The 117,553-nt window shown below is 31.4% G+C and overlaps 11 protein-coding genes across 38 annotated transcripts; 3 read left to right on the top strand and 8 right to left on the bottom strand.

Annotated features, from left to right (window-relative positions):
- Positions 1-674: 674 nt before the first annotated feature.
- On the bottom strand, positions 675-9,028 carry LOC131941772 (zinc finger and BTB domain-containing protein 24). Of its 8 annotated transcripts, none has more exons than XM_059301262.1 (10): positions 8,825-9,028; positions 4,999-5,149; positions 4,738-4,869; positions 4,043-4,214; positions 3,775-3,952; positions 3,147-3,328; positions 2,923-3,012; positions 2,304-2,570; positions 1,865-1,954; positions 675-1,636 (listed from the first exon to the last, which is right to left on the bottom strand). In XM_059301262.1, the coding sequence occupies exons 2-10, from the start codon at positions 5,080-5,082 to the stop codon at positions 780-782; spliced, it is 2,052 nt and encodes a 683-aa protein (XP_059157245.1). In that variant the 5' UTR covers positions 5,083-5,149; positions 8,825-9,028; the 3' UTR covers positions 675-779. The 8 variants fall into 8 exon arrangements, with proteins under 8 accessions (XP_059157245.1, XP_059157247.1, XP_059157243.1 ...); XM_059301264.1 differs by having other exon boundaries at positions 4,999-5,139; XM_059301260.1 differs by lacking the exon at positions 8,825-9,028 and adding an exon at positions 7,400-7,516 and having other exon boundaries at positions 4,999-5,139.
- Positions 8,825-18,200, top strand: LOC131941769 (exportin-1). 2 transcript variants are annotated; one of them, XM_059301257.1, is made up of 26 exons: positions 8,825-8,922; positions 10,395-10,537; positions 10,654-10,828; positions 10,918-11,024; positions 11,109-11,224; positions 11,334-11,448; positions 11,579-11,698; positions 11,801-11,855; positions 11,956-12,032; positions 12,129-12,287; positions 12,383-12,589; positions 12,679-12,817; positions 12,934-13,037; positions 13,129-13,206; positions 13,290-13,446; positions 13,544-13,707; positions 13,809-13,910; positions 14,087-14,263; positions 14,356-14,502; positions 14,607-14,729; positions 14,877-14,948; positions 15,035-15,110; positions 15,962-16,189; positions 16,286-16,448; positions 16,543-16,639; positions 16,741-18,200. In XM_059301257.1, the coding sequence occupies exons 2-26, from the start codon at positions 10,415-10,417 to the stop codon at positions 16,885-16,887; spliced, it is 3,228 nt and encodes a 1,075-aa protein (XP_059157240.1). In that variant the 5' UTR covers positions 8,825-8,922; positions 10,395-10,414; the 3' UTR covers positions 16,888-18,200. The 2 variants fall into 2 exon arrangements, with proteins under 2 accessions (XP_059157240.1, XP_059157239.1); XM_059301256.1 differs by lacking the exon at positions 8,825-8,922 and adding an exon at positions 9,108-9,765.
- A 262-nt stretch (positions 18,201-18,462) lies between these two features.
- Positions 18,463-22,377, bottom strand: LOC131941770 (protein FAM161A). Its single transcript, XM_059301258.1, has 5 exons — positions 20,714-22,377; positions 20,124-20,199; positions 19,876-20,037; positions 19,503-19,602; positions 18,463-19,150 (listed from the first exon to the last, which is right to left on the bottom strand). Exons 1-5 carry the CDS (start codon positions 22,371-22,373, stop codon positions 18,947-18,949), a joined length of 2,202 nt encoding a protein of 733 aa, XP_059157241.1. The 5' UTR covers positions 22,374-22,377; the 3' UTR covers positions 18,463-18,946.
- Positions 22,378-22,600: 223 nt separating this feature from the next.
- Positions 22,601-31,047, top strand: LOC131941768 (ubiquinone biosynthesis monooxygenase COQ6, mitochondrial). Its single transcript, XM_059301255.1, has 12 exons — positions 22,601-22,784; positions 27,238-27,372; positions 27,544-27,602; positions 27,836-28,096; positions 28,289-28,396; positions 28,606-28,668; positions 28,913-29,020; positions 29,194-29,272; positions 29,524-29,647; positions 29,834-29,949; positions 30,369-30,535; positions 30,914-31,047. The coding sequence occupies exons 1-12, from the start codon at positions 22,607-22,609 to the stop codon at positions 30,941-30,943; spliced, it is 1,428 nt and encodes a 475-aa protein (XP_059157238.1). The 5' UTR covers positions 22,601-22,606; the 3' UTR covers positions 30,944-31,047.
- A 1,033-nt stretch (positions 31,048-32,080) lies between these two features.
- LOC131941780 (TPR repeat-containing protein DDB_G0287407) lies at positions 32,081-45,805 on the bottom strand. The gene is made up of 27 exons (XM_059301284.1): positions 45,396-45,805; positions 43,438-43,614; positions 43,205-43,342; positions 42,666-42,704; positions 42,237-42,423; positions 41,941-42,081; positions 41,316-41,545; positions 41,058-41,219; positions 40,592-40,696; positions 40,346-40,413; positions 39,403-39,487; positions 38,539-38,678; positions 37,988-38,050; positions 37,796-37,844; positions 37,496-37,641; positions 36,955-37,114; positions 36,494-36,589; positions 36,161-36,306; positions 35,491-35,590; positions 35,154-35,303; positions 34,760-34,878; positions 34,510-34,654; positions 34,215-34,329; positions 33,640-33,895; positions 32,913-33,138; positions 32,348-32,560; positions 32,081-32,196 (listed from the first exon to the last, which is right to left on the bottom strand). Exons 1-27 carry the CDS (start codon positions 45,654-45,656, stop codon positions 32,116-32,118), a joined length of 3,798 nt encoding a protein of 1,265 aa, XP_059157267.1. The 5' UTR covers positions 45,657-45,805; the 3' UTR covers positions 32,081-32,115.
- A 1,355-nt stretch (positions 45,806-47,160) lies between these two features.
- LOC131941767 (tubulin polyglutamylase TTLL5) lies at positions 47,161-70,461 on the bottom strand. Of its 9 annotated transcripts, XM_059301246.1 has the most exons (36): positions 70,380-70,461; positions 69,109-69,327; positions 68,849-68,958; positions 68,542-68,624; positions 68,262-68,368; positions 67,943-68,006; positions 67,776-67,842; positions 67,067-67,149; positions 66,140-66,209; positions 65,793-65,979; positions 65,488-65,579; positions 65,276-65,383; positions 65,050-65,131; positions 64,287-64,348; positions 63,974-64,065; positions 63,104-63,136; positions 61,374-61,421; positions 60,550-60,725; positions 60,340-60,402; positions 59,804-59,860; positions 59,063-59,105; positions 58,811-58,922; positions 58,425-58,556; positions 57,853-58,042; positions 57,449-57,566; positions 56,172-56,318; positions 55,963-56,084; positions 55,420-55,637; positions 53,836-53,877; positions 52,595-52,774; positions 51,764-51,856; positions 51,397-51,624; positions 50,898-51,205; positions 50,402-50,616; positions 49,074-49,155; positions 47,161-48,346 (listed from the first exon to the last, which is right to left on the bottom strand). In XM_059301246.1, the coding sequence occupies exons 2-35, from the start codon at positions 69,246-69,248 to the stop codon at positions 49,080-49,082; spliced, it is 3,948 nt and encodes a 1,315-aa protein (XP_059157229.1). In that variant the 5' UTR covers positions 69,249-69,327; positions 70,380-70,461; the 3' UTR covers positions 47,161-48,346; positions 49,074-49,079. The 9 variants fall into 9 exon arrangements, with proteins under 9 accessions (XP_059157229.1, XP_059157234.1, XP_059157228.1 ...); XM_059301251.1 differs by lacking the exon at positions 61,374-61,421; XM_059301245.1 differs by lacking the exons at positions 61,374-61,421; positions 63,104-63,136 and adding an exon at positions 62,268-62,360.
- Positions 70,462-70,806: 345 nt separating this feature from the next.
- LOC131941765 (lysophospholipase-like protein 1) lies at positions 70,807-73,120 on the top strand. Its single transcript, XM_059301244.1, has 5 exons — positions 70,807-70,942; positions 71,591-71,690; positions 71,854-72,023; positions 72,249-72,364; positions 72,595-73,120. The coding sequence occupies exons 1-5, from the start codon at positions 70,864-70,866 to the stop codon at positions 72,814-72,816; spliced, it is 687 nt and encodes a 228-aa protein (XP_059157227.1). The 5' UTR covers positions 70,807-70,863; the 3' UTR covers positions 72,817-73,120.
- Positions 73,121-73,180: 60 nt separating this feature from the next.
- LOC131941764 (centromere protein K) lies at positions 73,181-78,039 on the bottom strand. The gene is made up of 3 exons (XM_059301243.1): positions 77,741-78,039; positions 74,494-74,716; positions 73,181-74,071 (listed from the first exon to the last, which is right to left on the bottom strand). Exons 1-3 carry the CDS (start codon positions 77,959-77,961, stop codon positions 73,646-73,648), a joined length of 870 nt encoding a protein of 289 aa, XP_059157226.1. The 5' UTR covers positions 77,962-78,039; the 3' UTR covers positions 73,181-73,645.
- A 1,080-nt stretch (positions 78,040-79,119) lies between these two features.
- LOC131941815 (cryptochrome DASH) lies at positions 79,120-85,921 on the bottom strand. Of its 5 annotated transcripts, none has more exons than XM_059301354.1 (14): positions 85,876-85,921; positions 84,115-84,187; positions 83,654-83,826; positions 83,280-83,379; positions 82,792-82,904; positions 82,466-82,614; positions 82,016-82,178; positions 81,609-81,778; positions 81,255-81,314; positions 81,088-81,170; positions 80,904-80,978; positions 80,656-80,775; positions 80,357-80,530; positions 79,120-80,150 (listed from the first exon to the last, which is right to left on the bottom strand). In XM_059301354.1, exons 1-14 carry the CDS (start codon positions 85,890-85,892, stop codon positions 79,998-80,000), a joined length of 1,623 nt encoding a protein of 540 aa, XP_059157337.1. In that variant the 5' UTR covers positions 85,893-85,921; the 3' UTR covers positions 79,120-79,997. The 5 variants fall into 5 exon arrangements, with proteins under 5 accessions (XP_059157337.1, XP_059157339.1, XP_059157340.1 ...); XM_059301356.1 differs by lacking the exon at positions 85,876-85,921 and adding an exon at positions 85,583-85,616; XM_059301357.1 differs by lacking the exon at positions 85,876-85,921 and adding an exon at positions 85,103-85,456.
- Positions 85,922-88,964: 3,043 nt separating this feature from the next.
- On the bottom strand, positions 88,965-93,827 carry LOC131941816 (cartilage acidic protein 1). The gene is made up of 10 exons (XM_059301359.1): positions 93,540-93,827; positions 93,158-93,261; positions 92,553-92,671; positions 92,296-92,437; positions 92,037-92,156; positions 91,741-91,899; positions 91,451-91,596; positions 91,043-91,262; positions 90,503-90,946; positions 88,965-89,267 (listed from the first exon to the last, which is right to left on the bottom strand). Exons 1-10 carry the CDS (start codon positions 93,755-93,757, stop codon positions 89,173-89,175), a joined length of 1,767 nt encoding a protein of 588 aa, XP_059157342.1. The 5' UTR covers positions 93,758-93,827; the 3' UTR covers positions 88,965-89,172.
- A 4,176-nt stretch (positions 93,828-98,003) lies between these two features.
- On the bottom strand, positions 98,004-113,403 carry LOC131941776 (pleckstrin homology domain-containing family D member 1). 8 transcript variants are annotated; one of them, XM_059301275.1, is made up of 16 exons: positions 113,165-113,403; positions 110,423-110,661; positions 110,038-110,131; positions 109,692-109,784; positions 108,780-108,856; positions 108,400-108,491; positions 107,987-108,039; positions 107,756-107,850; positions 106,757-106,850; positions 105,903-106,084; positions 105,494-105,626; positions 105,221-105,371; positions 104,897-105,034; positions 103,924-103,948; positions 101,574-101,591; positions 99,168-99,290 (listed from the first exon to the last, which is right to left on the bottom strand). In XM_059301275.1, the coding sequence occupies exons 2-15, from the start codon at positions 110,545-110,547 to the stop codon at positions 101,579-101,581; spliced, it is 1,365 nt and encodes a 454-aa protein (XP_059157258.1). In that variant the 5' UTR covers positions 110,548-110,661; positions 113,165-113,403; the 3' UTR covers positions 99,168-99,290; positions 101,574-101,578. The 8 variants fall into 8 exon arrangements, with proteins under 8 accessions (XP_059157252.1, XP_059157251.1, XP_059157255.1 ...); XM_059301269.1 differs by lacking the exon at positions 103,924-103,948 and having other exon boundaries at positions 98,004-99,290; positions 110,423-110,708; XM_059301268.1 differs by lacking the exon at positions 103,924-103,948 and having other exon boundaries at positions 98,004-99,290.
- Positions 113,404-117,553: the final 4,150 nt, after the last annotated feature.

The raw sequence follows: 117,553 nt of genomic DNA, 5'->3' as shown, positions 1-117,553 counted from the left end.
ATGAGGCTTATTTTTAAAAGGATAGTGTATGGGGCCAGCCTTTCCTTATTGGGGAGGGGTGTGACTTTTTTTGCCAATGCCAATGAATAACTAAACACTTAAGAAAGAGGGGAGGCAATATTGATAGTTCACCCCGGGCGCCAAATGGTCGAGACACCTCTGCTTCTAAATAGTATATATGTTAAGGCAAATTATGAAAACCAGGCATTCTATTTCATGTACACAATCCCTGGGATTTCCAAGCAAAGTATGGAATATCTGCGTGTTATACCTTTTCCTAGGCATTATATAAAATGCCTAAGGATTATAAAGAATGACAAGAACTGCCCTGGAAAAGTTTGAACAAAGAATGAAAGAAAAAATGCAAAACAAAAACATCATTACATAAAATATCAAGGCATTAAAAAGAATGATTGCAAAAGTCTTCAGTAACAAACAGTCATACGGAGGGATTGTGAAAGATTGAAAAAACTGCTACAGCATTACTCGTATGTATCCATTTATGTTGGAGACAAATGAATCTGTCTAAAGAAAATAGTGCCTAATCAACTTCTAAGAAAGTACTAGTCACAATTCAAATGCCTGGATCACAAATGAGGATTTTAAGTACAAAAAGCATACATTGTCCCAAGTAATGTATTATCAGGGAGATGAATGAAAAACCACACAAGTATCTGCCTGCTTGTATGCAAGTATCAACATGTTTTTATTACATTTTTAAGAGTATTAAATATATTTAAAAACGCACAATTTTTATGAAAGGCAACAAGAACAAAACTTTAACTTTTTTCAGGCTCCTCATCACATTCCATCATAGGATCCATGTGAATTTCTATGTCTGACTGCCTCAATGTATCAGTAGAATGGCTACTTACTGAACCTGATGAGGAACTCAAATATGAAATATTTGAGGAATGTTCAGAGAAACTAGAAATTCCAGTAGAATCTAAAACTTCTTCCTTAATCACAATGTCAGGTTTAGTTTTTTCAGGCTCTTCATCACATTCCATCATAGGATCCATGTGAATTTCTCTGTCTGACTGCCTCAATGTATCAGTAGAATGGCTACTTACTGAACTCGATGAGGAATGTTCAGGGAAACTAGAAATTCCAGTAGAATTTAAAACTTCTTTCTTAATCACAATGTCAGGTTTAGCATTCTCCTTAGAAATATCTAATAAGGAAACAACATCAACACTGATTGAGTTTTTATCATCTGGACTGTCTGCATAATGTGCAACAGCTATTTCCTCAGCACCAATAAAACTAGTATGAACAATATTTCCTTCAGAGTCCAAATATGTATGTGCCAACTCCCTGGATCCTGTGTAGTTAGAAATACAGTCTGTAGTTACATATTCAGTGATGGCAATGTCATCATTATTACCAGCATAATGTTCAGGATGTGTTATGTCTTGAGAATTAAAGTCATCAGAGTTGATAATCTCTTCATGATTAGAAAAGTTAGTGTGAGATATGGCAGAGTAATCCACTTGGGAAGAAACATAACCGGTGTGAGTGACTTCTTCATGATCTAACATATCTGATGTGTAAACAATATCACTATGGTTATCATTGGGTTGATATATTGGTGCCTCAGAAAGAATTATGAGCTCCTCCGCTTTGTCATCAAGACCTAAAAAAGAAAACATTTCTTACACTATTTGCAACTATAGATTACCTTCGCTAGATCTGGATTACATTCATATGTTTTTTTAAGTAGTTAAGTTTTGATCATAAATATACCACAATTATTAAAAATAGAATAACATTATAAGAGCCAAATAATTTTATGAATTAGTTTCAATACATTGTTTGCCAAATTTGACTGATAAATACACAGACATTTTCAATAATAATTTACCATCAGAATGCAACAGCGTATGAGAAAATGAGAGGTTATCTGAACTATCCATTTGCTGTACTGGTACAACTGACTGGGATGTTACAGCTACTAGACGATCATAGATAAAACACAAAAGTTTGTGAAATCCTAGAGAGTTAAATTAATTTACTCAGCTCAGTTGCTAAATATGTATATTACAGAAAAGAAATGATAAAGGGAACTAATTCATTTTATTTAACAGAACAAAATGGCATTTCATTTAAACATCTAAGGTCCAATGTGGGCAAGTTTCTCTTCAGACTCAAATTTATGTTATGTAGTAACAAAAGCATAATTAATCTACAAGAAGATTAATTTTTTAAAATAAATAAGGTAACTATAGGTATTCAAACTGAAGAAACAAATCTTGATTACTAAAACTACAAGTGCAATGTTTTTGCAATGTTAATTATTTTACCTTGATAACCGCTGTTTAGCACAAGGACTTGAGGTGAACAGGTCACTTCTAGAGCATGAGTTTCTTCTTGTAAATTCTGAATATTTTTATCATCTAAGTCTTTCTTGATCATTACTTGGTCTTCCTCTTTTTCTTCATTTCTTTTAGCATTCTGTCTATAGCTATTTTTAATTTCATCACTCAATTGATGGCGCAATAAATGTTGCCTCCTACTGCTACTCTGGGTAAATTTTTTACCACATATATCACATTCAAATGGTTTATCTCCTGTAAACATCAAAAATAAAAAAATCTGTCAGATCAAAATATTTAAAAATACCGATGAAATCTTGATCAATGGTAAGTGATTTGTCTAGTATTGAAGAGCAATAACTAAATTATAGCATTTTGGGATTGGTTATTAATACTACTACTATTAATACTACTATGCTTTTTTAAAAAATCAATAATTCAAATACTTTAGCAACCATATGTGAAATAAAGCATAATTAAACACCTTTCCACAAAATATGACCAAATAAAAGTTTGTATTTGCACATTTTTCTGTTGGCACTATTTTCCGTTGCCCATTTTTCTGTAAACTCATGGCAACGAGTAACGGTATTGGACACACACTCACCTGAATGTGTTAACTCATGCTTCCTTAAGCTGGAGAGTTCTGTAAATCTTTTATTGCAGTTTGCAACATCACAAACATATGGCTGTTCACCTATTCAATTTTAGAATTTTAAAGCCGTGAACACTTCTTATATGATTGCATTAACCTTGTAAGTAAAAATAATAATTACTTTGAAAATCAAATTTTTGTTTAAAAACACAATCACCTCAATAACATAAGCCTACCAGTATGAATACGCAGATGATTCTTAAAATTTCCAACAGTCGTGAATGTTTTATTACAGCCCTGATGATTGCATTTAAAAGGTTTTTCTCCAGTGTGTGTCCTGAGATGAACTTTGAGTTGCTGAGCAGTAAAAAAATTTTTGCCACAGGATTCATCTGGACACTTAAATTGTCTATTATTGCTGAAAGAATATTAATTAAGTTTAAAATAACCCTACTATTCTATCGATATTAAAAGTGTGCATATGCATGTGTACAAATCAAATATGAAATTAGGTCAACACAGTCAGTACACATTAACACTTAGTCAACTAACATAATACTATGGGACTGATTTATTATTTGTAGAATGGATGTATTTATTAGCTCTGGAATGGTTTTAATGTATGCTAAATAGTAAATTAAACATTAAATGAAAACAAAAAACCTACAGGAATGTGATTTTGTGTATACAATATTGAACCAGATATTGTGCTAGTACGTTCAATGTCTCTTTACAAAGAACATTCCTTGTTTTTAGTCTTCATCTGATCACTATTTTGGAAAAATTTAAGGAACTGAACTAAAAAAATGTGTGTGCTAAAACATTTGATTTAGCAAAAACATTTTCTCCTATAATGTTTCTTACGTGTGAGTGAGCTTGTGGTACTTCAGATGATTGGGCCCAGAAAACTTTCTACTGCAACCTTCAAACGAGCACACTAAAATCTTTGGCTCAATTCCCTTCTGAAGCGTTCCAGCATCAGCAGTGTTCTCAGATTTACCTGACAATTTATTTCCTGGTGCTGGCTTTGTGTTCTTTTTAACTTAGATATACAAAATACAAATGGTAAATATATTTCTCACTAAAAGAAGATTAAATACATATTTTTCTACAAAAATCTTTTAAAAGATACCTTTAGGTTCAGCCACTCCCTGTAAAACTTTCTGCTTTCTAAACTGAGAATTTAATTTAGGCTGCTGACAAGAAAGAGAATCTTCTTCTTCCAACTGTTTGGCTATGATCTGTTGTGTTGTTGCAACTAAATTTGCTGTAGCTAAGGCATGCACTTGCTCAAAACTTGTGGCCTAAAAGTTTTTGTTAATTCAAAAGAATGTATAGAATAATCCAATGAAGACATCAAAAGACATTTACACTGATAAACGATTACAAATTACTATAGTATAAACATTCTTGTACATATTAAAAAAAAATCACTAAACTGGGGCTTGCAGATGTACATGCCTATATTCTTTTATATTCACACAAATATTTTTTAAAGCTGGAATAGTACATTCATTTAAATTATTAAATAAATAAAAATAAGGGTCAGTAAAATCTATTGGTAAATTTGTGATGTTTATGATGAAAGCTTGTTTCAGGAATTATTTTTCTAATTAACCCGAAATCGATGCTGAAAACTAAAAATTTATTTCATATGAAATAAAAATTTAAAAAATGTCTAAAAAATTTTCCCCATTAGTTGCTCGCTAATCCAAAGCTGTTTTCTTTTTTTTACTTTTTACTTAGATAATATACTACCATTTTGGTGTCACCACTGTGACAATACCACAAGAGAATGCTTCTAAGGTAGTATTGTTTGATACTTACTTCTGTGTTATTTAAAGTTCTACTTTTGTCATGTAGTTTCCCCATTATAACATTAGCAAGCAATGAATCCTTTCCAGGCATATTTGTCAAAACAAGAAGAGGAGTATTTGATGATATATTTTGATCCTGGTGCTATATTTTAAAAAATCAAATTTAATTTAGCAGGAAGAAAAAAAAATAAACACATTAGGCCTAATCCATACTGTAGATGATACATGTATGTACAATATTATTCTTAAAAAAAAATCCATTCACAATCACCTTATTCTCATGATGTTGTCTCCCCAAAAATGAAGCAACAGCATTAAGTATGGTGTTACTTTCCTCAAATAATGCAGATGACATATCAGCTTTTGCTTCTATTTATCATATTCAGTGAAACAAAAACAAATTGATTCTTGGCTAGATAGGCCTAATCAAAAAAAAATTATAAATAAGGAATGAATGGCAGCTATTCAAATACTATTTAAAATAATAGATGTCATTTTGAAAAAAAATCAACGACATGAATCTTTGCAAATAAACTGAGTAAAACATTTTATATTGTAATCCGCCCTCCAATTGATGTGTGCAAATAGTCTGAATTATAAGACATAGGCCCTATTTATGTCTGTCCTTGAAGATTATTTGCCATGGTTTTCATTTTAAAATACACCTTTTAAAAATTAAATGACAGTACTACATATAGATTATTGCTTAACTAAATTCTACTACAAGCTTTTATATTAGTATTAGTATGTTATTACATTTACTGGGCATTGCAATTTTTACAATGTTATTGAAAAATGCAATATTTCTGATTGGTAACTTTCAATTTGTATGTGAATGGTAACAATTGTTATACTTAGGCCTATAGTATACTAATGGGTAATAAAATGTTTGCTTAGCAATGTGAATTAATTTATAATTATGAATAATAAAGGAATAGCAATTTTACCAATTATTATTCTCTATAGGCCTAGTTTCTTTAATTATAGGTTTATAGAACATTGGTAAAATAAATTTGAGATTTTTCAATGACCACCCTAGTCCCTACTACATATATATGGAGTCATAGTAGCCCTTATATTACATTTCTATGAAACTACCCCACCCTGACATTTTAGTACTATAAAACCTGCAATTTAAAAAAAAATAACCATCATTTAGGCCTAATACTTGTAAAGCCTTAAGAAATTTAACCCAGTTGTGTAAACTGCTCTATACCACTCAACCACTTTAACAAAATGATAAACCACTGCCCTTCCCACTATGTTATATAAAAACAAGATTCTTCCCTTCAGTTTCCTTCTAAGTTAGTAATTGTAATGTAATATCACTTATTGGCTATTCTAATTAATTTTTAAGTCCTAAATAAAAAATGTTATCGAACTATTATGTCATTTCTCTGTTTAATTACTTAAAACAAATTTAGGCCTAGGCCTATAGATTATTGTATAGTTAGTTAGACCTAATTAAATTCAAGTCTGATTCTGAAAGTTAAAGTGTCAAATTATTTTAAAAACTGTTATTTTTTAAAATAAATATAATAGGCTAATTGGTTAGGCAGGGTGACTGCAATATCATTAGTAATATTAGCCATTAGGGCAGGCTAAGTCTGGGGGTCAAGAGTTTTTCATTCTCTCTTCCTACTTTTAACATATCTTGATGATCTAGTACTTAACACTCACTATGTTTAAGAAAGAAGCTTTTTCCTAAGCAGCACTAGATCTATATCTAGTAAGTCATAAAATATATTCAGTTTGATTGGGGGGGGGAGGGTATTATACTGCAGTCAGTGTAATAGTAATACTGTAATAATAACAAAAATTAAGATAGGCCTATAGACTATAGAATCTAGTTAGATCTCTAAGTCTAAGCCCATAACAACTGATCTACATCTAGCCTGCATAATTTCCCCTTTGATTTCAATCATTGTGACTGGATTTAGATATCTAGATTCTTTATACTAGTAATACTAATCTAGATAAGACATTCCAGATCTAGCCTCCTGATTTGATTACTTGGCCCACTTTGGGATAGATGTAAACTACTACTACTATAGATCTATATTCTATAGGCCTAATAATATTAATATTATATCTATATCTAATTGAAAATTGAAGGATTGAATTAAATGTTAAATCTCTAGGCCCCTGTAGTCCTATAGACTCTAGATTTTCTAGATCTAGATCTTACTTTTAAAAGCAACTCTCTAGTCTCTCTAGATTTAGATTCTAGACCTACTGTCAAAGAAGGATTCTATTTTCTACATTCTAGCCTAACGTTTTATTTTCATATTTTAAATATTATTATTTAGAATCTAGATCTAGATATGATAGGCCTGTTCCTGGGCTCTTAGATTCTTATGTCTACTGACAATACCAAACTAAATTTATTATAATCTAGAAGTTTAGTCTGATTCTAACACTACTCCGTATCACTATCAGCTTCTGTGTTTGTATAATAATGTATAATGTATAACAAGACAAATCCGCATTGCGCCAGTCAAAGTTAGTTAGACGATTAAAAAAAACCGATGTTTTAGTAACAAACGACAGATTAGCTTAAAATCAAATTCGTTTTCCAACTAGATCTAGATTCTAGATCTGAATTCTAGATTAATAATCTACACTTTTAAATTATGTACTAAATGTGTAACAATGCAATCATGATAACCAGCCTATATTGTTTAATCTGCCCTATGGACTACTGCTGTGTTAGCATGAGCCTGAGCATTTCACTACTCGGATCTTAACAAAGCCAGTTTCATACAAATAGAATCGGAAGTGGTTTAAGGTGGAATCAAACTAGACTCGGAACAGTGGAAAGTTACCGACCTAAAAATAGTAGCACAGATTTGCGTAAGTCTAAAAATAGCCTTAACCCTTTTACACCCAAAATTATTGCCAGAGATGCAGACTGGTATTTCTAAAGCCGTTGAAAACCATATTTCCTTTTAATTTAAGTATTCAAATAATCTAATTTAGTTTACTCTTAAAAAACTAGTTTTGTTATGCTTTTCTTAAAACAGAATTCAATACCTATAAGTCAACTGAAAATGTGTTCAAGATATTGTAGTAGTTCTATAATCTAGATTGATCCATTATCCTTTTTATTATGGATTTTCGAAAAAAAAATGTGTACGGTTAAATAAGCTTAATTTTCAACTGACATCTAAATGGTTTCAAATACATATGCAAAAGGACTGATTTTTTCTAAGCAGTTTTAATATATTTCGGGATGTGTTCAATTAAAAAAAAAAAAGCTTTTAAACAGAACTAGAAAAAGTTACTGGCATATGAAATTTAGTTTTCGGTACCGTATTTTTATTATTAAGGTCATTGAGTATGATCACGTTGACATAGAAAAAACATTTGGTTTAACCATCAAACAAGAAACAGTCTCGATAAGTGGATAATGGACCTATTTTTTAAAAAAAAGACTAATTTGTGTAGACATTAAGGTTGGCCATTTTAAATATGCTTTTTAAGTACACAGAAATGTTACATTTTCTCTCGCTAATTCCTAAAATATTATGAGTAAAAATATTTCACTGTGTATATAGTCTATAGTATTTTTATTCTAGCAAAATTAACTTCATAGGATTCTCGTGAAGAATAATGGATCTTTCTGAATAAAATAACAACTTATACAAAGTAAAGGGTTAAGCTAATGTCTTGCTGCGAAGTAAGCAATCAGTTGATTGGTGGAAAGTGGGTTTTTTTCCTTTGGTGAAATGACAGTATTTTCAAGCATAAAATTATATAAAATGCAAAATAATAAGAAAAAGGCTTTTACAAAATAACATTATCACCAATAAATTATACCAAACATACTATGTTGTAAACAAGACAAGCAAACCAAACTTCTACATTTTGTAATGATTGATAAACAAGAACCAATGAACAACACGATTACATACGGCAACAAACATTCCGAAAATTTGCGGAAATCTGAAATAATACGTTTAAAGCAATTACTGTATATTTATACTATTTTGTAACTGTAATAAGCTATTGTTTAGAATTATTTATTAATCAGATAATTTAAATGCAATAATATAGTCAAAAACATATTATATATTATTTTCCGGAGATGAACGAACCATAGGCATATGGCGAACATGTACCAGTTCCAACCGGTTTAATACTTTGGGTGTTTTCTTCAGAATAAGGACGGCTCTGAAAGAAGGCTGAGGTACAGGTGAGCATGCTCTCCGAAATCGATGATGAATATTTACAAGATGTATTGTGACTTTAAACTGATAGATTGGGGTCCAAATGTGTTATTTTACTTATATTTTGTGGGCGCCGCCATGTTGTGCGATGTAAACAACGGAAGTATTGGTAACTTTCATAAAGCAACAGCCATCAAAGTAGGTCATGTGACCCGCGAGTTGTAAACACGAGGAAAAATTCAAATTAATTAAGCTTTAAGATTAGATTAGTATTTGAATAGAATTATTAACACCTGACAAATACATGAATCTCTTTTAGTCTTATAATTCAGCATATTAACTAGGATCAATTTTTCGCCAGGAGTTCAGTGTCTGCCTCAGCGATGCTGATATTAAGCAGCTATTCAGCCTATTGTTCTTAGTCTGTCTTCAGTACTCTTCAGGCGTCTTTAATAATCTTTACTCTTCTCTTTTAAAAAAAGCTTAATATAATATAATAAGAAATTTCTATCTGATCTCCAATCTGGACACTGAATGCAGTGAATACAGAGTTAGAATTCTATTCTAAAGTTACAGTGAATTTAGCTAAATGTCTAAATTTAATATCTATTCAGTTTGAGTAGGCCCTATGCCCTATTGACCTTTGTTTCTGGTTGGCATATTTATTACGAAGTGTCTACTCGGAAGATTTTTCTCCCCAACATTTCCACTTAGTCGGCAAAAGATAGCTCTGCGCATGCGCAGTGACCTAGGGTTAGGGCTAGAATGACGGTTAGGGGTAGGGTTAAGGATAGGATTAGGGTTGGTGTTAGGGCTCTGCAGTTGTAAACACACGCATGCGCAGTACCATAGAAAACATCGCCGCTAAGGCAAGTCGTAGTTTCTCTCCATTGCGCATGCGTATCTTATTCCGGCTAGAATCGGCCTATTTATTATTATTAATTATTAACTTGAACTAAACTTTGAGGCTGATCCAAAACTTTAAAATTGACTAACAGCTGAGATCTTTAATAATTTTGATTGATTAGATCTAAATCTAGTATTTACATAAGTTCTGCAAGAATTGCTATTGCATTATTCTTATTGCTCCAAGTCTTATCTTTGCAATAATAACAGATACCTATGTACTAGTATGTACTATGTCCTTTGCTTACTTTCTGGAAACCAAAAAGCAATTGAAAGAATTTGATCACCAGTAAACTGACATTTAATCTCAATACACTTGAGTAAAAATCCATTGCAATGTTCAAAGGCAGATATAGAAAGAAAAAACTAAACACTGATTTATTTTTTGTTATGCAAAATAATAGTTTGTCTACTTGAAACTATAATTGCCAAGTACTTTGTAGTCTGTATTATTAATACAAAAGGATAATTTGAATAGCAATTTAATTCTGAATAAAAAATCATAGACCACTATTTGTATGTAATGACCAACTTCAAAGTGAGCCAATCTATGGTAACATAATAGGCCAATGGATATTTTTTTTCTTTTCAGTTTCTACGTATGTTCTACAAATGCGATTGAAAATGGCTACCATAGCAGAACAAGCAGAAAAGTTGTTGGATTTCACCCAGAAGTTTGACATTCATTTGTTGGATACAATTGTTTCATGCATGTACACAGCTGATGGGGAACAGGTATACACATTTTATCAAATATATTTGTTTTTGCTCCCACTATTATTTGGCTTAATGACTTATTTTCTTTGGGAATAACCTTTTTAAAGATTTTAAGTTTGTTGGTTTGTTTTCAGCAACGTATGGCTCAGGAAGTACTGACAACATTGAAAGAACATCCAGATGCTTGGACCAGAGTTGATACAATATTGGAATTCTCTAACAATCAGCAAACGAAGTACTATGCTTTACAAATCTTAGAGAATGTTATAAAAACCAGGTGGAAAGTACTCCCTCGTGCTCAGTGTGAAGGTAAGTAATATGGAAGTAATGTTTGCAATTAAGAGATTGACTTCTGGTTATTCTTACAATCATCTGTTCACAACACTTTTCTTACACAGGTATCAAGAAATACATAGTAGGATTAATCATCAAAACTTCATCAGAAGCTCTTCTGCTAGAGAGGGAGAAGGTGTACATTGGGAAGCTGAACATGATTCTTGTTCAGGTATGTTTTAAATTGATTTTTATAATATTTTAAAACGTAAACTGTATCAGCTTGTTTTTTTATATACAAACATTTTTCTTTTAGATTTTGAAGTATGAATGGCCCAGAAACTGGCCTACTTTCATCAGTGATATTATTGGTGCTAGTAAAACTAATGAATCTCTCTGCCAGAATAACATGGCTATTCTCAAACTTTTGAGGTAAGTTTTAATTGTAGATATTACTTTGTTTTTGAAATTTAAATTATGTAAATATGAATTCAGTTGTTGATTTTTTTAAAAATTACTTTATCCCTATATTTTTTAACAGTGAAGAGGTTTTTGACTTTTCAAGTGGTCAAATGACTCAGGCTAAGGCAAAACATTTAAAAGATACCATGTGCAGTGAATTTTCACAAATATTTCAACTTTGTCAATTTGTAATGGTAATATTTTCTCATTAACTTTCTAGTTATATTTCATAATATTTGGAAACCTATCACTTTAATTCTAATACCTTATTGTTATCGTATGGTCAAAAGAAGTTAGATAAAAGAAAAATATTTTAATTTCTAGGACAACAGTCAAAATGCACCTCTTGTTGGTGCTACACTTGAAACTCTACTAAGATTTCTTAATTGGATTCCTCTTGGATACATATTTGAGACAAAACTAATTACTACATTAATATACAAGGTAGGTCATGGTATATTTAAAGGCTTGTTGAGTGAGAATCTGACATAGATAGGTTTTTTTATTTTACTTGTAATCTCTCTAATGATATAATTTTCATTCCAGTTCCTTAACGTTCCTATGTTTAGAAACATTACTATGAAGTGTCTCACAGAGATTGGTAAGAAAATTTTGTAAATTTTTTGGGTGTTAAATATACCGATAGCTAGATTTATTTTAAATGTGTTTTTAACATTATACATTTCTATTATGCTCATTAGCTGGTGTTCAAGCTTCTCAAAGCTATGATGAACAGTTCCTTCAACTTTTTACTCTGGGTATGAATCAACTAAAGCAGGTATGTTGCTGTTTTTTTTTTTGTTTTTTTTTTGTTTTTTTTTTTTTTCTAAAAATAATGTAACATTTTATAAATTTAATTTTTTACTTTTTTCAGATGCTACCAGTTGAAACAAATATAAAAGAAGCATACCAAGGTGGCACAGATGATGAACAAAATTTTATTCAAAATCTTAGCCTTTTCTTGTGCACTTTTTTAAAAGAGCATGCTCAGCTTATTGAGAAAAAGTCAGAATTACATGTTCTTCTGATGGAGGTTTGTTGTTTTTTTATCTCTTTTTCTTTGAAAGATTGTTGTCAACAGCCTCAAAGAAAGAAATTATTTTATAATAATTTATTTTTATTTGTCAGGCCTTACACTATCTCATCCTTATCTCTCATGTGGAGGAAGTTGAGATTTTCAAGATATGTCTGGAGTATTGGAGTTCATTGGCTTCAGAGCTTTATAGAGAAAATCCTTTTTCTGACACAACAACCCCTCTTATTTTTTCTCAAATGCGATCACAAAATCAAGAGATGCCAGTTCGCAGACAACTGTATAATCCAGTTTTGTCAAAGGTTGGTTTTACTTTTTATTGAACTGGTGGCCCTCATTTACTTTATGATCCATTTTCAACAGGTGTGTAATTAATATTTTCACTTTACAGGTTCGGATGGTCATGATTTCTCGTATGGCTAAACCTGAAGAAGTGCTTGTAGTAGAAAATGAACAAGGGGAAGTTGTGAGAGAGTTTATGAAGGACACAGATTCTATAAATCTATACAAAAATATGCGTGAAACTTTGGGTAAGTGTTGTTGTTGTTTTTTATGTATAATAAATGCTAAATGTTTTTAAATGTTCAGTATTACTGTAAATTTATAAGTACTTTTGTAAGTGTACTGTTTTTTTTTTTTTTTAAAGTTTACTTGACTCATTTGGATTACACGGATACTGAAAATATAATGACTGAAAAATTACATAATCAAGTTAATGGTACTGAGTGGTCCTGGAAAAATTTGAATACTGTAAGTAATATTTTATTTTGATATGAGATGGGTTTTTGTTTCTTCAAATTTTACTGTGTGCACTAACAACACTTCACATTTTTCTAATTAGATTTGCTGGGCCATTGGTTCTATTAGTGGAGCTATGCACGAAGATGACGAAAAAAGATTTTTAGTTACAGTAATCAAGGTAAATATACTTCAATTTGTTAGTCTTTAGTTGCATTTTATTGTATGAAATGTATCATTTTGCAATACCTTTTTATCATTTAGGATTTATTGGGACTGTGTGAACAGAAAAGAGGAAAGGACAATAAAGCAATAATTGCTTCAAATATTATGTATGTAGTAGGGCAGTATCCTCGCTTCTTGCGGGCACATTGGAGGTTCTTGAAGACAGTAGTGAATAAATTGTTTGAGTTTATGCATGGTAAGCTTTTTTTTACAGCTACACTTTCTTTATAGAACAAAAAATTGACTTTTTTTTAGTGTGCATTATTATAATTTTAAACATAAATTCTGTGTAGAAACACACGATGGTGTTCAGGATATGGCTTGTGACACATTCATAAAAATAGCACAGAAGTGCAGACGCCATTTTGTACAAGTGCAGGTTGGAGAGGTGATGCCATTTATTGAAGAAATTTTGAATGGAATAAACACCATTATCTGTGATTTACAGCCTCAGCAGGTATTTTGTTTTACTTTATAACATTTTTTATTTCTAGAATACAATTTGGTAACATCTCCTGCTTGTTTGACGTTACTAATAAATATAATAATTTTTGTTAGGTGCACACATTTTATGAAGCAGTAGGGCTGATGATAGGAGCACAAGTTGACCAGGTTGCTCAAGAACATCTGATTGAGCGTTACATGTTATTGCCAAATCAGGTACGTTTACTTACATTTTTATGACTGTTTAGACCTATTCTGTATTTCACTGTACTAATCACTTGCTCATTGAATACTAGCATAAAATTGTCTTATAAATTTTTGTGTGAATATCTCTTTATAAAAGTAGCATGAAGATATGGGCCATTAATGAACAATCTGTTCTTTTTCTCTAGGTTTGGGATGGTATTATTAACCAAGCCACACATAATGTTCAAGTGCTTAAAGACCCAGAGGCAGTCAAACAGTTGGCTAATATCCTTAAGACCAATGTAAGAGCCTGTAAAGCTCTTGGACATCCATACGTTGTTCAGCTTGGACGCATTTACCTGGACATGTTAAATGTTTACAAGGTTGGAATTTGTCAGTTTATAAGGTTAAAATAAGTGGTTTTTGTTTAAGATTCTTATATGCTAAGCATAATTTTGTTGTCTTGTTTGATTAGGTAATGAGTGAAAATATTAGCAGTGCCATTGCTACTAATGGTGAAAGTGTTACCAAGCAACCTTTAATCAGATCAATGCGGACTGTGAAGAAGGAAACACTTAAGCTTATTTCAGGATGGGTTAATCGCTCGACTGATCCACAAATGGTGAGTTATATTTAATTGCATCAAGGTATATATACATGTTTATGAAATATATTTGTAAGTTCTTTTTTTTTTTACTAACAATTGAAATTGATCTGACACTTCAGGTAGCAGAGAACTTTATTTTGCCTTTACTTGAGGCTGTTCTGCTAGATTATCAAAGAAATGTTCCAGCTGCTAGGGAGCCTGAAGTACTGAGTACCATGGCTACTATAGTCAATAGTTTAAAGGTAATAGTATCCTGCATAACTTTTAATAACCACTTCAAAACATACAAAAATACATGCAAAATTAATTTAGTGGTGCTCAACCATAAAATTAGTTGCTTTTGTTTGCAAGAAGTAATTTAAAACTGGTTGTTAATTTTTATTTTCTAGTCTCATATTACCAAGGACATCCCACAGATTTTTGATGCTGTGTTTGAATGCACTTTGACTATGATAAACAAGGTAAAGTAAAAGCTAACCTAAAGTCATTCTTATCAAACAGATGTTTTTTTAACACCTCATAATGCATTTTCATATTACTTCTTTAGGATTTTGAAGAGTTTCCTGAACACAGAACAAACTTTTTCTTACTTTTGCAAGCTGTCACACAACATAGTTTTCAAGGTATGTACATTTTAACCATTAATGTCCCGTAACGCCCGCTGCCGCCCGACACCGTTAATGTCCCGTAACGCCCGCTGCCGCCCGCTTACAATACGCATAGAAAAATTAAATTTGTTTCATTAAAATTTGGCCTACAAATCCTAATTTTTAACTAAACAGGAAGTCTGATAGTTTCAGCATCCTTTTCCGGTCTTCTAATTTCAATGGCGCTTTTGAAAGATAAAAAAGAATAGTTTCTTTCTATCTCGAAATTTTAGACTCATCTGTCCGATTTTTAGTAGATTTAATATTAAAAATAACATAAAATAATGCCTCTAAACGTATCTAGGCATGTATTTTATGAATTATATATCTTAAACATAACCAAATTGATATTTAACTGTTAAATTCGATGCATAGTTGTTTAGACAGAAATAAATAAAGTTGACTACCGAAAATGACCTGTTTTGAATTATCTCCGACATTTTTTATTTTTATACTGTACTTGTACCGAATATAATATATTCTATTTAATACTGTTGGAAAGCCAGGTTTATTCCCAACATTAAGCAGTAATTTTTATCTTAATTTTCAATTTCATTTAAACAAAAACAAATATTTTGTGAAACTATTCACTTGATCATACAGAGTTATGCTCCTTACATTGGGCCGTCATGGGTGGAGTTTTGGTAGAATGAATGGGACATTAATGGTTAAATATACTTGAGTATGCTAATTTGAGGTACTTAAGTGGTGTTGGGATTTAGACAAAATACAGTCATGATTTTTTAGTATTATAAGAAATAATACCATGATTTCTCACAAGCAGTTATTATACTTTGCAGTAAATAAAATTTTCTTTTACTCAACAGCATTGCTGCATATACCTCCTGCACAGTTTAAACTTGTGCTAGATTCAATCATATGGGCATTTAAGCATACTATGCGCAATGTTGCTGATACTGGATTAGATATTTTGTATGTCTTGCTGCAAAATATTACACGGGAAGAAAATACAGCACAGAGTTTTTATCAGACTTATTTTACAGACATACTTCAACATCTATTCTCTGTAATAACTGATAGTTCTCACACAGCAGGTAATTAAATAATTTGTTATTGTATTTGTTTTTATTGCAAAACAGTTCTGCTTTCTGCTATAGTGCTAAACTAATGTCATTGTTTTATTTTCACAGGGCTTACAATGCAGGCTACCATTTTAGCATACATGTTCAATCTTCTAGAGCATGGAAAAATTACTGTTCAGCTTAGTCCAAATATGCCATCTATACAGAATATTGTTTATGTACAAGAGTTTCTTCTCTCTTTGCTGAAGACTGCATTCCCGCACCTAAACGAGTAAGTGATTACTTAAATTTCTAGATTGAGACGTTCTGACTGAATTTTTGTTAAATACAAGTTAGACATTAATTGGTAATTATCTATTTTCTAGGCAACAGATTAAGATATTTATTCAAGGCCTTTTTAGTTTTGACCAAGAATGCAATGCGCTCAAAGAACACTTAAGAGATTTCTTGGTTCAAATTAGGGTAAGTTATATTTTTTTGTCCTCAAAAGGATACTTCACTCTATTATTGTATTGTAATCTAGATTTGCTCAATTTTAATTCTGAAACTGCTTTTTTTAATAGGAATTTGCTGGTGAAGATATGGAAGATTTGTTCCTTGAGGAAAGAGAAAGTGCTATCAGACATGCACAGGATGAGAAACGTAAACAGCAGTTGGCTGTACCTGGCATTGTTGGGCCACATGAAGTACCTGAGGAAATGCAAGATTGATTTATTCCTGCTATTCAAAAAGCTTGCATCAGATTTTTAGACTGGATAGAGACCACAGTTTTAATACAACTTGAAAGCACCACTTTATTAGTTGTGACAGCCTACTGCCCATAGCCCCAGTGTATCTTTTAAATTGTCTAACATTTCTGCCTATTTAAAATAACTATACACAAATTAGTTTGTTTGTTTGTGTATAAATGTAAATACATGTTCCAAAATGTGTAAATTATAACTGGTTTGAGTGTTAGCTGAATTTATTTATATTTTTACCCTCATCATGTGATCCACAATACGTTTTCCTGGTGAGTTTAATAGGATTTCCAGTTGTTTACTTAGTGGGTGCCGAAAATAACCTTATGTTGGATTACATTTATTGCACTTATTACGTGTTTTAATAAGATATGCTGATCTAATATACTTAGTAATTGAAGGTACTATTATTTATCAAGGAATTTCATTTTTAATATGACTGATTATATTTAGTGTTTAGGTTTTGGAAACAAGTTCAACTAAACCAGATAGCTCAATGTTTGATTAAATTCTTAGTTTTCATTTTGCAGTACATGGTTGTTGAATGACTTGCGTTTTAATAAATCATGTATAGGTGCTTCTTCTTTTGCACTCTGTAGCTTTTGAACCACAACTTGTGTACTGTTAGTGGTTTAATTTTCCAGGCCAGAGGTATACTTTATTAAAGGCACTGTTTTAAGTTGCTAATTTTAATCTACTAATTGACATTCTGCAATTTCTCTGTACATATTGTTTTGTCAATACTTGTTAGCTTAACGTGGTGTTGTTTAACAAGTGTTTTTTTTTCCTGAAATGTGACAATCATGGTTTTAAAACTACTCTCTTTCTAGATTAGATTTTTGCAACTTCTTTTCCCCTTACAAATTGGCCGTATTTGTAAATTAATAGCTTTTTCCTTCTGATTGCCTCTAATTTGATAAAACCACAGTACGTTCAAGTGTTTACTTCATAATTGTTAGCTTGTTAATTTTTGCATTTGGTAATACTTTAATACTTTTGATATAGTAAAATTATTACTACTACTACTCTGATTTTAATACACTTTAGTTTGATTTAAAGCAACTTCTATTGTCACTTCATTTACATTGTCATTGGGTACTAAGTACTGTGTACTTGCTCTAATCTTTTGTATGCTTCCTGCTCACCTTATTTTATGCAGGATACAAATATCTGTACAGTGATTCCTATGTCCTAAACATAATGCAGTTAACTCTTTTTTTTTCATTTGTTGACATGTGTAATTAGAAATTTTAATAAAATAAACAGTTGTTAAAAATGTTTTTGTATTCCTTTATTTCAATTGCAATGCTGTCTTTTCTGTAGTTCATATAAGTAAATTCGTTAGGATAAGACCTGTTTAAAATCTGGTCTTGGGTGATTATAACTTGGTTTTCTGAGCTGCACTTTGGCAATCTGAAACTTATTTACACCTGTAGGAACACACTCAAAAAAGTTTTTTTCTAATCTCAAAATTAGGGTTTTGCTACAATTTTTTATTTTAATAAGTTAGGAAAAATTACATTTTAACAATATTTTTAATTATAATATTTATAAACTACATTAATTAATAAAACAAACTATATTGTGAGGATGAAAATGTGTAACTGTTCAACCCCTTACATGCCAGGAGATTTTCAGTTTATTAATGCAAGCCCCTTGCTGGTTTTCCAATATACATTATTATCTATACAGGTAACATTAAAATGATTATATCTATCAATATACAGTTCTTCAAAAGAAGTTCCTTGAAATCATATTTAAAAATTATAAAGTCAATAAGAACAAATTACTTACATTGAACTTTTTTTTTGTTAAAATTTAGCTTACATTCTTACATTACATTTATTTAATAATTAAAAATCTAAATAATTAAAGGTTATTGATAAAATTGGCTTAATTGAAATAAAGTGCAGTTAGAATGCAAATAACCAATCTAAAATGCAGTTTATAAAATAAAATACCCTTAGCTTTAAAAGGCAGTATTAGTCTAGCATTATACAGTTAAGTGGAAAAGTGCTTTGATAGGATATCAAATTGAATCATCTGCATTTGATTTGATGTAGGTGTGATTTGGTGATCTGCCAGAATCTCCTGCATCATCAAACTCATCAGAATTAAAATTTGATTTTACACTAGTGTGGCCAAAACTTCTGGTACTGATCATTTCCTTGTCAAGTCCTGCCTTCTTTAGTGTGGCTGTGAATTTTTTGTCAGCCTGTCTTTTGGCATTTTCCTATGAGGTTTTAAAATATGGATTAGAACATAAGTTTAATTTACTTTAATTTTTCAATGAAAATTACCACGTGTTAAATAAAATATCTTAGTATAAATCAGAATTAATGGTAAAGCTGGATGATGGTAGAAGCAAAGTTCCCTTTTTTGAATGTGACGGTCATGGGGCAAGTGATGTGTTCACTTGTTTCAGTGTGGTCAGCACTATGCTCAATTGCCTTTACGTTCCCTAATGGGTGGACTCAGGGATGTTCTACAGACTTGAACCCAGATTCAAACTTTAGACTTTCAGGCTAGCAGTCAATTGCTTTACCACTAGGCCACACTGTCCCACACTGTATGATGCTACTTACAGCCAAATACTTATCCACTAGCAATGGTGACTGTTCCACTCTATTTTTCATCTCTTCAATTTCATTCTGGTATGCCTCTTGTCTAGTCCTGTCCTCTATCCTGAATTGATCATGTATTAATCTATCAGACATCCTTCTTATTTTAAAAGACATGATAGGAGATTATTTGGTTCAACCTCTGTGTTAGAGGATATGCTTAATGTTTTAATTTAATTTTATAATATAAATTATATTTATCTTTTCTTTTTGGAAAATCTGCTACAAGATTTCAGCAACTAGCTCATGAAAAAAAAGGTCAAATAATACATAGCCTTATTTGGTCTTATAATGGATAACTTGGTCATCTAGTACATCATTCAAATTAAATAACTACCTGTGTTTTCTTAGCCTTTCAGCAATAGAGTCTCTTGGTTTTGGTAGATCATCTGACATCTTCTCAGACAAAAATCGTCGCAGCTTTGCTTCTCTTGCCTTCCTACGCCTTTCAGATTCTTCTTCTTCTCTAATTCTATGATTTATTCGTTCCTGTTTTTTTCTTGAAAAAAAAATATAAAAATTTGCATGAAAATAACATGAATTAAACTATTATTTGATATGAATTATCAATATTAAAATACTTACTTCACTAACACTGTTCTCAAGTCAGCTGCTTTACTTGAATGTGTTGGGATGGAGTCCAGTGAACTTGACAAGGCTCCTGTTAATGAAATATAATTTAACCTTGAAACTACAAAAATATTTAGGTAAGAAATAAGTGTTAGGAAAGAAGAAAAAAAAACCCAGAAAATTATAGTTAAACAAAAAAAAATCCTTATGTTGGAATTATTGTATGTACAAGTAAATAAAGTTCCTCTATAGACCTAGCGATAAATTGGGCAGATGAAGTTGAGTTCATGGGTTTCTTGACCTCAGCATATAAAGGGATACTGTGGTCAGCACTATACCTAGCCGCTTTTACTTTCCCCAATGTAAGTCAGGTACCCATAAGTGCTGGGTTGACAGGGACATCTTACATTCACAAGTCCAACCTGATATCCAAACTCAAGACCTTCAGGCTCGCAGTCAAATGCTCTACCATTTGACCATTCCGACCCCATGTACAAGTAAGTTTTTGTCAAAAGATTAAGAAATATAGGAAAATTACATTTCTTAAATCGACAATGAAATTATAAGTTAAAACTCTTTAACAATTCTTTAATCAAATACAATACCTAGGTATTTCATTGAGCTTCGTGGTGTTGTCCTAGAGCTTAAATAAGGCCAGCGATTCTCTTTAAGCTTATTTTCATCAGCTTGAATATCTTGCTGTATTCTTTCTCTATTTGATTGGATCAATTCAGTCTTTAAGTCAAATGGTTTAATAACTGTGCCCTCTCTGACTGATTTACGCTTTGATAACTCATTTTGAAATTCATTGTATAAAAGATCATAGTTAGGAACACTATGGGAACGACGTAAGCGCTGTTTCTTTTTTGCTAATTTAGCCTGTCTTGCTTTTTCAACTCTTGCCTGTTCCTTTAACTTTTCTCTGGCAGCCATGTTAGGTGGTAATGATGCTTCATTTAAGAGTTCTTTTGATCTCATTTTTACTCTGATTTTTCTGAGCTCTTCTTCTGCCATTAGCTTCTCATCAATTTCTGGACTAAATATATGTTGTGGAACTGGCTTTGCTTTGAAAACAGGCTTAGGTTTATCAGTTTTCAACAACGGCGCTGAATGAGATTGTCTTTTCTTCTCTTGCTCTCTGATTTCAAAATTAAAGGGCTTCACTTGAGATTGAAGAAGTTCCTGACAATATTGTTTTACATATTTTCGTCGGGATTCATTTTTTTCCATTATTTCTTCATACTTAGGGAGGTAAACATGAGATGGTACTGGCTGGGCTTTAAATTTCTTTTCACATTCTGCCTCTTCTTCTTTCTGCTTTTCTAGACGTCTTCTCTCCAACTCCATTTGAGCAGATGTTTTTTTCTTTTCTTTAACAGAATCTCGAACTGTCATCCTAAAAGGTTGAGGTATTGTGATTCGATGTCTCCATTCTTTTTTTGCAACATTTTTCTCTCTGTCCTTATCCTGCATGGAAGAGATTGAATGCCTTCTATTGCTGTATTCAGAAATGTTAAAATCTTCCCATAGTTTATCAACCTTTGCTAGAGCCTCATCATATTTATTAGATTTAGTAATAATAAAATTACTATCTTTTTCTTCTTTTGAATTTTCAAAAAACATTTGCAATTCATCACTACTAAGAGTACTAAATTTCCTATCTAATGGTGCAGAGTTAGGTCTATCTTTTTTGTATTGTGATGTTAGAGTCAATGACTTGCTAAGTACAGGTTCATCTGAGAAATTACTTCTAGTTTTTGGTATTGGGGGCTTTGATAGAATGATGCCTTTGTTGTCTTTACCCATTATTGGCTTGTTAGTGCCATTGACAGAAAAGTCATTCTCATATTCATCTGAATAATAATCACCTCTAATATCTTCAAGAATAAGTTTTTCTTGATAAATCCTTTTATATGCTTCTAAAGTTTGTTTATTTTCTTCTTTAAGTTGTTTTAGTTTTTCATAGAACGAGTCTCCTTTAAGAAAGTCTAAATGATCACTTGTGTCGACAGAAGAAAATCTTGATTCATCTCCAATATCACCACTGCCACTTCCTTGAAAACCTAACTTTTCGGGATCATTAATGCATCCAGTTGGCGATAAGCTGAAGTTATGAATTTCATTATTTGATTCATCGAATCTGAGTTTACCATTTCGTTTATCATGCATTGTTGTTTTCAAACCCGTTTTTGTATTAATTGGTGTTTTAACACAGTTATTAGCCCAAACTGAAAGCCCGTGGCTTGTTGACGCCATGGTTGCCATATAAATACTCAACAAATTAGGAACGCAGCTAAAGTCTATGTTATATTGATCTTACAATAGATTATAAATAATTACAGGAGATTACATATAATAATTAATTATCATGCAATAGAAAAACAGAAGTAAATATAATGCCAGATCTAAATTAGGTTCTAAAAATATAGCCCAAAAAATTGCGTTGAAAATGTTCGTTTGCAGCCCTGGTATTAATGGGAAATTACTCCAAAGTTAAAATGGCGCTCAGGATAAACACAGCTCACCTTGTAATCAAGCATACTCAACGACTATTTGCTTTAAATTTAATGAGGCGTTTCTCAAGTACTACAAATCCCAATATTAAAAATGAAGATTATGCCGATGTTGTTATTTCTGGAGGTGGAATGGTTGGTGCTGCGATGGCATGTGCATTAGGTGGGGTTTTCCGTAATAATTAATTAATTAAATTAAAAGTTTAAAATTTAAAAGTTAAAAGTAAGGTAATCTATCGTTTTAGGTACGTAAAATCGGCCGCGGCTAGTAATGTACGAAAAAGTTACCTCATTGTCAAGGCTTTAATTAATATAAGTATATATTAGGTTGAATTATGGATTTTTTAAAATAAAATATTCTGTTATTTCAAATACACCATTAAGTTCCTTACCCCTTAAGAGAACATTTGACACCACATTTAAATATCTAGCTTATTCGGTTGACGAGAAAAAAGAGAATTTGAAAATTTAGCTAGAATGGAAAATGAATGACAAAACGAGAATCTTGCTCCTGGACCGGCATAACATGACGCCGTGAACTTGTGTGCACGAGCTTTTAATTCCCGCCATGGTAATTGCGTCAGCTTAGGTCATTTACTCACCGGAAAATAACAAAAAGCAACTGGTTGATAATAAAACTTAGATCTAGTTATTTTATTATTTATTAAATTCTACTCTACATTTTATTCATACCATTTTAAGAAATAATGAACACCTACATAAATCAAACGACCATAATAAATATTTTTATTTCAAATTCTAATTTTAAATAATAAATATGCATAAAATAATATGATAGTAATAGTTAAGATAGTTTATAAATGCAAATACATTTTACACTCAATCACATTATATTGAGTCAACAGTGTGGCAGCTGAGGTTCATACATGGTATTAGTGTCTTTTTTTTTTTTTACATTACATTTTTTTCATCTTGAAAACATGACGTATGTGATTTTTTTAAAAATAAAATCTCCAAACATCGTCACTCGCGTGATTGCTTGCTTATGTTTACTATCCTGTGGATGAAAAATCCCACCACGGTCGCGGGGTCACCGTGACTTCAGCAGGCCTACAGTACACGTCATAGGATGAACACGCGTACACGAGATGGTCGGTGTCTTCACTTCTCTCTCTCCCCCCCCCCCCCCCTCATCTTCTTCAAGCAAATTGAAAAAGAGACCTACTTCCCTACTTCTGGTCATTTTTTTTAGTTCGGTAATTTTTTTTTTTAAGTTCGGATATCAGGCATGCTAGACAGCCAGCTGTATAAAAAAAATATTTTTTAAACTAGATCTACGTCTAGCTTAAAAAAATAAATAAATAAACGCTTAAAATGCCCGTAAACAGATTATTAAGCGCCAAAAAAAAAGGCCGCTGAACGAGCATTTTTTACAATACGCAGCAATGAAAAAGGCTAACGGCCAATCAATTAAGTCTAAAAATCGCCCGTAATTAGGCCTAGCTCTGAAAAAGGCCACTGAACGAGCAACACTGATTATATAAACGAATAGGCCACGCGGCGTTGACGAGGTCAACCACCGGTCACGAATGCAGCAACGGTCGGCCCACAGTGAAGAAAAAATCAATATACTAATAAAATTACTAATACAATAATAATGTCTATAATTTTACTTTTTCCACACATGCTACAATTGATTTATAATTAAAATACTAGACTTAACAGTTCATTCCGTAAAAAACAAAAACTAGTTGTTTCAGTCTGGCAACTAGCGTAACAATGACGTCATGATACTTAAAATAGCGGATAGAAATGTCAGCGTGGGTACCTCATCCTCGAGGAAGATTTTAGAAAAAGTAATCAAAAATACTGTAAATATACATGATAAATATATCAATTATATATTAATGTACAGTTAGTCGAGCCGTTTTCCCCGTTAGTCGGTCGTTTTTGGCGCAATTCAGTTTTTACGGAGAGTGCTCCACTAGAAATCCTCTCATTATTTACAAACACGAATCTTGCGATTTTTTCTGGCATTCTAAGGCATATTATCCATTTTATTAGCAATTTGCATTAAAATAATGATGATAATTTGTGATATAAACAGTTTTTTCATTTGTCGTGGATGGGACCCCTAAAATAAACGGAAAAACCGTCAGAAAACGATGCGTGACGTTTCAGGGTCAGAGGTCAATCCTGCCATCTAAGCAATGCGCCAGACTAGTATATATATTGTGATATATTTGTGTCAAATATTATAGTTAGGCTACATGAATAATAAACCTAAATCAATGACTAACAATATAGACCAGAAATTAACTTTAAACAGCAGTGTTTGCGAGCAAGATTTCCTATATAAACAGCAGCCATTTGTAAAATAGAGTTGCCTTCCCCTGAATCTCGCGCTATAAGTTTAAAAAAAAAAAACTTAAACAACATGGCTGCTATAGTAAATGAGCATGGTTGCATCTGTTGGAAACATCGCTAATCTTCATTTGTTACTGAAAAGTTTTAATTCAATTGTTTAAAACCAGGTACATAAATGAAACAAGGAAACATTTTTGTATTTTTCAAAACATAAATCCTCCTCAAAATGTGAAAAAATTATTAAAATTTAAGGAGTCACCTGTTTTTCACATTACTAGTCGCGGGCGATTTTACGTACCTAAAACGATAGATTACCAATTAAAATTATTATTAGATCTTTTTAGATTGAACGGTAGGGGTAAAGCGGTGAACGGAAAAAAGTCACAGGAAAAAAAAAACACAGAAAAAAAGTCAGTTTTTGCTAGGAAAAAAAGTCACAGAATAAAAATTTGATTATGTTATAATTCATAAAAGTATTGACAATTTCCATGCAAATATATAATTGTGACTTTTTTTCCTACAATCGGGTAAAGCAGGGAGTAATCCTTCGTTTTAGGTACGTAAAATCACCCGCAACTAGTAATGTGAAAAACAGGTGACTCCTTAGATTTTAATAATTATTTCACATTTTGAGGAGTATTTATGTTTTGAAAAATACAAAAATGTTTCCTTATTTCATTTATGTACCTGTTTTTAAACAACTGAATTAAAACTTTTCAGTAATAAATGAAGACTAGCGATGTTTCCAACAGATGCAACCATACTCATTTACTATAGCAGCCATCTTGTTTATTTTTTTTATTGTAAACTTATAGCGCAAGATTCAGGGGAAGCCACTCTAACTTACAGATGGCAGCTTTTTATACAGCAAATCCTACTCGCAAACACTGCTGTTTAAAGTTAATTTCTTGCCTATATTAATATATTTAGCCATTGATTTAGGTTTATTATTCATTTATCTATAATATTTGACACAAATATATCACAATATCTATTAAAGCCTTGACAATAAGGTAACTTTTTTGTACATTACTAGCAGCAGGCGATTTTACGTACCTGAAACGATAGATTACCAAGCAGGGCATTAAGAGCTGTGTGATATTAGGCCCCGATCAGCACCCCACTCCCACAAAACCTCCAATAACACTGCTAATCTACTTCTGAGGTAACAACCACTGCTTTTCTTTGATAACAGAAAAGCAGAGGATTAATTTTATGTAATCTATGACCCACTTTGTCCAATAGGGAGAAGATGAGACAGGATTTAATCCCACTGCTCTTTCCTTAAAATTTCTCATCTCCATAAAATCATTTTGTGAACTTTTTTTCCAAATAGACATAACTTGAGAAAGTTCACTTTGTAATAAACCAAATGAGTTTTTCAAGCCCATTCTTTGTTACTGTATTAGAGCATTGGTTATTGTACATTTTAACACTATTTTTATAGCTATGGCTAGAATAGTTTTATTTTGGTGAATTTTTTTTGCACAGTGATTATTGGTGCCAAAACAAAATGGCCGACATTTGTCCCGTTTTACCATGCTATAAAGTTTTATCATTATCAGAGTAAAACATACAGAATGCAGAGAATTAGATCTTTTACTTACATGACAAATTTCGTTTATCTATGTGAAACAGTACTCATGTTAGAGGCTTTTGAAAAACCACAAGTGGAATAAGTTCCACTTCTGGTTACCGGAAATTGCTGAAAAGTTGATACAGAACTACAAATTTGAAATAATTTTTATATATGAAATTTTATCCACCTAGCTGTAACACCAGAAGTCTGGAACATTCCAGAAATGACCTCTGAACCCAAAAATGGCTTGGGGTTGATACTGATTTTGGTAAAAAAGGAGAGGGGTTTCACTGGGTTGAATGATAACTTTGCTGATAGATCTGTATCTGAATCTCATTGATACTTTAATGCAAGACTACATAGAAGTAGAACTGGCTGCTTGTCCAATCGGTTGCCAAAAAAAACAATGCTATTTCACATGAATACAAATAGAAAAGTATAGATCCTTAAAAATCTTTCTCTTCTCTTTGGTGCAACTTTAAAGTTTATTATTTTTTATTTTAAAAAATCACTGGAGCTTATTTTAAAATAATGCATGTGAAAAGTTTCTATTGGCTCTTAAGTGAAAAAATTCATAAAATCTCTAATTGTAATTTGTGTAGTGTAAATCATAATGTATTAATATTGCAGATCAATTTATATTCATATTATTTCAATTCCATTAGCTGCAAAATCATCTTAATTGATTTTTGATGTAACATTATTTCAGGAAATAACAGTGCTTTAAAAGATAAAAGAATAATTTTGCTTGAAATGGGAAAAGACATGGGTAGTTATGTTCTTCCAGAAAAATATGGCAACAGAACTTGTGCTCTTAGTCCAGCAACAGTACGTTTACTTAGTAGTAAGTATACAATTACTTTAGAGTGAAATATACAATTACATTAATAGTATCAATAAGTATACATTTGCTCCAGCAGTAAGTATACATTGACTTTAGGTCAGTAAATATTGTTTTACGTTTACTTTTACTACTTATTTTTGTATAACCCCCATTAAAATATGATTTTACCAGCTTTTGGTGCCTGGCAAGAAATTGAAGCAATGCGACACCATCCAGTTCTTAGAATGCAGGTAACTTGATTTTAAAAAACTATTGTTTGGACATTTTGTTAAGTAAACATTTTTAGATGGCATTAATATGCAGCAGCTACTTTTAAAGTTACTTTATCAGTGAAATAAAACTTGGTAAGCACAAAGGATTGACAATGTTTAGCCTTCTTAAGATGTTCTTTTAAAATGCTGGTTGATGCTAGTTTCAAGTTAATATAAGGAAATTATGTCCAATTGAATTGTTTTTTCTTTAGGTGTGGGACTCATGTTCTGACTCATTGATAACATTTAATAATGAAGACATGACTGATAGTCTAGCCTACATAGTAGAGAATGATGTTATTCTAGCTGCCATTATGAAAGCATTAAAAGCCATGAAAGACAGGGTAGAAGTTCGTTATGAAACCAAAGCTGTATCCTTTAGCAACATAAGCTGTGAAAATTCTACGGAGTCCAGATTTCCATATGTTGAAATGACTCTTAATGATGGATCCACATTAAAAACAAAATTATTGGTAAGCCTAAAAAGTTAATAAAATGTTTTTTTGTATTCTTCAAATATTCTCATGCTTTTTAGGAAACTTCATTTACAAATATTTTTAGCAATGTGTTGTTCAAACGAAAATGCAACCTTCATTGTTCAGAATTATTTAAATGTTAATTTTTGATTGATTTCAAAAGTTAGATAATTTGAGCAATATTTTCAGGTTGGTGCTGATGGTATGAATTCTAGTATTCGAAAAGCTGCAAAATTTCATACAGTGAAAAGAGACTATGATCAAAGTGCTGTCGTAGCAACCTTGATGCTTGGAGATGTAAGAATTGTTGTTCAACACTTTCTGTTATCCAGCTTTGTGTTTATAATTAACTTGTATGAAAATATAAAGATGGAGCATTTTCTTTTTTAGAGAGAAATCTGTTAATGTTGTTGAGTGAGATTTATAAAATAAATAAATTAGCTGTTTTATAGTAGTATAACTTAGCTAATTTAATGCTTTCAATTATGATCTTATTTTAATTTCAGACAATTAGTAATGATACAGCTTGGCAAAGGTTTTTACCTACAGGTCCAATTGCCCTTCTTCCGGTAAAATTTACTTTAGATTAACCATATTTCATTTTACACTACTTGTAGAATACTTTAATTCTAGTAAGATTTCCTGTTGTCAGGGTGCTAAAGTTATACTGATTAAAGCTCAAAAATGATATAATATTGAATAGTTGTGAGAGAATCAAGTCTAAACAACATTAATATGCAAATGTTTTTTTCATATTATTATATAAGTTATTATGAAATATGCTGAATGATTTTTTTTTTTCAAAATGTTCAGATGAGCAACACTTTGTCATCTTTAGTGTGGACAACAACACATGAGAATGCCAAACATTTACTGCAGATACCAAGTGACAGTTTTGTGGATGCTATTAATGATGCTCTAGTAGGCAGACATTTTGTTACATTTGACTGTTTTAATAACTGGTTGAAGCCACTATTTTAATGTTTTAAATACCATAACAAATGTTTTTTTTAAAAAAGATCTTTGGCTTATGTACTGAGTGTAGCATATCTTTTTTTCTGTTTATTCTTTTATTTTACTTTTTAAATGTGCAGTGGCACGAGCGAGAAAAGAATGCTTTAACTGGACAAGTTCTTGGTGTTTTCAAAAATCTTTTGCAAAATGTTTTACCAGGTAATTGTTTTAAAAAATTTCATACATTTCCATTAACAGTAATTTAGCATAAGAATTGTGTAAAACCAAGGAAGTTGAATGCTGGACCAGCTAATGATTTGGCTGTAAATAATAGCTAAAATTTCTTTTTAAATCCATTTTACACTCCAACACTTAATTTCGTTACATATTAAACAATGTTTACTATAGATAATTGGATTGGTTTAGGCTTGTCGTCCATATAATGAACCACTTAATGCCAATTATTACAGGTACAGATTCTGCACGTCAGCTTCCTCCAACAGTTATTGATGTTCAGGAGGGGTCAAGGGCAGCATTTCCACTGTCTCTAATCCATTCTTCTCAGTATGTTAGACCAAGGGTGGCATTAATAGGGTATGAACTGATTTTAAATAGGAATTTTAACTCAACAATTTTTCTCCATTTTGTTGAATTGGGTATCCTCTCTGCAATTAGACAGAGTTCTAGACTATGAGTTTTAAAAATTTAGCTCTTGCACCTTGTATGAAGCATGATTTTGTTTTCTGCCTTGATGCCCAAAATTGTAAACAAATGTTTCAGAGATGCTGGTCACAGACTACACCCACTTGCAGGCCAAGGTGTTAATTTAGGCTTTGGTGATGTGGAAAACCTGAATGAAGTTTTGACTAAAGCTGCTCACAATGGTGCTGACTTGGGTAATTTTGTTACTAATATTTTATTCAGATATAAAACAAAAAATATTTTTGAACTCCAATGTATGGTAAACAAACACATAACTTTAACTCTCTTTACTTCAGTTTACTTATTTCATAACTAAGAAAATTTACTGTCTTTTTATAGCTGGGATTTTATTACTGTGTAAAATACTTCTAATTATTACTACAATACTGTAAATTACTTTGGTCAACATGTCAGTTCTAAAGTTTTGAACTCCCTGTAAAAAATTGAGTATTTATAGATTTCCATTTTTTTTCTTCCTTATTTTGTTTAGTAATAAATAACAGGTAAAAGTAGTAATGAGATTTTTAGTGTTGGTGTTGTCATATAATTTACCATCCTCAACTACAATTGTATTAGCCCATCTACATCAAAACTACTTATTCACTTCTTGTAGGTTCTCTCACACATCTGCTTCAGTTTGAGACAGAACGACAACGGCATATCGTGCCTGTCATGCTGACAATAGATGCCTTACAAAGACTTTACTCAACTGAGTTTACTCCCTTGGTACTGGCACGCAGCTTGGGTCTTCATGCTGTTCACTCAATCCCTATTGTTAAGGTGATTTTTCTTCTTTTTTTATACATGATATCAGTAAATAGAAAATCAAGAACACAGAGTTTTATTTTATATAATTATCACAGTTTATTATGTATATATATATATTAAGCTTTTTGTAAAGCAAACATTGAGCATAAGCAACTGTCCCTGATAAAATATTGTGTGTTATCATTGGAATAAAAGTTTAAAAAATCTTTCAAATGCTGAATGCATGCAAAATATCTGCTAAAAAGTGGTCTTTAAATTATCGGCATTAAAAGTACTTAAACATCATATTGTTGCATTTTTATACAAACTTCAATAAATCTGTTATTCATCATTGATCTTAAAATAGTTTTTTCTTCATTTAGTGTTTCTTATTCTGTATTTCCCTTACAGAAATTCATTATTGACCGTGCATCAGTTTGAGACAGACAAGAACATGCTGTGATTTTTTTTTTACTACTCTTTTCATAATTTATGTTTATAGATGTACTTGTATATGAGAATAAATAATATTTTATAAGTGTAAAGACTTAGTTGTTAATGCATTGACAAATGTAATGTGTTGTTATATATATTGCTGTAACAGTCTGATAAAAAATCTCTCCAGATGTGTCAACTGACTCAAAATGGGTGTAAACAAACAAAAACACTGGTCAAGTAATTTTGGCCATTAAATTATAACAAATAGAAACATACATTGGTTGTACAATAACTGATTGTCAACACCTAGAAAATTAAGGTAATTGAATAAGCATGTGAAATATAATAAAATCTTTTTGATAAGTAGTCAAAAGTTCTTGAAATAGGAAATGGTGAAATCATTTTTACAATTAGAAAATTCAGAAAAACTGGCACTAACATTTTAAACACAAAAAATATTTAAAGGAAAATTTACTTTCATGTAACTGATTGACATGCCTGAAATGAAAGGTCCTGAAATATGGATGTGTCTGGGAGTAGATTTACTATTGACTTTCTGTTGGATCACAAATTGAATTAAAATATTTCTTTACAAATGAACAACTGGCTTTGTAAGCTTATTTTTTTTTGTGACACTAAATAATTTATAACAAAGAAAAGGTATTAAATAACATATTATAATTAGGGCTATTATGTTATTAGAAGACACTATTCTTTTCCCTGTTTCTAATTACTTCTGTTGTTTAAGAAATGGCTCAAATAAAAAACATGCATGAGATTAATAAGAAGAAACTTTTATTTAAGAAACAAGAGGAAGAAAATAAAATTATTTTCTTTAAATATAATAATGCCCCACTATTTATTTAGATTACAAAAGAGAGGGTCACGATTTTGTTTATAAAAAAAACTATGAAAATAGGCATGGCTCAACATTAAAAAAAGCCTACAAATAATTATAAGTGCTACATATCAAGTAATATAATATGCTCATATAAATACACCAGAACTTATATACTGATTAAAGCAAATATTATTTACGAGCTGACCCGCGAAGTTGTATACACCGCCATCTAGTTGTTTTATTTTCTGCTTATTGCAATTCATAATTTGTGAATTCAACACTACCCCCTCCCACCCCCCCTTTCTTGTGTTGAACAGCATCAGACCTTTGTAGCCTATTCTACATGCTGGTCCACAGAATTAGTTTCTTGTTCAGCATTCAGCAGTTTTCTTAAAGACTGTAGTGCATTCTTTGCCTGCATTATAGTTTAGACGAATCAGGGAAAAATAATAATCTTATAATCTAAGTTTGTTATTTATTACCTGTACACCAATTCTTTTTGGAATTTCATCTGATCTCATCTATATTTTATAGTATAAGTTAAAAAGTGCTGTTTTTAGAATTACCTTATTGGCCAGATTCTCGTCTGACATATGAGAAACTTTTTCCCACAGCTCCATACACAGATCTAGGTCATCTGATTTTAAAGCCACATCACCAGCCACCAGCATCAGAGATTGATTCTCAGGCTCATTTGCTAACACTTCTTTCAGGTAAGGGTATGCCTCTGTGTGCCGCTTCATTAAGCGATAACAATCAAATATTTTTGTCTTCAGCTCCTGACAGCAGGAGAGATGTTTTAAATTGATTATTGTACAGTAAAAATTCAGATTACCTCTTAATTTTTAATAGAGTTGAATTTTATATTCTTTATTGTATTAAAATGTGTAAATGTTGTTCATATATATTTTTTTTTAAACTAATATTTAGAGTTTCTTTTTTTTATTCCCAATAATTTTAAATTAATCAGAGTTGTATTTATAAGCAGGAATCTTTTTTTTAGAATTTTGTGCTAGTTAAGAGAAAGATTATAAAATTAAAAATAGTCTACATTGTATTTAAATTATGGTCCATACATTTCACTTTTACTGAAATTTTTAACAAAAAATTGTCTTCTAAATAAAAACTTACAATTGAATTTGGGTACATTTCCAGGCCGTCTTGTAAAATTGAAATAGCAGCTTCCATATTGTCTTTGAGTTCACACCATTCAGCACCAACTTTGTAGGATGTCCAATTAAAATCAGGGTTATTTTTATCCATTGTCCTCACCAACTCTTTAAGTCTATTGTAGTCATTTGAAGGCAACACATAATTCTGCACAAAATATGCTGTCAGCTCATTATTTCCTGGCCAACTGATGACACAATTGTTAACAGCATTTTGTTTACATGTAAACATTAAAGTTCAATAAAATGATTATTGTATTCAAGAAACAATTGTTTTTTTTAAAAATTATAACAACTGTTGTTGAGTGTTAGGAGTTGTCAATAAATGACACCACACTCATGAGAGTAAAGAGGGGTTAGAAGTTAGTGACAAAGTATAACAAAGTTAAGTTAGAAACTAAATTTTAACAGTTATTTTAACAGTTATTTAACATTTTGAATAATTTTGGTGTAAATTGAAATAAAAATGGATCAATATTCTCACTGTTAATAACTTCAGTAAATATCATAGAAACAGATATGGAGGGCTGTAGGATGAGGTTGTATGTCATTTTACTCTCTCTGTGTGTGTGTGTGGGGGGGGGGTGACTTTTTGTGATAATAGGATGGGGAGGTAAAAATCATTTTTTGAAAATGTGATGTCCTTTATGGATTGCCCCTTATTTTAGAATGCTTTTATAAATGCTTACATGTTGTGCAAAGCATATTCAACAGTTTGTTCCTTTGGTCTCTCAGGAGGATTTTTTAATGCAGCTGCTGCTTTTTTATCACAATAGTCAAGAAGTATAAATGTATTGGGTAACCTCAGCTTGGGTGAGTTTATGTGACTAATGGCAACTTCTGCAGCTTCTTCAAACATTTCTATATGTGTCAGATATTTTATCATTTCCCTGTGTACTGTTGCAGCCCCTTGATCCACTTGATTTGTTCGCTGAAGCATTGCAACTGCAAAATCATTAATATTAATTATGTACTTTCTGTATTTTAAAAGTTTATTTTAAAGATATATTTTATATTTACACAACATAAAATAATGATTAGACCTACTATAGCTAGATTAAAATTGTCAAAACATATAGTATGTTCACTAGTCTATTTTTAAAAAAAAATATTTACTCTTAGTATTGCATGTTTATAAATTATACAGGTTTTAAAGAAACAATTATTTCAAGATAGTTTATCATTTAATGCTAGAAAGAAAAAAATATATACATTTTGGGCATTCCAAACAACAACCATGTAAATTGCCTTTGTCTGAACTTACAAACATTCAAAAAAATTGGAAGAGCCTCTTCCCACTTATTCATACTGATGAGATTTAAGACAAGATTTTCTTGTGCTTGCCACATTTCATTTTGTTCTAGTTTGACTTCATTGAACTGTCAATAGTGAATATATAATAAGTGAAGCTATATGGTTTTAATTGAATTCTAATGTATAATTACATTAAATATTTTTTTAATAGATAATTTTGACCAGTGACAACATTACCATATTATTAATATTATATATCACTTTTCAAAATCAAAAACAAATTAATTTTAAATTACATTAGATACCTCTAGAATTTTTATGGCTTTTCTAGTATAATCTTCTGCTTCAATAAAGTTTTTACGATAGAACTCAAGCGATCCAAGATTCATATAACAAGTTGCTATCACTTCGTGATTCCACCCAACAGCATTTGCTTTCACTTTTAGAGACCTACAAACAAACAAAAGATATGATTATTTCTTTAAATATTTTCATTACCTTTTTCTCCTATTTCACAATAATTCACCTTTATAATTAAAAATAAATTTAAGTCACCTCAAATACATTTTTTCTGCCTCTTCAACATTATTCATTTTTCTCCAGCATATTGCCATATTGGTTAGAAGATTTCCTACAACCAAAGGTAAGTAACCAAAGTAGAGTTCTTCAAATGTCTGACGAAATAATTATATTTATAGCATTAAATTCAAAAACATTTTGCATGTTATAAAATTTGCTATATATTTAATTATTTTATTTATAAGAATCTATACACTATATTATATACTATAGAATTAGAAGCTCTAAACTTGTTTATTAGTGTAAATTTCTATTAAACATTAAATTCTGTATATAAACAGTAGTGTAATGCATAATATACATGTATTACAAAAGTGTATCCTTATTTAACAATTATTCTTTTAGGAAAAACTAGTGGTCTAAATATTACCTGCATAGCTTCATTGAAATACTGTAAAGCCACTTCAGGCTCATCATTTTCTAACTTAATAACTCCAATGTTTTGAGTTGCCTCTGCTACACACTGCAAATTGCCAAGTTCTTTATGAAGTGAGACAGATTCTAGAAATAAAGGCTCTGCCTGTTTACAATAAAAGAAACATGTTATTTCTTAAATTTAGCATGTTAATTTAATTAAATAAAACTATTAGTGACAATTTTTTAAAGCCATTAACTTATAAAATGCTATTTCTTGAAATAAAGCAAAAATCCCCAAGTTTTAATATAATCTATGGTTACTTGAAGATTAAGTGCCAACCAAAAACAACCTCTTTGTAATGTTTTTGTCGTAAGTGAAGAACACCCAACCCATTACAGGAATATGCTAAAGTTTGTTTTATTCTTTTATCATCTGTCTCTTGGAGAAGCCTAGGAAGATAAATTTAGTTTAAATGAATGTTTACTTAAACAACATAATGCCAATTTTAATTTGTTAAATTAAAAAATATAATTTTGGTGATTGTATAATTATCATGCTGGGAATACACCACTTGAATATTTTTAAAACAGATTTTTAATTACAACATACAGATTGTATTTGCATTTTATTATAACTCAATTTCTCTACTATATTATTACTGAGTATATTAATATAAACGGGTAGAGCACTAGGATGCTAACATGAAAGTCTCAAGTTCGAATCCCAGTCAGTAGAGCATCCCTGAGTCCATCCAGCTATGATGGGTACCTAACTCATGTTAGGGAAAGTAAAGGCGGCTGGGCAAAGTGCAAAGAAACATATGAATTCTACTTCATCTGCCCAATGGATCACTAGGTCTAAAGAGGATTCTTTACTATATCATGATAGGAAACATTTATGGGCAAAGCAAATTGTAATAAATGATAAAAGCAACATTAGATAATATATAAAGACGGTCAAAAACTTTTTGAAACACCTGGTTTATAAATAAAAACTATAATTTTCAACAGTTTTAATACCTTCTACATTCAGTCATGACAGCTTCATGTAAAGACTGAGCTTTATCATACTCAGTATTGTCCACATAAGCACATGCCAAATAATACTGGCTGTCTCTTAAAAGTGTTAACCTTACATCTTCAGGTATTTTGGTTTTAATTCCTTCCTGCTAGACAGTATCAAAGTAACAAAAATTTATAAAAGAAAAAAAGAAGGATAAATTAACATAAAATGCTAGTTAATCTAAATATATCAGGCTGCTGGTGAAAACAACTTTTACATTTTTTTTTTTTAAAACTAATGGCCTATAACAAAATTTCTTGTTTAGTGATTGTTTAGTTCTAAAAACTTACCAAAATCTGTATTGTACGCTGCAAGATTTTAACTTGGGCTCTGTAGTGACTAGCTAAAGAGAACATATCTTTCATTGATTTCAGAACAGGGTACAGCTGTCAAAAGAAAACAAATGTCTATTGATTGTATGACTTTATTAATATGTGAATGATTACTCGAATCAATAGGACACCAAACATATTTTATTTTTAAAAAATGAAGCTCAGTTTTTCTAACAAGGTTGGATAGATGCATTTGTGCCAAATTTATTTCAAGATCTTTGAATGGTAAAAAGATAGCTCACTTGACACAAAAGTGGAATTAATAAAGGAAAGATCCCTTCATGACACTCACTTAACGCTTAGAAATTTAAATTGTCTATGTTTAATTATGCTACCATATAACCAATTTTGGTTTTAATGTCTCTGAGCCTAAGCAGGTTATGTACAATTTGGAACAACTGAAATACCCAACAACTTACAATGTAACCAGGGGGCTCTGGGTTAGTGACTTGGTGTTCCATCTGGTATGTATATATTTCAGTAATTGCTTGGTCAACAGAGTAAATCAGTGTTTCGCATATTTTGTATTGATCATATCCAGTTGATTCCCATAAGCTAATAAGTTCATAGGCATGTGTGCTTTAAAAAAAACCCAATAGATTTAATTATGTTAAAAAATAAAAATAAAACAATAAATATTTAAAACCCAACCAAACAGACCAATCAACATCAAACTCTTCACAACTGAATTTGATGATAAACTAAATGAAGGAAAGATGTCTGAAAAAAATGTGATAACCATTTAGAAAAACTTAACAACTGGAGTGTCTGGTTTAAGACAGAGAATTAAAATACTACTCTAATCAGGTGTATCAGTGAAATACAGATCTAGATACACAAAGGGGATGAAAAAAGAAGCCAATAAAAACAAGTGATACTTTAAAATATAAGTTTCAACCAGAATAATTGCAAAACATTAAAAATATTACAATGATCTTTAATTTTTTTTCCTTAATTTACCTTGCAAGTTCATGGAAAATATTAATATCAGACAAAGTTTGAACCAGACCATCAGTGTCTCTCACTTCAAGCTGTAAAAATGGCAGTTCAGTGGCTATTCTTTTAACTGAAGGACTGCTGATAATACCAGAGGTGATTCTATTTTCCTAACAATAAAGAAATGATAATTTGAAATTAGCTAAAGTTATAACAAATGTCATTAGAACAATAAAAAAACAACAGTTACTGTTATATAAAATAAAAATATTTAGTTAAATAAGAACAAAGAGAAAAAAATCCATAAAACATTTATTTACTAACTTGTCTCAATCTTTCAAAATATTTGATTAAATGATGAGCTGAAGCTGACCTAAACAAGGATTAAAAAGTTTTAAAAAGTTTTAAAATATTAATTGATTCCAAAATTTAAATTACTTGTTCCATCTAATTTAAACCTCATTATTAGCTTTTTAATGTCCAAGACATTATTAAGACAGTATTAAGTATCTTTACCTCTTATCCTCTGTGTCTAAGTACCGCTCTGTTACTGCCTGATGCAGCTCAGTGAAAGCAAACCTATACACATACAAGTATTCATGATATTATTTGGTTATTTTAAATTAAATGTTTAAAGTAAAGATGTCTTTATAAATCATTGGTAGGAGTCTATAATTTTATTCAGTTGGCTGGCAAACAGTTAGGATATTTGATAAAAATAATTATAATCAGTGTAAGTGAAAAACTTTTTAATTTATTAAATTGACAGAGACAAAAAACTCGTATGAAAAAACATGTGGGGGTTAAAGCTTAATGATCATCCCATCTTTATCTTAATCATACCTAGTAGAAATTTAATATTTAAACCATGATTATATTCTTTAGCGCTTTGGAATATTTTGATGATTTTACTGCTAATTATTCACTGCTGATATAAATATATATTTTAAAATATTAATGATTGTTTATTTAAAATGCTATGCCACATCTTGACAGTGTCAATAAATGATTGTCCTTAAAATAAACTTAATAAATTTAATAAATTATCCATTCGATTTTTTTCTCACCTAAGCAGGCCATTGTGAATAATTAAAAAATTTTCAATGGTAAAATAAAATGGTGACCACACATGAGAAGTGAGGTTAAACATTTCTAAAATTTCAGTTTCTGTCAATCCATTATGTGAGACTGCCAATGCACTCAGAACCTGAAGAGAGATTTATTCACATATTTATAGCTGAAAATTTTAATTTCTGGCATGGAATAGAAAATATTCATACCTTTAGATTTACAATATGTTTAAAAATGTTACGGGTAGCATAGTTGAATGGTAGAGCCTACAAAAGCTAACTTTTTTTATGGGGGGGGGGGGCACTTGAAACTTTCGGGGGGGGGGGGGCGGTAGACTTTCTTTGGGGGGGGGGGGGGCGGACACTGTTAAAGGTATATATTTTCTATATAAATTATATAAATTTCATTTTGTTTGGGGGGGGGGGTATTGTCCCCCCCCCCCCTCCCCCTGAAGAGATGCCTGGAAGAAACTGTACTTGAGTCAAGTTAGGAAATGTAAGGGGTGCTATTCTTAGTCCTGACCACAATATTTCTTCCATATCCCAATGTCTACTTAATTTGTTCTATATTGGATTTTAACCATTTTTTTACATGCATAACATAATATCTAATCAGCAGAATTGTAAAAAAAAAAAACATATTAATCTGCAGTTACAGTTAAAACTTGATGAATTTTTTTAAAAAGTTAAATATATTCCTTACATTCAAATGAAACAAATATATCATATAGCATCCTTCTAGTTTACAACATGTTCAGAATTAAATCAAAAGAATCTCAAGAAACAACTTTTCAAACAGTCTTTACTTAATAGGCTGAACTTCTGTGAATGGTAACTCAACTTTGTCAACAAAGAACAAACCTGTTGGACCACTGGAGTTGGTGGAGTCTTAACATTGTAGTCCTCTTCCATTCTCTGTAGAACTTTGCTTAAAACATCGGTTACACTAAAAAAAATATCATGTCTTGTTAATCTCTCAAAATAAATGTATTCAACTAATTAGTTTCATATTTAGAAATAAAAAAAACAATATATATATATATATATATATATATATATATATATATATATATATATATATATATATATATATATATATATATATATATATATATATATATATATATATATATATATATATATATATATATATATATATATATATATATATATATATATATATATATATATATATATATATATATATATATATGATGTTGGGAGTGTAGCATCAAATGAAGGTGATGAAGACATTCAGGGTAGGATCAGCAAAGCAAGAAATACCTTAAGCTAGCTACTAGAGTGGAAATCAATTATCAAGAAAAACCAAAATCAGAAGAATTGTCATAAATGTGAAGTGTGTTTTACTGTTTGGAGTACATCAACAATAAAGCTCAGAGGTTTTAAAAACAGGTCTCAGAGACACATTGCGAAAATACAATAGCCAGAAAAAAAATCTATGCTGAGATGCACAGACAGTAATAACAGCATTAGCATTAGAGAGTAACCCGGGGGTAAAGAGGAAGAGAGGAGGGTGGATAATCAAAAATGCCAGGGAGGTGATTGAAATAGATATGGCAAGAGGATTGAGTTTTAAAAGAAACCACCTATTGTGTTAGTTGGTGAAATGTCTTCTTTCAATGCTTCTCAAGAATGAATAATAACAGAATATTTTCTGGAATATCTCAGAAGTATTATTTGTATAAAATAATAATTGGAGAGCACGCTTAACATAGTAATGTATTTTTTAACATGTATGCATACATTTATAATTGAATAAAATTTGAAAACAAACATTACATACCCATTTGAAAAAATTAGAGAGTCAATTTTCTTATCCAGCAGTCTAAAATATCCATAAATGGAGATTTCCTGTAAATATTTTCAATGAAAAATTCATGCTGATCTTATAGGTTCAAAAGTTTTTCTTTTAATGTGTTGTGTGTGTAAGTGATTATATTTGTCTAAGCTTTACAATCACACTTAATTTTTAAGTAACAAATTTGGAATAATAGTTGCGTTAAATTATGAACTTGTCATTGGGCCTTACAGATAAAACAATTTTAAGAAACAATGGATTCTTTGTCTGTTCAGCCTCAACAACTCTTTGTAACTGCTGTGTAGAAAGTTCTTTTCCATTTATCATCAATGTTTCCTGAATTAGATAGTTGTTTATTGTATAAGTAATGCACGATCAGAGGCACTGACTAAATTACTCATGTTAATTAAACTCTAATAACTGTGATAAGTTCTCTTAAATTTCTCTGTACATGGTTTAATGAAAACACAAGCAATAATCAGAATAAAGAAAAAGTTCAACTAAATTTCAACAAGCTTTGTTAATACTGTTGTAGAAGTCTATTATTATTCAGATTCAAATTTTATTTCTTATCTTGAAATGATTTCTATTAAAAATTGTAACTAGTTTGAAAACGGATTTGATATATAAATAACAAAAGCATGCATATGAGCAGAAGATAAAAATGCAGATGTAGTAGACTAAGTTTCTAATGTACCTTAGAAATCTTTTCTTGCACCTCACGTTCTAGAGGTAGTATTTCAAGTTCGTAGAATTGCTGTTTCTCTACAAGAAGCTCAATAGTATTTTTATCTGATGACTTAGTAGAAACTACTAAGAAAATTCCTGATGGACACTTTTCAGGTAGCCAAAATAGATGCTGCAGGAAATTATAGAAATGTAGCACTATGTGTTGTGGGTGTAAAATCTCCTAATTAAAATATTTGAAAAGAAAACATCATGCTAAATAACTTACTTTTTCTGTTTTTGAGCTTGCTTTAACTTTATCTAGTCCATCAATTACAATTAGCACATTTTTCCCATCAGATGAAGCATATCCCATTTCTTTTTGAACACTTAGATAAATATCATAAGCATTGGTGCTACTTTTACTTGCAGAACCAGATTCATGCATTTTTTCTTCTTCTATTTTTCCATTTATAAACTGAAGCTCAAGCAGGATGTGATTTAGGATACTTTTTGGATCTACAATGAAAATTTACATGTTTTTTAAGTCTCTTCCAAATCACACAGTGTTTTTGTTATGAAAATATAATATATCCCATTAAAATTAAAGTGATGGTAAATTAAAATTTCGAAACAGTGAAAGGGGTATTATTTTTTTAAATTAAGTACAAGTAATTGAAATATAATATTATCAAAACCCTTTCTGCATTAAGTACTTTTTTATTTTTAATCAGTGGTCAGATTATTTACAAATAATAATAAAACAGGTAGTGTTATATTAAACACAGAGATGCTCAAAGATTAGAAGTAAACATATGCACTGAGACTCTTGGGACTAAAATAGCTATTTAGAAAATTGTATTTAATCAATATATATATATATATATATATATAATTTCTAAATTAAATTTGACCTGTTGTTTCCTGTGCACATCCAACAAAATGATAAATGATTTGCAGACTGAAGTCAGTTACTTTAAGCTCTTTAACAAGATTAGCCAAAAGTGCTGATTTACCACACCCTGCTGGGCCCTTGACAAGTACCTTTGGGTGTGCTGATATATTGAATAAAAAGGAGACTTAATTGTTATTGGTTTTAAGTTTTTGGAAATCTTTAACCACAATTTTAATTTTTTTTTACTGCAACTTTGCTAAAAAATAATAACAGAAGGTATATAATTATTCCATTTTAAATAATATAACAAATTACCTTTTAATTTTGAGGGCACAAGTTCATTTAAATAGGTTTTTCCTCCAATGTAAAGTGATGTACAAAATGCCATAAACGTATCATGGCTTAATCTAATGTGATCCAAGGGAGATAAGGCAACATTTTCACTTTCAGAAATTAGTTCTTTGCAATGCTCCCAAACACTCTCAAACATAAATTTTGCACCCTATAAGTACACAGTGAAATAATATAGTTTATAACATTTGTTTTCACATTATCTGATTATATTTTTAGAGATATATTTCTTTTGTTTCAAAAAGTAGACTGAACAAATAATTGGATAGCAAACTTTAGTTTAGCTTCAGTGAATCATAAATTGCGGTATAAAAATCACTTGGAACTTTCTAGTTCTACTTGAGCACTAAACATTTTACAGCTATTAAATGAACATGTCAAAAAACAAATTACCTCTACTGGATTAGCATAATCTAGGAGCACACCTAGACACTGCAAAGAGGATATTTACCATTAGATTCTAGATCAAATTATTTGACTTACATATATATATATATATATATATATATATATATATATATATATATATATATATATATATATATATATATATATATATATATATATATATATATATATATATATATATATATATATATATATATTTATAAATTAATGATTTAGTTAGTTGGCACAATTAACCATAGCACTGTTTTATTTTTTATTTGTATTTATACTCTTTTTAAAAAAGTACCAAACTAAATTATCTTACACACACCAAATTCAAAGTTTAATACATTCAAATGAGTAACAACAAAATGCCATTTAAAGCCTTTTAAACTCTAAAGAAAGACCTTTTTAAGCACCTTTTAGGAGTAGTCACTTTAAGTATAAGCTGTAAATTTAAAAAAAAAACTTATGCTATTTCCAAAACTTTCTAATATATACTAGATAAAATAAACTAATGAATAAAAAAAATTACTCTTTATTACATGTGATTCTGAATCTTTCACTCTTCTTATCAAATCTGACAGTAGTGCTGTAGAATGTTCACTCTCTGCTGTAAATTTGCTGCTGTTTTTATTATCTCCCATTTCTAAACATTCTTTTCTTTTGAAATCATCATATACCTAAAAAATAATTTAGTTAAGCTGTAAACTGAATTTTAGAGAAATTCTTCTGGAAAATGTTTAAATAGTTCAAATTTTTTTGGCCACTGGATTACCTTGCTTCTGAAGCAAAAGGCAGCTGGTAGTTCTCCTGGTTTATTGAGGTGTCCATGAAGAAACTCCAGTTCAGTTACACTTTTGTTTCTAACAGAATCTAACCAAGAGTAGCGGCCAACTGCATTATCAAAGTTCCTTTGCAAAAGCTCATCTGACTCACCATGCCAACCATAACGCTAGGATTGGAATAATTATATTTTTAATAAAATGACTCATTAACTATCATGTTTTAAAATGTTTTCAAAGTAAGAATTACAGTTGGTGATACATTTTTAATGCATTAATCCACCCTCACACATAATCTGATACCAGATATGCAATGAATATTAATAATCCATTATGTTTTAAATAACAAATTAATTTTATTTTAAAAAATATTTCAACAATAAATCCTAGAAATCCCCCTCAGAGTGAGTGTTTGATAAATCACAATACAGTATCATATCATTATCAAGGTTTTTTTTTTTCTTTCTGGTTTAACTGTTAGGATTCTTGAGTGAGTGAATGCTAGGATAAAGGGCCCTAGTAAGCATATCATACTTGCAATAAATAAATTTAATAGGCCTATAGCTCTGCCATTGATCAAAAAGTAGGACAATAAGAAAAAATTGTATCTTAATAAATACTGGTTAATATAAAATGGAAATTGGGTGAACTATTAAACCAAGCTAGATCTGTAATTAGAATGACTTAGTAATAGTTAGGACCAAGCCAATATTATGGAAATCCAATTTAATTAGGTGTACTTTATGATATTTTCACATTGTTTGCATGTTGTAGGTATTATTATTATTTGTTTTATGTAATTTATATCATTGTTAAGGGAGTTGCCTGTAGTTCATATGGTAGGATTGTTAGAGTTTTAGGAGATCGCCTTAAGTTTTTATATAGAGTTATTTGGGGTAGGTTAGCACAAAACCAGGGGAAATTTTCACAGGTAAGCACTAGAATTTGCGCCAAGAGCAGGGTGTCATCTGAGACGCTTGAGGGTGGGGTATATAAACCGGCGGCTTAGGGGGGATGGAGAACTGACGGCCGTAGCCATTAATTTATGCAGCAAACGTGTTGACGCTATAGTCTTCTTAGAGGCGCGCTACACAGGCAATTCCTGGTCAAGAAAGATACTGTACTGTTCGCATAGTCAAATAAAGATGACTTATTCTTCAATTTTAATCGTCTGTGACTGAGAGCAAGAAAAGTGTAGAAGATAAGAAAAACATTATATTTGGTGGAGCAAAAACATTACAGTAGGCTACCAAATATTCCTATCAGCAACACACATTGCTAAATTTAAAGTTATGAAAATCTGGGCTTTTAATCCGTATGTCTTCCCACACATTTCTGATGGTTATGTGACTCAAGTCAGAAAGAATAGGTGATTGGTGAGGTAAATGAGTGGCCCTTGTCCAAAATACTAACTAGCAGCTAGCATTAGCTGTACTTTTCCATTCCTAACCTAACTAGAAGAGAAGGGTGGGGGGGGGGGTGTAAATTCAGTAGTGTGTAGAGTGTAGAGTACTGTAGAGCAATACATTAAAGTGATTAAAGAATAAAACAAATGTGGGTTTTTAATCAAATTAAATGTCAATATATAGGGCCTAAGTAGAGTGTACTTTTCCTGAGTTAGTTTTAAATGGGGGTATGTCATAATATATAAAGGATCAAATGTTAAAATAATCTACCTCACATTACCTGATCATGAAAAATGCAAAATTATGAGAAATAAAATACTTTTTAAAAAAAATACACTTAGTTGCAGCAAGTTTGGGCACTACAGCGACTAAAACTTAGCAAATCTTAAGCAAAACCCTGTTTTTTGTTGTCTTATAGTATACTCATGATTATTAATTATATTTATAACAATTAATTTAATAGGCCTAATATATTTAATAATATTAATTATCTGAGTAAGACTTCAGAATGTGGTCTATTTTATACTGCAGTTAACTACAGCTACCTGGCCAAAAAATCCAATAAAAACATCTGATCTGTCAATCTCCCTCAGACAAATATTGATGACTTGGGCATTGTCAGCAGCTTCAGAAGTGATTCCCCAACGCATATCTACAGCAACAAACTGGATACCCCGAGCTTTACATAAATGATGGAACTGAGGGAAGTACTTCCTGGTAAGCTCTTCTCGTTCTTCCTCCATACCGCCAAATGGAGAAGAAAAAAATAACCTTAAAGTCCGTGGATCTTTTAGTTTTCTACTCATTTTGGTCTATCCTAACTCCACTATACTAAACTTTATAGATTAAATCCATAGGTACATTGTATTATCGCATGCTGCATACATGGCAGGATTTCAAAATCTAAGGATGCGGCCATTTGTTTTCATTGACAACCAATAAACTTGCATTATGTCCCTTGACACAAATTTTGAAACTAAATCAATCCTGGCCTGACCTTTTTTTTTTTGGGACGGACCATAACTCGGTAAACGTTATTTGCAGTTACCGTTACTATTTCTAAGTTATGTTACTAATAAAAATAAAAACGTTTTGTAAATCACTGGTACTTTTTACATCCGAAAATCATGTCTGAATGCAAAATTATGATTTATTTTTGCAACGGCTTAATTAAAAAAAAACAACTTAACACTACATAATACATATTCTAGCAATACCAAAAGATAATGATACAGTAAAATAAAATATTGAAGAACCCCCCAGTGGGTTAAGTTAAAATAAAAATAGTTTGTAGTATTAGTATAGTATTATGTATAGAATTAGTATAGATAGATAGACTTCTAGATTATTATTATATTAACTATAAACTTTATACTAGAAAGAAGGCCGGGTACATGTGGGTTTATTTTTAGGATCCTACTTTAACTCAATACAAATATTAAGTACTAACACTAGCTAATAAACATTTTTGCATGCTTTATCTAAATACCATTTTGCTAATGTCTATACATAGTACATACTATCTAGATTATAGTGTGCAATGCTTTTAAATTCCATTTTGATTTAAATTATAATTAATTATAGTTATAGATCTAGATCTTACAGATCTATATAACTTTAAAATTAAACCATGCAAATAAATACTGGGCAATGCTAATTTGATCAAAAGGTTTTTAAATGGTATTTCTGTTAGTGTTATAGCTGATGGTTGGTAGTGTTCTGATTTTTTAAAATAGCATGTTTCAAGATTCGCTTTACTTGAGTAAAAAAATGACATCTTGATCAGATTTACAATCAAAATTGCCAGCTGTTTCTCAATACATCTATTCGGACCCCAGCTTTGTTGGCATTTTTAATCATCTGTGGAAGTTAGTAAATCCTAATTTCAGAAAGAGATGATTTATGATAGACACAGCAACTCAAAAACACAGAGTTTAATCTATCATCCTGGTTTTTGTATACTTTTTGGAAAGATACAATCGAAAACCCTTTACTTTTGGAAAAATTGAAGCAGGTTTAATTATTTAAAGCATATTGTGAAACCAAAAACAATTCCACCAACAATTTTAAAGTAAAAAAAGTTAGTTAAGTAATTCCAAATGGCTAAAAAATTTCTTGAACATGACATGTCCTGCTGTTTGAGATTTGTCAATTTTAAGTTAATCAGTGTTTTAGTGAACCTTTTGTATCTCAACAATGAAGAGCTCAGATCCTTGAAATATTAGGTGAGTGTCTCAAATAAGAAGTTGTAATGAGTGCCCCCAGACTGTCAAATTTTCATTTGTAATAACAAAAGAATACAAAAATACATTAAAGTAGTTAATTTATTTTAATAGAAATCATGTATGCCCTATACAATTTTAAGGTCAATGATTTTGATTTTTGAGTGAGAAATAACTACATATTCTGCTTTGCTATGTTATCATGGGTTGCTCAAGCCATTTTCAGAAATGGAAGTTCAACTACAATATTTTTCAAATGATGAAAAATTATTTTTTCATTAATGCTCTATATACAGGATATTTTTTAATTGGAAGATAAATAAATGTGACAGTATAATTTTTTTTACTAGCAAACTAATAATATCATTAATGTATTCATTTATAAAACAAATAGTAATTCAGATTAGGCTGAAAATTTAATTTTTAGTTCTTTGAAAAATACAGACAACAACCACCTCTATGTTTTAAATGACAGAAAATCAACCAGAATTTGTTTTAAACCATGAACGGGTTATAGAACATATAAACTCCATGACTAAATAAGCTTAAAGGGTCCTCTCAACCTGTTTAAAACAAATTCACTTCTAAGTTTGTATTATTTTTAAAACTAAAATGCTGCTTAACATTGATGAAGATTTTGGTCACTTAGGTTTTACTGCATTTAACAGCAATCACAGTTACATAGCTTTGTTAATATGATGGACGGATATTTTGAGCCAAGAATAATGTGATATAAATGGCTAAAGTGGGAATACTATGAAAATGGAATGTTAATTTTTCTCAAGTTAGCATCAAATCATTCTACAACATAAATCAACATTGCCATTGATACTGAGCTAAAACTGAGACAATTTATTCTCATTATCATAACAAATTAAATTAACAGGCATCTAAAAGCAAACATATTTTCAAGTGTTAGAATATATTATACTAATCAATTTTAGGTAACAAATTTTACATTTAGCTTTATTTCTGTACACACATTTCTCCTGATTTGAAAAAAAAATGAAAACACCCGCAGTGAAAGGAATGGATTTGTACATCAGCAAATATTAGAAGTAGATTCATTTTTAATCTGTCCCTAACAAGAGGAATCACATCTTATACTTTGAGATACTTGGTAGCTGCAACGTTCATACAAATGGCAAACAGCTTTTTATCTTTCATCTGGTCAAGTAACAGTCATGTCACATTCCTCAAAGAACTTTATAGAACCACTCCATGTTTCACTCAATAAATTTATGACAAACAGGACAAAGATGCTGGGAAATATTCTGAAAGCAAAATAAAAAAGGATGTTTAGTTAGATTATTCTATATTGTGATATATTTGTTTACTATGCAAGATTACTAATACATTTACTTATGTTAATTTAATAACTAGTAAGTTTGTTTTGTATTGTTAATGGAGCTTTAAATATACTTGGAATGTAAATAATATATGGATAGCAATATAAGTTCTAATTTAATATAGATGAAAAATATAGCTGCAACCAAATGGTGCTACCTTGCCATGGTCTCTATAACCCATTACTGTCTGACACAGAACATTTTTGTCTTAAAAAATTAACCCAGTTATTAAAAATTAAAACAATAGCAATATAGTCTTTTTTAAAATCATTTTTGTCTACATAGGATAAATAATTTACATTACTGCACAGAAATTAAAGTACTACACTTAGTTTGGCAGAGTAGCCAAGTGGCAGTAAAGAGTTAACAAACATTAACCTGTAAAACTAGAAACAGACTCCAGGCCCTGATAATTCCATAATGGTTCAGTTATTTTTCAAGCTCTCATAATTAAAGGCCATAACCATTGCATATGTCCTATGGCAGGTGCAGCACACTAGTGTATGTATTAAAGTTTACAGGGATGTTTACTGAGTTCTCGGATTCAAACTCAGACTTGCGGGTTAGCAGTCTAGCGATGTATGTGTGTGTATATATATATATATATATCTATTTGGCTCATTCCAAAGTTGATGAGTAGACTGTAACTCACCTCTTGCTAACTCTGAGATCCATATCCACTTGCCATATAGTTAGAGTACATGTGGAGATTATTTTCTTCTACATCTGCTCTTCTGGAGAATCACATAATCATTTTGATATCATTTCATTATCTTATCTACAGTTACATAAATTAACCTCAACTTTTACAGAATTACTTCTTCTTCTTCTTTTTCTTCTTCGTTCTTAATTATTGGTGTTGAAGGGGATCGAGATTTATCTGCCAGTGGGTTTGAACTCGAGACTTTGTTCGAATTTATCGACCATGAGCTTTTTGCAGACTCGACCACGCCTCCAACAAAATTAAGCGTTACGTGTCAACTGGTTATGTGCCATTGAGGCCATTGACTCCGATTTCAGCCTGCTTTTCTTTTTGGATTTGCTTCCATAGCCTTTGTCCAACCAAGAACATACTAAAAGGCAGCAGTTGTTTAATTTTGGAGTTGTCTCTCCTAGAAGAGTGGCTGTCCCCAGCTAACGAGCCTCATCTGCCCGATTACTAAAGAGTTACAGTTACAACAAAGAATTTATGTACAAGACTATCAAGTGGGTCATTAAGATAATTATTCTTGAGATAACCACCTAAGGGTTACCGGTACAGAAAAGTATTTTTGAACCCCCACTATTGTTTAACAGGTGTCATCAACAGATTCTGGGTCAACAAGTGGGCAAGTCTTTAGTTCTTAAACATTATCCTAACGTAAAATTAATTTTGATTGGGTAACCCATGTCACTACAGAGGGCAAATACAGCTTGTGCCAGATCAGGAGAAAAAGCTAGTAGATGTTTATACTTTTAAACAAGATACTTGAGTAAATGTAGATAAAATAAAACAAATATAAAAAATCCTTAATAATAAGCATTAAAGTGCACTGAAAATGAGAAAATAATACTAATTTGCTATCTTTCCTAAAAAATATTGGTCACTCAAAAGACTGACAAAAAATATTTGAGCTAATACCCAAACAGTATCTCACAATCTCTAAAAGTCCACGGTCGAATCTCTAAAAGTCCATGGTCGATGCTCAGGCAAAAAAGTAACTGTCGACTGCCAGCTAATAGAGTAATCACAAGTTTTTAAGCCCGGTATATCCCCTTTAATTATTGAATTTAGTACTTTTCAAATTCAATCTTAATGACTAGCTTAATGTCTAATTAGATTTTTTATAAATTTGTGTTGTCATTGGAGACTATGTATCTGGAAAGTTTGAATGAAATTGCTGCATTAGAAGTGGGTTAAAATTAAATTACATTTGCCACATCCCAAAAGCAAACACACAAGCAGACATAGTGAACTAAATGAAAGCTTATAAAAACAACCTGTGAACTCTGTGAGCACTTGTTCTCTTGTGTGATAAATTATCTGGTGGCTTTGGTATATGTGGTTTGGAATGGTGATTCTGGCCAGGAAAGGCTATGGAATCTTCTGAGCAAATATCATGTATATGAGAGTAAGCTGAGTCTACTGGAGTCTGCTGGCTCTGTGCCTGTGTCACCAAGGCATTATAATTTGCCTTTGACTGTTCCATCATTACCTGATCGGTGTAATAAAAAAAGTAATTAAAAAAACCAATATAGACTGGTTGCATTAAATAAAGAGTAATTAATTTCAGCAAAAATATTCTGGTCCATGTTGTATATTAGAATAAATAGATTGCAGAAAAAGGATGTTCCAAATTTCAAGTTCAGTCTAAATTTCTATTCATGGTTTTTTATTTTCATTCAGAAATTAATTTCATTAATTTTTTCAACATTAAAAAAAGTTGTCTTTAATGTTCTAAATTGAAAATAAAATACTTGAAAGAGTAAAACTGACTTTGCTTTGTTCCATCATGCGTTGCTTTATAGCTTGTTGCTGTGCTAGGTGTAGCTGTCGACTTTGAAAAGGGGCCATGTGATAGCCATGAGGGAGTAATGAATCTATATCAGAGTAAGCATGGTCAGTTTGCTTGGGGTCCTCTATAAAACTGTTGAAAGTCGTGTTGGCATTGTGCAGATGAAAGTTTGACGGCTGTGACATGGGTCGGGATAAGTACGCTGCTCTTTGGCTGGTTTCTTGACTCAAGACTGGCTGCCTCTGTGCTCCCCGTACAAACTGATCCTCCATGGAAATAAAGTGAGGACCTGCAAAAAGTTATTTAATTGGTTTATTTTTTTCAAATGAATGATTTTGTAAAAATCATCTACCTATTTTCACTGGTAAAGACAAATTACTCAACAAATTGTTACATCACATAACATCACATTAAAAATGTAACATGGAGTTATTAAACTTACAAAAATGTATTTCTTAAAAGGTGACAACATAGCCTCACCTGATCCCTGAGAACTAGCTATGTGAACTGGCAATTGACCAGGAGTTGGTATGAAGAAGGGCTGATGACTTTCTTGGTACTTGACATCATTAGGCTGATGCTTTAAGGACATGCTTTCATAATCTGCTTTCAGGACAGTTGAGCCATTATGGGCAGAGTACTGTCTAGCTTGCTGCCGTTGGGCTAAACGTTGAAGTGCCTCTTGAATTGCCTTCTCATTAAATGTATCTACAAGTAATAGCACAGGTTAGAAGTAGGATAATAGTTCTAGGGCATAGAAAAGAAAATGTCCTTCCCTGCACATAAAATATTTAGACTATCAATCATTTTTAGAGATTTGGGTAATGTCTCTAGGCAATAAACCTACCAACTACAGGATCAGATGTACTGAATTTATTCTGGTTTGATATTGTCTGATGATTGGTTACCGCAGTTGATGGTCGCAATCCAATAGTACGACCTATAAATAAAGTTAACATCATTTCTCAGATTAGTTTACTCAAACAATATTAACATGCAACATATTATCTGAATTTGCCTAACTCATACTTATTACCAAAATAATTCTTTATATGAGTCTTCATTTAAAAAAAAAATATTTGATTGGTACTATAAGACTAACTTTTTCTTCAAAATTATTTAAGGATGTTTTGTACAATAAAATGATGAACAAGACAGGAAAATGTTAAGGAAAATTCATGTTAAATTAGCATTAGTAAATTTGTAGTGATTAAAAAGACTTGTACAAAACTATGTAAGGATTAATGCATGCTAGTTTCCTGTTTCTATTTCTGGAGAAAGCTGTTCAATGATACTTGAAAATGAAAGGTTAGTGCAACAGTTTTTATAATAGGTTTTTTTCTCAACATATCTCCCCATACAAGTGAATTAGTTGTATTATTTGATGAGACACAATCTTTCAATCTATAATCATGCAGGCAAGTCGCAACTAAAACTGACTCACAATGCTCGCAAGGCTAGCTAACAGCTGCGAAAAGTTTTACTGGATATCAGTTATATTCATTTGTGCTGAGTCTCTTCAGATGGTTCTGACTGGTCTCCCATTGACATAGTTTGTGATTTCTTCTAAAAAGACTACACCTATACTAACATTACTGAACCAGACATTTTTTTCATCAATTCATTCGTGGCTTTAAATTATTTGGATTGGACAAAATTGGAGTAGATGAATATTCACCTGCACGGTGAGCAAGCCCGGTGTTTGTGGCTGAATGCGGCCTTCCAAGTTTTTGAGAGTAAATTGAGACAGCAGACAAGTAAGAGTGTTGTGGTGCACTACGGAGTTGCACTGAGCTAGGGCGTGAGGCAGCTCCAATTAATTTTCCTGTATGGTGATCATAGACTGCTTGGCTTGAGACTAAACAATGTGCAAGAAACACATTTAAAATTTCAAGTTGGAGGTAAAGCAATTATCTTTCCATTCAATTCTAGCTTAGCCCAACACTTTTTCAACATTTAAAAAATGGGTAACAACTTTCAGTAGAGAATACAAATGATATGTCTAAGTATTATTATAACTACCTGATAAAGGAAGCCCAGGCCCCTTGAAAAGTTAATGAAATAACTAGAGTTGTCCTATTTTTTAGATTACTCATGGTATGTGAATGGATTGTGTGAATGCCTGTAACCCTGATATTGGTAGATTATTGTCAGGTACACATTATAGCTGAGTGGACTTAAGATAGCTCTAATGACCTTAGCCAAACACAAGCTTAGACCTCAATACAAAACTTGCACCAGTTTTAAGCTTTACAGCACAAACATTTTCTTATTGATCCTTGCTGTTTGTAGAAATATTATACATCAGTAGCTTATTAATGTCTTAGTTTTCAAAGCAGGAAAAGAATTTTAAAAATATCTAATCTATATTATTGCAATCTATCTAAACAAAATTCATTGAAGGAAAAAATATGACAACAATAGTTAGAAACAACTAAAATATCAGAGTATCTTTTTAGTTAGAAGGGGTAAGTTAAGAGAAAAAAAACAACAAATGATGCAAGTAACATAAAGTAAACAAATACCAAACAAAGTAAAACAGCAACACATTTCTTATTTTTTTAAACATACATTCCAATTCATTTTATAAGGGGAACATAATGATTCCCAGAAGCACATTTCAATTTTAAAATTCAATAAAAAACATTTTTTTAAAAATATGCCACATAGAGAAAGACTTTACACACAGAGAAAACAGCTCTGTGCTGAGAATGAAATTCAGTAGTGGTTGAATAAAATAGATTATCATCTAATAAACAGTTACTTGCAAAATACAACTAGAAAAAAATCAACCAAACACAGCTACTGCTAATTAGTATAAAAAAAAAAAAAAAACTGTTGCAATTTAGCAACCACAAAACAAAAAATTTACATGAATGATTAAAGTAGAAAACAAACTAGTTTAAGACCAGGACTTACGATAAAAGAGAACATTATTGCTGTTAATGTTTGGTGGTTGAGCTGGAATAACATGATAAAAGAGAACATTATTGCTGTTAATGTTTGGTGGTTGAGCTGGAATAACATGATAAAAGAGAACATTATTGCTGTTAATGTTTGGTGGTTGAGCTGGAATAACATGATAAAAGAGAACATTATTGCTGTTAATGTTTGGTGGTTGAGCTGGAATAACATCATAAAAGAGAACATTATTGCTGTTAATGTTTGGTGGTTGAGCTGGAATAACATGATAAAAGAGAACATTATTGCTGTTAATGTTTGGTGGTTGAGCTGGAATAACATCATAAAAGAGAACATTATTGCTGTTAATGTTTGGTGGTTGAGCTGGAATAACATGATAAAAGAGAACATTATTGCTGTTAATGTTTGGTGGTTGAGCTGGAATAACATGATAAAAGAGAACATTATTGCTGTTAATGTTTGGTGGTTGAGCTGGAATAACATGATAAAAGAGAACATTATTGCTGTTAATGTTTGGTCTGCAACATATTTTCCGAGGCTATGAGATCAGTATATAATATGTTGGATGAATTAAATGGTATCAAATTTTTTTTTAATTTAAAGATGGAAAATAAAAATAAAGGCATATTCGAATGTAGAAACGCAACTTTAATTATGCAACAGGAGAAGTGTTTATAGTTGTGAATGCTCTATAGAACTAATAATTAGTGCAAAAACTATCACTGGCAAAATAACATCATGTAACACAGAGAAAAATATCTTTACGATACAATGTCAATAAAAAGTAGTACACAACACTAATGGCGTCATTGGTTGTAGGATAAAAATTAGAATGAAAAATAGAAAGCCGAAAATGATACACAATACTAATGACGTCATCTGCGATAAGATTCGATTACCACATCTTCCAATTTTAGAATATGAAGAAATTAACTAAATTTGATTTAGATCTAATTATCAAAACGTGCGCTATGAAATGTATACAATATTTTCGGCCAAAGATAATAAAAATAAATTAGCTTAAGAAAAAAATAGTAGTACTATTGAATAGCCGTGTTTTTAACTGAAACATTTAAGACACTTAATCAGAGTAGGCATTTAATATGGTGTTGTGTTGACTAATAATGTATATATTTAGTTTTAATTTTTCTAATTGGTAATTGGTAGTTTATGTTATAATTAATGTGTTGGATTTTTAGCTATTTAGTTATTTTTTGCTTTTTCACTAATTTCGTTCAACGTGTAGTAAAGCACATTGCATTTTGACAAACAACTATTCTATAAAATATATTTCTTAAACAAGTATAACATTTAAAAAATATAGGCCTATAATTCATGTGCAATGGGTACTGATGGCTAGTAACATGATAAAAGAGAACGTTATTGCTGTTAATGTTTGGTGTTTGAGCTTGGAATTAATCAAAGTGTGAATGAAGTAAGACAAAGGATTTTTGTTGTAGGTGAGGTGGTTGAAATTTTAATACAGGACATTTCGTGTTTCCCAAAGGCCTCAGATCAAAAGTGGCTATTGGTTTAGATGGACAGCAAGTTGACCACAGTCAAGCAGCTAATACCACTCACCATGTCGGCCTTTAGTTACATCATCTCCAGTTCCATGACCAAGCGTGCCAGCTGGCAATGTACCCTCAGTAATATCAGGATTTTCTCGACGTTTAGACAAGATTTCCTTCTTTGAGTCTGATATATTCACACTAGGCTTAGTGTCACCTCCCAAAAAGATGGCAGCAGATCTATTGATCTTTGTGTAAGTTGTGAGCAGTTCTTCCAGCTCGCCCTCCCTGAGATATTAACATTTTTTTATTAAACCTCTTCAGATACATTTCTAAACAGTGTAGATTGAGTAAAGACAATATATGGAAATGGATCTTTGTGTATGTTGTGAGCAGTTCTTCCAGCTCGCCCTCCCTAAGATATTAACATTTTTTTTACTAAAACTCTTCAGATACATGTCTAAACCTTGTAGATTGCAATAAAGTAAAGACAATATATGGAAATGTTTAAAAAATCATGAAAAAAAAAAAACCACACAATGTACTGATGTATAGGCCTACATGATAAAAGTGAATGAGAAATGGAATGATTGACAGTAGCTACAGTTCTTACGTTGCTGTGTACACAAACTGATCAAACTTGGTTTCATCCATGCCATCAGAACTATCTGTTCTTCTTGCCTTTTTGTTCTCAATTCTATTCCTAACCTTGACAGCTTTCAGATTATCAGTTTCCTGAAATTTTAAAATTTACACTTCTATAAATCTGACATGAAAAACATTTTTACAATAAGCCAATAAAAAGAACTTTGATCCCCTCACCTTATTGTATATGTGTACAAAATCACCTAATTGTTTTGCTAGAATTCTTCTTCTGTCACTTAGAGGTAGCTTTCTGCTAGGAACTATAACTCTAAATGACTGAGGTATATTTACTGCTGCACGTTTCAAGAACCGCAAGACAAGATCCTGCAGATGAAGATGAATAAAGACTTTTTTGTAAGTTAGTTATATCTTTAATGTCAGCTTGTCCAGAAAAAAATTAGTTTCCTTTGAAAAGTCTTTTAATAATGAACACTATGCATTTATTATCTGTTTACCAGCACACATAAAAACTTGCCTTTTAAGACTTTTAATGAATATAGAGGATATGTATTAGCTACAACTCAAGAATACAATTCCCTGCTCCAATCATTCCATACACTGACATCCCTTACCATTTATTCATTGATCAAATGATTCCACACCTTGATATCCCGTACCATTTGTTCATTGATCAAATGATTCCACACATTGATATCCCGTACCATTTGTTCATTGATCAAATGATTCCACACATTGATATCCTTTACCATTTGTTTATTGATCAAATGATTCCACACACTGACATCCCTTACCATTGGTTCATTGATCAAATGATTCCACACATTGATATCCCGTACCATTTGTTCATTGATCAAATGATTCCACACATTGATATCCTTTACCATTTGTTTATTGATCAAATGATTCCACACACTGACATCCCTTACCATTGGTTCATTGATCAAATGATTCCACACATTGATATCCCTTACCATTTGTTCATTGATCAAATGATTCCACACATTGATATCCCATACCATTTGTTCATTGATCAAATGATTCCACACATTGATATCCTTTACCATTTGTTTATTGATCAAATGATTCCACACACTGACATCCCTTACCATTGGTTCATTGATCAAATGATTCCACACATTGATATCCCGTACCATTTGTTCATTGATCAAATGATTCCACACATTGATATCCTTTACCATTTGTTCATTGATCAAATGATTCCACACATTGATATCCCTTACCATTTGTTCATTGATCAAATGATTCCACACATTGATATCCTTTACCATTTGTTCATTGATCAAATGATTCCACACATTGATATCCCTTACCATTTGTTCATTGATCAAATGATTCCACACATTGATATCCTTTACCATTTGTTCATTGATCAAATGATTCCACACATTGACATCCCATACCCTGTGTTTATTGATCTACACATTGATATCCCTTACCCTGTGTTTATTGATCAAATGATTCCAAACACTTACCATTTGTTCATTCAGAGCATCAACATCTTCTTGCTTTAAAACTCCTCCACAATCAGACAATAATCTTTGCTGAACCCTAATCAAGTACATGGCAAAGGCTGTCCTGGCTTGTACCTTGCTGAAAGGTTCAAAACATTCATCATTTCAGCAGTAAATTTATTTAAGCTAGCTTTAAAGTTTACAGGTATTTTAACTGATGACTTGTTCTTTACAGTATGGCTAAAAATTTCATTTATAAGTGGTGTTTGCTTAAAGTATATATTTGTTAGTTACAAAGTATTTTATTAATTTTAATATTTTTATTAATTTTAATTCTTATTGTTTTCATTTAAAAAATCCACCATTTAAACTTAGTTTTGAAACATCAACTAGATAATGTTTAAAAAAAATGGCTTGACATTCACCTCAGTGTATGACCCTTTTCTAAAAGCCCTACAACATCGTACTTAGGAACAGGTGTAGGAGAAAATGAGGGAGAGCGATGACCAGGCTCTGGAGCTTGTTTAAGTTCTGCAGACTCCACATCACCTGATTTTTCTTCTTCTTTCTCATTGGGTACACTTTTTGCACTGGCATCTTTTACTTCATTTACAACTGTTTCAAAGCAACAAGCAATTTGATAATCTAAAGCATGTGTAAATTTTAAATACTGTGTCAAAGGATTTGTTTAAAAAATTAACTGTACTTTAAACAATATTCCAAATAACTTGTAGAAACAATGTATTAAGACAAGGGACTACTGCTTACTATTTTACAGCTTAATTATTTTTAATGCTATTTTTTTAAAATGTTTTTAAAAATTCAATGTTGAATTTATTTATTTATTTTTTTACTTTTTTTTTTATATTTTAAAATTCATTTTTAAATTTGAAAAACTATTATTATAGTATTATGTTCAATTTTCATTGCAAAAAATTCTTGACCTAAGATAACTAGTTTATCATTTACTTATGAATGACTAAGACCAAGATATTACCTTTTGTTTCTAGCTTCTGTTCTGTTTCCTTATTCTCTTTGCCTTTATCATTAACCGCTTCTTCTTCTGAAATTTGTTCAGCGTGATCCTCCTGTTCATGTACTCCTTGAACCAATTTATTTCGTTTTGGTTCTGAAAATGAAATTTTTGGTCAGAAAATATATCCAATTTGTCCTACAACTAAATATTAGTCTGGCAAAAAATATTATTTTTGAACAGTTTATGTGAGAGGTCCCTGTGTCCACCCAGCTCTGATGGGTATCTGACTAGTTACCTCACTTTACACAAAAAATATTAAAATATTAGGTTGATTTTAAATATAGTGGATAACATAGTTTTTTTTATGATTACAAGAACCATAATTTTAAAAAAAAACTTTTTTTTACTTGTTTTTGCAGGCTTCTTTTTCATTCGTCTTGACTTGGATTTAAGTTGACCTAATCTGCTTTCATATTGTTTGGCTCGAAGAAGAGCTTGAGTGTAAGATTCTAGAAATTTCTAGAAATATAAAGATAAAAAAACTACAATCCAGTTCTAGGAAAACTAACTTTGAATAACTGAGATGTAATGAAAAATTCTGCCCCTAATACCCATGATTCTAATCATATTGTAAGCAATCAGATGAAAATATAACAGACCTCTTGCTCAGCTTTACCAGGGGTCTGAACTTGCAGACTACTTCTGAAAATATTTTAGTTGAGGTTTGATATAACTCTACACAAAAAACTATCTCAATTAATAAAATAGACATAAAACCTTTTTATTATATTTTTTATAGTTTAATAGACCATTTTGTTTCTACAAAAATAAGTTAGTGCAATAATTTCTTTAATATGACAGTTATTACAGTACATCTTAGTAACAATGGATTTGGATGCTGATTCAAGTCATTACACTAAATAGCATTTAATATCAATTTCAATACTGTTGTAAGTAGATTACAAATGCTATTATTTTTAAATGATTACCTTATTTTATCTAAAATTATTTTCTAATAATTTCTTTATTATTTCACTGATGTTTATTTTATATAGGGTATTTAATACTAGATTATTAATGATTATTAAGCTAACCAAGCACCTAGAAATAAATGTTTTAACAGTTAAATGGCTTGTTAAGATGGCTTTTTAAGTGGTTTAAATAGAAAACTGGTTCGTTTAAAAATGTAAACAACGTTTTTGGAACAAAAGAGAAATGTTTGGTTACAAAATTATAAATAGATCATGTAAACTGTAAATAACATGATCAGGAAGCATTTTAATATCAAGATGAAATTATTATAAATGGTATGAGTTCAACTTTCTTTTGTGCTTATATCAATTTCAAACATATAAATTTGACTGCAATGGGAAGGCAACAGGTATGCAGTATAAACTTACTTGGATCTAGAAGGGGTGATGGAATTGCTACCTGATGCTTTGCTAAGTGCTTTGTGCCTGAAGAGGGAATTACGTATACAAATTACATTAGCCCTATCTGTTCCAAAAAGGTTTTATCTAATTATTAATATTGACAGTTTTAAAAGATCTTTTTTTATAAAAGAATGTTCCACTCTATAGGTTTGTTGGTTTGACTTTAATATTATCTTTATCAAATTCAAGTGAGATTAATTGCAACATAGCACCACCAGATTCAACCTGAGATTTTTAATTGTTTGACAAAAATGTAACTGTTATTTTGTGGATGTCTAACTCTTCAATCAATTTTAGAACTTAAAAAACAACAGGCCATGATTTGTTTGCTAAGAAAACATAAACTCTATAAAACAATGTTTACTGCCAGAAACTGCATCTGCATTGATTTTAAATATTTAATAGATTTTAATTTTTTTAAAATGGGTTTTTTTATTTGACAAAAACTGTACGTAACAAATGTATATGAGAACTGGACAAATGTGACTAAGTTAAAAACTGACCTCTCTCCATAAAGTCTTTGGTGTAGCATGAGATTGTGAGAGGTTGGAAACTGAAGAAAACTTCTGTAAACAAAAACTGGCATGAGAAAATATTTTCATTCTTTGTCCTAATTATCTACATCATTAGAAAATGAGTTGATTAATTAGGTTATTAAAATGACAACAAATCATTGGCCTAAGTGCAGCATACTGAAGCCACAATTGTCTCACCCATAGGTCTCCCAGCTGTCTGTAGTTGGAAAAATCCTTATCCAGCCTCCTTTTCTCACCTCTTCCTCTTTAACCCGTCGAACTATCTTAATCTCATCACTGCTAAGGCCAGCCATCCCAGACTGGGTCTGGCGCTCCTTAGAGCCAGAACTTGTGGCTGAGAGAGGACGTTGTGACTGTTCAAAGTAAATTAACAAGAAACTAACAACAAACTACTTGCTGGACTCTCTACTCAAACTCTGAAAGCATTTACATTTTTCTTGTACAATAAGATTTATTGGTTTAGGGTTGGTTTATTGTGTATTCATACTTTAACTAGTCTTGCATTAGCTAAAAATAATTTTTACAAGCACAAAAGAAGTAGCTTATGGGGGAAAATTTTAAAAATTTGGAGTAGATTCTTTGATTCAATAAACATGGAAAAGATGAGCATATAATAAATAGTTGTGTACTTAGAGCACAAGCAAATAGCTACTGCTATTTCTTTAGTGTCAATCTAAATCTTTTCCACATTTATGATTTAAGACTTTTAAAGTGTTCAATAGTTGAACATAGTATTTAACTTTATTACAAGTAACACAAATTAACACTGATTTTTAATTAAGAAAATAATTTATAGAATGAATATTTAATGATAAATACAATATATATATATATATCACAAATATAAAGTTGTTTTAAAAGAATACATGTTTATAAGAAAATGTAAAGAAGCTAAAGAAACTAGTTAGTGCTATTTGAAAATTAGTGAAGCAAATATCTGATTAAATTGAGAATATTTTTATATCAGGTTTCTGTGTAATAAACAACAAAAAACAAAGTACCCTCCCGAATCTTGGCGGTCTTTTGACAGGCAAGCAAACACGGTGGACCTAAAATAGTAACAAACATAAAGCAAAACACAAAACAATTGAAATTTAAACCTGGAACAAAAAGGCAAAGACAGGTGATACTTGCTACGCATTAAAACGAAACTGGGTGAAATTGCCTAAGAGCTTTAGTTTTGTTTTTTAAAAAGCAAGTTCAGAGAAATGGGCTTATATCCAAACAGTTGTTGTCACATATCACTTAAACCAAACAAACAAAGGCTCAAACTAAATAATGGATTTCACAAACTTTAATTATCAAGAAGTGATTTTAAAAAACAACCCTACCCCAATTTTTTAAAAGTACTAATACTTCAATTTTTTTTCAAAAACTTTCAAAATCTATAGATACATTTCAATTACACCCTAAAAGTAGTTCCTTTTATGTTTTAATCATCTTCTTGAACAGTATAAATCAGTGAAATATGTATTCTTAAATTTTCTTAGCATAGTACCCATCAAAAGGTATGGAAGGATTGAATTTTTTTATTTTAACAAGTTAGTGAGATGTGACAGATATACCTATAGGAATCAGTCAACAATACTGGAATTAAAAATACTCAATAATGTAAGAGAATAATAGAAACTCAATTTTAAATGTTTATGGCAAAGTAATTTTTAACCAATATGTCTGAAAAACCTGATATAAAAAGATGCTATTTAAAATTTCTATATTTAAAAAGCTTTGAAAATAGTTAATATAGCAAAAAAAAATAGAATGGACTGTGCATTAATATTTTCACAGAAACCCAAGCACTTCAAATTTACTTTTTTTATTTTAAAATAAACGCAATTTTTTTTAACCATGAAAGAAAAACCAAAGTAAAGAGAACACAACTGTGGTCAATCTACCCTTCTAAGAAGCCAGGAATCTGCTTCTTTCATATTTTGTCTTGCTGCTTCAATCTGATTTAACATCTCTGCTAAAGCTTCATCTATATCACCCTAGTAATACAGTAGTGTCAAAATGTACTTTAAGAAAATTAAATGAGCACTTTAAAAAATGTGTTGACTGTTAATTTGATTTAGCTCAATAATTGTGGCAGTGCTGGAATACAAGATAGAGCTGAAGAAATTGAATTTATAAATTACAAGTATAGTTTGATTGTTTATACAAAAATTATTTCCTCTTTGAAAAAAATGTGTTAAGACAATGTATTTTTGAATCCTTTACCCTTCAGTAACCACTAGGGAATAAAACGCTGAGTTGAATTTAATAGGTTTGAAACCATGGCAAAACATTTGTGTTATGAAACTTTTGCTATGTTAGCTTTTTCTCACATCTAAAATTAAAACAAATTTCTTAGATAATTATACAATTATTATAATTATTTATAATTATACATATATAATTATTATACATTTTAAAAAGTTGTTAGTATGTCGCTTGTAACCTCACACAGTAGGCCTATAACTAAAATGTAGTTTTAAAAATATGAATTCCCTGTTTTTTATTGCACTAAGAAAAAAGTTGTTTAGTAGTTAAAATAGTGCTAGAAATAATTGAAAAGAAAGACCCTGTAATATAAAAAAAATGTTGAAATTGATTTTCCCCCTCTAAATGTCCACCTCAGCACATTGCTCAAACAGTTTGCAAGTTCTCAGTACATATATATTGGGGCATACAACAATTAGTAAGTTAAGAAGCTGAGGATTCACACAGTTATGGGAATGGATTATATACTTACCACCTTAGCTGATGTAGGTCTAACAGGGGCAGACTGTAAATTTGGGTTTTATGTGCCAATTTAATGAATAGCAACAAGTTCAGTCCATCTTTTAAATGATTCATTTAAATCAGCTTAAAGAAGTAATAGGACTCCCCCTCCCCCACTATCCAGTTCAGAAAACTTATGTGAAGTAAATAAATATATGATTTATAAAGAGGAAATAATGCTAAAAATGAGATACAATTAAAAATACCATTTTATAAGTAAATGTATTGTTCATACACAAAGACAAAAAATTGAAATCAAGTTTGCAAATAAATGTAGTTAAATAATTTTGTATTTAAGATAGTAAAAAAAATGTGCTAAGAAGGCTAATCAAATTTTTTTACAGCCAAAATAACTAGCAATTATACCAGGCTCAAACTAGCGTGATGCTAGACACCTTTTCTAACAGTGAATCATGCAATTACATAATCTCTAGTGCACAGTTAGATTTTAACATAAAATTTAACTGCTTTAACAAATAGTGTTTTGTTAAATAAATTTTCAGAATTTAAAAAATGATTAAAGCTATTGATGATTAACTTATAGTAATTTTTTTAGATCTCCAAGAAATAAAAGAACAAAGAAATTTTAATTTAAGGGGAAAAATTTGTCTCTATAAAAAAAATAATTTAAAACCAAAAGCTATTTCATAAATATTTGATAACTTCTAAGTTTTGTTTGTGTCATAGTTTTATAAGAATTTCTGATAAAACTTTAATAACAATAAAAATATTTAATTTCAATTGTATTTTGAGCTTTATGTTACCTTACTTAAACAAAACTGAGAGGTTTTGAAAATCATAAGTAGCCTTTAACTTTTCATAGAATGTTTAGCTTTCTTACCTTTAGTCGACTTTTCAGTTTGGCTGCAATCTCTGTGCTTTGTTTACTTTGTTGCTGGCGAGTACGCATCATGGGGTCATGGCAAATAATACCTGCCCAAAATAAATTAGGACATCTCAAAGCTATATCACAGTATTTCAAGCTTTGCCATCCAGTATACTTGTACATACATTCATGTTAACTGCTACAAATACTTCCACTCATATACTATCACAAAATGTCTACACAACTAAAACCATCCTTAAGAATGTATATCTAGCAACTATGTTAAATAAAAACTTTCAACAAATCTGGCTGTAAACTATTTTCTTACCAGCAAGGCTAAAGAGGTCACATAACATGTTGGTTTTGATTTTGAGGTCAAGTGGACTGTCACTATAAAAACAGTTTTTAAAAATTCAAACTATTAAAACTCAAGAGGTCTTATTTACAACAATATATTGGGAACAAAATATTGATGAACATCAGAACAACTTGCAAGTGAAACAAAACCCAAAAGATGATGACAGATGTCAGACAATAACAGATTTCTCCCAAAATGCAAGAGATAGTGACAGATTTACATTGTAAAGCTAAAGAAAGAAAGAGATGGTGACAGATTTACATTGAAAAGCCATAGACAGAAAGAGATAGTGACAGATTTACATTGTAAAGCTAAAGAAAGAAAGAGATAGTGACAGATTTACATTGTAAAGCTAAAGAAAGAAAGAGATAGTGACAGATTTACATTGTAAAGCTAAAGAAAGAAAGAGATGGTGACAGATTTACACTGTAAAACCATAGACAGAAAGAGATGGTGACAGATTTACATAGTAAAGCCAAAGAAAGAAAGAGATGGTGACAGATTTACACTGTAAAGCCATAGACAGAAAGAGATGGTGACAGATTTACACTGTAAAACCATAGACAGAAAGAGATGGTGACAGATTTACATAGTAAAGCCAAAGAAAGAAAGAGATGGTGACAGATTTACACTGTAAAACCATAGACAGAAAGAGATGGTGACAGATTTACATAGTAAAGCCAAAGAAAGAAAGAGATGGTGACAGATTTACACTGTAAAACCATAGACTTACCAAGCAAGAGATGGTGACAGATTTACTTCCAAAACCCATGGTTTTAAGTTCTCATCCAGTAGTATGTCAAAACCATACAGCTCTGAAGATAAATGAATAAATATTACAGTAGTGTGTATTAGATGTCTTTTAATCATAATGAACTAAAATAATTTAACTAAATAAACATTTCTCTTCAAAATGTGTTAACTTTGTAAGTTACAACTAAACAATCTTTGTGCTTTACCAAAACAATTTCCTCTGAAAGACTGGAACATCTTGCACGCAGTGGCAACAGATGATTCCACGGAGAGTATGGTTTTGATAACCACATCCTCAATTCGCATCATGAGAGCTGAAGTAAACAGGCAAATATTTCACAGGCTAGGAGGACATTTTTTAAATAGTATTAAATGTTTTTCTAAGAACAGCTGAGCAATAAAATAAGAGGTAAAGTACCAGCCGTGTCCTTGCCCTCAGACCGCAAATATCGTAGCATAGCGCCCATAGACCACTTATTGCCATAGTCTTCAACATCTGGATCATCATTCCTTATATGACATAAAATTTTATATTAACACTTTAGGTAAATGGAGATAAGATCCATTATTAAATTTATATTAAACAGGAAGATAACATTTTAATTTTTTTAAAACATGAAAAAAGTAATTGAACTGAGAGACAAACATTTTAGTCTAATACAATCATGTAAACGATCTATTGTAGACAACCAAGAGTCCATAACAGTAAAAAAAAATCCTTACTTAACATAATCTTGACTTTTCTTGTTAACGCTGTAGTTGGTTAAATGCATGCACTGATTTCTCAGGTGTTTGACATTTTTTTCATACTTCACTGTGGCAAATCTGGTCAATCCTTCTTCATACAGGTAAATTACAAGTGGGTCATACGACGTCACGGTCACATAGAGTCTAACGTCAAACTTAAATCCTGTTAAGCAAATGGTTTTATTATTCCAAATCAACATTTTAAAATTGTTAAAAGCTTAGAGTAGAACTACTAATTAGAATCTTAAAATCACTCAGTTAGCAATCGCCTGATGAGCCTTTGGATATGTTTGAATAAAAAAATATAAAACAAAATTGCATACCATCAATGACTAAAGGCGAAGAGATATACTTGCTCACGATAACATTTTCATCTAAAGGAACTTGATCCGGCTAAAAAATATCATATTGGATGTAAATCACAAATCAACAAAATTATAACACTTTTTTTAAACAAGAAAAAAGCTACATAAATGATGCTTTTTAGAAAAATAAACCGGGAGTGATCTCCCCTAAACTTTCTCGAATATTCTTATATAAAATAACAGGGGATGGGAACTCGGGCTATAGACTTCTAGACATGATTTTTAATCCATTTTAAATACTTAAAGTTTTAAAAATAGAATAAAATCTCGTAGACAAATTAATTGCACACCAAGTGAACGCGAATAAAAAAGCGCATAATAGTGCGCAATATTATTAGTACTTTTAAAATTTACATTAGTTTTTTGAGAAATCGGAAGTAGCGTAAATAAGTACTTCCGGTCAACGAAAAATTCTCAAAATTTGACAGAAGGTAGAGAATTAGATCTTTTACTTACATATCAAATTTCATTTATCTATCTGAAATAGTACTCAAGTTATAGGCTTTTGAAAAATTCAAAGTAGAAAAAGTACCACTTCCGGTTATCCGAAATCGCTCAAAAGTTGATACGGATCTACGATGTTGATAAAATACTTGTATATGAAATTTCATCAACCTAGCTGTAACGGTACTCAAGTTATCGTGTTTACACACGGACACACACACACACACACACACACACACACACACAGACACACAGACATACGGACAAGATTGCAAAATTATGTTTTTCCGTATCAGTGAGATGTAAAACGTCGAGATTTGCAAAAATCTCGATTTTTTTTTTTTTGCACGATTACAAGACTTTCTCTATACTTCGTATATACGAGAAAGTAATAATAAGGAAGCTCAACAAAAAAAAAAAATACATGACATAACAATTTACATGATTTATGAGGAAAACTCCCCTTCCTCTTGAGGATGCAACTGGCTTTACAATGTAAGGTCCTTTGTCTTTCAAAAAGCTTGCTGAAAATAAAATAAAACTGTCAAATTAATTTAATTAGAAAATGATGTAAAAAAATTACCAACATTTGAAATATATAAACAAAAAAAAACACCACATTGTTTAAAATACATTCTTAATTTTTTACCATAATTAATAGAAACTTCCAAAAACCTTTATAAAAATAAGCTGTAAAATACACTAAAAATTAGAAAATAAAAATAATTTTCATTAATTAAAATAGCCTTTCAGACATCTCTCCACCATGACAAAAGTTAGCTTAGTGCTGATCTTAATATTGCTAATATAGTCTAATAAAAAGCACTCTACATGAATAGTAGATTTATAAACATGCATTTAAAACATTTTTATTAGCTTAATAGCTCTGTAAACATTTTAGGTGAATGCGACCTCTCCTGAGTAATCAAGTATCACCTACTATCTAGTTCTCTTTTTTTATTGAATATAGTAATCTTTAAAATAATTTTTACTGACTACTTTAACAACTTATTAGATAATTAGCATATCTGGATAGTTTGAAAGATTCAACTCTATTCAAATGGGCCAAAAGTGAGTTAGAAGATTTAACCACAAACCCAGCCACCGACAGACATTGCATGTTAAAAATAGACAAAGAGTTGTAACTTACAACAAAAGTCTTGATAATCTCCAGGTAAAACATAACTTGGGGGAATGAAATCAAAATGCTTGTAACCCTAAAAGAGAATACATACATTATTGGAAAGTCCTATCAGTCTTTTGTTCTCATTTAAGGACCAGAATAACATCAAAAGTAATTACCCAATTCAATCCTACCTTTATTTGCTGCATTCTTTGAATATTTTTAAATAGTCTATCTTTTCTAGTAAGCTCATAGGATCTGTAAAGAGAGTAGTTAAAGTACATACAAAGTAGGCCTACAATTTTTAATACACATCAAATGATTGTATCCAGTAAATTTAAATTTTGCTGAATAGTTTTATAGAATTTTTTCTTAAATACAGCTAATCCTTTCATGCAAACAAATATATACATACAGTACTTTCTTTTTCAATAAGTGCCTTTCTGTACCAGAAATCAGATTAATTTTAGTATTTCTATCCCTCTGGGTGGAAAATATAACTAACAAACTTACCTTGGGAAATGGTTGATTTTCTGAAACTCTGACATGGTTCTCAATGTAAATGGCTTGAGGTGTGAATTGCTCCATACTAAATTGTAGTCTATACTGTTTGGGTGGACCTATTAAAACATTGGGCTTCTGTTATGAATTAGTTAATATAAATAAAGCTAGAAAGTACAAATGATCATGAAAAGACCAATCTTACTTCACCTGCAAAAGGCTCATTTTAATTTTGTTAAACCCCATTGATTTTTCAAGAATTTAATATACAAGGCATTTTTAAAATACAAACCTCATGAAATCCATGTGATAATAAAATGTTACGAACAATCTTGCAGTCAGTTGAGGCAAACTTAAAAGCCAGATGGTACCTTTCTAGAAGTAAAATATGAAAATAAATGTAAGCCATTTGATTGTTTCACATCAAAACAACTAAGCAATTTATTTATATACTAGCATTAATGTAGGATTTAATTTGTCTTATTTTGCTTATCATAGGACTAGTTTTATATTAGCTGGTGATTATTAAATAAAAATGGAAGTAACAAATAAGCAAGTGTCTGCGTGACACTTTTTCAAGTTAACCTTAACTTACTTACCTCCGACTGTTTTAAAATCTGTTCTTTTGTTAAGAATTGTCTCAGCATTAAACAAGATAATCGGAACTCTTTTACCATAGCCAGTCCACTGGACGTTGAGAGCCTTTCCCCTTGAAAAAAAATAGTTTCCAGTAACTTTCTTAATAAAGTTTTAGCCTTTTCATAAATGCTGACTTGTGTAAAAAATAATTAAATACATGATTAGATTTTAAATATTAAGGAGTTAAGGGATTTCAAACTATTTCAAAAGTAAAACATACTTAGGTTCCAGATGATCTTCTCCATCATCACTTTCATAATCTGAATCATTCTCACTTCGTTCTTCATTCTCACTCTGTTCTGATGGTGTCAATGATCCATTACCATCTGAATCTGGGCCACGAGATTCAAGAGAAGCCATTTGATGATTACGTTTTATTTAATGTGGCTTTAGCAGAAGATATTTCAGAACAATATTTCCATTTTAAACTGCCACAAGGCTGAAAGAAAATTTTAAAAACGTACATAAACAATGAGATATTTAGTATTAGCCGACTTATTTATTACTACTTTCACTTATTTATCAAGTTTTCAAATTTGTACTAATTTGTATTGAATAATGAATTTCAATTAGGCTAATTACTATATTTTCACTTGTCTTCATCTATATATATATATATATATATATATATATATATATATATATATATATATATATATATATATATATATATATATATATATATATAGGCCTATACATATAAGACTAATGTTTATGGTATTAAGCTTACATTACAAGTTAGTGAACAAAGTACATAGACTAGGACATGTGTGCGCTAGTGTTGTGGCAGACTATGCTTCTCTCTTTAATTAATATGATAATATTTTTCAAAAGAAGAATAAAATAAATAGGCCTACAAATCTTAAATAAATATTTTAATACTCTGCCTGGACAAGTCTTCCCGAATTAATTAAATAGTAAATAGAAATCAGGTAACAAAATAAAATGTACTGCATATTCTGCTAAAAATCTAATCGACTGCATTGTCAACACTGCAGTTCAGACTGAAATTTAGGTAAGGTTCATATATCTACTTCATAGGAGGTTATTATGGAAAAAACTTTCCCGCACTGCCTCATTGACCTGAGTCACCAAAAAATTAAAAACTCATTAAAAAATGATTAATGTAGCTCCAAATGAGCAAGAACTAACAAAATAAAGTGTTTGGTGCATTTAAGATAGGTTATTGGTAATGTTTAAATCTAATTAAAATAATGAGGTTTTAAATTTTAAATTTTAAAGTTTAGTTTTAATTTTAAATGTGGCGTGAATTGCTATTCTAACTCACAGAACTGAAGTGAGAACTGTGAACTGAGGAACTCACTGAGATTAGGAATCTCTCTAGATCTAAGAATGATTTCATTGAAATTTAATTGAATTAAAAGACACATTCATAATGAATATTTAATAAGCTTTTACATTTAAAAGAATAATTCTCGAATATAAATATGTAGCCTACTTAAATTACCAAATAAGTAAAATAGTGTTTACATTGTTGTTAAGCAAGGATGGGGGAATTCGTCCGCCATCGTGTTCGGGCAAGCTCATTGGCCAATCATATCCTAGCGTAGCAATGGATTAAAGGGAAACTACTCTAAAAGAAAACTCATTAAACATTCGTTCTTTGCATTTAGCGATAGATTTATTTAGATCTAGTATTTTTTAGGCTTAGAATCAATATTTATTTGTAAATCTAAATTTCCTGAAACGCATAATCTATATCTATCTAGATCTATAGGCTTACATATCTAGATCTATTATTAAATTTAATAGGCCAGGTTAATTTTAAATTATAAAAATTTAAAATATGGGCCTACACAAAAGACAAAAATATTAAAATACGACCTGCCTAAAGTAAAAAAAAAAATTGACAAGTCAGTCCTAAAAAAAAGTCAAGTAAAGAGTTAAAGACCAAAGACTAGAGTAAAGATTAAAGTCATTAAATTAAACTATTATAGTTCAATTTTTTTAAAAGATGTTGCGATATGTACGCTGTGCCATGAATGAATCAATAAAAAAATGCACTGGTGCATTCATTTTCTTACATGGATCAGGTAAGGTATTGATACTGATAGGCCTATTAATTATAATATGGCTTATGTTGCACACTTTTCTCTGTGACGTTTTTAAAAAAATATTCTGGTGTTGAAGTAGTAGGTGGTTTGTACATTTATCAACCTGCCATGTGATGTTGTTTCCAGATTTAAAAAATAAACACTCAACAGTGTGCTTGGCTGGCCCATTTGGTAAAAGATATGATGCACACTTGTATATTAGACATTATTAGATCTCCTAATAATTCAAGCTGCATTTTGTCAGGCAATTCAATTTTTAACACATTTGCATGAGAAATTAAATAGAAACTATTCTATTCTCGGCCCAGAAAGGTAGTCAATAAAGCATTATTTTTATAGTTAATTCCAAATATTTTTATCCATTAGGTCTCTAATGCTGATTTATTATTCAATTATTTATAATTTACTATATAAAAGCAAAGTGAAAGATGTCTGGTTGTTAATTTCAGCACTTAGAATATAGATCCAGTACTTCAGATGGCAGTTTTTGTTACATCACTGGGTTCCCACTCAAATCCACAGGGGAAAAAAATTGTTTTATTTAGCCATGATCAAGTTAGTTTGCATTACTTAGCTTTGCTGTTGTCATTATGCTGTGGTCATATGTAATATGGTTTCTATTGTAAGGTGGAACTGGAGAAGATTTACAAGGAGACATCAACTATATTTCTAATGGTGTGTTTTCATTTCCACATGTGAAAGTTATCTTCCCAACAGCCCCTTTAATGTAGGTAAAAAATATTTATATTTTTGATGAAATTAGAGTAGTGTAAAGTAGTCAATGAAACCAAGTAATTATTATTATAAGCTCATTTGTATTATTTATGGTCCAATTACATTAGTGTTTTCTGATGCTTGTAATAGAAACTTCTAATTTTCTTATACTACAGGCCCTATACTCTAGGAGGAGGCTACCCAGTAAATGTTTGGTTCGACAGAGTTTCTCTTGACCCTGATGGCTCAGAATGTTTGTCTTCCATAGATGCTATGGCTGAACAATTGAAAAACATAGTAGAAGCTGAAGTTAGTTCAGGCATCCCTAGAAACAGAATTGTTGTAGGTAAAATGAAAACACTTCTCAACCTATATTTAGTAAACAAATTTTTAAAAGTTCTTTGTCTATTCAAAAATATTTTAATGCCATAAACTTTTTAAGATAGGGTCTATAATTAATATTATTGACCTTTTTAAAGTTATTTTAAGTTGAAAATATAGATTTGATAAACAGACACACAGAGTATAATAAATTTAGAAGTTTAATTTAAACTTAATAAATTCTTTTCAGGAGGATTTTCCATGGGAGCTTCAATGGCTCTACATTTAGGACTTCGGCATCTACCTGATATAGCTGGAATTGTTTCCCTTAGTACTTTTCTCTACAACAACAGTGAAGTTTATAAAGTAAATACTTAATAAATTATTTTACATGTTGATTTTTTATAAAACTTTAAGAAAAAGTTTTACATCAGTTCAATTTGTTTTGTTATGCATTACAAATATGTGTGCCTCATTAGACATCTACTGATAAAGTTATACATTTCAATTGCTCTACATTAACCCAAGAAATGCTTTAAGCTAGAACTGTTATTATTAATGTTTCACTGTTCTTTTTTTGTTCACCTTTTATGCAGAAACTGGAAGCCAAAGATCAAATTCCTCCAGTGTTATTTTGTCATGGAGATGGAGATGAGCTAATAGACTTTAAGTGGGGTCAGAATATGTACAAACGTTTAACTCAACTTGGTGTTGTGGGAAACTTTCATAAAATGACAAATTTAGATCATTCTATAAATGCCACAGAGTTAAGACTAGTGAGATCATGGGTGACTGAAAGAATTCCTCTTATTGATTGACAAGTTGGATGTTAAATATAAATTGGTATAGCAAGATGGAGGATATTATGTAAAATACAAACTACCTTTATTGTTGCCTTTCGATTACTGTGCATTAAATAAACACAATGTCATAATTGATAAATTATGTTGTATGGAGGCCAAGGTGAAGTATATTTCAAACCTTCATTGTAAACTGATTTTTAAAAGTTTATATTTTTCTAGGACACATTGTCCAATACTTTGTATGCCTTGTTTTGCACTTGTCCTTCGGACATGTTATAATTGTTTTCCATATATATGTTTATACAAATAAAACAATGTCATTCATTTTCATTGGTTGAAAATTTTTATATATTATAAATATTACATAAAATATCTGTTTTTCATCAATTATAAACAAACAAAGCAAGTTACTTGGTGTGATGAGTAAAGAATATTTGTATTCAATTTTTACTTTTTTTTTTACAAGTTTTCATGTTTTTAAAAATAATATGAACATGTAAAAAGAAACAAATAAAACAATAAATAGTAAAACTGTATGCAACTCCAAAGTTGCCTATGCATAAACAAAGGGATTGGTATAATATCTATGTTTTTGTTAAAAACACATAATTTCTTGTTATCATACTAAAAAATCAGTGTTAAAAATTAGCATACAAATTTTAAGCCTTTGCCTATAATTATGAACACGATTGTAAGATACAACAACCATTATATAGACATTACTTTGGAGACCACTTTCCAAAAAGTAAATTTTCCGTGTCTAAAAGTTGTCATATTTTAGTTTACATGTAGAATCATTATAAATTCCACAATTTTAAAACAATATAAATGCTAATAATAGACATCATAAATGAAATGGAACCAATTTCATTCTGTTTGAATTCTGAGGATCTTTGATTGCTATCTGACACCTCAGAAGAAACTCCACATGTTCTGGCCAAAATCTATTATCCAAATCAATGTATGGCTGGGCTGGACTGTTGATAGATTGTTCTATCAACATACCAACTATTGAGTAAAGAGGTAAAACATTTTCTATATCAACACTTCTAGAATCATTCAGAGCATTGTCAGATTTTTTTTGCTTGACATTTTCTTTAACATTTGTTGGGGCTTTAAAATGCTTGTTAAGAAATTCTTTTAACATAGTTTTGAACTTCCTTTGAGCATCATCAATGTTTTTGTATTTTGCTTCCATCTCATCAATCACTACTTTGTGAGCAACATCATTTTCATCAACAGCGTCTAGGTTAACAGCAGACACTTTTTTCTGAAATGTGGGAATAGGTGTTTTTTTTTTTAAAGTTGATTACGTAGATGGGTAATTTTTAAATTACTTTAATTAATAAAGCGCAAGTATCGAAGTCAATAATGTAGAAGAACAAAATTAGTAATCTAAAGTATTGGTATTTCAGTACTAACAATTTTCAAATTTTATTTGCTTGTTTAAAAAATTTACTATATAAATGTACTTATTTATCAAAAAATTAAAATTGAATGACATAGATTTCATAGAACATAAAAGTAATATAATTTTAAATGTATTTCCCCATTCACCTATTGTTAAATTAATATTAATAAAACACAAACATGTTTTTAAGATCTGAACAAATTAACTTAAAAGCCTACATTCTAACCACAAAGTGAATTTACTTATGAAAAACATACTGCGGACATAAGTTTTTTTCATACCTTTAAAACTTCATTCACACTCTGCAAAAGTGAATGACTTTCTTCTTCTTGTTTTAATTCAGTGACAACTTCAGTTCTTTTTGCTCGTAAAAATGTCAGAGTTTCTTCAAGCTGTTCTATGTGTTGTATTTGCTCTTGCTGAAGAACAAGAAGTTGAATTTCTCTGCTTTCTGGCAATGTCTTTAAATCACATTCACTGATAACCTGCAGCTCAGCTTTAAGTCTGTAGTTAGTGAAAACATTTTTCAATATGCATTTCTTTAGAAATAATATTTAATAATATATAGTTTTTTAGCAGTTTGAAAAGAAAACAAAGGAGTCAAAATACTACACAATCATCAGACAATAGTAATAGGTGTGTGGGTGTGTCACTTTGTTATTGCATTCACCCAATGAATACAATTTGAGGTATACTTACATTCTTCCCTGAAATTTACAGGGCTGATCACAAATATATTGTGTTACATATCTTTTAAGAAGATGTTTTGATAGTTGGGATAGAATTGTTTGAAATTGATTTAGCACTATGGGAAACCTACAAAATTCATCAATATCATCCAACATCTCTACAAAGACTCCAACCACTAGATTATCCACAGCACATTAACCAGCCCTTTTTTAAAGTGAAGTGAAAACAAGTATGGCAAAGCTGTATTCTTTTGCCTATAAGCTTTTTGATAGTCACTGACTGGATTACAACCTCCGACCAAAAAGTTGGAGTTCTGTGGATCCTCACACTAAACAACTGGAGGACCTAGGTTTTGAAGATGACATCAGTCTCCTCTCACATCAACAACAGCATCAAGCTAAGCAAACACTGTGAAGAAGTACTTAAGACAGGGTTAAAGGTCAACTGGTAAACAACAGAAGTGATCAGAGTCCACAAAGAGGAGCAGGTGGATCGCTTCACATGTCTAGGAAGTATGCAAGTATGAGGGAGCAGATGAGGACATCAAAAGCTGCATCAGCAAGGCCACATATGCATTCAAAACCCTCAGCACAACCAAAATAAGACTGTTTAACCGCAATGAGAAATGTGTTCTCCGAAATTGTTCTAAAACATGGAGGGTAACACAAACTAATGACAACAAACTTCTGATTTCATTAACAGATGCCTGTGTTACATGTTGAACATAAGGTGGCCAGAAAAAAATCACCAAAACCCAACTGGAGATAACTGGACAAGACCGTATTGGCTAAGAAATACAAAAGCACAAATGGGATGGATGGGACACACATTGACTTACACAAACCAACAAACAAAATTACTAGCCAGGCATTAGATTGGAATCCCCCCCCCCCCCCCCGGAAACTAAAGAGAAAAGTAGGTAGATCAAAATAAACTTGGAGATAATCTATTGTTAGTTAAACACAAGCATTTAGAATGTCACTGACCCAACTTAGATTGCCCAAAATTGAAAAAGATGAAGAGGAAAGGTTGCATTTTATCCTCCACAAGGGGTCCAAGATGTATGTTTTAGAATAAAAGAATGAAAAATACATTATTCTATGTATTTAGACTGTTGTAAGTTTAAATAATTGATGATATAAATGTTCTCACCTCCCACAACCCACCCCCTTCAGCTGTTTTACATGTGAAGTCACAAACCATGGAGCATTATAAGTAAATATTTATCTGACAACTCTGATCCTATTTCCAGCTTTGCTTCACCTGTTACTGTCTTCTATCTCATTTTGACCTCTTTCCTTTTCACTCCCCCTCTTAAAACTAGACCCTAAAAGACTTGACTTTGAACATATGATGAGCAGACACCACCCATGGTTTAGAATAATTATAAGTAGGCCTAATTATATAACATAATCAGGCAAAAGTACTAGATCTAGCTTCTAAGAATAGGACTAAAAGGGTAAAACTATAGGCCTAAAGCCTGAAATAATTTAATCGAATTGTCTATTCACAGTCGACTGTGAATAGCCGTATTGGAGCTATTCACAGTCGTGACCATTTTTGATAGATTTAATATTAAAAATACCTAGATGGGCATGAAGATGTGTGGTCGAGCGGTCATGGGGAGAGGCTGTCATGCCAGAAGGTGTGGGTTCAAATCCATCAGTTGACAATTGTTCTGTCACTTAATGTATGCCTCATAAACTTATTATCAAAATATTTTTTCACAATTAGATCTAGATTCTACTTGAGTTACTCATGTTAATTTTTTTTTTTCGTTTGTGACGTAATTGTTGACATATCAATCAGCAAAAAAGAAAAAAAAAGACCTGTCCATAGATTTTTGCTAAGAGAAAAAACAAAAGTGTGATGGAAACTGAATTATAGCTGATGAAAAAAAGAACATCCAATTTTACCTGATATTTATTCTAGATCTATGTGATAATGTGAATTTTTAACGGTAATTGATAGTTGAATAGCAATGTGAACAACCAACTAAACTGATGCTTAATTAGTATTATTTATTTAAAAATTATTAGATCTATTATTCTAGTGTATAGATTTAGAGTGCATACTTGATCATCTATGACCTACGTAGCCTGTAGCAGATAGATCTATATCTGATATGAGCCTAAAAGCTAAACTAAACTTTAACCGTAATAACTTTTTTATAAAAATATAACAAAAAAAAAAAATAGCACTGCTCTCTTAATTATACCTCACTCCCCAGTCACAACAAATGATTTATTACTTAAAGATATTATTCACAGTCGTATTTAGCATGAAATGACAGCCGACTGTGAATAGCCGTATTGGGGCTATTCACAGTCGGCTGGGAATAGCCCCAATATGGCTATTCCCAACCGGCTGGGAATAGCCTTGGCCTAATTTAATATTATATTAGGCCTATGTATTTATGTAATTTAATATAAAAAACATCAAAATTCATATCCTAGGTCTAGAAGGTAATCTATCGTTTTGGGTACGTAAACAAGATGGCTTCTATAGTAAATGAGCATGGTTGCATCTATTGGAAACATCGCCAGTCTTCATTTATTTCTGAAAAGTTAAAATTCAATTGTTTAAATTCTAAAAACAGGTACATAAATGAAACAAGGAAACATTTTTGTATTTTAAAAAACATAAATCCTCCTCAAAATGTGAAATAATTATTAAAATTTAAGGAGTCACCTGTTTTTCACTTTACAAGTCGCGGGCGATTTTACGTACCCAAAACGATAGATTACCTCTAGAATTTATAAATTAGTCATTCTAGTGGCAGGAAACAAGCAGCGATGAAAGATACTTAAATAAATATTGTAAGCAGTTGAAACGTACCTTTTCTCGTGCTCCTGCATCAACTGATGTAATGTGCCAGGATTACTAGGGCCACCAATAGCACCAGTTTCAAACGTTTGGTCCCCAGCATCTGCTGACAATATTTGAACTGGATGGAGATTTTGTAATTCGGTCTGAATTTGTTTTAATTTTTTCCAGTCACGTGAAATTTGGGCTTTTAACTGTCTAGTATCAGCATCGTGTAATTCTTCTATATCCATTGTAAATGACAGGTTATCAACTGAGTTTGAGAACAATTAAATAATCATAATAATGAATATCATTTTCATTTAATCATATACCGCCATTTTTAAACAGGAAGTGTTTAGAAGGCAACCGTATATTGGACTGGATACAATATGGTAGACATTAATATAAAAGCAACTCGATAAAATATTTATTAACAGGCTTATTATAATTATTTCTATGCTCTTTTTTCCATTATAAATGTAAAACACGTAGGCCCTAAAATAAAAATAAGAGAGCTAGACTAACTTCATTTTTACCGTACCCACGTTATCTTTTTTAATGATAACTAATAATACTAGGCCTACTGTAACTTATTTATAGGTTTTATATTTCTCTAGGCCTATTATATTTATAATATAGTATAGCTCTCAATCAACCGTCCCTTTGTTTCCGAGCTTATTGAGGTAGTAGGGAATAGACTTGATTTTTTTCATAATTTTCTGCCAGTTTTCTCGATTTTCTACCTAGTGGCGTAGCGCAGTCGGGTGTTACCCGGTGCGGCACTTAATGGTGTCACCCCCCAGGGGTGTAGCGACCCATCCCGGGGACAAACTTTCAAATTTTCACACCCCCCCTTAAGTTTTTCTCTATATATTTTGCTATTTTTTGCCTTGGTGTCACCCCCCTAAATGGTGTCACCCTGTGCGCCCCCCCCCCCCCCCCTCGCTACGCCTCTGCTTCTACCCAAAAAGCCCCTCTTTCATCTTGGAAAAAGATGGTGAGCGCTTTTTTTTTAACCAATGACCGACTCTTAAGGGTATTTATTTTACTATTATACAGTCAAGGCAGAGTACGTTTTAAAATGTGTGTAAAGCCTTGTATTTAAATGTATTTTTGTGGATGTTTATTTTCTTAACTTTGTGTATAATTCTATACTTCTACTTAAAATAAGCTATTAAAATTTTTTCAACGCTCCCCCCCCCCCCCCCCCCCAGCTTTTATCCCGTTCACAATACCTCCCCACAGTATTTGTAATTTGATATTCCTTGTAATAGTTTTTCATAAGCTAAAAGCGGTAGGTGTTTAGCCTATTTAATTACTTTGAGAAACGATTAGAGCTGATTCTAAAATGTATATTTTGCAATAAATTATGATGTAAAAGAATACACATAAAGTCCAACACTTTACCATTAGTCCCAGATTCATTTACTGTCTAAATAGACATACAGTAAGACACAAATTCAATATTAATGAAAAATAAAGCATTAATCACATCACAAATCATACATAACAAAAAAAGTTGTTTTTTTTTAAATAGTAGGCACACAGGTTTGTTGTATATGGACATACAAAGTTCTTAGAATTTAGAATAAAGCCTGCTCATCATAAGCTTGTTAATTTGAAATATTTACTTTTCTCAACAAGCTGGAGATTTTTACCTATGATATGTACAATGAATAAATAAACTTGTAACTATGGAATATAAATTATTGACAATGCAATACACACAGACACAGTTATTGAATTAGTATAAGCTTTTAAAGAATTATGAATTACTTATGTGTATGTCCTTGTTAATCTGGGTGGGTAGGGGGGGGGGGGGGTCAAGTTAGTTTGAAGTGGTTTGCTCAAACAATTTTACTACTATATCTAGAAGCAATGACAAAGTTTTGCTGTTTATAAAATGCCATTTTAAAAAAAAAAAGATTTAATAATTATAAGTTTAACTAATATTAAAAGGCACATGCTTTCTTTATTTTTGAATAAACAGTAAAACAGACCTACAAACTTTTTAGATATTTAATGTAAATAATAAAATATAACATTTGGTGTAATTTTTATCCTGTCTACAAATGCAAGTGTTTCTATAAATCAGAATTTGTCATTATTAACTTGATGAATAAAAACCTGAAAACAATGCCCTGATCTTTAGTATCTTAAACTAATGTTTGCAGCTAGAAATTGAGAAGAAGTAAATAATTACTTGAAACTTGTTTTTGACAGAATCTCTATTTATTAAATATTTGTATTAAATAAATATGCTACGGTGACAAATGTACAAGAAAACTTATTGTGGCTTAGTGTTGCTGAAATAGAAATCTAAACCCCTTTTTTGCCCAGCATATTGAGTGTGCTGTGTCCTGCTTGATGTTGCACTTGCTCCCCGGCCTCTTGGTGATTGATAATCTTTGCTTCCCTTGGGCGCTGATGAACTTGAACCCTTTAATTAACCAAGAAATTATAAGTAAGACGCATACATTTTTATGTGATTAATTTTGTATCTTTATTTATAAATATACTTATACATGCCTATATACATATATATGATAATAATAATTTGTGTACCACTGCTTCTGTTTTTAAGTTTCTAGTATATTTTACAAGTAGTTTTCTTTACAGGTAGATTAAATAACAAAATCCACTCACAGGCCTATTGACATGTTTACTCCACTCAGGTGCAAGAACTATGGGATGAGGGTATGTCTGACCTAGAACTACATTTCCAGTTTCCAACTGGACCTTGCTGGCAGTCCAAATACAATGAACTCTTCCTGTTTTAATCCCAGCCAATTCTGGAACCCACAGCCTAACATAATTACCCTAAAAACATAAATTGGAAAATAAATTTAATCGCATTTTTATTCCTTTAATAGTTGTAGAATAAAAAGTCTTTTATAAATATATTTTAACTCTGTTGTACACACGTAATTAGGCCAGTCATTCACCTCTTCATCATAATCTAGTCCTTGCTTGACAACATTGAATTTTCTGTTTTCTCTAGGATCATTTCCAATGCCTGCTCCATATAGCCAGTTGCCATAGTTACTGCACACATCATGGTCAATCTACACGATAAATAATTTGTACTTGCATAAATCATTGTGAGGGTACATTAAGAGATCAATTTTTAACAAGGTATTTTAGCATATGCTGAATAAATGCTACTCACAAAAGGGTGGAAAGAGAAACCTACCAGCAGTGATTCGAACCATTCTGCTCCCAATCTCCAGTCCAGCTGCAAGTCCTTGGTTAAGAAACTGGCAACATTCTGTATAATTTACAGTTGTTTTTTTTTTAAAGTATTGGGAAAAAAAATATTTTTAGCATTTGTGTTAATAAATAGCCTTATTGCTTAACGAACAATAAAAAAAACGTACCTGGCGACCTCTATTAGACATAAAGCCTGTGGCTGCAAGCTCCCTCATATTTGCATCGACGTAGGGGACTCCTGTTTTACCCTCTGTAAAGAACATTTTTTATACCCAATTAGAAGTTCTAGTTACAATTGTATTATTATTATAATTTAAATTAGGAGTTTGCTTACCCTGCCAGGCTTTAAAATGTTGTTCATTGGTCTTCCATTTTACATTATCTCCCTTTATACCTGTTAAGAAAAAAGTTATAAATAAACAAAATATTACAATCAAATAAACAATGCAACCTTAAAAGAACTAAAAGTAAATATGTTTACTTGAAATTAAAGTAAGCAAATGGATGCTTAAATCTAATAGCAGTCCATCTCTTCCATCATAAATAAGAGGCTACAATTATTTAAAGACAATTTTAGTGAAAAAAATCTGACAATTCAGTATTAAAACAAACTATTTGTATAAAGATTACAACTTACAGTAGACTAGTAAATATGTTAATATTTGCATAGTATTTATATTGCTTTTACCCCCTGCAAAGAAGAGTTTATTTCCATATTTGAGACCAATGTAGTAAAAATAATCTCTCCATAGAAGTTCAAATATCACCCAATATGTCGATTGATTTGCTGTCCTTTCTTTTTCATATCTTTTTATTTCCCAATAAATCTTTTTTGCAGATATGCATCCATGAGCAAGCCTAAGAGTTAAAAATGGTTAGATATTTTAAAAAAAATTGTTAGAAAATTTACACATAGCATAGATGGTAAATTTAGCAGATTGGCTCCATAAAAAGAATGTCTGAAGAAATTAAATAAACTTCTCCAACTTAAAATACTTTTTTTAAACAATGCAGTTTTCAAATAGTTTAACACTTTAGTATTAAGTTTAAAAAAATCAATTCACTTGAAATAAAATTCATTTGAAATAGTTTTACCAAGGAGAAAACTTAGTAGAGAATTCAGGGCCTATCATGCCATTTCTGGTGTCTTTGTATGTAGTGACATTGTTGGTTTCCCATAAGTAGCTATTTAATCGTTCTAAAGCAGCAGACTCTCCTCCAGAAAAAGGAAAAGCTGTTCGGGGATCACTCTCTGGCCCTGTGAAGTATTTTGTTACATCTTTAAGAGTCTGACTCAAGTCAAAGTAAAAACAATTTAATTGACATCTTAATTTTCACTAGGTGATACTAACTTTGCTGAATGATAAAAATTAATATTTAGAGTAAATTTAGAGCAGAATTATATCCAACCATTAAAATTCATAAAATGAGAGAAAGGTTAAGAATTTAGACCTTTTGCTACAATTTTTTGTCATCCATACAAGTCTACATGGTCATTTTATTCCTTACTAAAATATGAGATATACGGAACAAATAAAAACTTACTAGGTAAATTAAAATCAGCAAAGCCGGGTATTTCTCCAGGATCTATTGAACAAGGTAATGGCTTTAACTTGTCAGGAATCAGTATCAATTTACGCACAGGAACATCACTTTCTACTCTCTTCCTAAACTGAGTATACACATCAGGCAAACTGAAACAGTACAAGCATTCTATTATTCAAATAACCCTGTTAGGCTTAAAATATAACTTTAAACCTTGTTATTGTTACATAAAAAGATTTGACAATATCATAATACAGAAAATGTTAAACTTTAAATTTAAAATATGTATGTAGCCTAATAGTTATGACCCCAGTTTCAGATCTTACTGTTTAGGCTGAAAGGGTAAATCTTCAATGTGATATAAAGTATGTCCCCATACTGCCGCTACTGGGAGTTTAGATTCTATTGCTTTTTCAACTTTCGTTTCTTCATCTGTTACCTTATAGAAAATACAACTGTTACAACTTTATTTCATTTAATACAACTAACACTGATCTCTTAAGCACATTCACTTTTTAAGTTGGCAAGTGTTACCTACAAGTAATGAGAGAGAACTAAATTTTAAATACTTTACATACCAAGATTTAGAGCACAAAATGTATAAGTTGAAATAAATTTCACTAATTTTCAAATAGATTCAACAGTTTCAACAGTTAAAAAATGAATTGTTGACAAAAACAGTTAAGTGATAAGCTTTCTCAGTTGCCACCTGGATAATGCATGGCATGATGGCGAATCTCATAACAAAAAATTAAACTTTGAAGCAACAAAAAACAAATAAGGTAAAAATGTAGTTATTTTAAGAAGTACCAACCTCTTTATGCAAAAATATTGATACATCTGCCTCAGAACTGAAAGTCTTAATTATTTCAGGAATAACATCTTCTGGTTTGCCTTTTCTTACGATCAAATTACTGAAGTTGTAAAATAACATTTTCAAACTTTACATTGAAATAAAACTTAAATTGTATTAAAACTTACATTGAATTAAAACAAAAAATGAAGTTTAATTTTTTAAATTTTAAAATAAATGAGCCTATGCACAAAAAATAGAAAGCTAAATGAAAAGGAAAACAAAGAGATTGTAAAATCATATAGGTCTACAATTATTAACTAAATTAAGCAAGATAATTAAACAGTAATAAGGTTATGTAACAGGCCACTGTTAATTATTAAGCTAACATGTACCTTCCAATGGATTTTAACTTCTCTCGCAAATCAACAATGCTCTCCAACAGAAATTTCAACCGATGACCACCAGTTTTTGGAAATTTATAGTGATATGTTCCTTCATAATGGCATGGGTCAAAACAGTATAGTGGAAGCAAGGCTTCACTTTTTTGGTTAGCAACAAATAGTGCCTGAAACAGAAAAAAATGAATTTTAAAAATCTTTTAGTATTTTTTCAATGAAAAAAAAGATGGGTTATCACATTTTGTAATATCCTATCAATATTTAGTTAAATATGCCATGCATTGTAGAAAAATTAAAGAATGGAGGTTTTCTTTTATTTTTTAAAGAACTTGTTCTTTTAGTTAACTCATACTATTAAGTCATCATTCCAATTTGATTAATTAAAGAAATTGATACAAAATGACTGTTAATTGTAGTAGGCAATAATAGCAACTTGACAAAAGTAGCAATAGTACCTCATTGTCATGTATCCGAAGGTCATTTCTGAATAGACAAATACCAACTTTTGATGCCATTTTCTTGTTGAACCTGGAAATATTAGTTTTAGAAAGCTTAAAAAATATACAATCTTGAGAATGACCAATGATTTCCATTTTTAAATATATAATAATTATACTTATTTGCAAATAAAATATACATTTATTCATGATAATAACAGTAATTTAGTTTTGCGTAGTAATAACTTTCTAATGAGGACAGATACACATATACATTACAATCATACACATACAGACCATTATCATCATTCCTGTGTACACCTTGCCATCAGACTAAAACTATAATGTGTGTGTTATTGCCATCAGACTAAAACTATATATGTGTGTGTTATTGCCATCAGACTAAAACTATATATGTGTGTGTTAGTCTTACAGCTACAACGATGTCACAATTTAGTTTATGTCAACCCCCAATTGCACATTTTTGTGAAATATTAACTCTGACAATTTGAGTGGGAATAGCCACTTCATTTTAAAAATTACAATTCAAAATGTAAAGCATGACGTCTCATTTCCTGGGCCGTCACCATGAACCCTCACAACATTTTCTAACCTTTTCCCTTCCGCTTTCCCCCTTTATTATTAAATATAGTGACATATTTTATCTCATGGACAACACAGAGATAAGAATTTAAAATGTCAAAATTTTATTTTTGTAAGAAGGATTTCAAAAGTGTGAAAAAAATGCCTGTTCTATTAATATAATGAACAATGTATGTGTGTGTCTGTCTTTTATGCAATACTACATCTTTCATCACATAACCATGACTTTGGATAAGTTGTTAAGATTGCTCCTGGGAAAAAAAATTTCAAATTCGCTGGGGTGGCGCCCCGGGAGGGTGCAATTTTTCTCAATATACGAAATATAAAAAAATAAAGTCTAATGCCGTTTGACACCGTTCATCCGAATGCCATGAAACTTTGAGCAATTGATGAGAATACTCACAAGAAGGTTTCTGGGGGAAAAATTCAATAAATACTTAATTAATTAAATCTAATGATAATGAAGGGAGATAGTTTTTTTTTGGTTAAGGCACGACACACAACACTATGCGTGCGTGGTATGTGGCCTGACCGACCGAAAAGAGATTGTTTATATTATTGTTTTGAGTTTATATTTAACTCAATGCAATGAGCCCGCTGGTTGGTTGAGGCCAGGCCTGGGGGACGATCTGTCCGGGATTCAAAGGGTCGATTCTAAATATTGTCCTAAAAATAATATGCCCGCAAATAAATGATGGTTTACAGTATTTCTGGTGGTTTCCGGAATGGTTTGGCAGACTACCCCATGGTTTTACTGCTTTTTACTGCTGTACAGTTCCAAAATAAATAACCGATGCTATGTTGTGATTTTACCCCAATTTATTTATTATTATTATTATAGTTATAGGCATAAATTCAAAGAAATAGAAAATAAAAAGCTTACGTCATTGAACTTATTGAAGTCTAATCAATCTCTGTGGCTGTAGGAGTGAGGACTGTTACTGTTACTGTCTGTTACTGTTAAACTACTGTAGGACTGTAGGCCTACTTTAATTAATAATTATTTATTAATTTATCAAAGTTAGGCCCAAGCACTACCTATACTGAGACTATACCTATACTCTAGTACTACCTAAGTCAACTAGTTACTAAAGGTGAAGTGCCCACTATTTACTATTTATTTATTTAGTACTATTTATTTAACTATTAACTAGTATTAACTATTTGGTCTGTTACATAATATGCGAAAACATCGATTGAAAACAGAAACTTTCCAGATACATCCACGAAATTGTGGCCAAAATATTTAGAATAGTTTTAGATCTAGATCTAGGCCTATATTATCTATATCCGAATTTAATCGGAAGGACACTGAGTAGCGAAATTAATTTTTAATAATTAGATCTACAATTTACACCAAAAAGGAAGTCTTTCACAAACGCAAAATAACTGATTAAATTTAGTTTTTATCATCAATATTAGGCTCAATGCAAATATTTTGTGACATTTTCTGGAACTCCCCACGCCCTTTGTCACAAATGTAACAAAAGCCACAATCCGTGTGACGTCGTAAACGATGTTTTCCAGCTTTATTACTTTCTCGTATACGAAGTATAGAGAAAGTAGTGTACACCTCCCCGAGTCGGAAAAACACAATTTTGCAATCTTGTCCGTAAGTCTGTGTGTGGGTATGTGTGTGTGTATGTGTGTCTATGAACACGATAAGTTGAGTACCGTTACAGCTAGGTTGATGGAATTTCATATACATAAGTATTATATCAAATTTGTAGTTCTCTATCAACTTTTCAGCGATTTCCGGTTACCGGAAGTGGCAGTTATTCTACTTTCAATTTTTCAAAAGGCTTTAACTTGAGTACTGATAATTGAAATTTCACATGTAAGTAAAAGATCTAATTCTCTGCATTTTATCAAAATTTGATTAATTTCCGTTGACCGGAAGTAGTAATTTACGCTATTTCCGATTTCTGACAAAAACTCATGTGAATTTATGAAGTACTAATAATATTCCGCACTATTATACACAGATTTCTTTGGCGTTCACTTGGTGCGCAATTCTTTTTTCTACGAGATTCTATTCTTTTTTAAAAAGTTTAAGTAATGGATTAAAAATCATGTCTATGTCCCGAGGTGCCATCCCCCGTAGTGTTATATAAGAATATTCGAGAAACTTTTGGGGGAGATCACTCCCGGTTTATTTTTACATTAAATAAGTACAAACCATTTGAATATAACATGCCTTATTTTTATTTACATCAGTGTAGTTCATAAGTTTCATGCAACTTATTTAGTCAACAAGATTTTATTTTGAATAATTAATTAATAAACCATTAGTAAAGGCCAAAGGGTCATCCATAGCCATAAGCACAAATGGTGTCACGCTTTTTTGTGTGTGAAGCCCCCTCCCTATAATCACATCAGACAGAATCCTACATACTACATCGCCCCCCCCCCCCCTCTCAAAACTGCAGTTTAATGTAATTTAAAACATCGATTTCCTTCTAAAATTTTGACTGAGTTCATTCAACATAGAGCATATTAATCAATTTCTATTACAAATTTCAAAAAGTTTCTAAAACGCGAAATAACAATTAAAATTCAGTTTCTAATATTTTTTTTTCAAATGCAAAAGTGGGTTGTTACACAATCTGAACACCCCTTCCCCCTAATGACATATCGTCACAAAATTACAACCCCCACACCCCACTAAGAGTGTGACGTCATTTATGGACGACCCCCTAATGCCAATTAGTTCTGACAACACTTTTACTTCATATGCCGAGGTCACAGAAACAAGTAAACTCTACTTCACTTTTCCCATGGTCCATCAGGCTTAAGGGAACTTTACTTTTGCCAATGAAACAAAATAACAGTCACAACATTTAGTTAATCAAAAGAGCTGGTAACAGTATTCAAGCTACAATGAGTAATCCTCCTTCTAGAATCAATAAGCAACAGATGCAAAAGGTGAACAGCTGCACCATACATGGTAATTTTTTTCAGCTGAATAATTTTATGTTAAAAAAACTATGGCTGCAGAAATTCTGTTGTTAAGCCATAGAAAACCCTATAGACTAGTTACTGTGATTGAAGATGATTCCAGTAAAATTGTTATCGTCACAACCACAGCCATTTGCAGTAGGCCTAACTACATGGAATCCTTATATTAAGCAATTTTGCTGAAGATTTTTGTTTTCAGAGTATCTATAAATGTCTATTTTAGCTCTTATCAATAATAGAGCATCTGAAATATCTGAAATCAATTGTAAAAATAGAGTAAAATTGTAAGAGGATCATTTAAAATCACTCTTACATCATTATTACTCCAGCCTTCAGAATACCACTTTGTTGTTTTTGTTACATGTTTTTTTATAAGAAAAAAGTATCTGCAAATGATAAATGTTTTATACAAACATTATAAAAGAGAATTTTAAGAAATAAACTGCTTTTATAAAGTGTGCATACTTTGGAAGTAAGCTGACTTGAGCTTAGGGAAGATGCAGGTAGAGCTCATTAAATAGTTCAAATGCACAACCAGCTGCAACTTTTTAGGATGTTTCTATTCTACAAACTGTGAAACCTACTGTTCTGGCACCTTATAAATCCTAATAAAATCTTGCTCAATGGACAACTTGTATTTTTAAAAAATCTCTTATGTCAAGGCATTTGTATGACAAGATACTCATCTAGTTAAAAATCTCGATTTTGAACCCTTGGGTAGGTGAGGCTCGTTAGCTGGGGACAGCCACTCTTCTAGGAGAGACAACTCCAAAGTCAAACAACTGCTGCCTTGTAGTTTGTTCTTCGTTGGACAAAGGCTATGGAAGCAAATCCAAAAAGAAAAGCAGGCTGAAATCGAAGTCAATGGCCTCAATGGCGCATAACCAGTTGACACGTATCCTTAATTGTGATGGAAGCGTGGTCGAGTCGGCAAAAGAACATGGCAGATAAGGCTCGATCCCTTCCAACCAGTGTTTCTTCCAGACTTTTTTCTCCGGGGGGGGCACTTGAAATCTTCGGGGGGGCGGTAAACTTTCTTCGGGGGGGCGGACACTGTTAAAAGTATATATTTTCTATATAAATTATATAAATTTCATATCGTTCGGGGGGGGCGGTAAAAATTTTTCGGGGGGGCTTTGCCCCCCCGAAGAGATGCCTGGAAGAAACTCTGCTTCCAACACTAAAAATTAAGAACGAAGATGAAGAAGATCTAGTTAATTTAATATACTAACTCTTAGGATTAAAAAAATGTTATGTCAATTTACAACAAAGAACAAAAAGCAAATCAAAACAACTTATTAGTCCATAACATTTTTTTAAATTTTCAATTGATCTTTATATTTTGCAACCTATTATAATGTTGTTTTTTTCACACTAAAGGTACTTTAATAACATTTAGATTACTTTTGTTGCTAAATAAATTTATTTATAAGCCTATATAATCGTAAATGATTATAATATTTTAGAAACATAACTTCTGTACCTAAAGGCAGTTTCAATTATCTGTTGTAATTTTCACTTATATAATAAAGACTTTTCAAGTACATCTTGGTACACCATTATCACAAAGTAGAAACATACCAGTAGTGATACCAAGGACGAAGTAATTACTGTGGAAATGAAAAAAAAAATATTTCACCTGTCCACATTTATAGAAGTGCCATAATGTTTTATAAGCATCAGAAAATCTCTGAAATTTTTTTTTTTTGTAATTTTAAAAAACAAAACAATCAAGTAAGCATGCAACAATGTTAAAGGACAATAAATAGAATTAATGGGAAGACTGAAAGAAACATTCTAGGATTCTTTTTAAACAAACCAAAAATGTTTTTAAATGTGTTAATTTTCTATAATTAATTTTTTTGCCACTTTAGAGGCTGTACCTGGACTGAGTGCATACAGTCTGCCTATTGTCACAATAATATTTATAAACACATTTCAAATTATATCTACCATCAAATATATCTTATGAAACCAATGTTTTTTTTTTACAAAGCCATATCATCTTATAATTAGTTGATTAAGTCATAAAAAAACAATGTATACATTAAAGATAAAAATTAATTTAATTTTCTTCTTTTTGTTACGATATTCTTTGGAAAACATTTTTAAAAGAATAGAATAATCTTTAGTGAAAATTGTCTTTAAAAATACCTTAAAACTTTAAAAATTAAAGTGTTGAGCTTTATTAAATACAAAATTTAAAAATTTCAGCCAAAGAAAAACAGTTAATCTCTAGCTGACAGATAGGAAATGTTAAGTTAGTTGATCTCCAAAGTAAGGTAAAAAGTGAACAAAAAAATTATTTTTTTTCAACAAATAGGTGATGGACAATTTAAGGGTTTGAGATTTCAATGTATTGAGTACTACAAAAATAAATAAAAATAGTTGTACAATTTTAATCTTGAAATACATCTTTTTATTATAACAGTTGTGAAGTTTCTAAGTATTTAAGTTAACCTTATAAAATGGATGAAAGAAAATGGAGCTCAACTGAAACTTTTTTTAGTTTTAGGATAAATTAAAAAATACAAATGCTTTATGTTGGTTTTAATAATTAAATGTAAATAACAAATTATCTTTGAACAGTTAACGTGAAACATGTTGAAAAAAGAAACCCAGTGAGTAATTCATCATAAATGGCTAGTGTGATGATCCAGAATTATATCCAATAATTAAATGTATGCTTTGTCAAGAGAAAAAAAAGAAAGAAACAACTACTAAAAAACTTACAAAATAATTATTGCACTTTAATTGTGATAACCATAAGTGAAATTAACAACAAAAGAAGTACAATCCCTTTAAGAAAAAAATTGCTGATCTATCTACAACAATTCAATTCTACCTTTAGATGTTGATGAAATACCAAGATTGCCAGTCAAGGGATTAACAACATTTATTTCTCCTGTAAAAGAAATCTTAAACATTTTGTTTAAGTCAGATGATGACAATGTTTTAGTTAAAAAATGATTATCTGGCCATGTTACTTTCATTGAAGTAGCCTCAGAGTTACCAAGACCAAAATGAGCAACTGGTTCCATTTCACACAAATATCCAGAACCTCCATCACAGAAGCGAGTCAATTTTGTGCCATCAGCCAAAGTAATTTCAACCTTTGACCCTCTGGCTGGTGCTCCATTTTGTGTCAGAGGTAAAACTCGTATCCATTTGTTTCCCCTTGTTCTGTTGCCAGCCACATGATACAATGTTAGAGCTTGTTCTTTGGACTCCCCATGAGAAACCAGAAGCTCTAAAACACCATCTCCATTGATATCTGACACAGCAGCACCTGGTGTAAATACATTAATTTCAAATCTTAAATTCATGCTTTAAAATAATGCATAAAATAATATAGGAATTTTAAAAATTTCCCAATAAATTTTACCTGTGCCATAAAAAAAAGGTTCTGCAGCATCCCCAATGTCATCTGTTTCTATGTTCACACTCTGCCCATTAGCTTTCAATCTAAACAACTTGTTGCTCGCATCCATATTGTAATAGACAATGTTATTCATAAAGACTTGGATATCTCCACTGTTGTCAAAGTCTGCGGCAATGACAGTGCGAATGGGAGAGGGTGTTGAAAACTCTGGGGTGGCTACATCCTTGTGGAATGTGTAAACATGTGGTTATGTATTAAGTATGTGTTGTAGGTGCCAATCCTCCTAGTATTCTCAATTATTGCTTAAAAAAACAACTAAGGCATATTTCTTGATACATTGATGGCACATATAAATATGTTTTTAATTAGAGCACAAGTAACTATTGTTAGAAAAAAAATTAAATTTCATACTAAAAAGCTAGGCTTTCCAGAGACATCTGTTCCTTGAATTTGAACTCTGTGAGGACCAACCCAGTTGCCATAAATAATATCTGTTTTTCCATCATTGTTGACATCAGCTATGGTGACACCACGACCAGGCTCAAAATCATCTAGCTCTAGAAAAAAGAAATTTGAAACATGCAATTCAGTTTTCTGCTAAATTTGAGAGAAAAAAAGTTAATAAAGTTTAATTCAGTCAATATTTTTAAAAAAACACATTTTTTTAGCAATACATTGAGTAAATCAGATGTTAAACTTACTGACAGTTTTAGCAACATTTTCAAAGTGACCTAGTCCATCATTTTCAAAAAGGGCATTATCTCCCCTATTTCCCAATCTTGAGTTGCCTTCATTGACAAAGTAAATATCTGAGAATCCATCATCACCCAGTATTGGTCCCACAACAATACCACGACCACCTACATGGCAGAAAAGTTTATTTTAAAACAAGCCATGTTCAATTCAAAATATAAAACCATTTAAAAATTACCAAAATTGAAATTTATGAAATTTAAATAATGTTTTTATATGTAGTTATTAGTAGTTAAGTTTTTACCTGTAGAAAAATTAATGCCAACAGACTCTGCAACATTATGAAGAACAACAAAACCTTTGCCTGCATCATTCAGTGGACTACTTACATCCATTTCAATGAGTCCAAATTTTCCCAAACCTCCTTTGAACAATTTTTCAGAAAAATTCTTTAATAATGTATACCTCTATAGGGGATCAAGACTAACAGAATTTCAAAATTAGTGTATTCTCTATTTAGAAAATATTTGCTATATAGTTAAAATAGTTAATGAGAAATGTACTTTGTGCATAAGTAGCCACAACAAATCCATATTTTCCTGATCCAGTCCGGTCCACACAAGCAACTGATCTGCCTGCAAACATTGCTGATACATCTTTGTTAACCTCATCTTCAAACAAGTCTTCATACTTTCCATTGCGCCACTTACAAAATAATAGATAAATAAATAAATAATGAGAGGTAAAAATCTTTCTTCTTCAGACTACTTAACTTAGAATTTTAAAAAATAATAATGTTACATTAAATAACTTATCTTACCTTAAATAATTTATCTTTGACAAGTTTTGGCCCTGAATACCGATCATTGGTGTTGAGAAAATAGATCTCTTCCAGTCCATCGCCATCTATATCACAGGCACAAACACCAATGGCTGCACCTTAAAAATAATTTAAATATCACTGTAGTTCAAAGTCAACAACAAAAATTTCTGGGTGTAAGTTAAGTCTGTCAATGAGAAGTATGGTTGAATCAAAGTGTCTTAGATTTGTGACATTTATCTTGTTCTTGACAATAATGCAGGTGAATGGTTGAACAAGTCTCTTATAATTTATATTACAAGTATTTATTTTAATTTTTCTGACAATAGTGAAATTATTATAGGCCTAGATCTAAATCTAGATCTATATAAAATTAATATGCAACAGGTGGGGGGGGGGGATTGGCTTTCTTTTAGGGATTCAAAGGGTTAAATCGACCAAATAATTGTAAAGTCTACTCATTGGCTTTTATATCTAGATCTATTTAAATTTACAAAGTAATATTTGGGGGTTTTTTTTTGGAGGAGGGGGGGTGGGGAGAGTAATCTAATTCTTAACAAGCATTATCTTCCTTTACGGGAGTTTACGCAAATGTATTTTATTACCATCAGGGTCACGTAGTGCTTCATAAGGGCTGCCAGGTTGAGCAATGTTTGTAAACCTGTTTGTTGTTACATCTAACTGCAGTACAAAGTTGGGGCCTGAAAAACTGGATAATAGTTAAATAATTAGTTACTAGATCTAACTTAAATTAGTAACTAGTAGTATCTAGATCTAGATATCTAAACCTAGTTTAGATATTAAAGATTTTTTTTTTTTGCGTTTACAAATTTACACTTTACCTGGCTAACCTAGATTTATATAACAAAATCTATAAATAGGCATTTTAACCATGCAGTATTATTATGATTAATCAAATCATTTTAAATATCGACAACACTACGCTATAATTTTTGTTATAATATTACTAAGATTCCTCACACTTACCCAGCGACAATCCATTCCATTGGTCCATCACCTTCACCAACATTTGTTACAGCAACGCCATAATTTAATTGTTTAGTGTTTGTTGGAAGTAGTGATGTCATGTCTTTAAACATCCCATTGTTGTTACCCTGAATTTGATCAACACTGGCACTACAGACAAACAATAAAACCACAGTAAACATCCTATGTGGTTTGACAAACATGACTTTTCTAACCATATGCGTTTAATGCAGCACGCGCAATATTAAAATGTGGGACTGCAGAGAAATTCTCGTGGAGCTACTTCCTTTATTGAATGTTACATAATTATGCTCCGGTGCAGCGGCGGATTAATGGTGGGGAGTAGTGGAAAGAATTGGGCAGAAAGGGCATATATCTTGCCCCCAATTTTTTCGGGGCTCCCAAAATTTGCTCTCAAAAGAAAAAGAGAATTTAATTTTCCTACAGACTATGATTTCTGTTTGTTAAATGATCGTTTCTTCTTCTTCTTCGTTCTTAATTTTTAGTGTTGGAAGGGATCGAGCCTTATCTTCTAGAGGGTTTAAACTCGAAACTTTTTTTTTTTCGAATTTATCAACCATGAGCTTTGCCGACTCGAGCATGCTTCCATCACAATTAAATGATCGTTTGAATGTTCAAATTACCAAACAAGTAAAAGACCACATAGGGGTCATCCATAAATGACATCATACTCGTAGAGGGGAGGGGGGGGGGGGGAGTCCGTAATTTTGTGACGGTGTGTGACGAAAGGGAGGGGGGGGGGGTTCAGATGGTGGGACGTCACACTTTTGCATTATAAAAAAGCAATGTTAGAAAAACGAATCTTAGACGTTATTTCGCGTTTTAGAAAACTGCTTTAATAAATTGCAATAGGAATTGATTAAAATACTCTATTTTGACAGAGTTCAGACAAGATTTTGGGAAAATATCGATATTTTAAGAAAAATGCAACTGCAATTTTGAGGGGGGTCGTAGGCTGAGGTGTCTGGCTTTTTGTGACGATATGTGTGACGGAGTGGAGGGGGGAGTTAAAAATCGTCAAAAAAGCGTGACGTCATTTATGGATGACCCCATATGAGTAACTGTCCCCCCCCCCCCTCACGTCAATATCAAATGTATGTTACCTCAAGCGACGCCCCCTAAAACAACAAAAGTCTCATTTCCAGTACACACAGTTGATCAACCAAGTTCAGACAAACAAAAAAAAAAAAAAACAATACATACAGACTTTTATTAAAACAGGCCAGAAAAACCACATTTTATGAGTTTATGACATATCAGTTAAATTGTTAAAAATAAAATGAAGCCGATAGCAACATATTCACAAACAGTGAAATGAATCAAAACGAAATACGTCGTCAACCGGAAAATAGCAAACACCCGGGGAAAAAAACGATATAAAAATACCTACAATCCTACACATGCTTATACACCTACATGGATATATATATATATATATATATATATATATATATATATATATATATATATATATATATATATATATATATGTTTTTGTAAGGGGGGTGGGTGGGTGACACCATGAGGTACCGCACGGGGTAACACCCGGCTCTGACTATATGTATTTTTATTTACCGCTTTCCAATCAACATTAAAATTTAGAATCTAGTCCATTTTCAGCCATTGTCAGTGTGTCCCGTCCCCCCCCCCCCCCCCCTCTGTACAGTCCTATCATTAACAGAGGAATTTACGTTTCTAGTCCAACTTTGAAATGCAAAGATAAAAAAATCTGAGTAAACTTATTTTTAGATACTTTTGTAATTACATACAAGATGCTTAAATTATAGCGTAATTAAAAATATACATATTAGATATATGGTTATAGTTACAGGACCCTCAAACAGTTTCCTCCAGTGGCCCCGCTCAAGCTTTATCCGCCCCTGCTCTAGTGGAGTTAATTGAGTGTAGTTGAAGGCGAAGGTGAGCATTAAAAATGTATGCGTTAGCACAAGCCAACTTTGTTGTTGGGGCAGGCATACTTTTACTCTGTGATTAAGATACAGCTGTTGAGAGTTATAGCCAACATTAATTAGTATTATAATATAACACATTTTTCAACTTTGTAGATAAAAATAGTTTAGCAGTTTATATAAGCGACTTCTACAACTCACTAACATCACGGCGTCATCTGACATTTCAACAAAGGGAGACAACAATAACAAAATAGGACTATTTAAAATTGTCTTTTCTTGCGTCCTTGGGAAAGTGCACATATTAATTTAAACATCACATGACAAACAAATATGATATTTAAAACCACCACTACCCCATATAAAGTGCTACAATATTTTCATAGACCACAATTAAAACATTTCTAGATATTATCCCAACCAGTTAGAAAAACCACACAATTTAATCACTTAAAAAAAAAACAGTTATCTTTAAAAACAATTCCTGAACCTTATACCATGATTTAAAAGAGTGTGAAAGACAGGTATGTCAACTTATTCATCTAGAATTTTAAGAGTAAAGAAGATAATAATGCAGTTACTTAGTTTTATTCTATACCACCCCCATCTAGTCTTAGATAAAATATACAACCCTAGTCACCATCTGGTAAGTTTACAGTGAGTGAAGGGAAATCTGTAGCATAATAGGAATTTGGTGGCCTCTGCACAGCACACAACTTCCGTGACTATAGCATTCCTAAACGATTTTCATAAAATATTAAAGATAATACTATTACCTACAAAATTATGTATAAAAATAAAATGTGAATGTGAAGTTGCTTTTGTTCTTGCTCTATTTATAACCCTACAAAAATTAAAATACAATGGCTTTAATTTTAAACCAGATAAAATGTATCTTTGTGAAATAATGACAGCATTGAATTAACATGCTCAGGATTACAATTGAACATATGAAACGGACAGTCACAGACCTGTTGCAATGATTGATATTATGAGAACTTTTGGCATTTATTTTTAAATGGTAAACTGTTAAAAGCGGTAAATATATGCAACTAGACTAAAAAGTGTAAACTGTTGTAGCTATTTTTTTAGCAGCCAGGTAAGGAGGTTTGCCACAGACATAAGGACAGATACTGTGAAGTAAATAAAAAACAACACATTTTTTGGTTTGAGAAAAACAAGTTGATTATTGCAGCCAGGATTAAAGTTCTTGATCCCATCACATACAAGTTTTGTGTATCAAAAGTACAGGTATTTTTATGAAATATATATGCAGTATAAAAAGAAAGTTATAAAAAAGAAATTGGGAGTAACTCTGTCACCTATTTGGGTATACTAATGGTGTAACAAGCTGTTCTAAGGGAAGGAACTCTCACATCATTGATTCAAACAAAAGATCCATTAAGTGATCAGACTTTAACAATATTTAAACTAGGCTTTTAAGTGAGGTTGCCAGATAATTAATTTAAAAAATAACAATACAACAATTATTGCATTGAAAAAAGATAAAAGAAAAAACCTACATTATCACAACATCTAGAAAATAGAGAAAAAAATTGCCTGATTACCATTTACATTTAGTATTATAAAAAATGTACAAATAGAGGTATTTAAAATAATATGATTATGACATTTATAAACATATGAAAACAAAACTATTCTAAAATGTCATTTCCAAGTGGTGGTTTTAATGGAAAATTTCATACAGAATTTACTTGAACATGGAATAGTGGCTATACACCTGATTGTTTACATTACACAGACTTGTCTGCACAGAAATAAATACCATCAAAGATTCAGATACTGATAAATTAAATAATTGGAGGCTTTCCCACCAATAAAATATAAAATTTTTGTTCTATACTTTTGGCGCAAACCCATAAAGCTGTAAACATTTTGAACAACCACAGAAAAATATTCTTTGTGATATAACTGAATATGTATTCTTGCCAACTTGAATGAAAACAGAGCTGCCTTAACAAACTAAAGTGATGAACACTTAGGTACATAGAACACAACAGTCTAGTTTGTCAGCTGGGAGAAACAAGAATTATTTGTTTATATCTGATAACCAACAGTAGGAGGCACAGGCTTAACACTTTAGGCTTAAGGGTATTAGAACATTTAAACATAGATATAAAATATTTGAGATAAAAAGCATGTCCAAATTATTGTTCCATATCAACAAGAGATTTGGAGAAGCTATTAGAAGGCTTAGAGCAAAATGAAATAGGCCTATGCAAACAAAAACACAGAGGCCATCTAGGATAACAATCTCATGTTATAACATTAGACGGTGGAACAGGATTAATAATAAAGCGAACAGACAGTGGCTACAATTATTAATAGTTTTTAATTCCTTATAATGTTATGGAAAATATGACTTTAAATTAGTGAGAATTCGTGATTTTAAAATAATACAAATTCTAGTTTACAAGTAATAATAGTCCTTGTATAGATGGATTTTTAAAAAAGTAGGCCTACCCTAAAATGACAAACTTCAGCTTAAAAAAGAGGTTGCATATTTTATAAGTATAACAATTATTTTTACATTATGCACAAGTTGCATGCCATGTGGAAATCAAAACCTTGAGATCCACTCCTGATGGACGAAGTTTTTCAAGTGGCAACAAAAAATATATTACAGTACAAGGTTATAAATAGTAAGACATTCAAGAATCTCTTTATAACAGCTGGCATAGACTTTTTTACATACTTGACATAAAAAATAAACTTAATATACATTAAGTAGGCCTACAGAAAAATATAAAATGGTTTCCCTATAACAATTAAAACGGAAACTTACATTTTTAAAAATAATTTGTAAACCCTGTTAAATGTTTAGTGTTGTAAAGTTATATGTTAAAATTTCTCAGGTTTCTCTTATTCTTCTTCTTAAAGCAATAACTTTAAAAATTGATACATATACAGTTAAACCACAACAAACTGAAAATATAACAATACAAAGAAGGCTAATTTCCAACATAGATTAGAAGAGCCATATAGACAGGGGCAGACTTGGAAGTTGTGTACAAGCTGCAAGCGCTGGATGTACGGAGTAACAAGGACTTATTATTTTAGCTAATCATATGGCTGACGCTATAGAAATTGTAATACTGTTATATACCAATGTTTTACCTAATTGGCTTTTCTAAAATGTAATAAAGCATAATTTGTGGAATGTTACTTACTTCTGCCTTTTTAAGTTTATGTAGGGAACATTTTCAAAACAGTTGGTAGTGAGTATAAAATATTTTTCATTCAACTTTAAAAAAAAATAAGATGGGAGAAAAAATCTGCCTATACCCACAGAATGAAAAAATATCATACAATATAAATTAAATCTCTTGTATTGAACTCACATTTTAAATGCATAATAATTTTAAAACACATAAGCTTAACCAAATGTATCTATCCCCAAATATTTCTTTAAAATTTCAAATAGTTCAATCTATTTTACTGCCTGCAACTTAACTGTAACCTAGTTAATCTTTCAAAAATATTTTTTTTATTTTATAAGTAAGGCTATACATTTGGAAGCTCAAAATTGGTTTAAAATATTTTGCACAGAGCATTTGCAAAAATGTTCTTCTTATTGGAAGAAATGCAAGATTAGAATGTATTGATGTGCCATTTATGTCATGAGGGTGCAGTGCTAACTGGGTAGGAGGAATCTACAAATGTGATTAAAAAAGGTCTTCGTTCATCTCCTCATGGGTGCTCAGCTGCTCTCTGGTGGTGCGATCAATGGATGTCACAGCTCGGCGAATGTTGGTCTTTGGTCGCAGGGAGCTCAGGTCACAGGACATGGCATTCCTATCTGAAAACATTCAGCGAGGTCAAATAATAAAATTAGGAAAGTTATATTTTGATTACAAAAAACCATTAAAAATACTAGGTGTATAAAAGAAAGTTTTAAATTAAGAAACTGCATCTCTTATTTAACAAAATGTGTTGGTTTCAGTAAAAAAAAAAAACATTTTATCAGTGCTTGAATAAGGAACTTAATTGCGCTAGAAAGTTGTGAAAAATAAGTAAAAGACAAACAAAAAAATTTCATTGCTTTTAGCAATACATAAGAAATTGCATAAATTTTTAAAATTAACAACAGAATATCAAATTTTGGTAAAACAAAATGATTACAATTTAAATAACCAAATGAAAATTTTAAAATGGAAGAATGCAACAACAATCTGTCTGTTGCTGCTGTGTCTGGTGTTAACAATATCCAGTTCTATTTATAGTGTTATGTACAGTAGCTAATGGAAGTGCTTATTTCAGTCAACTGTTGGTGAAATAAAGTTCTTATTCTGCTCAATGATTAATGATCTATATTTAGCTTCTATTTACATGTATACACATTTTTAGAATTTTTGGACATAATTTTGACTGATTTTACGTAATGCTAAATTTTGTCAGTTGTTTTAAGGGTCAGCATGGCTGAGTGTATGGCAGCTATCAAGATGGTTTGGAGTTTAGAGCCGAGTATAGCTGGGTTTTTTTTATTGCACAAATAACATTAACAGTTTACATTTTTTAATGCATTATTTATTTGAGTTGGGTTTGAGATTAGGACTAGTCTAAGAAAATAATGATTTTTATTACAGCCTATTTCAATAAAATAGGTGTCTTTTATAGCCTCTACATGTTATGCAAGCGCTTTTGTTTTTTACCTCAGATATTTTTTTATTATGGTAGATGAAATAAGGAACACGCTTATTTGCTAAAAACCTTAAAGAGGATTTTTTTTAACACAGTGTTAATTTCCTCAAAAGCTCATTAGAAAATATAACCACATCACTTATTTTGTCTACTGTTGAAAGAAAAGCACTACCATAGCTAATCTGAGACTAAATCTTTATTTTTAAAGATTACAATTGATACTCATGAAGGATTTTCTTTAAACACTAAATCAGCAATCTAATTTAGTAGCTAAATTTGTAAATAAGCTGTCTACTTTGTATACAAGATATACAAAATTATTTTAAAAGCCAACCTATTTCCACCATGACATAATAATCCTTCAACCTTACAATAGTTTAAAATTAAAATGCCAAGGCTAAGTGTGTAAATATGAAAAGATGTTATAAATGTTTTTCTGATCTGTACAAAATGTCCAAAATATCTGACTACGGCACCAGTTACATGCTGTTGTTCCTATCTATTGGACCATAAAAAAATGTACCATGCAGTGTGGGGAAACGTTTTGACATGCCAAATCTAAACTGAAGGAAATGTTCACAGCTGCAGAACATATCAAACTCACAGTGTTTCAGTGTGTCATAGAGAGTTCACAATTAAAAACAACCTTGCTATGTGTAGTTACAGCACATGTCTGTTCACTTCACAGTGTTCTAGTTCATGCTTAAAGCCAAGATTAAAAAGTTGACTGGCAAATACTTGGAATTTAAAAAAAAATGTACTAATAGGTGGACAATATTTTTTATGCCTTGTTGTTTCCTTAACAAGTCTGTTTACAACACTGTCTTTAATAATGTTTCTGAATGTTAACTTTTTCAGTCAGTATAGGCTATAATTTTCCCTCAAAGCAAAGAGACATCAAATCATTAGAATGGTAATTTTGTTTTGTGCAGTTAATTAAAAACTATATATTAAGAGCTCTAGCTAGTTAATGCAAAAAATAATACATATACAAATGATCATAGGAATGTACAAATTATGTGGTTTATGTCAATTTTACACAGTAAAGTTATTTAGTGAATGTTTATAGTATAGCAAATATTAAATAGAATATTAACTTAATATGTATGCTGAAAAACCCAAAATAAAAGATGTAGGTTAATAAATCTCAAGCGATTAAAACCAAATCAACATAACCTAATAATATGAAGATTTATTTAAACAGTATTTTAAAGTCTGAAACTATTAATCAAGATTTTCATGAATGGTTTGTAAAAGCTAAAGAGATATGTTGAGAAAATGAAAATTAATATTAAGACTAAATATCAAATAAAAACATAATTTGGGAACCAATGTGAAAAACACATTCTTTAGCAACATGCTAAAGTGTTAAAATGCACCTAGATGTACTGGTTTATAAATATGCATGTTGTAAAAAAAAATCTGTAACACATAAGATTACCTGGGTCAGAATTCACACCTAAAATAAAATGACAACAAAGATAGCTGAGTTAAGAAAAGCAACACATCTGAGATGAAGTGTACATCATTTGTTAGTTGAAATAGTTACCAATACACAAGAGTTGCCCATTACACAATTCAGAAAAAAATTATATTAGATAAGAAGCATAAAAGAAAAAGAGGAATCTTAAACTGATGTAAATTACATGATGAGATATCAGAACTATTCAGATTACAATTGTTACAGAGTGTAATAATCCTTCTTGTGCCCATCTCACCCCCCCCCCCCCCCCCCCCCCCCAAAGCTATGCTGTGCGGTTTTTCAAAAAAATGTGAATGAAGATGTTTCTAGTAGTCATACCTAAATTACTCTATAGTTAGATAAACTATTTACATTGATTGAAGTTGTAATGAAAATATAATTAAAATCCAAAGACATTTTTATGTTATTCATTCAATAGTCATAAAATACACAAATCAGTTAAAGAAGTAATTTTTTATTAGGAGGCATTGCTGATTATTTCATCTAACTGGAAACTCAAACATAATCAAAAGTGTTAAAGGAAATAATAAACTACTTTATTATGAGAGAAGAATCACAATAAAACCAAACCGTTGCAATTTCGTTTTCAAGATAAAGCACATTCAGCTAACAACAAGTTTTCCCCTAGGTAAAACACTGGCTTATTGAAACATCATATCATCAAACTTCCTTTCAAATCATGATCAATAACTTTATTCTCCACCTACTCAAAGATTATGGTTTATAACCCACCCAACACATTTGTGGGGACTAGAAAAATAGCCTATAGCCTGTTTTTAAGGTTGGGGTGAGAAATATATGATGATGGTTTAGAGGTTATATATGTTACTATTGAGAATATTCAATATAGTGATCCATCAATTATCAAGTACCAAATATATTACATTAGTGCTTCACATGTAGATTGACTAGAGTTGACATTGTAAAATAATTTCAACAAAGTAAAAAATGAAAAAGAAACTTGTCAGTTGTGTGAGTAATATAAAACACTAGAGACAGAAGATCTGACACCAAACTGAATAGAACAGAGAGCAAGCCTAAACCTGATGTAAACAAAGTCCTCTACCAACCTCTACAATCTGTCACCTGTCAACTGGTTAATACAAATAAATGATGGTCATGCACATGCAGTACAAGTATCTTTGCTCGTAGGGGGAAAACAGAAAATATCATTGCTTTAACATTCTAATGATAAAGCAAAGAAAGGGTAAACAGTTACCACAGAGTGGTAATTACAACAACAGAAGTATGGTCAAGTTGGCTGGGTCAACTAGATAGTCCCACAGAGGGCAGACAGCATAGAATCAGAATAGAGAGAGGGCAGACAGCATTGAATCAGAATAGAGAGAGGGCAGACAGCATAGAATCAGAATAGAGAGAGGGCAGACAGCATAGAATCGGAATAGAGAGAGGGCAGACAGCATAGAATCAGAATAGAGAGAGGGCAGACAGCATAGAATCAGAATAGAGAGAGGGCAGACAGCGTAGAATCAGAATAGAGAGAGAGGGCAGACAGCATAGAATCAGAACAGAGAGAGGGCAGACAGCATAGAATCAGAAGAGAGAGAGGGCAGACAGCATACATCCAAAACAAAACAGTGTGAGGGCAGACAGCATACATCCAAAACAAAACAGTGTGAGGGCAGACAGCATACATCCAAAACAAAACAGTGAGAGGGCAGACAGCATACATCCAAAACAAAACAGTGTAAAGACAGACAACAGCAGATTAACTGGCTAATATAGTGTAAAGACAGACAACAGATATCTGTCTGTTATAGTGTAAAGACAGACAACAGCAGATTAACTGGCTGATATAATATGGAGCCAGAAAACTGTCTATTACTGGCACAGCCACTGATTCATGGAGTATAGATGTAAATTACCACAAAAACTAAAAAACAAACAACCCCAGAGCAAAGATACTGACAGTAAATCTCACTTACAGTGTGGCTCCCTAAGAAAAGAGCATACATAGGATGTGTTTTTATGGGAGTGGGCCAGATATTGACTCCAGTGTAAATGATTTTCACTGTGATATGAATCCAGTTCCAACAAGATTTTTATAACACTGGTAACTGTTTGCTGGACAGACTAAACATTGAACATGAAAAGAATCAGCGCCTTTAAACTGCAAGCGGAATCTGTTCATGAACAGAATAGTTTTGGTGTTTGGTGAGAGGCCAGCCACAGAGAGCAGGAAGTTTCTGATGGCTACAGCACTTCTCACTGACCCAGCAGTTACAAATGTTTCTCATTGGAACTGGACTGCGTTACTACACAAACAATGTCAGATAACAGATTATACCTGCTGATTTCAAACACCTGGAATACTGAAATACAAATGGTCAGTTGTAACTATTTTAACATTTCATTCAACAAACTACGAGAATTTAGTCGTTTCAAATGTTAATTAGCATGCGGTTTCAAGACATGCTCAAGGCAATGTGAACTTGCTTCATTTGAATCAAAATTAGAAGAAAAAGACCTTATTCTTTAAAATATGTTTACCCTAAGCAGAAATTTCATCTAATATTTTGTTTGCATTAATTGTTTGTCTTTTAAAATAAATTTAATATTTAAAAAATATTTTTAAATGAAGGTAAAAATATAATTAAAAACAAATTTTGTTTCATTAAGAGTACATGAAAAATTAGCATAATGTAAAAAAGAAAGCAAATAAATTATAATAAAAATATAATTTTAATGTAAAATTTATTGTTGTTTTTTAAAAACCCCACAAAAAATATAATTGATTATACTGGTTAAAAACAAACTCAAAAATAAGTGTACGTATAGTGCTCTTTCATAAAGTTAGTAAAAACGTAATATACTTGATCAATGCCCCCTTACCGGTCAAAGAGTTGAGTAATCTGCGTAGCTCATGGAGGCTAATAAATCTTAGAATAACAATTACAATCTTTTACCACCAAATTAACAAGAATCTGCTTAACTTAATCTTACATGCAGGACAAACTAAAGAATAAATTGCATTCTCTTATTAAAAAAAGTTAACTTAATTAACCTCATGTTAGTAAAGGTACCATGCTCCCCATTCCCATTAGGGTTTTGCTTATGATTACAGGTAGTACTAGCAGTGGCTACCTCAGGTAAATAATTACTTCTAGAACAACATTAGTACTTCAATCTAAGTCAAGATTCTCAAGCAAGTCTGTTTGGTTCCGATCACCATGACCTAACTGTACTCTGAAAACAGGTCATGTTTCTCATATAAACTAACCAAATAATAGCAACTACAAGTCACATGACATCCAACTTACTTGATGACCTCTTCCTGTTCTCATATCTGACAGTTTTAGCCCGTCTGGCTATTGTTTTACGAGCCATTAAACCATTTCTGATAATCAATGGATTTTCTGAAGAAATTTTTGCTTCTTGTGCTAAATCTTCAAAGAAATCTAGAAACACAGAGATGTAATTTTCAAAATAGGGTAATGAGGCATTAAATAATGATAATACAGAAAATAAAATTAAAAAATTGTTGACCATTTTTTTTACTATAGTTCTATTCTATTCTACAAGTAACAGTGTAACTACTACAGCTGAGAAAGTGGATGAAAAAGTATATCATTATTGTCACAAACCTTTCAACTTTTTCACATTGATAGTCATTTCTTTTTTTACTTCTGTTTCTATTCGATGTGACTGTGAGATAACTGCCTGGTCAAGACACTTTAATGATAGCTCCGCCTCCTTCAACCTCTGCTCAGCTGCGATTCTTGCTTTGATTTCATCCTAATAATAAGTAACAAATTGGATATCAATATAAGAAATTTACAATTTACCTCACAATAAGATGTTTCAGATTCTGAATGTTGTTTTTTTTAAATTTCACTACTTGAGGTAATTAGACTAACCTTCAATTCTTTTTCTGTCATAGCTTTTTGTGAAACCAGGTCTTCTATGGTAGACTCCAGCTCATGTGCATGTTCTGATATTGCTGTCTTCTCTTCTTCCAACTGTTCCAGTCTTTCCTGTTTGTCTCGAAGTCTGAAAAAAAAAATTATATATTTGGCAACCAATGTTTGTGGAAATTTAATTGATAACAATTTTAAAATAGAAACATTGCTCTTTTAAAAATAATGACAAAAACATGAAAGGAAATGATAAAATAAAAGGAAATACAAGGAAAAGGCACTATAATAACTTATGATGTTTCTACCCATAGTCTTCTTCAGATTTATCTATAGACAAAATGCAAATAAACGCTGTTTCATCAGTCAAATTTTAGCCCAAAAGGGTAAAATTTAAAATGATGTGATTTACCTCATTTCAGCAGAGGTCTTTTCATTCTCAACATCCCTAGTGAGGTTCTCAATGTCCTGGAGCTGTTTCTGTAAGGCTTCAGATCTCTGTGACAAGCTCTGCTTCTCTTTGCTCAGGTTGGATTGCTCTTCCATACTTTGCTTTAGTTCATCCAGGATTCTCTGTTTGTCTTTATGTAAATGCTACAGAGAGATTCATGTATTGAGACATTTTTAGAGCTTTAATCCAAACATTTTTCAACACAAATAATTAAAGCACATACTACTCTTAAGTAAAGTATTTTGTGTACCATTTTTATATTTGAAGCTGTCTAAAAATATCCCTGAACCTTTCAGCACTGCAGTTGCTTAAGGTTAAAAAAAATGTTTATGTTTTTGAAACTAACTTAAGAGGTAAAAAGCAATGCTATTTTTAGAACTTGGTTTTGTGTTCTTATGTTAAGATTTCCCAAATTAAAAAATATCTCTTTCTCATTGTACACAGAATATATATATATATATATATATATATATTTCTATACTGTGACTTTTTTATTTTCTATCATGTTAATAACAAGCCAGCCAATGTAAAAAAATGTGTTTTTATTTTGGTGTTAGTTATTTTTAAATTAATGTTTCTCAGGTTCAAAAGTATTTACTTGATTTTTACCCTGTTTATGGGACAGTTGTGCCCCTTCTCTCCAATCCTTAAAGTGTCAGTTAAAGTTAAGTAACTCACTAATGGAACAAACCTTTATATTGAATTTGATTACATTCATAAAATTTGGTTTATAATGATCTGAACACAAAAATGTATCATGTCTCTATACCATGTGGATAATTATCTAAACAAAAACAAAAGCATGTCATGTATACCTCCAGCTGCTGACTTTGTTTGATTAAAGACGTAGCGAGGGCGACTCTTTCATTCTCTACCTCCTGGGCCAGTGTGTTGGTCTCCTCCAGCTCTCTGACAGACAACAGATGGCATTGTAATCAGTTGACAGACATGTTTGACAGACATGTTTGACAGACATACTGACAGACAACAGATGGCAGACATGTTTGACAGACATGTTTGACAGACATACTGACAGACAACAGATGGCAGACATGTTTGACAGACATGTTTGACAGACATACTGACACACAACAGATGGCAGACATGTTTGACAGACAACAGATGGCAGACATGTTTGACAGACATGTTTGACAGACATACTGACACACAACAGATGGCAGACATGTTTGACAGACATGTTTGACAGACATACTGACACACAACAGATGGCAGACATGTTTGACAGACAACAGATGGCAGACATGTTTGACAGACAACAGATGGCAGACATGTTTGACAGACATGTTTGACAGACATACTGACACACAACAGATGGCAGACATGTTTGACAGACATGTTTGACAGACATACTGACACACAACAGATGGCAGACATGTTTGACAGACAACAGATGGCAGACATGTTTGACAGACATGTTTGACAGACATACTGACACACAACAGATGGCAGACATGTTTGACAGACATGGTTGACAGACATACTGACACACAACAGATGGCAGACATGTTTGACAGACAACAGATGGCAGACATGTTTGACAGACATGTTTGACAGACATGTTTGACAGACAACAGATGGCAGACATGTTTGACAGACAACAGATGGCAGACATGTTTGACAGACAACAGATGGCAGACATGTTTGACAGACATGTTTGACAGACAACAGATGGCAGACATGTTTGACAGACATGTTGGACAATGGTAGAGCAGCAAAAAAAAAAGCTATATCATTTTCTTATCTCAATATCTTACAATAATCTTTGTAAGGCCAAGCAATTCTTAAAAGCTTACAATTTTATCCTTTCATATTCCTCTTTTATTTCCTTTGTGAAGTTTTCTAGCTTTATTTTTTCTTTTTCCAACTCTTGGTTCACCCTTTCCAATTCCTTTAAAAAAATATAAATTTATAACTCATTATAAGGAAGTCACAATGTTAAATATGTACTTTAATTAAGATTAAAATGTTTTTAAACAAAAAAATAAAGTGTATTTATATTTTCTAGTAGAAAAAGGGACAATTACTTCTGTTTTCATTTTTTCTTCAGATAACGCTAAAACTTCAGATTGTAATCGATCTGGGGAATAAAGCAACAAAATGTAATTTACAAAGACACAATTGTAATGTACAAACTTTAAAGTAGAAATGTTTACAACAATAAAGCAACAAAATGTAATTTACAAAGACACAATTGTAATGTACAAACTTTAAAGTAGAAATGTTTACAACAATAAAGCAACAAAATGTAATTTACAAAGACACAATTGTAGTGTACAAACTTTAAAGTAGAAATGTTTACAACAATAAAGCAACAAAATGTAATGTACAAAGACACCGTGGTAATGTACAAACTTCTAATTTAGCAGAGATAAAAAAAAAGTAGAAATGTTTACACACAACACTCAATAACAAAGCCAATGATTGTGCTGTTTCTCACCTATGTAATTTTGTTTTTCAATGGCCATTTCTAAACCTTGATTTTCTAATGTACGAATCATTTCATCGCCAAGCTGAGTATTTTTCCAAGTTCTAAAAGTTACCATACAAAAAAAAAGAATTAACCAAATATTTATTTAATTCTAAACTTTCATAATGGCAGCAAACAATACAAGGTATTAAGAAGTTACATTAAAGAAATTAAATTCCCACAGCATTAGGATGAGTTAAAGTGGGCAAGTTTAAAATGGGAACAATAAGTGATAATCCTGAAGCTAACAAACATTAGCATTGACAGGTAGCTGGAGGCAGCCCCAGCATTTATCTCCCTTTCTGGGCCTGCTGGGGTGGAGTTATCAATGGGTCCCATTCATAACTTACACTCTTCTTGATCTCTCCAGGATCTCTAGCCAGGAATTTCTTTCATACTCACTCTCTGCTGACAAGATAAGCTTCCCCTGAAAGTAAGTAAATAAAAAGGTCCTGTGCTATGTGGCTTTAAGAGGTAATCAATTAAATAGTGCAGAAACAATATTCTTTACCCAAGGCTTGCTGTGAATTCCTATATTTATTTGTTGTTATAATGGAGTATTTAAAGCATAAAAAGTTAATTAAAAATATCTATAGTGTGATGCAGGAATCACTATGCTATTTTTTTTCCACTGTCAATGTTTGTGCAAGCAGAGACAGCAAAGTGACAAAAAAGTGGTGAAGTTAAAAAAACAAAACAAACAGTAGTAGCATGAAAAGGTGGGGGCGATGTGACCACAGAATGCAAGGAATGTGGGGGAGAAAACAACTGACCTGAAGACTCTAAGTTAACATCTTAAACATATAAACAAAGGAAATGCAAATTAGGAGATCTTTGACCTTTCCACCTGTTTGTTGACTTACTGGCCCTCATCTGTGCTTGTAAGACCTGAACAAACCATTTGTGTAGCCACTGTCCTGATCAATGTTTATTTAAGAGTCCCCTGCTTGCCCTCCCCATTTGATTTCCTTCCAGCCTCCTATTTTTGATTGGGTTTTTTTCTAGTTTGCTTTCACCAGCCCTAGTTAGTATGACTTATTCAGATTGTTAAGAAAACTGTACCTCACAATACTTTTTCTGACACAGAAGAAAAAAGTATATACACAGTAAGTGTCAACTTCAGCACACACACAACACTACAGCGCATGCAAAAAACATTAGCCACTTTTAGCTACAAACAAACATGTCATCCATGTATTCCTAAACCAGCAAAGATATTCTTGCAGCTGACAGGTGAAACAGACTGAACTAAATCTTCTTACCCCACCAATCTCTGGACTTTCTATCTGCAAACAAAATGGCTGTTGTTGTTCTCTGCAAGCTTTAAAATGACATTCTCCCAAAGGTAACACTCCCTAAAGATCATTTTTAAAAATTTCACGTTAAAAGAAATTCTCTCAAACAGAAGATGTACAGGTTTTTTTAAATTAGCCAAAAATAAACTAGTGATTTTTAAAATTCACGTTTCAAATTCCAGACTTTTTTCAGACATTGTATAAACTTGCTAAAAGCGAATCAATTTAACTAAGAATATTTTTCTTTAACAAGATTACAACTTTCTGGTAATGTAAAAGCATTGAGTAAATAATGTCAAGCTGAATTCAATACCTTAGGGTGAATGTTAAAATATTCTCTTCTCTCATAATCTTTTTTCTCATTTGCATCATAGTACATAAGGAATCCATCCTTTACTAGAAAAAATCTACACAGAAAAAAAAGATCCCTGAATGATTTATTATCAGCATTAATGAACAAGTTTTGCTAGCTTAAAAAATAATGTCAAATAAGAAGTTTAATTAAACAAATAATTAAACAATACATAAATTAATTTTGAATGTGTGTTCTGACAGTTTATTATTGTATACCAAGTGGCTACAAAAATACATCAAAAGTGTGTTTAACACAGCATATCTTGTATCTTTGAGATCTAAAAGTTTCTTTGGAAAATTTGTTTAGTGAATTGTAAAAAGTGAATGAGGAAATGTCTACTTACCTTTTTGACCATTTACTAGACTGGTGATTGAAAGGCTTCTTCAACAAGATTCCATGAATCTGTATCCTGGTGGCCCAGTCTCTTGAAGATGCTCGGCGGCCGATCTCAGGCATATTATTGTTCATTGCACAGTTAACTCCAGTGAATTTTTATGTGTGGAAAACTTTCACTGAACTTTATATATTTACATTATGATTACTTCAAAGTCTTGTTAATCAACATCTGATAATCCATGTTATCTATTTCAAATTAAACACACACCATAACACAGGCCAGACTACAAAAGCTGAGGCCAAAGAAGAAACAATTCAATGTGGCCATATTACATTTGCCAACTTAAAATGAAAACTTCACCCCCAAAACTCTCATTAGTTCCCTTTGTCAACAATGAAAGAAGTTTGGCTTTAAAAATCCAAAATATTTTGAGTGCATATGACAGACAGTGTGTGACACTGTAAACAGACAACAAAGGATTAATCCTCAAACAAGCACAGCAATGGCACAGGGAAGATTTTCTGGGTGTTCTCCTCATTCAATATTCAAACTAATATTAAGTAAACTTCATTAAATTACTTCCTGTACCAGCTTTCCTAGGTTTTACCTAATAGATTGAGCAAGTAATTATCAGCATCAAAAGTGTCTTTAAAGTACCAAAACTATTTTAAGAATAAATTTAAAAAGAAAAGGTATTTTGATATCATATAACAGTAACAGAGAAACAGAGTTGATTTATTTTGAAATCATTGTGTATGCTGAAATATGTGCTATTACCCTTAATCAGCAAACATCAATGAAAAAAGTATTCATTTTTTACCTAGGCCTAGGTATGTTTTAAAAAAAAAAATGAGTGTGTTCTATGTGTGTAGTAGATAAGACTATTGTAGACAGCTATGGAGCTGAATACTTTTTTTTCATTGATGTTTGCTAAATACTGGATCTGATTATTTTTACCACCATTATTATTCAGTAAATACTGGATTACTATAAATATTGTGACCAACATTTATTATTTACTGTTTAGCTCTCTAGGTCAGTTACTGACTCTGACCTAAATTTTTAAATTAAATAATAAATAAAGTGTACATGAAAGCCCTCACCTAACCTTAAGTAAAAGCAGGTAAAATGGAAATAAAGTCAATAAACATTGAAAAATCAACCCCATTCATTTTCATATTTCCATTTTATATAGTTACAGTGAAACAGCTGACTAGCTAAATCTTGCTCTAGTACAGTAGTTATAATGACTAGAATAACTAGAATCTAGAACATCAGTGAAACTTTTTTTTTGGTAAGATCAAAAAGTAAAATACAAATATTTTAAGAAAAATAATAATGCTACGTGTTATTCCAGTGTCTGATATTGCCACAATAATTACATCTTCTTTGAAAAGGGGGGTGAGATTACTGGTAGTTAATTAAATACAATATGATTTGCTAATATAACTAACTCTATCCTAACCCAAACCCAAGCCTTAACATAGCCCTTAACCTCATTCTTTTTTACCACAACACTAAAACCTGAAATTACAATACTAAACAACCTAACACCCATTTTTGGAAGAGTCTATTGTCAAATTTCAATAATACCAATACTCCAAATAATGAAATCACGGCACTATCAATCACTAGAAGATGTAGAACTGGTCTCAAATAACGGTATTGGGTTAATTTGGTACATTCTCTGGGATTCTGCTAGATCCAACATCAGCCAATGGAGCGCACATAATACCCCAGGGAGCAATATGCTGGTATATTGGTATTACTATTAGGGTTTGGGTAAGTGATAGAGTGATAGGCAAAAGGGTAAGTTACCTTAACTTGACATTAGTAAAAGTAAGTCATTTGTAAGCCTTAAATAAAGTATTTGAACATTAGTATACAATTAGAATACGCCCCCCCCTCCCCTCTCTCTCTGAGCAGGGTGGGATTTGGTGCTAAGGCAAAGATTTAGTGCCACAGGGTCCCCTGTGAGTAATATGGTATCTACATTGTTTTAATGAGTGTGATAAACTAAGGATATGGTAGCACATGATCAAAGAAATAAGTACCTGCTTTGTTTACATTAAAATTTATAACTTAGGTCGATTGAATGTATTGATTGAGAAATATCTCTTAAATTAAAATATTGTATAAGCCTTTCACCTGAGACTAGTAAGACAGACGCAGCATGTTGGACCAGTAAGCTAGATTAAGTTAAGTGAATAGAAATAGATACTAATAGATAGATCTCTCTATTTATTACATTTAACTCTAGTAGTCTCTTCTCTAGCTACTAGCTAGGTCCTAGGCCAGGCTTTAGTTAGGTTTAGGCTAGGATAGGAGTGTGAATGTAGGAAAATTCAGACTAGTCACTAGAATAGTACTAGAGTCTAGATCTAGTAGTAACTAGATCTAGCTCTTGAGTTTGACAATGACTCAGTACAGTAGGTTAGGTAGAAGTAGAGTGACAAGTCTAAGAGTAAGACCAACTGTCAAGCTAGTAACTAGATCTAGATCTACCAACTTACTATTACTAAGCTTTGGCTTAGACCTAGATAATCTAGATCCAGCTGTAACAGAGTCAGAGTGTATAGCTGCTATTGCTAGCTAGATCTAGATCTATTAGCTAAGATAAGGTTCACTAATCACTGACTGAGAACACCAGTCTACAGAGTAATTCACAGCACAGACAAATTAATTAATTTTGAATTTTTTTCTTTACTTCACACTTTGTGACTTTACTTTTAATTTTTAATACTTTACCTTGCTTTGTTTAATATTTTATTTGATTTCCAATATTCCAATAATTCGTTATAAGTATAAGCCTACTAGATCTAGATTCTAATTATGTTGGTATATAAGTTCTAATGTTAATTAAATAGCATAAAGAAAGAAAACCAATTAAATGAAACATCATGCCACAGGGAAGTAGACTTTCTACTATCCTCAATAAACTATCACTGTTTACGTGAACACAACACATCAATAGGGCAAAGGAAGTGTGCATTACCTCCCTTTTATAAATCGGGATACTGTGGGCGTGGCCAAGTTGACAGTCGAACCCTGCGCATGTTGTGAATAATAGGATGCGTTTAGAAACAATAGAAATAGTCTAGGCCCTACAATTTACATATTTCTAGAGTCTATACACGATCATGATAGATTTAATAAACTGCAATATAAGCTATCGTAAAATAGAGTAAAGTACCATTAATGAACACCGATACACAAAAAATGCGACGTGTTCCCTATGAGGGCACCTCGTTTCATTAATAATTCACCTAGAAAAAAACCGAATGGACCCTAATACTCTTTATTTATAGGAGAATAATAATAGACTATTCATCCTTGTATTCATTCGCATTTTAGATTTTACTTTTCTACTTTTTGCATGTGTCTGTATTTCCCAATAGCGAACACCTTTTTTACATTTTTTCCGAATAGCGAACACCCGTTCCTCATAGGGAACATATTCATATTTTGCTCTTTAAAGCATAACTAGGTACACAATTTTACAGTTTAAAACATTTTTAATGTGTTGTTTTGTACTAGAATGACTAAAAACGTTTTATTTTAGCTTTTATCTCTCAAATAATTCAAATAAAAATTACTCGATTTTGACGGTGTCCTTGACCCTGGGAACAGTTTATTATAAGGAAATATAGTGTTCGCTATTTGGCCCAGGTAAAAAATAGTGAGCATCATAGTAAACACCCTATTTTTTTAATAAATGGGGAAGAAAACAACGCCAATTATGGAATGTATGTTGTCAGGCATGTTAATACTTTATAATTTCAGCAAGTTTATTGACCAAAACGCAACACAATTAAAAATATAGCCTTAAGACTGGGGTGGGGGTCGCTCATCCGGAATGGCATTTAACATGGGTGCTGCCATACCAAATTTTAATCAATTCATTATACCCCTCTAGGGGCAATTGAATATAATGAAATTAATGCTGAAGAGTTCCAAAATGGACATACTACATGCCAGCACCACAGTTTCGTAAAAAAAAATCCAAATAACAGTGTAAAAAAATTTTTAAGTGGGGGTGTTCCCTATGCGGACCCGTTCCTTATTCGGCACGTTACTCTATATCTGCAATCAAATCTAGATCAACATTTAAATATAAAATATAGATCTAGATCTAGATCTAGGCCTAAAGAAACATAGTTGCATTTTTTAAAAAACTTTGTCTAACCGTAACCTACGCTCTATGGGGTTATCCATAAATGACGTCACACTTTTTTTTGACGATTTTTACCCCCCCCCCCCTCCCCTCCATCACACGTCGTCACAAAAAGCCAGACCCCCCCCCCCCTAAAATGACATCACACCTCTGCCTACACCCCCCCCCCCTCAAAATTGCAGTTGAATTTTTTTAAACAGCTATATTTTTCCAAAATCTTGTCTGAACTCTGTCAAAATAGAGTATTTTAATCAATTGTTATTACAATTTATTAAAACAGTTATCTAAAACGCAAAATAACGTCTAAAATTCGTTTTCTAACATATTGCTTTTTTATAATGCAAAAGTGTGACGTCGCACCATCTGACCCCCCCCCCCCTCCCCCTCATCACACACCGTCACAAAATTGCGGACCCCCCCTCCCCCCTACGAGTGTGACGTCATTTATTGACGACCCCTATTCTTTTCTTTAGAAAATCTATGCTATATACTACTATATAAATCTAGTATATAGTCTAGTGTGTATCTAGACTAGCTCAATAATATTAATTAAAATATAGTAACAATTGTATTCCTTGAGGCATTCGTTTTCTATATATCTAGATCTGGACTCAGTGTTTCTTCCAGACTTTTTTCTCCGGGGGGGCACTTGAAATCTTCGGGGGGGGGGGGGGGGGGGCGGTAAACTTTCTTCGGGGGGGCTGACACTGTTAAAAGTATATATTTTCTATATAAATTATATAAATTTCATTTCGTTTGGGGGGGCGGTAAAAATTTTTCGGGGGGGGCTTCGCCCCCCCGAAGAGATGCCTGGGAGAAACTCTGTCTGCAGAGGCGTAGCGACCCCTCCCGGCGCCCGGGGCGAACTTTCAGTTTGGCGCCCCCATATATATATATATATATATATATATATATATATATATATATATATATATATATATATATATATATATATATATATATATATATATATATATATATATATATATATATATATATATATATATATATATATATATATATATATATATATATATATATATATATATATATACATATATATATATATATATATATATATATATATATATATATATATATATATATATATATATATATATATATATATATATATATATATATATATATGCGTGTGTGTTTGTGTGTGCGACAGCCTGGAAAAAAAATTAACAATTACGCTGATTGTCGTTCCCTAAAACTTCACTTGACGCCAATTAATTTCCCCTTAAGATGCAGAAACGAATAACACGTAGAAAATCAAAAGAGCTTAGAACAGTGGGCTCCATCGAACCCGAGAGGTTCGGTAATTCAGTCTCAGTGCTTCCGCGGAGGTCAAGACACACACCCGACTCATAGGATTCCCGATCGGATTTTCTCATTGTGGACGATACAACTATTAAGGAGGGTTCGGTGATTGCGCATATGAAACTGGTGGGGTTCGGTACTCCAAAAAATTAAGAACCACTGCTTTAGGGTGTATTTTGTAGAAGGTGCAAGCCTTATTTGGTCTACTTTTGGTCGTGTCTTTAGAACAATTTCGATAATAGTAGGCCAATCTTGCAATTTTGAATTATCAGTTAGGTTGAACAAAGTAATAATCAGTACAATATACTAATTTTCTTCTCTCTTAAAATTTTGGCAAAGAGTGTCGCTTCCCATCCACCCGCTCCGACAGTCTGCTAACTCTTTTTATGTTACACAATCGTAAAATACGCTTTAGTTCAATGGGTTTCTTTTCTCGGTGATATCGGTTTATTCCTTAATCCGGTGTGAATTTTTCCGATATTAGTCTTCGAAAAAGCGCCCCCCCCCCCCCTCCCCATCTAGGAAAGCTGGAAAGCGGTTTTTCTGGTCACTGTTTCTTAAAGATATACGTTTTACAGTTACACAACCAAGGTAGAAAACAGTTAAATCAGTATGCAAAGGCTCTCAGCCGTTACATTTCTTTATTTTAACTGTTTATAATTCAAAACTGCAGCTTAAAATGAGCTTTTAATTTTTTTCTACCCCTTTTGGCGCCCCCCTAGGGTCGGCGCCCGGGGCGGCCGCCCTCCCCGCCCTCCCCTAGCTACGCCTCTGTCTGTCTGGACTGGATCCTAATAGTTGACTATTAGTGAGATTTAAATCTCAATATAAACTAGAACACATTTTCAAACACGCCGTATATTATTAATACACACTGTACCATTCAAAAACAGGCTTTTATTTAACTTGCTTCCTCGAGCTTAGTGCTTTTGTCTCAGTGCTTCGTCATTGATCGAAACTTCCGAGCGAAATTTCGACCACTTCTAACTTCTAATCTGTCGGATTTGGTTCAAAAATAGGACCTACTGAAAACAATTTAATTAAAAACGTTTTAACAACAAGCTTTTATATAATATGTATTGAAATTGAGAAAAATGATTTTCTTTAAATATATAACTATGCACTACTATTTTAAAAACTATAAAGAACTAAAATTTAGGAAGCGAACCACACTTAATTATATAAAAGCTTGTTATTAAAACGCTTTATGAATATTTTTTTTTAAATCTGTGTGTGGGACGTAAGGGACAGGTAGGCCTAAACCTTGTAAGTAGACAAGCTACTTGTAAATCTCTAGGCCAAGCTTTGGAACTAAATCATGTAATTAGAGAATCGTAGATTATATAGTGATCTAGAGTAAGGAGCCGTCGATGTTTGTCTATCCTTTTCGTCTAAAAAAAAACAAGCCCCCACCACCAGCTTAAGAATATAGGATCTATAAAAAGTATAAACAAAACATTTTTGGGGTCACCCATAAATGACGTACGCTTTGTTTTTGACGGTTTTTACCTCCCAACTTCGCGGTACATCGTCACAAAAAGCCAGACCCTAAAATTACGTCATATCCCAGGCTACAGCCGCCTCTCCCCCCCCCCCCCCCTCATAATTATTGCAGTTGAATTTTTTTTTATTAGTCG

The sequence above is a fragment of the Physella acuta genome, unplaced genomic scaffold (genome assembly GCF_028476545.2).
Source record: "Physella acuta isolate Inbredline_101_S28 unplaced genomic scaffold, ASM2847654v3 ptg000373l, whole genome shotgun sequence".
In the NCBI taxonomy this organism is placed as follows: Eukaryota; Metazoa; Mollusca; class Gastropoda; family Physidae; genus Physella; species Physella acuta.
Note: the sequence above shows the minus strand (reverse complement) of the source record. Positions and strands in the feature narration are given on the sequence as shown.

Coding starts and splice junctions, on each gene's coding strand:
- LOC131941770 (XM_059301258.1), bottom strand. CDS start 22,373: ATGGCAACCATGGCGTCAACAAGCCACGGGCTTTCAGTTTGGGCTAAT. Junction 20,038..20,123: donor TTGAGAACAGTGTTAGTGAA/GTAAGTATTTTA, acceptor TTTTTTTTCAAG/AAAAAAACAGGAACGAATAA. Junction 19,151..19,502: donor TAGTGGATAAGTATTTGGCT/GTAAGTAGCATC, acceptor AAAACCTCATAG/GAAAATGCCAAAAGACAGGC.
- LOC131941815 (XM_059301353.1), bottom strand. CDS start 84,627: ATGAAGTGGCTATTCCCACTCAAATT. Junction 80,979..81,087: donor TGTCTAATAGAGGTCGCCAG/GTACGTTTTTTT, acceptor TAAATTATACAG/AATGTTGCCAGTTTCTTAAC. Junction 80,776..80,903: donor AATGGTTCGAATCACTGCTG/GTAGGTTTCTCT, acceptor TTTATCGTGTAG/ATTGACCATGATGTGTGCAG.
- LOC131941816 (XM_059301359.1), bottom strand. CDS start 93,757: ATGGTTAGAAAAGTCATGTTTGTCAAACCACATAGGATGTTTACTGTG. Junction 93,262..93,539: donor ATGGAATGGATTGTCGCTGG/GTAAGTGTGAGG, acceptor ACTATTATCCAG/TTTTTCAGGCCCCAACTTTG. Junction 91,597..91,740: donor AAATGTTGCTAAAACTGTCA/GTAAGTTTAACA, acceptor TCTTTTTTCTAG/AGCTAGATGATTTTGAGCCT.
- LOC131941769 (XM_059301257.1), top strand. CDS start 10,415: ATGCGATTGAAAATGGCTACCATAGCAGAACAAGCAGAAAAGTTGTTG. Junction 13,708..13,808: donor GTGATTTACAGCCTCAGCAG/GTATTTTGTTTT, acceptor AATTTTTGTTAG/GTGCACACATTTTATGAAGC. Junction 16,640..16,740: donor ATTTCTTGGTTCAAATTAGG/GTAAGTTATATT, acceptor TTTTTTTAATAG/GAATTTGCTGGTGAAGATAT.
- LOC131941764 (XM_059301243.1), bottom strand. CDS start 77,961: ATGGATATAGAAGAATTACACGATGCTGATACTAGACAGTTAAAAGCC. Junction 74,717..77,740: donor ATGCAGGAGCACGAGAAAAG/GTACGTTTCAAC, acceptor CACTAACTACAG/ACTTAAAGCTGAGCTGCAGG. Junction 74,072..74,493: donor GTGTGAATGAAGTTTTAAAG/GTATGAAAAAAA, acceptor CCCACATTTCAG/AAAAAAGTGTCTGCTGTTAA.
- LOC131941772 (XM_059301262.1), bottom strand. CDS start 5,082: ATGTCATCTGCATTATTTGAGGAAAGTAACACCATACTTAATGCTGTT. Junction 2,571..2,922: donor GCATGAGTTAACACATTCAG/GTGAGTGTGTGT, acceptor TGATGTTTACAG/GAGATAAACCATTTGAATGT. Junction 1,955..2,303: donor GCTAAACAGCGGTTATCAAG/GTAAAATAATTA, acceptor ATGATCGTCTAG/TAGCTGTAACATCCCAGTCA.
- LOC131941765 (XM_059301244.1), top strand. CDS start 70,864: ATGTTGCGATATGTACGCTGTGCCATGAATGAATCAATAAAAAAATGC. Junction 70,943..71,590: donor CATTTTCTTACATGGATCAG/GTAAGGTATTGA, acceptor TTCTATTGTAAG/GTGGAACTGGAGAAGATTTA. Junction 71,691..71,853: donor TTCCCAACAGCCCCTTTAAT/GTAGGTAAAAAA, acceptor CTTATACTACAG/GCCCTATACTCTAGGAGGAG.
- LOC131941776 (XM_059301269.1), bottom strand. CDS start 110,547: ATGAACAATAATATGCCTGAGATCGGCCGCCGAGCATCTTCAAGAGAC. Junction 108,492..108,779: donor CTGGAGAGATCAAGAAGAGT/GTAAGTTATGAA, acceptor GGTAACTTTTAG/AACTTGGAAAAATACTCAGC. Junction 105,372..105,493: donor TGACAGAAAAAGAATTGAAG/GTTAGTCTAATT, acceptor ACTTATTATTAG/GATGAAATCAAAGCAAGAAT.
- LOC131941768 (XM_059301255.1), top strand. CDS start 22,607: ATGGCGCTCAGGATAAACACAGCTCACCTTGTAATCAAGCATACTCAA. Junction 28,397..28,605: donor CAACCTTGATGCTTGGAGAT/GTAAGAATTGTT, acceptor TTTTAATTTCAG/ACAATTAGTAATGATACAGC. Junction 29,950..30,368: donor TCACAATGGTGCTGACTTGG/GTAATTTTGTTA, acceptor CACTTCTTGTAG/GTTCTCTCACACATCTGCTT.
- LOC131941767 (XM_059301245.1), bottom strand. CDS start 69,248: ATGGCTTCTCTTGAATCTCGTGGCCCAGATTCAGATGGTAATGGATCA. Junction 68,959..69,108: donor GAAGATCATCTGGAACCTAA/GTATGTTTTACT, acceptor TTTTTTTTCAAG/GGGAAAGGCTCTCAACGTCC. Junction 59,861..60,339: donor CAAAGACTTTATGGAGAGAG/GTCAGTTTTTAA, acceptor TTCCCTCTTCAG/GCACAAAGCACTTAGCAAAG.
- LOC131941780 (XM_059301284.1), bottom strand. CDS start 45,656: ATGAGTAGAAAACTAAAAGATCCACGGACTTTAAGGTTATTTTTTTCT. Junction 42,424..42,665: donor ATTATGCTAATCCAGTAGAG/GTAATTTGTTTT, acceptor GTGTACTTATAG/GGTGCAAAATTTATGTTTGA. Junction 34,879..35,153: donor ATTTCAATGAAGCTATGCAG/GTAATATTTAGA, acceptor TTATTTCGTCAG/ACATTTGAAGAACTCTACTT.